The 144,179-nt window shown below is 45.7% G+C and overlaps 2 protein-coding genes and 1 long non-coding RNA gene across 3 annotated transcripts in view; 1 reads left to right on the top strand and 2 right to left on the bottom strand.

Moving 5' to 3' along the window:
- Window positions 1-14,075: 14,075 nt before the first annotated feature.
- LOC115459017 (mortality factor 4-like protein 1) lies at window positions 14,076-75,681 on the bottom strand (the record flags this gene model as incomplete). Its single annotated transcript, XM_030188876.1, has 4 exons — window positions 75,553-75,681; window positions 26,982-27,028; window positions 20,700-20,767; window positions 14,076-14,162 (listed from the first exon to the last, which is right to left on the bottom strand). Coding segments are annotated over exons 1-4 (242 nt in total), but the record flags the coding sequence as incomplete, so codon positions are not given.
- Window positions 75,682-96,580: 20,899 nt separating this feature from the next.
- LOC115459016 lies at window positions 96,581-98,860 on the bottom strand. Its single transcript, XR_003940192.1, has 3 exons — window positions 98,837-98,860; window positions 97,138-97,198; window positions 96,581-96,599 (listed from the first exon to the last, which is right to left on the bottom strand). It is a non-coding gene; the product is annotated as an uncharacterized LOC115459016 (long non-coding RNA).
- Window positions 98,861-117,277: 18,417 nt separating this feature from the next.
- The window catches only part of LOC115459015, a gene marked incomplete at its 3' end in the record, with an annotated part of 39,202 nt that continues 12,300 nt past the window's right edge, over window positions 117,278-144,179 (top strand). The window contains exon 1 of the mRNA XM_030188874.1: window positions 117,278-117,729. Coding sequence (XP_030044734.1) covers window positions 117,627-117,729 — 103 coding nt within the window. The remainder of the gene's footprint in view (window positions 117,730-144,179) is intronic.

Consider the following 144,179-nt stretch of genomic DNA (forward strand, 5'->3'; position numbering starts at 1 on the left):
GAAGTCTCAACATCTGCCAAGCTGTGATCTGCTGAGACGCTTGAAACCCTGGAGACCAGAGACAGAAGGTGTACGTCTTGGCTCGGGAAGATAGGCATAAAGCTGTCTTCGTGCACAACAGAGCCCCTATGAATTCCAATTTTTGAACCGGGTTGAGAGGGACTTGGGTAATTGATTACAAACCCTAGTAGTTCCAGCACTTGAATAGTCATCCCGCCATGGACTGTAAGCTCCTGCCTGGGAGGTGCTCTTCACCAGCCAATCGTCGAGATAAGGGAACCATGCACTCCCAGTCTGCGTAGGGATGCTGCAACAACTGCCAGGCACTTGGTAAATACCCGGGCACAGACGCCAAGCCAAAAAGGCAGCACACAGTACTGAAAGTGCTGCGTTCCCAGCCGAAACCGCAGATACTTCCTGTGAGCTGGAAGTATCGAAATGTGAGAGTAGGGGCTCATTTTCAAAGCACTTAGCCTTCCAAAGTTCCATACGTTTCTATGGAACTTTGGAAGGCTAAGTGCTTTGAAAATATGCCTCTATGCATCCTTTAAATCCAGAGAGCATAGCCAATCGTTTTCCTGAATCAGGGGAGAAGGGTGAAGGGGAAAGCATCCTGAACTTTTCTCGAACCAGATATTGTTCAGGCCCCTTAGGTCTAGGATGGGACGCATCCTCCCTGTTTTCTTTTCCCAGCCCTTCTTGCCCTGGTGGAATGGGCTCGACCGCATTGGCGCTGAGAAGGGCGGAGAGTTCCTCTGCAAGCACTTGCCTGTGCTGAGAGCTGAAGGACTGAGCTCTCGGGGGCAATTTGGAGGTTTGGATTCCAGATTTAGGGTGTATCCTAACCGGACTATTTGAAGAACTCACCCGTCGGAGGTTACAAGAGGCCACCTCTTAGAAAACGAAAAACAACTAAGAAATAAAGGAACTAAAATGTGTTTTTTTTTAACGAACCCTCAAAAAAGGGTAAAAACAAACTTCGCAGAGAAGAGAAAAGAACTTTCATTCCTGGGCTAGAGGACGCAAAGCGCTGGTTACAGAACTCCGTGTCCTCCTCAGACGCGGAAAAGAGAGAACTGAGGAGCTTGAGCGCGCGAACGGGTGGGAAATCGTGTGTTCGCGCATGCGCAGTACAGGCGCCTCGCGCGGGTAGAACACTCCAGAAGAGACTTCTGCGATTTTTTACTAAAATCTTCCGGGGGCCAACGTGACATCACCCCCATATGAGAATATCAGCCTGCTTGTCCGGAGAATCACCCATTCCCCTTCACATCTTGATAGTCCTTCTCTGAACCTTTTCTAGATGCGGTGAACAGAATTGCACACAATACCTGAGATGTGGTCGTACCATGGAGCGATACAAATGCATTATAACATTCTTGATTTGTGCTCCATTCCTAATAATTATCTCAGAACAAATAACCAGATAACTGAATATGAAAACTCCCTGTTTTTGAAGGTATGTGACAGCCACTGTTATGCATTAGTGAAAACTCTGTGCAGAAGAGGTGGGCAAGGCAATACTTGGAACTAGTAGAGTTGAGTTTCAAAAGTGAACCAAGGTACTTTGAATGATGGTGAAGATATGAGTGCAGGCATTCTTTAGGTCCAGAGAAGCTAAACCAATCTAGCAAATAAGCGGTAACAGTTACCAAGGAGTTCATCTTAAAAGTTTCCTTTTTTTAAAAAGTTGTTGAGGAGAGGATCATGTGATGAGCTGAGGAGCAGCCTCTTCCCTTAGCGTCTGGCTAATTGCTGCAATATCAACCCCTAAAGCTATCATTGGTGATTTTTCCTTGAAGCTTCAGGAAAAATCACCATTGATACTACTTTATGGACAATTTTTATCTAAAAAGGCTAAAAGATAAAGACAAAGTGCAGCCTACAGCACAAGTGGATTTTAAGATGGCATCAGATGGGCCCTCTGGCAAGTGTGAGCAAAAAACTCCTGGGTCAAATTAAAGAATAATGCTGAGTGCTCTGATGACACACTTAGCCCCATTAAGAAGCAACTTGTGGGCTCATTCAGTCTGTAGGGATTTTTAATGGAAGCGTGGAAGAGCTTGAGACTGTGTATGTGGAATGGAAGAGACCACAAAGGCCCTTCAGTCTGAGCTGGCGCCCGTAGGGGGTTGGTGGCCGTTCATGAATAAAAACTGGATTGATCTATAGATCCGCAGAATAATGTTAGGATTGTGGGCTTACTTCCTTAACTTTGCACATAGGGAGCATTATCTTGCGGCAATTTCGGCAGAGGAAAGATCTTACCTTCGATAACCACCGCATATTTATCAGGATATTCCTCATATTCCTCATCGGTAATGACAAATGAAAAGCCTATATGCCAATTTATAAACTTTTGGTGGACAAATAACATTCGTTGTTACACTAATATCCTGGCCGTTTCGCCCAACAGGGCTGCTTCAGGGGCTACACAACACACTTTTACTGTGAAGTGTGATGAATATATGTTGAATGTGCTGGTGTTAAATATAGAGAAGTTCACTTTGATTGGAAAAAACAGCTGGATCAGGGATGCCGAAAACCAGAATGCTGACTCCGAGTCAATCCAACAGTCACATATCTCTGATCGCGCGATCAGGGAGATATTGTGACTGTTGGATTGGACTCGGAATCAGCATTCTGGTTTTCGGCATCCCTGATCCAGCTGTTTTTTTTCCAAATCAAAGTGAACTTCTCTATTTAACACCAGCACATTCAACATATATTCATCACACTTCACAGTAAAAGTGGGTTGTGTAGCCCCTGAAGCAGCCCTGTTGGGTGAAACACGGCCTGTGTCGGGCTGTTGTGTGTATACATATTGTGCCAATTTTTCCATTTAAACATTTTTTGCCTGTAAACGATCTGCTCTGTTCGTTTTCCATCTTGGAGTTTGCAGACTGTCTGCCTTTGTGCTTTCTTGGACATACAATATCCTGCCAGGCTTCAAGCTGTGTATGGAGACAAAGTAAATTTCTTTGATACTCCGGAGCTGGCTTCTGAGCAGGTGCAAGCATGGTTGTCAGATGCAGCAAACAGAACAGAGAGCCCATGAATCTTGATGGCACAGTTTGATACGGAGAGACTGACACTGACTGCTCCTACATATATTTCTATAACAAGCTTACTTGATCGGCAAGAGATTATTTTACATTTGGGCGGGAACAGGAAATCTATTTGCTTCTCACTTACTAAGAGCTGTATTGTTCACTTACAGCTTGCTTCTTTTAATAACTTTACATCGTACTATTTATAATGTGTGGTGCTCTCCAAGTGTTTACAGGGATTGTCAGACATTATTTTGCTTTTCACTCTTCTTGCTATCGAGATGGGATTTTATGCCGTAGTCAGTATGCTGTTGTTTGCAAATAATGTTATTCCTGTATCTAATAAAGGTTACCCTGCACCAGCTCTGCTTCTTTTGTGTGCCAGGGCTTGGTTTTGGGTAATGTATGAATGCTCTGAGTGATTGTGATTAGGATGGTGGAGTGGGTAGGTATGAATCTATAACTCTCTCGTCCACTTGTATGAGAACCAGTAGGGATGATGTCTGGATGTGATAGATAGTGGACTATGAAGGGTGCTAGATTTCATTTGCCCAGTATGCTGTTCAGAGATCTAAGAGGGGTTGTACATGGCTATTGGCTGGATGGCATTATACATGATCTGAGAAGAGGAATGCGAAAAAGTATTTGGGTTGGGATTTTGAGGGGGGCTGGTAAGCGGGAGGGGGTTACTGGGGCAAGAAGGAAATGGGGATTGGGTTTGGTGGAGGTGCTTTTATGTTTTTATCATTGGAAGTGGGCGAGGATCTCTGAATGGAAAATTCGCTGTGGGGTGAAAGTTGAGCATAAATACAAATAAACAACAACTCCAAAGGGGAGGTGGGCGGGTTTGTGAGAACAATCAGCCTGCTGTCCTCGGAGAATACCTGCTATAGGTAAGTATCTTTGCTTTCTCCGAGGACAAGCAGGCTGCTTGTTTCTCACATGTGGGATATCCCTAGCAACCAGGCTCACTCAAACAAACGAACCTTGGTCAATTGGGCCTCGCAACGGTGAAGACGTAACTTAGATTGACCTGAAACCATAAACAACTAACTGAGAGTGCAGCCTGGAACAGAACAAAATAGGTCTAGTGGGGTGGAGTTGGATTCTAAACCCTGAACAGATTCTGTAGCACCGACTGCCCAAACCGACTGTCACGTCGGGTATCCTGCTGAAGGCAGTAGTGAGATGTGAATATGTAGACTGATGACCACATTGCAGCCTTGCAAATCTCCTCAATGGAGGCTCACTTTAAATGAGCCACTGACGCAGCCATGGCTCTAACATTGTGACCCGTGACATGGCCCTCCAGAGTCAGCCCAGCTTGGGCGTAAGTGAAGGAAAATGCAATCTGCTAGCCAATTGGAGATTGTGCGTTTTCTGATGGCGACTCCCCTCCTGTTGGGTCGAAAGAAACAAACAACTGGGCGGACTTCATCCGCTCCACGTAAAAGGCCCATGAGTTCTTGCAGTTCAGGGTATGCAAACTGCTTTCGCCAGGGTGGGTATGAGGATGGGGAAAAAAATGTTGGCAAGACAATTGACTGGTTTCAGATGGAACTCCGACACCACCTTCGGTGAGAACTTAGGGTGAGTGCGGAGGACTACTCTGATGTGATGAAACTTAATATAAGTTGCATGCACTAACTAAGGCCTGAAGCTCACTGACCCTACGAGCTGTACAAGCCACCAAGAAAATGACCTTCCAGGTCAAGTACTTCAGATGGCAAAACTTCAGTGGCTCAAAAGGAGCTTTCATCAGCTGGGTGAGAACGATGTTGAGATCACATGACACCGGTGGAGGTTTAACTGGGGGCTTTGACAAAAGCAAACCTCTCATGAAGCGAACTACTAAGGCTTTCCAGAGATAGGCTTACCTCTACACGGTGATGATAAGCACTAATCGCACTAACCCCTTACGGAGTTTGGTCTTAAGACCAGACTCTGATCAGTGTAGAAGGTATTCAAGCACGGTCCGTGTAGGACAAGAAAAATGATCAAGAGCCTTGCTGTCACAACCAGATGACAAACCTCCTCCATTTGAAAGAATAACACTTTTTCGTGAATCTTTCCTGGAAGCAAGCAAGACTCGGGAGACACCCTCTGAAAGACCTAACACATCCAGGGCCGTGAGAGCCAGAGATTGGAGGTTGGGATGTAGAAGCAACCCCTCATTCTGGTGATGACGGACGGAAAACAGTCCAATCTCCACGGTTTCTTGGAGGACAACTCCAGAAGAAGAGGGAACCAATCTGACAGGCCAAGAGGGCGCAATCAGAATCATGGTTCCCGCGGTCTTGCTTGATTTTCAGCAAAGTCTTCCCTACTAGAGGTATGGGAGGATACGCATACAGGCCTGTTCCCCAATGTAGGAGAGAGGCATCTGACGCTAGTCTGTTGTGGGGCCTGAAGCCTGGAACAGAACTGAGGGACCTTGTGATTTATTTGAGTGGCAAAAAGATCCAGGAGTGGCCTAGTGGTTTAGGGTGGTGGACTTTGGTCCTGGGGAACTGAGGAACTGAGTTCGATTCCCACTTCAGGCACAGGCAGCTCCTTGTGATTCTGGGCAAGTCACTTAACCCTCCTTTGCCCCATGTAAGCCGCATTGGCGCCTGCCATGAGTGGGAAAGTGCGGGGTACAAATGTAACAAAAATAAATAAAATAAATCCACCGAGGGGGTGCCCCACGCTTGGAAGATCTTGCGGATTACTCCCATGTTCAGTGACCACTCGTGAGGTTGCATTATTCTGCTCAGATCTGTCGGCCAGACTGTTGTTTACACCTATAGAAGCATGCCGTGACGGTGCGCCCAAAGCCACATCTGAACTGCTTCCTGACACAGAGGGCAAGATCCAGTGCCCCTCTGCTTGTTGGTGTAATACATAGCAACCTGATTGTCTGAATTAAAATGATTTGGTTTGACAGCCTATCTCTGAAAGCCTTTAGAGCGTTCCAATCGCTCGCAGTTCCAGGAGGTTGATCTGAAGATCCTTTTCCTGAAAGGACCAAGCCCCTTGAGTGTGAAGCCCATCTACATGAGCTCCCCACCCCAGGAGGGATTCATCCGTTGTCAGCACTTTTTGTGACTGAGGAATTTCGAATGGACGTCCCAAGGTCAAATTGGATCGATCATCCACCACTGAAGGGAATTCCGAAAGTAAGTGGGGCAGTTGAATTACATCCTCTAGATCCCCCGCAGCTTGATACCACTGGGAAGCTAGGGTCCATTGAGCTGATCTCATATGTAGACGTGCCATGGGAGTTACATGAACTGTGGAGGCCATGTGCCCCAGAAAACATCTGCCGAGCTGTGATCTGTTGAGACACTCGAACCATGGACACCAGGGACAGGAGGTTGCCTGCCCTTAGCGTCAGGAAGATAAGCTCTAGCTGTCTTTGTGTTCAACAGAGCCCCAATGAATTCCAACTTCTGTACTGGGATGAGATGGGACTTGGAGTAATTGATCACGAAACCCAGTAGCTCTAGCACCTGAATAGTCATTCGCGTGGACTGTAGAGCGCCTGCTTCCAAGGTGCTCTTCACCAGCCAATCGTCGAGATAGGGGAACACATGCACTCCCAGTCTGCTAAGCGACGCTGCTACTACCGCCAGATACTTTGTAAACAATCTGGGCGCAGACGCCAGACCAAAAGGCAATACACAGTACTGAAAGTGTTGAGTTCCCAGCCGAAAATCGAAGATAAGTCCTGTGAGCTGGAAGGATTGAGATATGTCCAGAGATATGTCCTTTAAGTCCAGAGAGCATAGCTAATCGTTCTCTTGAATCATGGGAAGAAGGGTGCCCAGGGAAACCATCCTGAACTTCTCTTGAAGTAGAAATTTGTTCAGGCCCCTTAGGTCTAGGATAGGATGCATCCCCCCTGTTTTCTTCTGCACAAGGAAGTACCTGGAATAGAATCCCAGCCCTTCTTCCCTTGATGGAACGGGTTCCACCGCTTGGGCCTGTAGAAGGGCGGAGAGCTCCTCTGCAAGTACCTGCTTGTGCTGGGAGCTGTAGGACTGAGCTCCCAGTGGGCAATTTGGAGGTTCAGATTCCAGATTGAGAGTGTATCCTAACCAGACTATTTGAAGAACCCACCAGTCGGAGGTTATATGAGGCCACCGTTGGTGAAAAAATATCAACCTCCCTTCAACCGGTAAGTCGTCCGGTACAGACACTTTTATTGCGGCTATGCTTAACTGGAGCCAGTCAAAAGCTCGCCCCTTGCTTTTGCTGGGGAGCCGCAGAGGCCTTAGGTGCATGCTGTTGACGAGAACGAGCATGCTGGGTTGAGCCTGGGCAGGCTGCCAAGAAGCAGGAGTGTACCTACGCCTAGAATAGGAATAGGGAGCACTACTCCTCCCGCCAAAAAAACTCCTAGATGAGGAGGCAGTAGCAGAAGACGTCCGGTGGGAGAGAGAATCCATAGCATCATTATGCTTCTTGATCTAATCAACTAGATCCTCTACTTTTTCACCAAAAAGATTATCCTTCCGGCAAGGAACATCTGCCATTCGCTGCTGGACAGAATGATCCAGGTCAGAGACACGCAGCCGTGAGAGTCTGCGCATCACTATACCTTGAGCAGCAACCCTGGATGCCACGTCAAAAGTGTCAAAAATACCCCTGGCCAGGAACTTTCGACACACCTTCTGCTGCTTAACCACCTGGCGAAAAAGGCCCGGCCAGCTCCGTAGGGAGCACATCAACCAAGCTCGACAGTTGCCGTATCGAGTCCCGCAAGTGCACGCTCGTGAAGAGCTGGTAAGACTGGATCTTGGCGGCGAGCACAGCAGCCTGGTACGTCTTCCTCCCAAAAGAGTCAAGAGTTCAAGCCTCTCTGCCTGGGGGCGCCGAAGCATAATCTCTAGTACTCCTGGCTCTCTTGAGGGCGGTGTCCACCACAATGGAATTGTGGGGTAACTGAGACCTCATCAATCCAGGTTCACAGTGGATCCGATACTGGGATTCAGCTTTCTTCGAGACCACGAGGCCAGACAGAATGGCTGACCAGTTTCGCAAAAGGACCTTATGCAAAGGAACTGTCACAGCCTTTTTAGGTGAAGAAGAATAATCCAGGACCTCGAGCATCTCAGTCCTGGGCTCATCCTCAACCTCCACAGGGAAGGGAATAGCTGTAGCAATTTCCTGGACAAAAGAGGAAAAGGACAGACTCTCCGGTGGAGATAGTCTCCTTTTTGGTGGAGGGGAAGGATCAGAGGGAATCTCAAGGACTCATCAGGAGAGAAGTACCTGGGATCCTCTTCTGACTCCCTCGAATGCTCCTGCTCAGTATCAGATAGAACCTAAGTCAAGGTGCTTCAACACTGAACCTGCCTCGATGCCGAGGAACGATGTCCTCTAGACGATGTCGAGAGGCCGATGCCCGATCCGACTGTGGCGAAGCTCCCTCCACCAACGTCGAAGGGGAGTTGACCTGGGTGGCAGCCGACGTGGGTGCCGCAAGCGGCATCGCTGTCAGGGACCTCGCCACAGGCGAAGGGCCAGACACCGCTGCAGCAGCAGGTACAGAAGGCGCAAGCACCTCCGACACCGAAGTTCATTGTCGTAGCAGTCCCTCCAGAAGTTCTGGAAACAAGGCCGGATGCACTCGTCGAGGGCCACCATCGGAGAAGGCTGCGGCATCGGTGGAACAGGCAGTGTCAGAATCCGTGGAGGCTCGGGAGCAGATACTGGGCTGCTAGGAGACCAACGCATTGGCATCTCCTGTCTCGAGGGGGAGCGATCCTCTCGGCACAGACGCTTCTCGGGTGCCGACTTTCTCGATGCCCCGGAGCTCCCGGTACTGTGTGTCGAAAGAGAACGATGACAGTGCTTCTTCGCCTTCGCTTGACGACCGTCATCGAGACTCCTCGGTACCAATAAGGAGGATGTGGAATCATCATGTCTCCTTGGGGCCGGGTCCAACGAAGGTCGGTCCCAGGAGGCCTGCATAACAGGAGGCCTCAAGGAAGGTGGAGATCCACTCGACGCCTCACTGCTCCCAGCGCAAGTTGGTCTCTCAGCAGCCAGTACCTTTCTTTCCCGACGTCGATGCTCCTGTCGATGTTGACACTGACGCTGGCCGACCTCGGCACCGATGTCGATGGACCGGACTGAGCCCCAAAAAGGTTTCTCATTGGGCTTCTCGAGACGCTTGGGTCCGCTTCGTCATATGAAGACACAGACTACAAGCAGCTGGGCTATGGTCGGGCCCAAGGCACTGGATACACCAGGCATGGGTATTGGTACCTGAGATAGTCCGGTTGCACCACGTACAACGCTTGAAGCCAATGGGTGTCTTCGATGACATGGAAGGAAAAACGGCTTCTGTGAAATCAAACGACGCGATTGTGCCAAAAAAGAGAAGGGCACAAAAAGGGAGAAAACCCGACCATGCGGTCTAAAGGCCGGCCACATCGAAAAGAAAGTAAACTTAAATTAGAGGGAAAAAACTCTAAAAGTAACTACTGGGAAATTTTTCTTTTTCTTTTTAAGAAAATGACTAAAATAATAAAAGAAATAGTTGTCAGACTCTGCTTCTGGGCCAAGAACGAGGACAGCAGAAAAAAATCCTGTCACCCTCGTCGCGGACAAAAAAGAACTGAGGAAGCACACTCACACGACGGGCGGGAAGTCGTCTGCGCATGCGTGGTGTGTGCGATTCGCACGCTAGAAGACTCTAGCAAAACTTTGCTTTTATTTTGCTGGCAAAATGCCAATTCCTGGGCCGACGCAGACGTCGACCCACATGTGATAACAAGCAGCCTGCTTGTCCTCGGAGAAATATCTGTTACACTGGCTAAGACCATATCTTTATTGTTAACTAGTTGGATGTTACCATCAAGGAATCATATTTAATGTGTGATGGGAGGAGTATTGGGGATATTTTTTTTTTTTTTTGGTAGGAAAAGAAAGGGGACATAGCGTCTACATGTGCCGGTCCTCTTTAAGGACTAGTGGGAATTGGGGATGGGATAAGGGGGAAGTGGGTGGAGGACAGGGTGAGGGTTTTGGGCATAGGGGATTTGGGAAGGGATACTTTCTGCAAGGGGTGGGGGAGAAAATATCAAATTCAAGGTTATATTTACTGTATATTTTTTTTTAGGTTTCTGCAGACACAAGGGTGGATGGGCTTCAGGGAGGGAATGGAAGCTTCTCAATTCCAGCCCTCTCTGACGGGTGGCTGTTCAGAGTGGTACAGGGAGGATGCCAGCTTCTCCCTGATATTACATCTATTTTTTTTTGTTTGTATGTATGACGTGGTCGCCTATTGGTTAGAGTATTTATTGTTTACTGATATGTATGTTTGATTGGCTTGTTAATATTCCTGTGGCTTGGAGACCAGAATCCACTGCAAGCCAAATCATTACTCACTAACGTTTAATAATGCTGTTTTGCATATTTATTTTCTGTATTTTCATATTGGATTGTATAACTAGTTCGACTTGTTCTTCATGTTGGCAACCGGAATAAAGATAATTGTTAAAAATAAATAGTTGTTGAGTTTTTCCCAGATCCAATATGGGCCAGAATCCACTTACCTCTTGAGGATTGGAAAATACCTGGAATAGAAGCCATGGCCCTTTCCAGAAGAGGTATCTCTTTGATTGTGTGAACCTCTGATAGGCACTGTAGCCTCTGTTTCAGCACAGTGAGCTGATGGCAGAGATGGTTTGAAGTGGCTGAAGGGGGCAGGGTGAAGAAGGTGGAGAAAGTATGTGAATTTAGCATGGAACTCTGAGATAAGATTTTAAGTACTCATCTGTCATGATTGCTTGCCACACCTCTCTGAAAAAGTGAAGCCTGCCTCCTACTGGACGGACTTCTACAGTTTGTGTGCCATACAAAAGACAGATGTGGATTAAGGAACCAAGACCAGTGCTGGACAGACTTCTACGGTCCAAGTACTGCAAATGGCAAAACACAAGTGTGGATTAGGGATCCAAGGCCAGTGCAGGACAGACTTCTATGCACTGAGTCCTGCAAACAGCAAAAGACAGATGAAGATCCAGTCTGTGTACTGTATATCACTTTATTATCATAAGTTTCGAGTAAGGATACTATGGATCTCAAAGGGAGGGGAAACATTTTACTGTTGAGATTAGCAAGTTAAATACTGCAGGCAATACTTCTGGTTATAAAATATTCTCCCAAGACTGCATCATATTTAACTACCTAACTGTGTTTTAAGCCTTTAAGAGGCAGATGCACTAAAGCTAAATGAGCCTTTAATGACCCTCCAACGAGGAAAATTTGATCCGTTGCATGCATCAAAGGGCTTTTACCGAGGAAGCCAGCAGCTAACGAAAACGGAATGGAGATGAGCAATTAGTGTGAAAACCCCATTGAAACGACATGCACTAACCTTTTACGATTGCCTTTACGCAGGAAAAAGGCAGGAAATCTAACGAGAGGTCTGGACCTCTCGTTAGGACAGCTCTGTGCCAGGAAAAATCATTAAGTGAAAAAATAAACAACTTTGAGCCAATCCCAGCGCATTATCAGAGCTAAAAGCGCTGTGATTGGTCCAAAGGACGTCAGAAAACTCATCAAATAAAAAAAATAAAAAAAGGATCGGGAGGGGGCAAGGGCGCTCATCAGGAGCGTCCTGTATGGACGGCCTTGCCCCCCCCCCCCCGCTGCTCCCCACTTTCCGCCGCTCCCCCCCCCCCCCGAAAAAGCAAAATTCTACCAGCCCCAGCCCCCCTCCCTTCCTCACTACTCTGTCTCCCCTCAGCTCCGCCTCCCGACATCCTCCGCCCTGTGCCCCGCCCCCTCTTGGGGTCGTCGCCGCCATTCCCCTCCTCCATCGGCCCCCCTCCCTCTTCCCGGGCCCGTGCAGCGCCTCTCTCCTCTGTCCGAAGGCGCTGCACGGGCAAGAAGAAAGCTGATGCCTGCCTTCGCCCAGCATCTGTCGCGCGTCTCTCTCCTCCTGCGCCCGCCCCTGTCTGACGTCAGTTACCTACGTAGGTTACCGACGTCAGACAGGGGCGGGCCCAGGAGGAGAGAGACACGCGACAGAAGCTGGGCGAAGGCAGGCATCAGCTTTCTTCTTGCCCGTGCAGCGCCTTCGGACAGAGGCGCTGCACGGCCCGGTAAGAGGGAGGGGGGCCCGATGGAGGAGGGGAATGGCGGCGACGGCCCCAAGAGGGGGCGGGGCACAGGGCGGAGGATGTCGGGAGGCGGAGCTGAGGGGAGACAGAGTAGTGAGGAAGGGAGGGGGGCCGGGGCTGCTAAAGGAACGTTTGCTTTTCTTCTTGCTTTTTAATTTAGAATGCAGGGGGAAGTGGGGCGGGGGGAACGGCGACCACGGGTGGGGGTGGGGGGGGCAAGGACGGCCATACAGGACGCTCCTGACCAGCGCCTTTGCCCCCTCCCGACATTTTTTTTTAATTTTTGTTTTGATTTGGGAGCCATGTGCTTGTGTTTTGACTGTGTTTTGACTGTTTGTGGCATGCGCAGAGCAGCTAACGTAACGCTTGGCTGCTCTGCGTATGATTTGGGGGCCGATTAACGATGTGTATTGTGATTCTTTGATACATTGTACGTTTCAATACCGATCTCAGCATGTGTGACTTTTTTCTTCGTTATTTTAAAATCGTTAGGGACTTTAACGATTTAGATTTTTTTACGCTTGGTTGCTGCATCTGCCTCTAAAACTGCATTTATTAATTCTTGGAGTCCATTTCTCTATTTTGGCCAGCAGGTGGTGCATGTTATGTTTTAAGCTGTTACAAAGAACTGAACTTTCTTTCTTTTAGTTAGCTGTCAGATAAAGGAAATGCCTATAGTGATGTAACCAGTTTTTTTTTTTATTTTTTTATTTGTTGACTGGGCTCTGATTGGTCCAGGAGCTCATTTTCATTTGAAGTGTACTGGCTTTTGCTCCAGTTTCAGCCTGGGAGAAGAGAGAAAGCTCTTTGCTGAAGCCCTGTACAACAGTTATACTTGATAGCTGGTGAGCAGCTATATGTCCTGATCTCCCCAGGTACTTTTTAGAAAGTAAAGAAATGTTTAGTTAGTGTTATAATTGATTCATTTTTCAGTTACCTGTTATTGTTTGCTGATTGCATATTTTTTTGTACACTGTTCAATTTTTAAGACAATAAACAGTTTCAGTTTATCGCCTCTTTGTCTGGATTGATAAATAATCTTGGTAACTTGTGTGTTGGGTCTGTGAGTGCTTTCTGGGAACTGTGGAATCACTGGGAGTGTGGCTCCAGTAACCTAGAAATCACTGGAGCCAATTTGAGAGTGGGAGACTCACCCAGTTATAACCCAGTCGGTAGGAGGAGGGTGCTAGTGTAGAGCACGAGCAGCAGGTGCAGGCAGACCTGAGCTATGCTGGGGATAGACCCTCTAAGTGGCTGTGGGGTAACCCCAGGCGGGTGGCTAGGCGTTTCGTGACACCTATATGTGGTTGGTGTGATGGCCGATTACCAACCAGTGTTTAAGCATGAATGACTATAACCTGAATAGAGCGGCACGTTCAGCTTTGCCTTTGTTGGGCAGACTGGATGGATTATGTGGGTTATCTGCCATCATTTACTGTGTTACTGGTGGGTTGTAAAAAATTATGTGCTATGATAGCTGCTGGTTTTAAGACTGGCACAATCTACAGAGTTGGAGTTGTACCCAGCAGAACCAAATATGAAAACACATTCATGCTGCTCACCAATGGAAGTGGGCACAACAGCTCCTTGTGACCTTGGGCAAGTCACTTAACCCTCCATTGCCCCAGGTGAAAAAAACTTAGATTTGAGCCCCCTAGGGACTGAGAAAGTACCTGTATATAATGTGAACAGTGCTGCGTATGACTAGTAGCGCTATACAAATGATTAGTAACAGTAGAAATGCGTTTTGTCACTTGCTATGAGTTTATTAGTGGTGTCTGCTCTACCTGTAAATATACCTGTGAAGATACCCGAGAGTTAATGAACTTGTCCTCTTGAGAAAGCCAGACAGGGCAAAAGAAAGTAGCGTGGGGGAAACAGTCTCATGCATCACAAAAGTACTCACTGATTAGCCTTCTGGAGTTCTTTCTGTTTTTGCAGATTGATGTCCACGTACTTGAGTACTCTGCTCTCTGGAACCCACTCATCCCAGCTGAAAAGAAGAAAAGCTATCAGTGCAGGAATAGAGACATTCAGCAGTGATACAAACATGCTGAGTTGCTCCCATCTCTTGCACATACTCTCTCACAAGCTTTGTCCAAAGCTACAAAGGTCACAGAAATACAACAGACATTCCAGGCTATTTTACAGCTGTGGTGCCTTAGCTTGCACTGAACTAGTTTCAGGCGGAGCAGCAGTAGAAGAACTGGGGAGTAACTACCTGTTTGAAGGAACCACTCATCTTATGCAGAGAAAAACCAGCTTAGGCAGGGAAATACCTCTCCTTCGCCTACACACTGCTGATGCCCATTTTCTTTAGCATTAGGGAGTATCATCACATGACCTGAGAAAAGTGCTAGGAGTTCTGCAGGAAAACCCAGCTTGACCTGCTGTGATATTCTGTATGTTTGCATCTGCTTTATTTAACGTCAAATATTTATAGACTTGCCTTCCTAGCCCAGAAAGGGACCTCAATAAAACAAATGTAGCATATTAAAAAGATTAGGTAAAACAGAGAACAACCATATCCAACATATCACATTACATGTAATCTATTCAATGAATCCTGACTCCAGGCATGTGATATTCTCCCCAGATTTATTTTATTTCAGTCATACTCTCCATCACCACGTATGCTGCCAGGGCCTCATGGTTAGTGCAGCAGGCTTTGATTCTGGCAACCTGGGTTTGATTCCCACTGCGGCTCCTTGTGACCTTGGGCAAGTCACTTAACCTTCCATTGCACCAAATGCTAAAAAATTTGATTGTGAGCCCCCTAGGGACAGAGAAAGTACTTGTATATAATGTGTACAGTGCTGCATATGACTAGTAGTACTATAGAAATGATTAGTACATAAGTACATAAGTACATAAGTAGTGCCATACTGGGAAGACCAAAGGTCCATCTAGCCCAGCATCCTGTCACCGACAGTGGCCAATCCAGGTCAAGGGCACCTGGCACGCTCCCCAAACGTAAAACATTCCAGACAAGTTATACCTAAAAATGCGGAATTTTTCCAAGTCCATTTAATAGCGGTCTATGGACTTGTCCTTTAGGAATCTATCTAACCCCTTTTAAACTCCGTCAAGCTAACCGCCCGTACCACGTTCTCCGGCAACGAATTCCAGAGTCTAATTACACGTTGGGTGAAGAAAAATTTTCTCCGATTCGTTTTAAATTTACCACACTGTAGCTTCAACTCATGCCCTCTAGTCCTAGTATTTTTGGATAGCGTGAACAGTCGCTTCACATCCACCCGATCCATTCCACTCATTATTTTATACACTTCTATCATATCTCCCCTCAGCCGTCTCTTCTCCAAGCTGAAAAGCCCTAGCCTTCTCAGCCTCTCTTCATAGGAAAGTCGTCCCATCCCCACTATCATTTTCGTCGCCCTTCGCTGTACCTTTTCCAATTCTACTATATCTTTTTTGAGATACGGAGACCAGTACTGAACACAATACTCCAGGTGCGGTCGCACCATGGAGCGATACAACGGCATTATAACATCCGCACACCTGGACTCCATACCCTTCCTAATAACACCCAACATTCTATTCGCTTTCCTAGCCGCAGCAGCACACTGAGCAGAAGGTTTCAGCGTATCATCGACGACGACACCCAGATCCCTTTCTTGATCCGTAACTCCTAACGCGGAACCTTGCAAGACGTAGCTATAATTCGGGTTCCTCTTACCCACATGCATCACTTTGCACTTGTCAACATTGAACTTCATCTGCCACTTGCACGCCCATTCTCCCAGTCTCGCAAGGTCCTCCTGTAATCGTTCACATTCCTCCTGCGACTTGACGACCCTGAATAATTTTGTGTCATCGGTGAATTTAATTACCTCACTAGTTATTCCCATCTCTAGGTCATTTATAAATACATTAAAAAGCAACGGACCCAGCACAGACCCCTGCGGGACCCCACTAACTACCCTCCTCCACTGAGAATACTGGCCACGCAATCCTACTCTCTGCTTCCTATCTTTCAACCAGTTCTTAATCCATAATAATACCCTACCTCCGATTCCATGACTCTGCAATTTCTTCAGGAGTCTTTCGTGCGGCACTTTGTCAAACGCCTTCTGAAAATTCAGATATACAATATCAACCGGCTCCCCATTGTCCACATGTTTGCTTACCCCCTCAAAAAAATGCATTAGATTGGTGAGGCAAGACTTCCCTTCACTAAATCCGTGCTGACTTTGTCTCATCAGTCCATGTTTTTGTATATGCTCTGCAATTTTATTCTTAATAATAGCCTCCACCATCTTGCCCGGCACCGACGTCAGACTCACCGGTCTATAATTTCCCGGATCTCCTCTGGAACCCTTCTTAAAAATCGGAGTAACATTGGCTACCCTCCAGTCTTCCGGTACTACACTCGATTTTAGGGACAGATTGCATATTTCTAACAGTAGCTCCGCAAGTTCATTTTTTAGTTCTATTAATACTCTGGGATGAATACCATCAGGTCCCGGTGATTTACTACTCTTCAGCTTGCTGAACTGACCCATTACATCCTCCAAGGTTACAGAGAATTTGTTTAGTTTCTCCGACTCCCCCGCTTCAAATATTCTTTCCGGCACCGGTGTCCCCCCCAAATCCTCCTCGGTAAAGACCGAAGCAAAGAATTCATTTAATTTCTCCGCTACGGCTTTGTCCTCCTTGATCGCCCCTTTAACACCATTTTCGTCCAGCGGCCCAACCGACTCTTTGGCCGGTTTCCTGCTTTTAATGTATCTAAAAAATTTTTTACTATGTATTTTTGCTTCCAACGCTAATTTCTTCTCAAAGTCCTTTTTTGCCCTCCTTATCTCCGCTTTGCATTTGGCTTGGCATTCCTTATGATCTATCCTGTTACTTTCAGTTGGTTCTCTTCTCCACTTTCTGAAGGATTGTTTTTTGGCTCTAATGATTTCCTTTATCTTACTGTTTAGCCACGCCGGCTGACGTTTAGTCTTTTTTCCCTTTTTTCTAATACGTGGAATATATTTGTCCTGAACCTCCAGGATGGTGTTTTTAAACAGCATCCACGCCTGATGCAAGTTTTTTACTCTGCGAGCTGCTCCTTTCAGTCTTTTTTTCACCATTTTTCTCATTTTGTCGTAATCACCTTTTCTATAGTTAAACGCTAGCGTACTTGATTTCCTAGTTTCACTTCCTTCAATGCCAATATCAAAACCGATCATATTATGATCACTGTTATCAAGCGGCCCTCGTATCGTTACCCCCCTGCACTAGATCATGAGCACCACTAAGGACTAAGTCTAGTATTTTTCCTTCTCTTGTCGGCTCCTGAACTAGCTGTTCCATGAAGCTGTCCTTGATTTCATCAAGAAATCTTATGTCCCTTGCGTGTACAGATGTTACATTAACCCAGTCTATATGCGGGTAATTGAAATCCCCCATTATTATTGTGTTGCCCAGTTTGTTTGCGTCCCTGATTTCCTTTAACATTTCCGCATCCGTCTGTTCGTCCTGGCCAGGCGGACGGTAGTACACTCCTATCCCTATCCTTTTCCCCTTTGCACATGGAATTTCAATCCACAGTGATTCCAAGGAGTGTTTTGTTTCCTGCAGAATTTTCAATCTATTTGATTCAAGGCTCTCGTTAATATACAATGCTACCCCTCCACCAATCCGATTCACCCTATCACTACGATATAATTTGTACCCCGGTATGACAGTGTCCCACTGGTTATCCTCCTTCCACCAGGTCTGAGATGCCTATTATATCTAATTTTTCATTTAGTGCAATATATTCCAACTCCCCCATCTTATTTCTTAGGCTCCTGGCATTCGCATATAGACATTTCAAACTATGTTTGTTGTTCCTAAGTACATCATGCTTAGTACTTGACAGTATTAATTGGCAATCTTTTGTCTGATTTTTATTGTTATTTAAAGATACCCGATCTACTACAATCTCTTTTGCAACCTCACTATCAGGATACTCTATCTTCCCTGTTATGGTGATATCTTTGAAAGATACCTTATCCCGAACCATGCTCTTTTGAGCGACTGTCGGCCTTCCCCCCATTTCTAGTTTAAAAGCTGCTCTATCTCCTTCTTAAACGCCGATGCCAGCAGCCTGGTCCCACTCTGGTTAAGATGGAGCCCATCTTTTCGGAATAGGCTCCCCCTTCCCCAGAATGTTGCCCAGTTCCTAACAAATCTAAAGCCCTCCTCCCTGCACCATCGTCTCATCCACGCATTGAGACTCTGGAGCTCTGCCTGTCTCTTGGGCCCTGCGCGTGGCACAGGTAGCATTTCAGAAAATGCTACCCTGGAGGATCTGGATTTCAGCTTTCTACCTAAGAGCCTAAATTTGCTTCCAGAACCTCTCTCCCACATTTTCCTATGTCATTAGTACCCACATGTACCAAGACAGCCGTCTCCTCCCCAGCACTATATAAAATCCTATCTAGGTGACACGTGAGGTCCGCCACCTTCGCACCAGGCAGGCAAGTCACCAGGCGATCCTCACGTCCACCAGCCACCCAAACTTGTAGTAGTAGTAGTAGTTAGTAGAAATGCATTTTGTCACTTGCTATGAGTTTATTAGTGGTTTCTGCTCTACCTGTAAATAACAGACTGAAAAAGACCTTCTCTTAACCGTGGTGTATTACTGGACTAACTCCCTTAAGAAATCATGACTCCAGTACCTTATCAAAGGCAGTCTGTGAATGACACTGTGCCCATTCTTTCTCAACTCCAATGTGCCAGCAGGTACTAAGCTAACTAATAAGCTGTCAAATCAATTCTTTTTACATTTTAGGTATATGACACTCCACCCATCAGAAGCAAAACTTAGCTTCCTGTGATATCTCCTGAATTGTTTTGTTGGAAACAGGTTAAGATCTTTGTACATCAGACTACAGAAAGATGTTAAGCATCCCTTATATGAAGGAACGGTAAAAACAGCTCACTCAAGGGTTCCTGAACAGCCTGCAGCTCAGAGTGTTAACCATGCTCTTAGTCCTGGCTGCAAATCCTCACACCAAACCCTGGAGTCTGGCTGCTGTGAGGCCTCCAGACATTTTCTTTAGATTTAGGAACCACAGGCTAAAACCTCTACTCCCCATCCCTGCTGTGATCACTGAAGTTTGGGACTGGGGACCTCATCAGTTCCAGCTCCTCCTTTAGGGTTTTATTTACTAAGTGAGAAAATGAAAGCTTAGTAAAAACAGATTCTTGATACAGGTCAATGGCAAAAATATACAACTAACAGTTCCCCTCCCCACCCAGTCTCACTCCCCCCCCCACCCTATCGTTACCCAGTGTCTCTCTCTCCCCCCCCCCCCCCCCCCACCTCCATCCCACCTCTCTTTTCCTTATCCCACTATCTCCCTCCTTCCTGAAATCGAGCACCTTAACCTCTCTTTCCAGCTAGCCCTCAACATCCAGGAACCTAGTTCCTCCCACTCCAGCTGGATCTCAAGACCTAGCAAGGCAGGTGTCCCCCAAAGAGCCATCCCCCCAAGCCAGCTACCAACCCAGAAATTCCACAACTCCTACTCCCACAAGTCAATCAACCCCCACAGCTTTTACCCCTACAAGCCAGCCAGTCCTTTCCAGCTCCTACTCCTGCATGCCAATCCCTCCCCCCCAAAAAAATAAAAAACAGCTTTTATCCTTGAAGTCAGTCCATTCCCCAGCATATAAACCAGTCAGCCCCAACACCCCCCCCCTAACCCCCCCCCCCAAAGCCAGTCAGCTATTCCCCAGCCCTTAACCCCCACAAGTGTCAGCCTCCTCCAGCCTGTACCCCAGTATGCCATCCAGCCCACCCCCAACCCCTATCTGTACCCCTACAAGCCCTTATCTCCACAAGCCATCGGCCCCCTCCAGCCATACCAGTACGCCCAATCCACCTGGCCCTGAGCCCACTCCGCTCCAGTTCCAATTCCCCCCAGCCTTTACCCCCTGCACACACCAGTCAGCAGTCAACGAGGCCTCACGCTTAGCTCCCCTCCACACCAGTCAGCCTCCTTCCTTCCCCTAGCTGGTTCTCAGAACCATTCACCCTACTGTCTGCAGCGGCAAGAGCAGGAGCTTGTTGCATCACTAAACTATTTGTATATCTCGCAAGATCAGCTTGAGAGTTCTTGCTCCGTGTGGCTCAAAAGACCACAGCTCTGGCAGCTGAAAATCCCAGGTGCCAGAAGCAGATTTCTGATTTGTCGAGCCCTGTTGTAGTACATGCAGCTGGAGACCACTAGGTCCTGTCTTCATTTGTTCTGTGCACAAAAGCTAACTGAAGACACTGCTAGAAGGTGAAGCAATGTCACTGCAAGATGCTCTCTAGAGTTAGGTCTTCTTTAGGGTTAAGAGAGTCTGATCAGGACATCATCTGTTTCTTGGTTCTTTAAAAGCTTCTCACATGTTATTAAAACTCCGCCAACGATGTTTTGTCTGTAAACTCTTCCACTACCCAACCCATTTACCTCTTGATCATCAGTGACCGAACCAGTTCCATAAGATCAGACCTTAATAGCTGAAAAACATACCAAATACTCACTTTTTATTCCACCCACTGTAATGGATGAAGTACTTCACTTGTTTGTCCTTTATGGCAACCTTTACACACTACAGAAAAAAGCAGGGAAACATTTCAGAGACCAAACAAGTATTCATGGAAAAAAGCACTGTCAAGACTTGATTTAAGCATAAATCACAGATACTAAGACATTTATAGAAGAAAAGAGGTGCCATTCTGGGTCAGTGAGAGAAGCCAATGCAGACCACTTGCAAGTAGCCAGCAAATGCTAATGGGGAGCTTCATTCATTATTGCTCACTCCCAGTTGCCAGTGGTAAGAGGCAGCGATCCCCAGATCTCCCTGGCAATTGTAAAGTACTGTTAAAATTCTGACACTAGGGTTGTAAGGGGGTTACACTCTTATTATTGGTCAGCCCTGGCTTAACAGTACATGACAGCCACGGCCCAGCTATATTCTGAAATCTTAAGATACAGAATTAATTCCTACGCATCTGGATGTAGTCTAGGTTGAGGTGAAGAGATGTGATATGACATATTAGGTAATTCTTTTGCAGATTTGGGAGGTGATTTTAAGTAATGGGGTTGATAAGGATTTCATATGTCTGAGTCTACTGATGTTTTTGCACCGCCCTGAAATATAAAAAGCAGTAAAAAATGTCTTATTAGAACTAAATGAATTCTTTTTAATAGGCCTGTCTTCTTCAGAATCACAGTCTTTCGTGCAGCTTCTGGTCTAAGGCCAACCTGCACCTTCATTACTAAGGAAAACTCTGCACTATGTCACACAGTAATGTTGCTCATGTGTAACAGATGTTTTCCAAAGGATTAGGGTGGGTGACATTATCCAATGGCACAAGGGCAGAACAGATTTACCATAGCTCAAAACTTCATAGTTTGAAGCATGTGCAGCAGGTCTCCTCAGCCAGTTGCAAAACTCAATGAATTAGGCAACTCCTGGGAAGGAGAGAGAGAGACTGTGTGTCTGATTTTATTTATTTCAGCTGCTAAGCAAATGGAAGGGAAATATAGCAGAGAGTGAACAGGTATGGACATTGCAACAAGTACAGGTCAAGGAGGCAGAGGAGAATCAGCTATCTTCACCATATGCGAGCTGAAACAGCAAGGACAGAAGCAGCATTTGGGAGCAGTGGAGTAGGTTGGACAGAATCTGGAGCATTATGGAACAGTCCTTTAAATACGAGGGTGAGATTCTTATGTTTGAGGCATACAGAGAAAGGAAGCCAGTGCTCAGATGGTATCATGATTGAAACACTGAGTGTTGTGCAACAGTTTGACAGAGGTAGATTAAACAGGACTGATTCACAGAACACAGTTGCCTGTGAGCAACATTGCTTTTTCCATCAACAAACAGAACTGAGTCAGGCACACAAGTGGGTGACTCCCAAGCTTAGGGCTACTCGGACTCTCTGTACTTTTCACAGTTTTAAGAAGAGCCCACACCGACAGAATGCAACAGTTGTTAGGTCAAAAGGCAAGAACCCTTATTTCATCATCCTCACTTTAATATTCCCTTATCTCTTGTTTGTCCTGTTTGTCTGTCCTAATTAGACTGTAAGCTCTGTCGAGCAGGGACTGTCTCTTCATGTTCAGGTGCACAGCGCTGCGTACGTCTAGCAGCGCTATAGAAATGATGAGTAGTAGTAGTAGCAGATGGCCAGAACAGCTTCACTGAAGGTACTGTCTGCTGCTGAAGCTTGATTCAGGCAGTATGCAAAGTAAAGACATGAAGAGAGCATTGCTTTGCAGATAGATGGTAACAAGCTATGTAGAGCCCAACCAAACCCAGGATCTTCAGTTTCAGCTGAAAACAAATCCGCAACTGAAATTGGCCGCTCGGTTTCAGCAAAAACTGAAGCCAAAAATGAAACCGGCCAGGCCCCACCCCATGCCACTCAACACATCCAGCCTTCCCACCTCCCCCCAGCTTACCTCAGGTGCCCTGGTCATCTAGAGGCCTACCCAGTTCAAGGGCAATTCACAGTGAGTTACAAAATGGCCACCATGGCCTTCAGCCGCAGTCTTGTGAGACTGTCGCTGAAGGTCTTGGCAGCCATCTTGGGACTGGAGCTGGTATAAGCAGGAGCAAAACTGAGGCTGTGTATGGCAGCAATAGTGGGGGGGGGTGGGAGAGTTTTTGGGCTGGTTTTGGTGCTGAAACTGACATTCGGTCAGTCTCTAAAGCTATGCAGACTTTAGCAAGGTTACAGAGGCTGCAGTAGCTCTGAACTGATGTGACTTCGCTCTATATCTGAAAGGAGCATCTACTTGTTGAAAGAGTCGAATGCACAAAGCTAGCCAGTTCGCCAGTGTTCTTTGTGTGACTGGTGTGCCAGTCCTGTTGGGATCGAAAGGAAATAAACAACTGCATAGACTTTCCGACTGACTCAGTTCTTTTACGGTAGAACGCGAGAGTGTGCTTACAATTCACACTGTGAAGGGCTTTCTCAGTGGGTTTTTACAGGGATGTGAAAAAATATTTACGTACCTCCCTCCTGATTTCCCTTATTACTGTATATATGTCACACTGAATGGTTTCTGATCTTTAATCAAAATGCAATATTAGACAAAGGGAAGCTGAGTAAATACATAAATTTTAAAAATATTACTTCATTTAAAGAACAAAGTTATCCAACACTCATATCATCCATATGAAAAAATAACTGCTCCTTTAATTACTCAACCAACTGACCATATTTAATTCATAATTAGATTCAGCCAATTGAACACAGGCAAACTAAATCCAAGGCAGCCCTGTTGTATGTAAACCTCTCTATATATATAATTTGAAAGTGAAGCAGGCCACCACAACATTTTAACAAGAACGTTATGACATGATCAAAGGGAATTCCAGAAGAGATATTTCTCATATCAGCCTGGAAAGGGTTACAAAGCCATTTCTAAAGCTCTGGGATTCCACTGAACCACAGTGAGAGCCTTTAGCTCCAATTGGAGAAGACTTGGAACAGAGGTGAATCTCCTAGGAGTGGCTGGTCTGCCAAAATTACTCCGGGTGCAGCAACGACTCATCTGGAAAATCACAATATATCCCAGAAGAGCAGCCAAAGCACTGCAAGCCTCAGCTAAGGTCTGTGTTCATGACTCCAAAATAAGAAAGAGACTGGGCAAAACTTGGATCTGAGGGAGATTAGCAAGGCAGGAACTGCCACTATCCAAGAGTAACATCAATGCTTGTCTCAAATTTGTAACAAACACAACTGGATATCTAAGCCTTTTGCACTATGGACAGATGAGTCAAAAGTGGAACTCTTTGGATAACACAGGTCCCCATTAGAACTGGCATAAAGCAAACACAGCATTCCACAGTAAGATCATCATAGCCACTGTCAAAATGGTGGTGGGTAGTGTGATAGTATGAGGATGCTTTCCTACCTCAGGACCTGGAAAACTTGCCATTATTGAAGGAACTGTGAATTATGCACTGTCCTAGAAAATTCTGAAGGAGAATGTCTGGTCATCTGTCCATGAGCTGAAGCGGAAGTATAATTGGGTTAAACAGCAAGACAATGATCCAAAACACAAAAGCAAGTCTACATCTGAATGAATGAGGAGAAACAAAATTAAAGTTCTGGATTGGCCTAGTCAAAGTCCTGACTTGAACCCAACAGAGATGCTGTGGAAAGACCTGAAACAAGCAGGTCATGCTCGGTAACCAAAGAATGGGTCTGAATTAAAGCAGTGAAGCAAAGAGAGTGGGCTAAGATTCCTCAACGGCAAATTACAGGGAAGTGTTTGATAGCAATCACTGCAATCAGCTATCAAGTTTTAAATAAATGAATGAATGTTATGTGTCTACTCAGGTTCCCTTTGGGTAATATTGCTTTTTCAAGATCAGAAACCATTCAGTGTGTCATATACAACGCAATAGGGGAAATTGCTGTTTTAAATGATTTTGGAAAAATGTAAGAAAGTACTACTATTTTCATTGATATGGAATGGTGATGCTGCCTTTGGCAAGAATTTAGGGTGTGTTAAAAAAAGCAACCTTGTCAAGAGTTCATAGGTTACCAATAATTGAAGCTTGCTCACCCTTCTAGCCAAGGTTACTGCAATGAAAGAGCACATCCTAGATGAAGAAATTCAAAGAAGAGGACTCTAATGGCTCAAATGATGGTTTCATTAATGAAATTAGTACCAGTCAAGGTCTGAAGGAATGAAGAGGGGAGCTTCTGTACAGGAGACTTGAAATGGAGATGTCACTTCATGAAATATGACAAAGTACAGTGGGAAGCTGGGAGGTTATCTACTGGAGCATGGTAGGCAGAGTGCGCACCGGGGTTTTACTTTCTTACTGAGTATGTTTGAAGGTCTCACTGATAACAGAAGTGCAGATACATATACTGAAAAACAGCAGGTAGACACTTTGCAGGATTGTGACCATTAGCATAACACCAAGTAGCAAATCAATTCCATTTGAAAGAGTAGCTACATCTAGTAGATAGTCTCCTGGCAGCTACAAAATATCCTGAACAGGTTGCGGTAAACCAAACATTGAGATTATTTAATTTCCAGCTTCTGAGGGCCACAGACTTCAAGTTAGGATGAAGAAGAGCTCTCCTTCTTGACTTATCAGTGTCGGAAATAGATTGAGCTTCGTGGAGGTATAAGAGCCAACCGCTTGAAAGTGAAAACCAGTTCTGCTGAAGCCTGTAGGGTACAATAAGAATCATGGTGCTGGCCCTCTGCTGAAACTAGTGAAGAATTTTTGCAATGTAGGGGATTGGCAGGTCCGTGGGGACAGAAGGACAGAGCAAAAGTTTGCGCTAACTGCCACCGGCTAAATTAGACCTGGATATTTAATTATGGGCCACATCCAGGCACCAGCATTGAATATCCAGGTCTTCTGCGAACCTGAAGTTACACGGGTGCCAGCCGGTACTCGAATATTTAATTGGGCAAATATAAAACTGCATTTCATGTGGCCCTATCTGCCAGATTAGGTATGTGGGTACCAGCATGAATACTGCTAGTGCCCGCATAACTTCTGGGTCTGCCCTGACCCCTCCACGGCACTGACAGATTTTGCTGAGGTGGCTAGAGCCGATATTCAGCAGCACTGTTCGGTTAAGAACTGCTGATCATCAACAACTGCCTCAGTGTGGTTTTAGTTGGCAAGATCATCTCCTGCACACGTAAACCATGTTGAGTATCAACCCCTTGGTGTTTTTCTGCTGGCAAAAAGGATGATCTGAGATGTTTTCCCATTCTTAGAAAATGGAGTTGAGAAGCAGTGTGTTGAAGGAGTCTGCTAAGCTTGTCAGCTATTTGGTTTTGAACTCCGGGGATATAAGTCCCTTGAATGTTTATATGGTTGGCTATGGTATATTCACCAATTTTTGCTGTCTCTCAATCCAGAGGCAGAGAGCCTGTTCCTCCTTGTTGTTCACCAAAGCAGCAAAATGCTCAAAAATCAGTGAAAAGAGTAGGACAAACATTAAAATAACTCAGCCGTCCTTAATCATTTTCAATTGTCAAGCTGGAATTTATAAGCAATTATACATGAAATTATACATGAATCTAACAGTTGAAAAGACCTTCACAAGATAAAATCCCTACTTAGTCCAGACCAATGTTCATAATGTCAGTCATATAAGCCTCCTCTTCCGAAACATCTTATCACTTGTATATTCATCTTCTAAAATAAAATCAACTTCAGTGTCCATTTCTTTTGTGTCACATCACTCTATTCCAACCACTGTCCATGTCCACCATAAACAAATCTATAATCGGTCAACTACTAAATGTAAATGTTTTGTTGGGAAAGCTTTGATTCATACTGTTCACTAGAGCAGGAAAAACAAACCAAGAAGCTGAGGAGACTATCACGCTTTGGAAAGGCCGCACATGCTCAGAACTGTGAACTCAAGTGTTCCTGACTCAATCTCGCTTATCGATGAAAAATTTGATGAAAATGACAACACGGCAGTTCTCAAGTCTTTATTCCACATCAATGACAATGAACTGAGCCACTAAATCAGAAAAGGATGTATATGTAAGACTGAATTATATACTAAACCACATGCTAAAGAACGCATTCTTTCCTATCCTGTCCAAAAAAGTATGGGCATATCACAGAGATGATGCATTCCAAGCTCCATGAAGGAGAACGAGCTTTGCCGGTATAAAAAGCACCCCAACATTCACAAGTGGAAGAAAACTGTGCCCCTAGCCTGATACAGAATATTACAGGAAGCATTGCACAGTAGCTGCTCTCTCACTCCTACCACCACTTTCAACTGAAAGAGTCAAAGAGAAAATTATACCTTAGCTTCATAAAGGAGAGGTCCGTGGAAACACAGCACACGCTCACCTGCAAGAGAAGGTGAAAAGGTGCTTTCAGTTAAATCTGTTGAGCTGAAAGGAAATACACACACTTCCACTGAAAAGCTAAGGCAGAACAGAGAAACTGAGACAGCCTTTTCAAACTTGTTGGCACTGGAATTTAAAGACAGGGGCTGTGGTGCAATTCCTTTCCTGATGTTTCAAAGCGTAGCTTCCAAGACACTGATATACTTTGTAAGCACAGGCATAAGACACCAGCGACCTACTTCAGCAGTACAAGCAGAGAGTGCAAGCTGGGATCATCAGGAGCATAAAACTCAGCAGCACAAGTACAGCATGAGCTGGGAAAGAAAGTGGCACGGACACAAGCAACCTATTCCAGCTGCACAGAGCATGAACTAGGATACAGTGTGATCACTGACTCTTCAGAAGAGGAGGATCCTTTAGTATCCTTACTGTCTTTCCTGGAAATATTGCTATGAAACAAAACCCCTAATATCAGGCAGCGCTTCTCACTAGCATCGGCCTGCATTCTGCCTCGACTAGTGCCCGCATAACTTAATTGGCAATGGCATATTTGATTTCTGAGCACAGGATCCACTCCTCATGCCTGTGAGGTTGTGTTACAATTATTATGTCACAGCAACATCTACTTGGCAGGCTTAGGGATAAATCCCCAGAGTAGCTGTCAATGGAGGTTCATGAATGAACTGGAAATCCAAAGTAGGAGGGAACTAGCAGACCAAACATTTTATGCACCCCTACTATTCAGAACCAACATGCTGATGAATCCTCTGCCAAACTGAGCTAATAAATGGAGTATCTCAGCTCCTAACTACTTTAAATACAAATCATTCTCAGCATACGTTTTGCCCTAGAATTCAAATGCTCTGTAGTCCTCTTGAAAGGCTGCAAATTCGGGAAAAATAAACATCAAATCCCAACAGCAGGATTTATAAACAATTAAAAATTGGAAAAATTAACTCCAGCAGCAAAGAGTTGAAACATTTGCATACACTGCTCCATATTCAATTCAGAGAAATGCTCTTGACTGTTTTAACTGTATTTCACGTGTTCTTACTGAGACATATCTGAGCTACTTTCATTGAAGTTTTTTTTCCATTTGCACAGAATAGTTAAAAAAACAAAACACTTTTTTTTATAAGGCCATCTATGTAAGCTTACTCCAGTACATTGCCGGCCTGCCTACCCAATCATACTCCAGTGACATGTAAGGAGCGAGTAAGAGCTCTACAGCTTTCAGGTTACACATGTTCAGTGAACTACTAAAAGAGCTTCCCTCTTCCCATGCTGGCAGCGCTCTACTCTATGCCCTATAAAGGGAAAGCCGGAGGTCAGGAAAGGAACTGGGCAGACTAGACAGATCTTCCAGTCCTTATGGGTCACCCAATTCTCCGTTTCTATGTGGGTAAGCTCAGAAGAGCTCGTAGGCTCTGATAAACTGCACGTACACGGCCCTACCCAAAATAGTCTTTATATGAACATAGACCAGATCTCTTGACTTACTATCTAACAAACGAGCAACAGAGCAAGAAGCTACCTTTCATACTTTCATTCTGCAGGTACAATGCCCTCTTCTGTTACTGCTTCACCTGCTTGTCTCTATCCTCAGGATGTGCATTTTCATGATTGTATGTTCTTGCTAAAATATTTCATCAACACTTCCCATAGGAATGAGTCTTTCCCACCACCAAGCTTCCAGCCTGAGACACCCAAATGCAAAATAACTTAAATCCACATACTTCTCAACCCTAGCAGGGAAAAATCTGGTGTGTCCTTACTAAAAAAAAACTTGGCGATGGTGTAAAATGTCCTTCAAAAGCAGGGGGAGAGTTTTGATTTCTACCTGTGAGAAAAACAAACAGATCAGAAGCAGAAGTCCTCAGTCTGACTGGTGAGCTGCAAGAGTTGAGAAGTATGAATTATACAAATTAAATGACAACTGTACAGAGAATTAACCAATATTTGACAGCAGTTTCTACCTGGCTACGTGATAATGTTAGCCAGTCTGAGGGGAGGTGTAGTCCAGCACAAAATGTCCATTTAATTATGGATGGGACTCCTCTTCCAGTTAGCTCACAGGTTCAGGGTTTACACAGTGACTTGCAAAAATTGCTCTGCTGTCTAAAAAACACAATTCAAAATGAATAAAAGTAGGAGTTTGTTTTTATGGATAGCTACAAAACATACTCTACACATCCAATATGAAAGAACAATCAGTTGTGGGGTGTTTCTAGGTTCCCCTCTGTCTCGATTTTGGGGAGGGCATGCAGGTGCTAAGTGTTACATGCATGTGGATATAGTGGTGCTCATCCCTTTTCAGGAAACCTTGGCACAAACATACTCCTTTTTATTAAAACAAGTGTTATGGCAACAGATGTTTTCATAGGTGTCCACCATCTTAATGAAAAATTGTGTCTTACCTGATAATTTTCTTTCCTTTAGTCGCAGCATGAATCCAGAGAGTTGTGGTTGTGTCCATCTACCAGCTGGTGGAGATAGAGAGTGCTGAATTTGCATTGTCTTATAGGTTGGAATGTTCCTTGGTCAGTCAGTATTTCTCATAACAAAGCAGAAGGAAACAGAATTATAATATTTCTCCTTCCTCACAGGGAAACTTGATAAGCCAAAAACTGCGAAGATGTAAATTGATTACAACCATCCCGCTAAAAAGTAACAATGGAGAAATACAGCCATAACCAATAGGAACCGCCAAAAATCAAACAGGGTGGGGACTCTGGATTCATCTGCTGCGACTAAAGGAAAGAAAATTATCAGGTAATACATAATGTTTTGTTCCTTAGCGTCAGCGGATGAATCCAAAAACTTGCGGGATGTAGCAAAGCAGTCATTATGTACGAAAACTCCTGCGGACAGTACTGATACTACAAAAGAGGCAGCCGACCGAACAGAGATACCCAAAGGGTAGGGTCTGGAGAAAGTATGCAAGGAAGACAAGACCGCTGCCCTACATTTTCTCTAAGAAAAACAGATGGTACTGTCCCAAAAATGGGTACAGTTCAGACAGATGCCCAGAATCTGGCCGAAAATACTTAACCCGCTATCAATTACGTGGACGTGATAGCCTCCTTGACCCAGCTAGCAGGGTCGCAGAAGCCCTATGATGTTTAGAGGTCCTGAGCTAAGCATGAACTAATGATATGACCAACAGTACTTGTGGTCACTGTTCAATAGTGCCAAAGAACACAGAGAACGTCTAGCTAGCAGGAAGAATTAAAGGCCAACTGAGAACAAAAGCAGACCCCTCTGAAAATGAGAAGTGGATGTAGTGCCCCGACACCCTGGCAGCACAGGATGAAGGCACAAGCTCCAAAATCTCGCTAGGACTGATCCCCAGCACTGGGATTAAAACTAGGCCGCCCCGGACGATAGCACCTGGTATCTTTAGAATGAGGTTGAGCAGAACCCAACAGCCAGAGCGTTCAGCCTCGGCAGTAAAAGATGCTGAGTTGATTAGCCACCGAGAGTATTCGCCGACTTTGCTAAGCCCTCAAATAACAGTTTGCTTGTAAAAGGGAGCATAAGGAAGCACCATGCTAGGCTGGAACAGTCGCCCAGTGGCGCCAGCATAGCCCAGGACAGGCTGGAGCCACCAAATACTCCTGCTTGGATGCTGCCGAAACAAGACATACAAGAAATCCGCCAAAGATGCCACCATCAACTCTACATCTGGCAACACTAGAAGGTGTCAACTGTCGAAGTCCTGGAAGAATTCTGAAATCTGTAGCACCCAGCTACAGCACTCCCTAGCAACACAGTAGCTGCAGAAAACTGCCCACCGAGAGAGAGATAATTCCGAAATGTCTACAGAATGGAGCGCTGGAACTAACAGCTGCAGCTGAGCTGGAGGGTCCCGTAGAGGGAGACTAACAGAGAAGCCTAAGAGTTGAGCAGGAACTACAGAAGTGGTCTGCTGTGGAATCTGGCAGCTGGAAGCATGTTGAAGATAGAGGCCAAAAGACAGAGGACATTGCACTCAGGCCTTGAGCAAATTCCCAGACTCCAGGATCTGGAAGGGAAAGTAGAACTTGACTTGGGTGTGAATGTGCTGCTGGACAGCAATGGGAAGACATGACTGCTCTCCAGCAGCACATTAAATATAAAATAGCACTCCCAGACACTCCAAGATGTGCTGTGGAAACAACCGCCTCTTAGAGAAATAAAATTCAACACCTACAAATCGAAGAAAAACAGCTATCCAGGTAAGAGTCGCAAAATCAGCCAAAGGGTCGGTATGGCCGAGCCTGCCACTGATGCTTGCAAAAAAAAGGCTGTCACCACCACCAGGACCTGAAACAAAAATGTAGAAATGCTGAATGAAATGAACATAAAAGGATAATGGCCTCCAAGGTGTAAAACCAGAGAAATCTTCATCCAACTGAATCAGCGATTGCTAAAGTCTCCTGTTCCTGGCCAAATCCAAAGGCCTCTATTCTATCCTCATCCTTCTTGATCTATCTGCTGCTTTTGACACTGATCACCGCCTACCCCTTGAAACACTGTCCTCACTTGGATTTCAGGGCTTCTTATCTCTCCCATCGTATTTTTAGTGTATACTCTGGTGGATCCTCCTCCATTTCTATCCCACTATCAGTTGGTGTACCTCAGGAATCTGTCCTGGGACCTCTTCTTTTCTCCATCTATACTTCTTCACTTGGCACTCAGATCTCATCCCATAGTTTTCAGTATCACCTTACGCTGATGACTCCCAGATCTACCTCTCCACACCAGAAATTTAAGCAGGGATCCAGGCAGAAGTATCAGCCTGCCTGTCGGACATTGCTTCCTGGATGTCTCACCGCCATCTGAAACTAAACATGACTAAGACTGAGCTTCTTATCTTTCCCCCTAAACCAACCTCTCCTCTTCCCCCATTCTCTGTCTCTATGGATAACACTCTCATCCTCCCTGTCTCATCAGCTCGTAACCTGATGGAACCTGCAGAGGTGATCTGCTATACTGAAACCAGGGGAGACAACCAAGACCCCATCCTTGGAGGCAGGGAAGGCCCTGGGAGGCCTGGAAGTTGAAGCCAAATCTGTCCTGACAGCCCGAACAGTGGTTAGCTTGAGTTGAAGAGGGAACCCTGAAGGTTAGATTTGTCTGGTGTGGAGCACTTGGGCTCACCACCGCAAAGATGAAACTGAGAGGAATAACAGGAGCTTGAGGCAGGCTATGCAACTTCCAAGGCTTGGAGTCTCTAGAGCCATAACCAATCAAACCAGATCTTCCCTGAATAAAAGCTTACCCCCAAGAGGAAGCTTGCCAACTGGGAGCTAGGCATTGAGCTGCTGAAGTGACACCTAAGCAAGAACTGTCTTGCTGCTGAGTCACAAAGAGGCTGGGGAGGTCATGCCCTAGAACTGGCCGGCATGGATGACAATTGGCACTAGTTAGCAAGGCTGAGAGTCACTGCCAGCCAGAGCACCAGAATCCGCCTGTTTGCATCATAGTTCCCTATTGACAGCAAGCTGTAAAGGGACTGAATCAGCAACCTCTAGATCTCTGTGCCCACTCCCTGGATGCACCTCTACAAGGAGTGCAAGCTGGCCAATACAATGAAAAGTAATGCAAGTGCCCGAGAAGCCATAGGCCAATCCAGCATCAGGGTATCGTACCCGAGAGCCAAGCTACCATGGAAAAGCATAAAAGGAAGCTGAGTATAGAAATGGAGTGCAATGTGTCACAGCCATTCAAAGCCCTGCCTCCAGATTGCCCTGAAAGCGGAAGCCAGGCTCGTTGCCCACATCTGGGTGACCACCAGACACTTCTTTTTTTTTTAAATCTTTTATTTATCCTTTTAAACATTTTACAAGCTTTTATACTTGAGCAATAAAAACAGATTAATTGACTTACAAAGAAAATTTCTTACAAGAAATTAAAGAAAAAGCATCTTATCTTAGACCACCATAACGGGGGGAGTATGCCGATAACTCAGGAGAAGAGATTACAAGTAATAGTAATATAATAAAGTAAGGCTTAACGGATATTACCATTGTATATCTTCATTACTTTCCCTAGATTTAATACAGATTGGCTTCAAACAGTTTTCGTAATATTTTTTTGTGCAATAAATTGTTTTAAGTGATCCGGTATAAAGAAAACATATTTTACATCCATATATTTTATAATGCATTTACACGGATAGTTTAAATTAAAGGAAGCCCCCAATGTCAAAACAGCAAAAATTCATTTCTTTTTATTTGTGTAGCTTTAGTGATGTCTGGGAAAACCCAGATTTTTCCCCCATAAAAGGGGTTTTGCAAATTTCTTAGAGCCAGTTTCCTCACTAGCTCCAAGTCCTGTTGAAACACAAATGATACCAAAAGGGTTTGCCTATCAGTTATAGAGGTCAAAGAAGTTTCCAAAAGTTCTGAAACATTTAAATCACTTTGCGGAATCTGTGGCTCATCGTTTGTTCTTTTTGATGGTAAATAATAAATTTTGTTCAAAGGTGGAAAATTATCAGAGGTAAACTTTAAATTTTCCACCACAATTCACCAGGTATTTAAAAAACGCTTGAGGATATGTGATGGTCCTTAAAGTTGTAACATGGAACGTGGGAGGCATCTCATCGCCGATTAAACGGCAGAAGATCCTTCACGCACTCCATAAGCAACAGGTATCAATAGCAATGCTTCAGGAAACACACTTAACAGCTAAAGAACACGAGAAATTATGTCGATGGTGGGTAGGATCATATTATGATTCACCAGCACTGGGGAAAAAAGCAGGGGTAATAATACTAATCAAGAAAGGGATTCATATTACTACACATAAGATCATAGCAGATAAGGAAGGAAGATATGTGTTGGCACACCTGACAATAGAGCGTCAACCAATGGTTTTGTGTAATGTATATGCTCCAAACACTTACAACAAAGCATTTTATAAAAAGCTTCTGCATCACCTAACGGGTCTGGAAGGAGTTCCATTGTTGTTAGGAGGAGATTTCAACGAAGTGGGAGACCCCAAACTAGACAGGTCACAGGGGGACAAAAGGAGGGGAGCGGGAGCAGAATCTAGAGGAATTGGACTGTTGAGTGGGGTTCTTGACCTGGTGGATGTGTGGAGAACACTACATCCGTTGGAGCGAGATTACACTCACCTGTCCCGGGCGCATGCCACCATGTCAAGGATTGACTACATTTTTATCTCCCGTTCACTATTTACGAAAATCCGCAAGGCGGAAATAGGACCCATAAAAATATCAGACCACGCAATGGTAATGGCCATGTGGGAGCCCACAGAGAGTAAATCTAGTTCATACCAATGGAAGTTCCCTACAAGGCTATATAAAGATAGGAAATTTCGGGAATTTATACTAGCCAAATATAGACAGTTCCAAGACACTAATCAGGAGCATAGGACAACTCCCATATTATACTGGGACACAGCAAAGGCGGTATTAAGAGGTGAGATTATTGCATACACAAGCCACCAGAAAAAGATATGGGAGAGGGACATACAAAGGTTGGAAAAAGATATTACCCGACTGAGACGCGAGTATGGACACCACCATAATATTCTGCTGAAAGCTAAGCTTCTAGAAATGCAGCAAACACTAAATGAGAGAATACATGATAAAACACAAAAGAATCATATGTATTATAGGTATCACTTATACAAATTTGCAAATAAAAGTGGTAGGATGATGGCCAGGATGGCAAACCCAAGACAAGGAAATTACAAAATAAACGCGTTATACTCTTCGAGAGGGGTATTAGAAAATAAGGATGATTGTATAAATCGTATCATGCAAAAATATTATCAGAAGCTTTATGCTTCACCTGACCCGCCCCCAATGGACAGTGAGATATATCTAGCAGGGCAGGATCTTCCGCAGATAGACGCACAGAGCCTAACCATGCTGAATGCTCCCATGTCTGTTGAGGAGGTATTATGGGCAATACAGCAAGCACCCCTAGGAAAGGCCCCAGGCCCTGATGGATATAGGGGAGAATTATATAAATTGATGAAGGAGGAAGTAGTAGAACCCCTTACTGCAATGTTTAACACGATAGTGCAAGAACAACGAATGCCCATGTCATTACGAACGGCGCAGATTATAGTTCTTCCAAAGCCAGGGAGAGATGTACAAAAACCTGAATCATACAGACCTATTTCGTTATTAAATTTTGAAGCAAAATTGTTTGCAAAAGTCCTGGCAAACCGCCTGTCCCGAATACTACCAGATGTTATAGAGGACTCGCAGGTAGGATTTGTACAGGGCAGAACCATCACTAAAAATGTAAGGAAGATATTGGTAACATTGGAGGAGGTATCTACAAAGGCCACACCATCAATATTAGTCAGTTTTGACGCCGAAAAGGCGTTCGACAGGGTGGTCTGGGATTTTTTATTTGGCACGCTAGACGCGTATGGCATAAGAGGACCATTCCAGGATGCAATTAGAGCATTATATTACCTCCCACAGGCTCAGGTGTGGGTTAATGGAATTCTGTCCCCTTCGTTCCCTATCCATAGGGGGACCAGGCAGGGTTGCCCCCTGTCACCCTTATTGTTTGTGTTAACGCTAGACCCACTGCTTAGAGATATCCAATGTAACCCTGATGTGCAGGGAATCAGGGTGGGTACAAAAAACTTTAAAATAGCGGCTTTCGCTGATGATTTGTTGGCACATGTGACTTCTCCTGAAACATCACTGAAGGCGCTATTAGAATGTATGGCAGAGTATGGGGACTTCTCTGGCTTTAAGCTAAACCTGGAAAAATCAGAAGCCTTATGCAGGAAGGAGGCCCAAGTGGGAGAGTGGCACCGACAGCTTCCATTGAGATGGGCAGAGGAATCCTTTCGATATTTAGGGGTGCGATTAACTATGGATACTACCACTCTGTATAGGATAAATGTTGACAAGCTGTTACAGGATACCAAAAGGGTTCTGGAGAGATGGAACCACTTGCCTTTATCACTAATAGGCAGAATAAATCTCTACAAAATGATCATATTTCCGAGATGGCTCTATATCATGCAGGTGTTGCCAATCCATATATTAGGTAAAGATTTACGGAAATTAAATAGGATGTCTAGGCAATTTGTGTGGGGGGGGAAGAAGTCTAAAATGCGATTTGAATATTTATATGATGGATGGGCTCAGGGTGGGCTAGGTTTCCCCTGTATTAAGCGATATAATCAGGCGTGCCTTTTGAGACATATCAGGGATTGGACACTTAATACACATCAACACACACCGACGAACTGGGAGCGAGCGCTATTCGACCCCTGGCATTTGAACTTTCTTCTGCAGGCAAAACCAAAGAATTTGCCAACTACTTGTAGAAGAAGTATACTGTTGCAACCACTGCGACGTGTCTGGCAGTTCCTAATGCACAGCTGGAGACAAGACCCGAATGTTAGTGATCAACTTCCAATACAGGGGAATAGGGATTTCCCCCCCGGGTTAGAGAAAGGGATAATGGCTAGATGGTCGGAAATGGGCATCACTTTATTTGAACACTTAATGAATGAAGAGGGAAACCTGCATAGCTTTCAGAGCCTGCAGCAGAGACAGGTGTTGGCCCAGAAGGACTATTATACATACAGACAATTGCATCATTATTGGCATAGTTTAGATCAGGCAGCCCTGGGCACAAAATTGGGTCAGAAGATACGTGAATTCCTGGAGGGGGATGCACATGGACAGGTATCAATATCGAGCTTACATAAGGCCCTGGTCCCGCTAGGTCCTCCCAGAACATATGAGAAGCTTAAAGACACATGGAGCAAGGACTTGGGATATGAGTTGAAGGGAATAGATTTTGCAAAACTAATCAAAGGTATACCGGGGCAAGTGGGGGGAGCAGAATTACAAGAGAGTCAATTTAGGGTTATTCATCGAGGCTACATAACACAATCCCAGGCTGCAAGGGCGGGATGGAGCTCTGATCCCCAATGCCTTAAATGTCAAAGAGAGAGGAGCACATTTTTGCATGCATTTTGGAGGTGTGATAAAATTAAAACATTTTGGAAAGCGATACAGGAATACCTAGAACAAGTATTGAGGCAAAGGGTGCACCCCTCTTGGAGAGGAGTACTCTTGAACAAAAATAATGCATATGGGATATCGGATAAAAACTTGGAGGGATTTTTATGTAAAGCATATGCAGTGGGCAAAAAATGCATACTGAGACATTGGATGCAGGCAGACCCACCCTCTGTTTGGCTGTGGAGGAATAAGCTACATGAGCTAATGTTGTGGGAGGCAAGGGATGCATATGATAATTTGAGGAAAAGAAAGAAATTTCTTAATGTTTGGACTCATTATTTGCAAAATATATCCCACAGAGCCAGAAGTGCTATACTTAATAGATTAGGACCGATACAATGAAGTTATGAGCCCCTCGTGTAAGTGAATAAAGATTGGACAAGGTTGTACAAGAGTGTCAATAGGATGTATGAAGCTTTAATCCAGAGTGTAATGTTTCATTTTCTTTTGGGGGGGGGGGAGGGGAAGGGGTAAATGTTAAAAAAGTGATGGGATAGACATGCTGTCAGATAAGTTGCTGTTATAGAAATATTGATAAGTTATACACTGTAAGCATTTACTATGTTTGAATTGACGTTTGACCATCAATAAAAACCGTTTATACATAAATTTTCCACCAAATATCTTTTAAAAATATCCATAGGTGAATACACTGATATCCTAGGAAAATTTAACAATCGAAGATTCAATCTTCGGTTGAAGTTTTCAAAGTATTCAAGCCTGTTGTGAATTAATGTATTGTCCTGTATCAGCTTAACAGTTGTTTCTTTCATTTTGGTGGAATCAATATTCAAAAGATTTATTTGTTCATTGACTTCAGTTTTCATTGTAGTAAATGCAGTATTTAAATTCTGTACCTTTTCAGTCAATAAATCAATCTTGCTAGTTGAAGTCTTCATCGTATTATCCAAACGCTGGAGCACCTCCCATATCGTCTCCAGCGTTACCTTTGCATTCGAGGCCTTAGATGTTGTTGGTCTCTCCTGTAGAGCAATGATGCCCTCTGGCTCCGATGGCAGGGAAGCCCCGGCAAACAAACCGACTTTCTGGCCCAACGGTGGGGCGCTTACTCCGACTTCCGATGTCGGCGATCCACCCTCGAAGTCGAGCGTCGCCGGTTGCAAAGGTGGGCAAAGAGTTGGAGGAGACAACAACGTGTCTATACCCAAGATTTCGGCGTCTCCTAGCGCCATAATATCAGCAGGACCTCCAATCTGCTGAACAGTGGAGTGTCGCATCAGGAACTGGTCAAGCTTCTGCTGGGCGGGCGTTGATGTTAGCGCCGACTGGGCCACCGGTCTAACGGTCCCCTTTCTCTTGGTGTGCAGCATCATACAGGTATAAAAGAGAAAAAATCTTTAAAAGGAAAAACCCCAAGAGTAATTTCAATCTCCAGCAGCGTAGAGCTAGTTACCGATGCAGACTGATGGTACCGCCGCCATCTTGCTCCGCCCCCCCCCCCCCCCCCCCCCGTCCAGAATTTTTCGACCACCAGACACTTCTGACCCGCAGAGGGCCTGAGGTGACTGCTGCCATCAAGGAAGCCCCACGAGGAAATGCAGTCCAGCTGCATGCGGATTGGTTTTTGTACAGTTTGAGTTTTTTTATTTTTTCCAAACATCATGTACTGAGAGGAGTCCTGTGTCACTTACACTTGTCCTTACAGAACAGTAGTCAGAAGTCCCAAAAGGGAAAGAATGCTGTACGCATATGCAGCCAAGCAGCAAAAAAGGCATGAGCTAGACCCAGATCAATCAAACATATGTTGCCCTGAAAAACTAGACAACATGTGCTCCTGTTATAAAGGCAGCCTCTCATATACTGAGAAGCATGTTTGCCCTGTCGGTTTTATGAAAGAACTGAGAATTGAGACTGGAAGACCCTGTGCGTAACATGGTTGGTTTGGTCAATTTGTCACTGAAACTTGGAGCTGCTCTGATGCTCATGAGACTGCCAAAACTAAGCAGAAAGCATCTCATGCTGGCTGGCGCATAGGTGCATCAAAGTACAGGAGCTGCGGCCTCTTATACCATAAGAGATGCCATTACAAGCTGACAAAGTCAAAGGTGCAGCATTGAGACTGCATCCCAGGGCACTCTGTCTATAAGACCCTAACAACCTATCAGAGAGACGCAAGCCACAGGACCATATAAACAAACTAGTCTGGCATACATCACATCTGCATGTGCGTCGTTCCAGGAATGCCAGGAATCAGATAATTAGTCAGGAGACTGCGGTGGCTAAGCCCCAGCCCAGAGGCAAATATGGAACAAAGATGTGACGGAACCACCTCTGAGCCCAATCTGACCCTAGCATCGGAAAGGAAACAGGCGGCTGCAAGCAGAGGAAGGGCCTTGGGGAAACACCCAGGTGACTGCGCTGTAAAAACTCCTGAGTGGCTGGGTAACACCAGGCTCATGCAGGAGGAGGTCCCCTTTCTCTAAGCTCTCCTGCCGCCGGAAAGACCCCGTCTGCCCTGACCATGCCTCTCGCAGCAGACGTGACAAAATAGGAGCAAGTGAGAACTGAGCCGGACTCAATAAACCTAGACTCCGCTGTGTGATAGGGAGGAGACAGAGACAACCCCCAAGGCTCCCTTATCTGCAGTTAACAATACTGTCCGGGACCTGTTCCCTTGTTTGCTTGTTTATTTTTAAACAGTGTGACACTGAAGCAGGCAGAAAAACGGGAACAGGGCACTCCCCTCCCGGAGATGGTCCCAGACCAGCTGAACTGGCAAACAGACGTCGGAAAAAAACAAGGCACCCCAGCTCGAACACTGACAAGATGGCTGTCAAAGCCCAGTCAGTAACATGAAAGGGACCATCCCGCACTTCGTTTGTGCGGGAAAATGGTCAGGCCAACCCGAATACGATCACTGCAAACTGAAGAGAACCCACACAGTCCGCAGACAGACACAACTGTGCTCTCAAGCCTTGGAAAGCAGCAGCATCATGCACCTACTGCTGCAGTCAGCACAGAACCAGAAAAAAAGGAAACTGCACAGAAATTAAACACTCACCTGGGGAGGACTGCCTGCTGATCCACATGGCTCTCTGTCTTGAGCTGCCTGAGCCTGCTAGAGACACATAGCTACCTTCTCCACCTCTAGCCCTGATATTATGGGCACCAGCATCTCTACAGAAGCCACACATAGTTTTAATGCTTTTTTTCTTTTCTTTGCATGAGACAAATCCAATTGATCACTGCAGTGAGGAAGAAGAACAATGGAGGACAGCTGGACAGAGTATCAGGGTAGGGAGGGACCTGGGGTGACCAGGTGTACCTCCTAAAGGCAGCACCGCTCAGCAGCACACCCCTAGCTCAACTGAACTGAGAGACTCAGAACAGGAGCTGCTAACAGATGAGACCAGGAGTTTGTGTGAGAGAGACCATCAATCCGCCTGCTGGAGACAGAGAATACTGACTGACTAAGGAGCATTCCATCCTACAGAACAGTGCAATTCAGAGCTCTCTGTCTCTACCAGCAATGACCAAGGAGTATTCCATCCTATAAGACAGTGCAATTCAGTGCTCTCTATCTCCACCTGCTGATAGGTGGACACAACCCACAAGTCTCTGGATGTATCTACTGCCGACACTAAGGAAGTTGAGCTTAAACTGAATTCTGAAAAAAACACTTTCATATAATTGTATTCCAAGTGAATCCCAATCTTACAGGGATTTCTATCTCATTGGTATTATCATTGAAAGTGCTGGATGTTATTCTTGATTCTGCTTTCTTGAGGCACATAAGGACATGCCTATCAGAGGAACATGAGAATTTTAGTGCAGGCTTTAATTCAGTCCTAGCTGGACTACTGGGATTTCTTATGGGGCTCCAAGATGTAGGTGCCATAATCCTAGAATGGCTTCCATGCACCTAGTGCAAAGCTGCATTGATATGCCTAAATTTAAGCATGCCTATTTACAACAGGTCAATGGCTAGTGTCAGTTTGCGCACCGAAACGTGGCATGCAACATAATCATTTGGCCCACCCAAAACAGCGCCTAGTACTTAACACACGTAAATGCCAATTAGCGGTTCCTCTGACACGCATAAATAGTAGGCATCAAGTTACAGAATGAGGGATATTTGGTGTTACCTGTAAAATAGCTATCAAGGCTGAAACAGCTACAAAATACATCAAGGTTGATATTTAAGGGAAATATTAGAAATCCCACTTCTTATTCAATTACACTGCTTGCCAGTTTAGAGCAGTGTTAATTTTTTATTGTTCCACTCCTACCCTAGCTGAGATATTTAAACATCTCTGACCTCATGTGCACCTTTCTTTAAATTAGTCACCTTACTCTCTTATCCCTGTTTTATCTTTGCTTATACCCTACACTGTCAATTAAAATGCTCTATTACATATTGTGTTGACATAAGTAGTATATTATGCCATACTTTGTATTTGAATATTTTTACTGCTGTAATTCCTGTTGCTCATGTTTGATTTATTCTTACTGTACACAGTTTTTTCTTGTTAAGACCAGAAGTACTTCAGTTAGGTGCTTTGTTTTACCTAAAATTCCCCTGTACGTGTATTATTATCTGCCAGTCTGTTAAATATGTTTTTGGGACACTTTTTCTAGTTGCTAAAGGACTGAGGGGCATCAGATAAAGTATAACGCTTGCCTCCCCCCCCCCCTCCGTTTTCTTCTTTATTTTTCCTTTAATTTATCTATTTATTTCTCTTTAACCGCTATTGGCTCCTTTTATTGTGGGCTTGAACTGGAATTGAGAGATTAGTTAGTTATGGGAAGGTAGATCCTTTGTCAGAATTTCCTGTTATTCAAAATAATTTTTCTTGCTCACATCAGTTTTGCTGTACAAGTAGTATCTGATTGTTCATTTTGAAAGGCTTACAAATAACAAACACCTTCAATAACACAAACTTATCTCAAACACAAAAACAAAAGGACGCCCCATTAATTAACGGCCAGCAGACTGAAATGCTGTTGAAAGTTCTTTTTTCGTGCAGTGGAATCTACTGCCAGATGCAATCAAGGTGACTAAAATAGTGCAATACAAAAGAAGTTTGGGCAAGTTTCTGGAGGAAAAGGTCATTACAGGCTCCTTTTAGGAAGCGGCATTACTGATTAGCATGTGCTCAAGGCGAAAAAAACCATTCAATTCCGATGGGCTTCTTCGCATTCAGCGCAAGCTAATCGGTAGTGCCACTTCCTAAAAGAAGCCCTAAAAGAATTATTAAGCAGGTAGATTTGGGAGACCCATTGCTCACCCCTGGAAATTAGCAATTTTGGGATCTGCAAGGTAGTTGTGACAGAACTGGATACTGGGCTTGATGGACCTTGGTCCGAGTCAGCATGGTTTTTCTTATGTTCAACAGAAAATTCAGTTTCTTCATATCTACCTAACACCTAAGGTTCTCTGCAACATAGTAAGGGGAGAACACCTGAAAGGTTCAAGGTAGAGTCTTCACTCTACTGAGAAAAGTGCACATAAAAAGTTTACTGCGGCATGCTTAAAGTAACGAGAATGCAAATTAATGCCGCATTAAAATCACACGGCTCAGCACTAAATGTCAACTTTCCTGTCAGTGCCTGAGTGGAGATTGGTTCAGGCACTCACAGGAAAGCTGACATTTAAAAACAAACAAAACAATCCACATGCATGCTGTGCCATGCATCAGCCCCTTACCCCCAACCCGACACACCTCTTCCCACCCATCCCAAACATATCCCTGGTATCTAGCAGCACCCACCCAAACATCACATACCTGACACCTCCTTGCCCCTAGATATTTAAAAAAAAAAATCCTGGGTGGTCTAGTGGACCCCTGGCCCCCCTCACAACACAAACCCCTTTCCCCTAATGTTAACAAAAAAAGACCTGGAAGTCTCATAGAACTCCAGCACCCCCTTCCTCCTCTAAGTCCCATAAAAATCCCTGGTAGTCTAGTGGGACTCCCATCCACCTCCGGCCCCCATACCTTGAAGAAGACAGGAGAGATGTCCACTCGCTGCTGCCTCTAGGCACCATCTGCACAACAACAGTGCCCCTAGGCTTGGAGTGGGTGGGGGTCCCATTAGACTATCAGGGATTTTGGGGAGGTGAGACATGGTGATCCACTAGACCAACAGGGCATTTTTTTAACACTAAGAGAGGGGCAACATGACTCTCTTTAACACTAGGGGAAGGGGTCCACTAGATCACCAGGGATTTTTTTTAACACTGGGGGGGAGGGGTCCACTAGATCACCAGAGCCAAAGTTTCGGCCTGCCTCTCAGACATCGCTGCCTGGATGACCAACCGGCATCTGAAACTGAACATGGCAAAGACTGAGCTCCTTGTCTTTCCACCCAAACCCTCTTCTCCTCTTCCCCCACTTTCCGTCTCTGTTGACAACGCCCTCATCCTCCCCGCCTCTTCAGCCCGCAATCTAGGAGTCATTTTCGACTCCTCCCTCTCCTTCTCTGCCCATATCCAACAGACAGCTAAGACCTGTCGCTTCTTCCTCTATAATATTAGCAAAATTCGCCCATTCCTCTCTGAACAAACCACCCGAACCCTCGTCCACTCGCTCGTTACCTCTCGTCTTGACTATTGCAACCTTCTCCTCGCTGGCCTCCCGCTTAGCCACCTATCCCCCCTTCAATCTGTCCAAAATTCCGCCGCACGTCTTATCTACCGCGTGCCCCGATACTCTCATATCACCCCTCGCCTCAAGTTGCTTCACTGGCTCCCGATCCGCTACCGTATTCAGTTCAAGCTTCTCCTATTGACCTTCAAGTGCACTCAATCTGCAGCCCCCCCATTACCTCTCTAACCTCCTCTCCCCGTATGTTCCCACCCGTAACCTCCGCTCTCAGAACAAATCACTCCTATCTGTACCCTTCTCCACCACCACTAACTCCAGACTCCGCCCCTTCTGCCTCGCATCACCTTATGCCTGGAACAGACTTCCCGAGCCCATATGCCTCCCTGCCCATTTTCAAGTCCTTACTCAAAGCCCATCTCTTCTCCCTTGCCTTTGGCGCCTAACCACCCTCCCCATTCATGATACCTACACTGACTACATAGTTTGTCACCTTTAGATTGTAAGCTCTCTTGAGCAGGGACTTTCCTTCCCCATGTTTAAACTTGTACAGCGCTGCGTAACCCTGGCAGCGCTATAGAAATGCTAAGTAGTAGTTAACACTAGGGGAGAGGGTTCACTAGACCACCAGGGCTTTTTTTTAACACTAGAGGAGGAGTTCATTAGACCACCAGGGCTTTTTTTTAACATTAGGGGAGGGATCCACTAGATCACCTGAGCTTTATTTTTTAACACTAGGGGAGGGGGGTCCACTAGACCACCAGGGCCTTTTTTTAACACTAAGCGGAGTGGTTTACTAGATCACCAGGGCTTTTTTATTTTACACTAGGAGGAGGGGTCTACTAGACCACCCAGGCTTTTTTTAACACTAGAGGAGGGGGTTCACTAGACCACCAGGGCTTTTTTTAACACTAGGGGAAGGGGTCAACTAGATCACCTGGGCTTTTTTTATAACACTAAGGGGAGGGATCCACTACATCACCTGAGCTTTATTTTTTAACACTAGGGGAGGGGGGTCCACTAGACCACCAGGGCTTTTTTTAACACTAGGGGGAGGGGTCTACTAGATCACCAGGGCTTTTTTAACACCATGGGGAAAGGGGGTCCACTAGATCATCTGGGCTTCTCTTAACACTAGGGGGAGGGGTCTACTAGAGCACCAGGGCTTTTTTTATGTTTCAACGTTTTTTATTGAAGACAGTACAAAGGTAACAATTGAATCAGTCGAACAATACACAAGTCGAACTTAAACCGTGTCCAGTGAAGCTTGAATAGTATAAACCGTCATCAAATCTTTATCCTTTCATCCCCCCACCCCTTTCTAGTTGTGGAATGTACAAACCCATTCCTGCAACAACAGGCGAGTTGCAAATGTCATGCTGATAAAACTTTAATATTACATAAATCCTATTACTTGATGTAACTTTATTGGTTAGATCCCAACTTAAATGCTAACATATTACACCATTCTACACCCAACACGTACCATTAACAGTACCTCAACCCAAAGGTCTCGCTTCAACAGGTTTAACAACCCTTCCGTACCCCGAGAGATACCCCTCCTACTCACCCCTTACAAACCTCTTCCCACTAAAGGGGCCTCCCAAATACTCATAAACCCCTACTACTACTACTTAACATTTCTAGAGCGCTACTAGGGTTACGCAGCGCTGTACAATTTAACAAAGAGAGACAGTCCCTGCTCAAAGAGCTTACAATCTAATAGACAAGTGAACGGTCGGTCCGATAGGGGCAGTCAAATTGGGGCAGTCTGGATTCACTGAACGGTAAGGGTTAGGTGCCGAACGCAGCATTGAAGAGGTGGGCTTTAAGCAAAGACTTGAAGACGGGCAGGGAGGGGGCTTGGCGTAAGGGTTCAGGAAGGTTGTTCCAAGCATAGGGTGAGGCGAGGCAGAATGAGCGGAGCCTGGAGTTGGCGGTGGTGGAGAAGGGTACTGAGAGGAGGGATTTATCCTGTGAACGGAGGTTAAGGGCGGGAACGTAAGGGGAGATGAGGGTAGAAAGATAGTGAGGGGCAGCAGACTGAGTGCATTTGTAGGTAAGAAGGAGAAGCTTGAATTGAATGCGGTATCTGATCGGAAGCCAGTGAAGTGACCTGAGGAGAGGGGTGATATGAGTATATCGGTTCTGGCGGAATATGAGACGTACAGCAGAGTTTTGAACAGATTGAAGGGGGGATAGATGGCTAAGTGGGAGGCCGGTGAGAAGTAAGTTGCAGTAGTCCAGGTGAGAGGTAATGAGAGCGTGGACGAGAGTTCGGGTGGTGTGTTCAGAGAGGAAAAGGCGAATTTTGCTGATGTTAAAGAGGAAGAAGCGACAGGTCTTGGCTATCTGCTGGATATGCGCAGAGAAGGAGAGAGAGGAGACAAAGATGATTCCGAGGTTGCGGGCAGATGAGACGGGGAGGATGAGGGTGTTATCAACTGAGATAGAAACTGAGATAGAAAGTGGAGGAAACCCCCCCTCCCTTAATGTCCCAATCATCTATAGAGAAAGCTACAAACCAAACTGGACAACAACTTTTTGCTCATGAAGATCTTAACTCTATACTTTGTTCACTATTAAGCTGCGACTCCAATGAGAGACTGCAAATAAGGGTCCCAAATCTGAAAAAATTTCTTCTTGCATCCCGAGGAGCCCCTCGCCAACCTTGCCTCCCACGTGACCAAAAGGTGTATCCGATTCCTCCAATGCCAAAAAGTGGGAGGATCCGGTGAAGTCCAGTACTGCAATACTGTTTTCCGTGCTACTAAACTCAATTTACGACACAAAACACTGGCCTGCCTAGACATGGGGCGAAAAGCCTTGGGTTTGTCTAACAAGAATTGAGCCTCTGTCCCTTGGATCGTACAGCCCACTAAGTGAATTAAAAATCTTCTAACTTGAGTCCAAAAATTTCGCACCCCAGGGCAAGCCCACACAGCATGATAAAAGGAGTGAATACTCTGCCCACACTTGGAACATGCTGAGCTCCCTTGTCCTCCCACATGTGCCAACTGAGCCTTGGTCATATATGCACGTAGAATCACTCTGTAGCCACATTCCCTCAATCTTTCATCAGTTGCAAGGGTTGTAATGCCCCTCAAAGAAACTGCCACGTCTCAGTCCTCCAAAGGGACTCCAATATCCCATGCCCAACTATTTTTAATACTAGCATAATCCTTACACAATGTCCTCTTAATCAATGATTTATGAATGCCTGAAACTGTAAGCTCTTCATTCAAAGTTTTCTGAAAAAAATTGCGAACACAGGTCCCCAAATGTATCCCCAGCAATGATCTATCCAGTGAAGCTATATAAAGCTTGATCTGGGCATAAACGAATCGATTCCCCCAGGTCGCTCCCACACGGAGCTGTAAATCCTCAAACGAGATAATATCTCCCTCATCCACCACTAATTGCTCAAGTGTCACGATCCCTGTCCGTTCCCAACTGACAAACGTAGAATTGTCCATCCCCGCCTGAAACAAGATGTTCTCCCTCACAGTAAGCTAATCTGACACATGTGGGTCCCCCCCCCCCCCCCCCCCCCCCCCAGTTTCCCAACTAACATTTTCCACACCTCCCTCATTGGCTTTAACAATACGCTATCTCTAAGATGTGTGGGTACCTGATCTGGCTTAAGATGCAACAGGGAGAACAGTTCATATGGGGCATAATACGCCCGTTCCATATCTATAGGTATGTATTTCCCGGACTGGCCAAACCAATCCCCCAAATGTCGTAAAAGACAAGCTTGGTTGTACACTTACAAATTAGGAAAACCTACACCTCCCTGATTCCCGCTACCCAGCAGCAGAGCCTGCCTAAGCTTTGGTTTTTTGCCAGCCCAACAAAAACGACTAAGCATCCTGTTAAGTCTTTTTAAATCTGGTTGTCTAATTCTCAAAGGCAACGTTTGTAGGACATATAGCCATCTGGGAACTAGAACCATCCTTATCAAATTGATCCTACCCACCAGCGACAAAGGAAGGGTCATCCATCCATCCAGGCTCTTCTTAGTGGCATCAAGCAGCTCAGAGATATTGAGTGTATACAATGCCATCACATCCATAGACAGCCAAATACCCAGATATTTAAAAGAATTATCCGCCCACCGAAAGGGAGTCTCGTCCCCAATCTGCTCGCAATCGCGTGGACGAAGCCAACGCCTCCAAATTTGCCAAGTTCAACCGGAAACCCGCATAATCTCCATACTCCCGGAAAGTCTCTAATAACTCCTGAAGGGAGGCTTGCGGGCTTGTGAGATGTACCAAAAGGTCATCTGCGTAGGCTGCAATCTTGAAACAACAATGGCCTAATTGAACACCCTGAATCAGGGGATTTTCCATGATCAAGAGGGTCCAAAGTCAACACAAAAAGAAGTGGCAACAAAGGACATCCATGCCTTGTTCCTCTCTGTATCAGAAAGCTTTCAGATTCCAGTCCATTAACCCAAATCATGGCTTTAGGATTAGAGTACAATGCTTTGCCAAACCGCCCTGAAAACCCGTATGCTTCCAGTGTGGCAAAAAGAAAATCCCAGTGCACCCGGTCAAAGGCCTTTTCCGTGTCAAAGCTGATCAGTAATGACTGCAGCTGCCGACCAAATTCTAAAGATGTCAAAATTCGTCTCAAATGTTTTGCCACTGATCGCCCACCTACAAAGCCAACTTGGGATTCATACACTAAACCAGGTAAATAACGCCCCATTCTGTTAGTCATTATCTTAGCCAGCACCTTCGCTTCATAATTTAACAAGGATATAGGCCGATAGGAAGCCAATTCCACCAGGTCTTTCCCGGGTTTAGGTAAAACTATGATTTTCGCTGACGCAAGAGTAGGTGACATTCGCGCTAAGTCCACAATTTTATTCAAACACCTCGTGATCGGGGCTCCTATTTTTGCACCCAGTAACATAAAATTCCATTCGAAGGCCATCAGGGCCTGTGTTTTTTTTTGTAAGGGGCTCCTTGCTATAACCAGCACCACCTCTTCTTCCTGAATTGGGGCGTTAAGGCATGCAACAGCCGACTGCGTGAAAGAAGGTGAATTTAAATTCCCCAAGTACATCTGGCTGGGAAGGCCTTCTTCCTGCGGAGCAGAGCAAAGAGTACAATAATAATCCCTAAAAGCCTTACAGATCTCTTCATCTGACCTTAACCGACCTCCTTTACCATCATTAAGTGTAAGAACTCTGCGCTCGTCCTCTTTAGGGCGAATAAGTCTTGCCATTAAACCTCCTGCCTTGTTACCATAGTGATGTAACTGGTAACGATAGTATAACTGGGACTTCAATGCCTGGCTATGTAAAAGCTCATTTAAAGACGTCTGTAATTCTATCATCCATTGTTTATGAGCCTCCGCACGTGTGGAGCCAAACTGCTTCCGTGCCCGGCACAACTGTGAGCTCAGTCTCAAAATGTCTCTATCCCTAACTTTAACATGATGTGAGTAGCTAATAATTTCTCCCTGCAGCACTGCTTTCGCTGCTTCCCAAAACAGGATAGGGTTTCCCTCATGTTCTGCATTCTGCAGTGCATAACTTTTCCAGGCATCTATTAGTTTTACTCTGTTCTACATCCTTATACAAGTCCAAAGGAAACATCCAATGCCTAAGGCACGTATCTCTAGTGTTAGCCCTCCAGTCCATCCACACCAAGGCATGATCCGAAATAATGTATGGTCCAATTTCTACCTTGGAGATTTCACCAAATAATCTCCTCGAGATCAACAGATAATCTATTCGCGACTGGGTCGAATGCGCTCTCGAGCAGTGTGTATGATCCCTGTCCAAAGGGTGTAATACTCGCCAAACATCCACTAAGTCTAACAGCTGGCTCAAGTGAAACAGACCCGCGTTAAGATGGTAGGGCGAAGATTGCCTGGGGAGCGATCGATCCAAAAAGGGATCCCAAACTGCATTAAAATCACCTCCCACTATCAGCTCCATATGCTGAAATCTTATCAGATTATACAACTTTTGATAAAACTGTTTTTCATACTGATTAGGGGCGTATATATTGCATATAAGCACTTTCCGATGATTAACGACCGCCTCCACCAGCAGATACCTGCCCTGTGGGTCCACTGCCAATGGTTTGACTGTACCTGCCATTCCTTTTTTAACCAGAATAGCAACCCCGCCTTTCTTCTTCTGGGCCAGGGCCGCCACACACTGCCCAACCCACCAGGTTTGAAACTTAGCATGTTCCAAGTTATTAAGATGAGTCTCCTGAAGTAAAGCAATGTCCACCCCATGTCTGTGCAAATACTGCAGTATCTTGGACCTCTTTAATGGAGAATTTATCCCCCCTACATTCCATGTAACCACTTTCACCATTACATTAAGTTACATCAAATATCACTGTATGCCCAATCAATATCTGAATTCCAGAAGGGATGTCCCAGCGTGCATCCCCCCCCCAGTCCCCAAGCCAGCCCACAGCTTCCAATCATGCTCTTCTTGTCATACCTCCAGCTGTCCAGTTCTATTATACCCCTTAACCCATTGCAACAAACAAAACCGTCCTCAACCCATACCCCCCCTTCCCCTCAAACCCAGAAGACCTCGACCCCCCCCCCCTACAGGAACTAGCACTTATAATGTCTTCCTTGCAGAACCCCCCCAACATCATAACAGGTATTAAATCTTCAAACCCCACAGTCCTGAACAGCCTCTCCAAAACAAGAGGAAAAAAAATCTGTATATACTACAGGTGCCCGTTAGCCCACTCTTTGAACTTCAAATAATGTATTGGCTACCTTAGCAGGTAATCTCAAATAAAGCACCGATGCAGGAAATTCCCTTTTTCCCCAAATTCAAAGGCTCCATGTTCAGTCTAATTGTATTCAAAGGGAGGGAAGCCCGGTAGAGGCCCGCAAAACCACACCAATGCTCTTCCTCCCTCCCTGTCAAACCTTAGGGAGTCTACGCAGCTCCCCATTCAACAGGGGGAAGCCAAAATTAAACCACTGATGTCTCTGTAGATCAATACTCCATTTAGTCCCCAGTGTCTATGGCTTCCTGGGTTTCCAGCAAATCTTTTAGCATTGCAATCCATCAGTCATTGTTAAGTCCAAAAGTATAGAGAGTATATAAAAAACACACACAAATTCACTGCAGATTCTAAGTCTGCTATCTCCCGCTTACATTATTTTCCTCATGGACCATATTCAAATGTACAAGTCTCCAGAGTATAAAGCAGAATCCTTTCTTTACTTCTGACAGGTATGTATGATTCGTATAAACCAGTCCATCATCACTTAGTAATCTCCGTCGCTGTCCCAGGTGTTCTCTCTCCCTCTATACGCACTAAAAACGCCTGAGCGTCTTCCACCACATCAAAGGCTCAGGTATGTCCACTATGGGTAATCTTTAGGGTGGCAGGGTAAAGAAGGATGAAACGAACTTTAAGCAAGTGTAGTTTCAAGCATAAAGGGGTAAATCTTTTCCGCTTTGCCACCACCCCTGCGGAGTAATCCTGAAAGCATTTCACAGTATGATTTTCAAAGATCAGCGTTTTACCCATTCTCAGCTCTTGCAAAATTGCCTGCTTATGTACATTGTTTAGAACACGAATCATGACCACCCTAGGTCTCGCCTGCTCGTCTCTTCGGGGACCCATCCGATGAGCTGGGTCTATCCACAATGGCCCCGAGAAGTCTGGGAGATGAAGTTCTGTTGAAAGCCAGCGCTCTAAGCAACCAACTAGCTCATTGTCCTTAATAGTGTTATGATTGGGGTCAGAACCCCTCTCAAACTTACCTCTTTCCTGGGGGTCAGCTTCTTAGCTGGCTTCTTTTCTTTTGTCTGTCCTTTCTGAGCTGGCTCTGTCTCTCTGTGCTGGCAGCTTCCAGCAGCATGACTCTAATTGTTTCACTTTACCAAAGCTGTGTGAGTGGACTGAGTTAACTCTACCTCTCTTTGGGTGTACTGGCTTCAAGTGCTTCACGGTTTTGCATTGGTGTGGGTTGGGCCTCTCTGGGTCAGTGTGCTGTTGCCTGGGGCTAGGGAGTGTGACATCATCAGGGAGGGCCTTGATAAGGAAGTGGTGTTGTTTCCTTCAGAGCCTTTGCAATGGTGGTGTTTGCTTTAGGTAGGGTGGTGCAGTGTGCACTTCTGACTTTGTGTCTAGTTTCCCTGCTTGCTTTTGCTAAGGGCCAGGTTAGTGTTAGTGCAGTATGCACTGGTGACTGTGTGTTTAGCTTTCCTGCTTTTCCCTTATGGTTCTCCTGCTTTTCCCTCTTGGTTTTGGAAGCATTGCTGTGTGTAGGGCTTTGGAAGCTCTGTTGCTGATAGAAGTACTTCAGGGTTTGGTGTTGTTAGGAACACTGCAGAGTTTGCTGTTAGAAGTACTTCTGGTGTTTGTGCTATTGGGAGCATTGCAGTCTCTGCTGTTGGTGTTTGGTGCTTTAGAAGCACTTTTGGCTTATGTGTTAGCTTCCCTGCTTTTTCCTTGTGGCTCCCCTGTCTTCCCTTTTAGTGCTAGGAGCTCTTCTGGTTGCTTGCCAGAGTAGTGCTTAGGAAGCACCTTGTTAGTTTTGTATCTAGCTTGCTAGAGCAGTGCTTAGGTAGCTTGTTAGTGTAGAGCTCTGCTTGTAGCTTGGTGCTTAGTAGCACCTGTGTTAGCTTTGTGTTTAGTTCCCTGCTCTGTTAGTTTAGGGCTTAGGAAGTCCCTTTCTTGAGCAGGAATTAGGAGCTCCTGTTTAGTATAGGGCTTAGGAAGTCCTTTTGTCAGTTTACTGTTAGGAACACTCCTGCTGGTTTAGGGCTTGGGAGCAAGTAGATCAGTTTAGGTTTAGGAGTACTTCTGTTTCCAGTCCTGGTCCCTGTGTCATCTGGTATCCAGTAAGTCCTGCCGGCTACTCGAACCCAGGAGCTGAACTCCTGGGGGGCTTAGTAGCTAAGTGCAGGTGAAGCTGTGTGGACCAGTCCGGTGTGCTCCAGTCCGGGGAATTCCAGTCCAGTGTTCCAGTCTGGGGGGGTTCCAGTCCTGTGTCCTCCAGTCCGGGGGATTCCAGTCCATGTGTTCCGGTTCGCTGGGCAGTGCCTGCAGTCCCTGCCGGTGTGCTTGCCCAGTGTTGGTTGGTGGGTTTTGCCTGCTGCTGTCGCTCCTCGGCAGCAGCCCATGGGCTCACGTTTGCTCCAGAGCCCGGCCCCGCGGGCTCTGAACCTGAGAACCTGACAAATAGATTCTGGCAAGCCAACTAAACGGAGATTATTTCGGTGGGACCTATTTTCTAAGTCCTTTGCTTCCAGTTCCATTAGCTGATTCTTAATTAAGGTCTGTGTCTCCTCCACCACTGTCTTCCACCTCACTCGTGCGCGTCAAACAAGCTGCATAGTCCCACGCCAGATCTTCTAGCTGGGTATGTAACCTCTCCAACTTCGTATCTATAGGCGCCAGTTTACGCTCTAGTAGGTCTTCCATTACCGAAGACATCTTCGCAGTGATTTTCGCAATCCACGTGGAAGACACTGTGTGTGTTTGATCTCATTGTCTTGTTTCACTCTCCCTATTTTGTGGTCTAAGGAAGAGTATAGAATTACCTGATTTAAATAATTCTTGTGTATTACTTTCTCTGTATTTCTGGCAAGTTATTTATTGCTTGTAAATTTGAATTCTTATTAAAAAAAAAAAAAGACACTGTGTGTCCCGCTGGGCTTGAAGGCGCCGCCATCTTATCCTCTACAGGCCTGCCCCGGACTTTATCTTTATGCACTCTTCGCGTCACCATATCTCGCCACCGGTCACCTCACCTGTTCCCAAGGTGTTTAACAATTACTTCCCTCTCTCCGGAGTAGCGTTCGTGAGGCTTAGAATATTATTTAGTGCCAGAGGATCCGCAGGGAGCCGGAGCAGTTCTCTTCAGCGACTTCCTCCGGTCATGATGTCACGTGCCTCTCACCAGGGCTTTTTTACACTAGGGGAGGGGTTCACTAGACCACTCTGGCTTTTTTAACACTAGGGGGAGGGGTCCACTAGATCACCAGGGCTTTTTTTCTTTTAAACATGGGTGGGGTCAAGAGGAGTGTTAGGGGTCCACTAGATCAGAAGGCTTTTTTTTTTTATGTTTGTGGAAAAAAGAGGGATCAGGTTGAGGGGGGGGCTGAATTTTTAAGCTGGGTATGGGGGGTGTTTGGGTAGGTCAGGGCTGCTGCACAAAGCAGTCCAAGGCAGGGTGGTCGGTTTCGAGGGACAGAAGGAGTAGCACTAGACACCTATCCTCTCAACCAACCCTTCTATGCTACCCTGGACCTGGCAAAAGGTTTCCCATGCTAAATGTGTATGAAAAACTTCTTTTTTTAGCATGGCTGTGTGGTGGATAATGACTGCCATTAACATGCATTTTAATGCAGTCTGGCATAAATTAACACTTGTAATAAAACCATTTGAGCATCTGGCGCACAATAACATGCATTAACCACATATTAATGCTGGCATAGTTTTGAGCATCAGGCCCTACATGATGAAATGGTTTCAGGAGGGAGGCTCAATAAGATGCCATTGTACCACTTACTCTAATGCCACAGATAATACAGTACATAAGTACATAAATATTGCCATACTGGGACACACCGAAGGTCCATCAAGCCCAGCATCCTATTTCCAACAGTGGCCAATCCAGGTCACAAGTACCTGGCAAGATCCCAAAACAGTAAAATACATTTTATGCTGCTTATCCTAGAAATAAGCAGTGGATTTTCCCCAAGTCCACTTTAATAATGGTTTATGGACTTTTCCTTCAGGAAGCCATCCAAACCTTTTTTTAAACCCTGCTAAGCTAACTGCTTTTACTACACTCTCTGGGAACGAATTCCAGAGTTTAATTACATGTTGAATGAAGAACTATTTTCTCCGAATCATTTTCAAATTTATTACTTTGTAGCTTCATCATGTGCCCCCTAGTCCTTGTATTTTTGGACAGGGTAAACAAGCCATTCCACTCCACTCACTATTTTATAGACCTCTATCATACCTCTTCTCAGCTGTGTTTTCTCCAAGCTGAACAGCCCTAGCTGCTTTAGCCTCTCCTCATAGGTCTCAGAGATGCCTATTATATCTAATCTTTTATCTAGTGCAATATATTTTAACTCTCCCATCTTATTTCTTAGGCTTCTGACATTCGCATATAGACATTTCAAACTGTTTGTTTTTCCTATTTACATCTTGCTCAGTGTCTTCTTCATGTAATTAACACTGTTAATTTGCAATCTTTTGTCTGATTTGTATTTAAGGACATCTAATCTGCTATGGTCTCTTTTGCAACCTATCAGAATACCCTATCTTCCCTGTTTTGGAAAATGCTGGTTACCCTAGAAAAACATTGTGAAGGAATGAAGTGATGGGGTGGGTGGCACCCTGAATGGGGTCCCATGAGGCCATGCCCATTCCAAAGGGTTGGCCCTCCTCAGGTTACACTCACTCTCAAACTCAAGAGGCAGGTTGGGAGCTGTGCAGCGCTCCTGATTTGCACATACTCAGGTCTCCTGGTGGCACCCCAGAAAACCAACCTGCTCAAAAGGAGGCCTCACAGGCAGGAGAATGAATTCAATCTGGGAAATTTCCCTCAGAAGGCAGCAATCGCTCACCCCCATCCATCTTACACTTCTGGTAAATCATACTGAAAACTGCAGTATGTATACAGTATTAAGAAAATAATTTTTGTTCCAGGCAATGGATTTAATTTACTCAACATCATAAACATCATGTTACACCCGTGAAAGTAGTTTACACTGCTATGGAGAAGAAGCTATCACTGTTACTGAGAATTGCTGGCATAAAATAAATTAATCTCCTAACCAAGGAAACCATCAAATACAAGGTAAGTTGCTAAAGCAAATGTGACTGTAAAACATACTCTATGTGGAAGCATATTTTCAAAGCACTTAGACTTACAAAGTTACATAGAAACTTATGGAACTTTATAAATCATATAGTAACATAGTAGATGACGGCAGAAAAAGACCTGCACGGTCCATCCAGTCTGCCCAAGAAGATAAATTCATATGTGCTTTTTTATTTGTACTGTCCTCTTCAGGGCACAGACCGTATAAGTCTGGCCAGCCCTATCCCCGCCTCAGAACCCCCAACCCCGCTTCCCACCACCAGCTCTGGCACAGACTGTATAAGTCTGGCCAGCCCTATCCTTGCCTCCCAACCACCAGTCCCGCCTTCCACCACCAGCTCTGCCACAGACCGTATAAGTCTAAGTGCTTTGAAAATGAGCTCCCTAAAAAAAAAAAGAAAATGAGCTCCCTAATCTCAAGTACTTCCAGAAGAACAGTGAATAAATCATTTATTCAAGCTGCAATAACTATTCTAAGGCATCGTATTCACTCATAATTCGAGGCCTGACCAGCCAGGTTTTCAGGGTATCACAAATTAATAAACATGAGAGATTTGCACACAATGGGATCATAGGCATGGGACTCTCTCAGGGATATCCTGAAAACCTGACTTGTTGGTAGCCCTCAAGGACTGGAGAGAAGACCAGCTGAGCCATTAAAGCAGCAGATTAAGAACCAAGGAAGCCAGGGTTTGAATCCTGCTGATGTTTCTTGTAATCCTGGCCAATTAACTTCATCCTCCACTGCCTGAGGTACAATCTTGGTAAGCATTCTGGAGACAAGCTTTAAATGCACCTTGGCTTGAGCTACCAATAAGTACACAGTAAATAAGTATTGCCATACTGGGACAGACCGAAGGTCCATCAAGCCCAGCATCCTGTTTCTAACAGTGGCCAATCCAGGTCACAATTACCTGGCAAAGTACAACACATTTTATACTGCTTATCCTAGAAATAGTGGATTTTCCCCAAGTCCATTTAATAAGTCTATGTACTTTTCCTTTAGGAAGCCGTCCAAACCTTTTTTGAACTCCACTAAGCTAACCGCCTTTACCACATTCTCTGGCAACGAATTCCAGAGTTTAATTACACGTTGAGTGAAGAAAAACTTTCTCCGATTTGTTTTAAATTTACTACATTGTAGCTTCATCGCATGCCCCCTAGTCCTAGTATTTTTGGAAAGCGTGAACAGACGCTTCACATCTACCCGTTCAACTCCACTCATTATTTTATAGACCTCTATCATATCTCCCCTCAGCCGCCTTTTCTCCAAGCTGAAGAGCCCTAGCCACTTCAGGCTTTCCTCATAGGGAAGTCTTCCCTTCCCTTTTATCATTTTCATCATCCTTCTCTGTACCAATGAAAAGGAAATTAGCTAAATACAAAAGAAAGATATCAGCTATAATGAAAGGCAAAAAAAAAACCCTAACAAAAAACCCCCCACAAAAGCTAATTTACTGGTACTACCAGCTACATGGCCTTGAACTGTGTGAACAAATCTCATAATTACTGTGGTGGAACTACAAAGCAAGGTAAGGAGTAGCTCCTACATAGTGGATAAGTCTCATTATTTTCATGGTAAACTAGCAAGCTGCTAATAAGTATTTTGAAGTTACATTGCCTTCCCCAAAGTACTTTAGATATTGTACCCACCTAGATCCCAGATTTAATTAACTGTACTCAAGCTTCTTCCAATATTTACTTACAGAATAAAGTTCCTTTCTTGAAATTTAATAAATGATCAGGCCAATCTAATTCTATCATTATATTTGTAACTTGTGTCAGAATCTCTTGAAAATCTACTCTTTCTCTGAAGCTTTAAAACAGAATAATCTTGAAAGAGCAGAGCAGCTTGGCTGGAACAGTGAGTCAGGTGTCTTGCCTGTTTGGGCTATGGTAGATTATCTTGATGCTGTTAGGCTTGTGGGGGGGGGGGGGGGTGCGCAGGGGCAGGAGGTTGTACAAATTCTGAAGAAAGAAGGAAGAAAGCAGGAAATGCCAAGAGAAAGGAAAAGATTATGTTTCAGTCTTGAATACTGGCTTTGATGTTAGCTTTTTCGATTTTAACCACATTCAGGGCAGTACAAACATGCTAAAAAAATGGGGGGGTTTTCCAATTTTCTGTGTAACCAGACTAGACAGTTTCCCAGGGAGGCAACTGTCTCCTGCATGTATGTGCACAGACTGCTTAGGGAGGAGACTCTCTATTATATGTCTATAGTATGTATACAGCCTGCCTAGGGGAATGTCTCTTATATGTCTATAACATGTGCACAGTATGCCTAGAGGGGACTATCTCGTATGTATATTTACAGTCTGCTACAGCCTACCTAGGGAAGGAACTGTCTCATAACTACGTTTTCAGTCTGTCCTAGGAAAGGGAGTCTCGGCCTAGGAAGGGGACTCTCTCATATGTACGTTTACAGTCTTCCTAGGAAGGGGAGTCTCTCAAATGTAGTTTATAGCCTGCCTAGGGAGTCTCTCATATGTAGTTTAGACTACGTAGGAAGGGGTGTCTCTCATATGTACGTTTACAGTGTTCCTAGGTAGGGAACTGTCTCATATGTACATTTACAGCCTGCTTAGGGAGGGGAGTCTCTCAAAGGTGAAATTAGATCTTACCTGCTAATTTTCTTTCCTCTAGACCCTCCAGACCGGTCAAGACGCGTGGGTTATGTCCTCCTACCAGCAGAGGGAGACTGAGAAAACACTAAGCTTTTGAAGCCTGTATATATAACCTGTGCAGAACCTCCACTAGCCAGTATAACCCTGACAAAGCAGAGAAACAAAAAACACTAACAACAACTAGCAACCCTGTACGTGGTCACAGTAAACTGCAAAAACAAGAAACATCTTCCGCTTGCTCTTACGGAAACATGTTCCTTTGCCTTTGATAAAACAGTTGGGCTTCTACAGGTGGACTATCAAAGAAGAGCCCCACCTGTCCCGGACTCCTATCACAAAACAGAAATAAACAGTCTGCAATTAGAGAAACAACAATCTACAGCAGCCAAGAATTATCCAACAAACACACCTCCTGGCCTCCAATACAGACAGGGCGGGCTCTTGACCGGTCTGGAGGGTCTAGAGGAAAGAAAATTAGCAGGTAAGATCTAATTTCACCTTCCTCAGCGACCCTCCAGACCGGTCAAGACGCGTGGGACGTACCAGAGCAGTAACTAACTTACGGGAGGGACCTACTAAGGCCAGAGGTCAAAACTGCTGCCCCAAAGCGCACCTCGTCCTTTGCATGCACAGGAATCCTATAATGCTTCACAAAGGAATGCAACGAAAACCAAACCGCAGCCCAACAAATATCTAACAGAGAAATCATACTATTCTCAGCCCACGAGGCTGCCATTCCCCTAGTGGAATGAGCAGACCAGCCCCTAGGCACCACAGGACCCTTCACCAAGTAAGCAGATGCAACCGCCTCCTTCAACCACCGTGCTATGGTCACCTTAGGAGCCGCTGCACCCTTCTTTGGGCCACCATGAAGAACGAACAAACGGTCAGAGGCTCTGAAGTCCTGAGTTCCAGAGAGATAACAACTCAAAACTCTCCTGACATCCAGCTTGGCAATACCACGCTGCTCCGAATCTCCAGCCATATCACCCAACACTGGCAGAGAGATGACCTGATTAACATGGAACTCGGAAACCACCTTGGGCAAAAAAGGAAAGCACCATCCGCAACGAAACCTTTCCCTCAGAAAGGACAAAAATGGTTCCCTACAAGACAAAGCCTGAAGCTCTGAAACACTCCGTGCTGAAGTAATCGCCACCAACAAGACCGTCTTTAAAGATAAATCCTTACAAGATGCCGATACCAGCGGCACAAACGGAGGCCTGATCAAAGCATCCAAAACTAGCTTCAAATCCCACGGAGGCACCATCCGTCACTGAGGTGGACGCAGCAACTTAACACCCTTCAAAAAACGCACTACCTCAAGCTTCCCACGAAAACATGACAAAGCTGCCACCTGAACCTTCAGTGTAGACAAGGCCAGACCCCTATCAACACCATCGTGCAAAAATTCCAAAACTTCCGCCACCGAAGAGCGAAATGGCCGAACTCGATGGTCTTCACACCAGTGCTCAAAGATTCTCCAAACCCGGACATACGCCAAGGAAGTGGATCGTCTACGGCAACTCAACATCGTAGCAAAGCCACTGGACGAAAGCCCCTTCTTCTTCAACTTGTGCCGCTCAAGAGCCAAGCCATAAGCGAAAACCGAGCCGGATCCGGCATGATTATCGGGCCTTGACACAGAACTGATCCCAACAAAGGCAGGGCCGCCGCCCCTGCCAACCGCACCAGGTCTCCGTACCATGGTCGATGCTGCCAATCCGGAGCTACCAGAATCACCCGACCGAAGTGATGTTCGATGCGCTATATTACTCGACCGACTAACAGCCACGGAGGAAACACATACAGTCACTCCCGAGGCCAAGGCAACAGAAGAGCGTCGATTCCCTCCGCTCAAGGGTCTCTTCAGCGACTGGGAAAAAAAAAAAATCTCTGAACTTGCGCATAGCGAGCCGTTGCCCTAAGATCACCGAAAGTCCCCAGACCGACACAACTCACTGGAACACTGACCGAATAAAAGACCACTCTCTGGGATCTAGAGTGTGCCTGCTGAGATAATCTGCATCTATGTGACCTACCCCGGCCACATGCGCTGCCAAGAGAGCCTGAAGATGAGTTCAACTGCGCCGCCAAGGCTCTTCGTCCCCCCTTGACGGTTGACATATGCTACTGCCATGGCATTGTCACAGAGCACTCGGACTGCCTTGTGGCGAACCACCGACGTCAAGGCCTGGAGCGCCACCCGAATGGCCCGAGTTTCCAGCCGGTTGATGGACCACTCTGCTTCTGCCCGAGACCACCGGCCTTGAGCTACCTGACCGAGACAATGTGCCCCCCAACCTTGCAGACTGGCATCCGTGACCATTACCAGCCCCTGTGGGGACTCCAACGGCATTCCTGTTCCCAAATTGCGCGGGTTGAGCCACCAGCGGAGACTGAGACGAGGGGCCACCGACAGCGGACAACACGTTTCCAAGTCCTGCGACAGAGGGGACCAACGACTGAACAGAGCTGACTGTACCTGACGCATGTGCGCCCTGGCCCACGGAACTACCTCTATGGTCGCCGCCATCAGGCCCAGGACCTGACGATAAGTACGGGCCGTCGGCGCCTTCTCTGCAAGGAACCGACAAATCGGACCCTGTAACTTGGAACCAAAAGGCTGCACGAAGGAAAGTGAAGATAAGCTTCCGTCAAATCCAGGGAAGTGAGAAACTCTCCTTTCCGGATCGCACCAGTGACCGACCGCAACGTCTCCATCCGGAAAGAGGGCACCTTGAGTGCCGCATTGACCCTTTTGAGATCTAAAATGGGACGAAAAGTGTCCTCTTTCTTGTGGACCACAAAATAGATCAAATAGCACCCTGAGCGTTGCTGATCTGAAGGAACAGGAACCACGGCTCCCAACGCGAGCAGCCACCGCAGAGTGTCCCTCACTGCTGCCCTCTTGCTCCAAGACCGACAGAGGGATTCCAGAAACACTTCGGGAGAACAGCTTTCGAATTCCAGCGCATATCCGCCTCGAAACACCTTGAGAACCCACTGATCTGACCTGATTTGGGCCCAGCTCTGGTAAAACAGACTCAGCCGAGCCCCAACATGCACCAGAGCCTGAGCTCGCACACCTTCATTGGGAATTGCGGCGTGAATACTAACCTCCTGCGGAAAAGCCACGCCCTCCGCGACGACTCTCACGAAAGAACTGTGCGCGCTGGAAAAACCGACCCCTAGAGGTCCTACTACTATTAAACATTTCTATAGCACTACTAGACTTATACAGCGCTGTCCAAATTAACATGAAAAGACAGTCCCTGCTCAACAGAGCTTACAATCTAAATTGGACAGACAAACAGACAGCTAGGGGTAGGTCCCACTCGATCTGCTCGGCCTATACCGCTGAGCCTCCCTAAACCGTCCCCGAGAGGAACTAGTTCTGGCCCCTGCCTTGAACCGAAAATCTGGAAGCCATAGAACCTTGGTATCACTAAGACCTCACACTAACTTGTCCAAATCTTCTCCAAAGAGCATAGCTCCCTGAAGTGGCAGAGACCCACAACCATAGCCATATTTTTTGTCTGAAGTAGGCAACAAATCATAAAAGCCTCAGACAAAAAGGATGAACCCATGTCCAAGTCGGCTAACTCCTGACCCCCAGAAGAACCAACATCTACCGAATCATCCAGGAGCTTCTCGGCCCAACGAAAACATGCCCGAGCTACCAGACCCCCACACACCGAGGCCTGCAGGGCTAGAGCCGACAAAACAAAACTACGCTTGAGAAAAGATCCCAACTTCCTATCCTGAGGATCACGGAGGGCCGTTCCTCCATCAACCGGGATAGCCGTAGCTATAATTACTGCCGTCACTACTGCATCTACCGTGGGAGCATTAAAGGAATCCCTATCGTCCTGAGGGAGGGGATAAAGCCTCGCCATTGCCTTTGCCACCTTACACGGCAAATCCCATTCCTGACAAATCATCTCCCGGAGATCCTTGTTCATAGGGAAGGATCACGCCTGATGCTGAATGCCCTTCACCAACGGATCCTGGACAGTTTCCCCCAAAGCCACCTCAGGACCAAACTGAAGGGTGGACGACACCTGATCTATGAGTTCTGACAGCTCATCTCTATGGAAAATCCGCACTATTGAAGGATCCTCTCCAGGAATCCACCAATCCTGCTCCTGAGAGCCGTCAATTCCATCTGACTCCCCCAGATCACTAAGCACAGCTTCTGCAGCTACAGGAGAAAAACATTGCCTGTCCTCTGACCACTCTAACCGTGGTCTCTCAGCCAAGACGGAAATAGCCCCCTCTTCCAATTAGGGGGGGGGGGGTCCCGATCTCCAGGCCTAATACCGCGTCCAGACAAAATCTGGAGGAAAGCCCACCATTCCTGGACCGTCATTAGGCCCTTTTGTGCCAAAAACGGAGGCCGCAGGCCCAAAAACAGCTGGCTCCACGGGCCGCGTCAGACTCAAGATGGCGGCTGTTCCCGCCGACACTGTTCCCGCTGACAGCGGCCCTGCCTACGCTCCCGCTGACCCGGAGACTCCCGACACCATCGATCCCTCCGCGGTCAAGTCGGGGGGGTGCCGCAGCCACCTTTATAGGTGCACCCTAAAGCTACAGTGAGCACCCGGCGCCTCTACCCCTCGCCACGAGCACGCGCGACATCGGAGGAGCTGGGCCGCCATAAACCACGAGGGAAGGAAAAAGCTGTTCCGCAAACACGCCAAACCAAAAACTCACTCACACTGCAAAAGCACTGAGGAAAGCGCTGCTCTCTCGTTCCAGCAAGGAATCGAAACCCCCGTTCGGTCCGCTGAAAATAAAGAAATAAATGCCCTTAAAGGCACAGTACTCCAACTCTGGCAGCTGGAAATTGTAAGGCACTCAAGGCTACAATACTGAGAAAGCAGCCGAGGCACAAAGCTGCCAAGCCAACAGGGGGAGGGACCCAAACATAGGTGTAACACCCCAGGGGGAAAAAACTGGGCCCCACCAGACCCAGGGCCCCAAAGCACTTTTTTTTTTTTTTTTACACACACGTACAGGGTACTGCAACAGAATAAAGTTTGGAAGGAAAAAATCCTACGACCCAATGACAAACTACCTCACCAGATTATTGGAGACTGCACAGGCTGTCAACTGCTACCTCTGCTGAGACTGAGAAAATACTGGCTAGTGGAGGTTCTGCACAGGTTATATATACAGGCTTCAAAAGCTTAGTGTTTTCTCAGTCTCCCTCTGCTGGTAGGAGGACATAACCCACGCGTCTTGACCGGTCTGGAGGGTCGCTGAGGAATGTACGTTTACAGTCTTCCTAGGGAGTCTCTCACATGTAGTTTATAGCCTATATAGGAGTCTCTCATATATAGTTTACAGTCTTCCTAAGAAGGGGAGTCCCTCATATGTACGTTTACACTCTCTCTAGAGAAGGGAGTCTCTCCTATACACGTTCAGAGTCTCCTTAGGGAGGGGAATCTCTCATATGTACGCTTACACTCTCTCTAGGGAGGGGAGTCTCTCATATGTACATTTAGACTCTCTATAGGAAGAGAAGTCTCTCATACGCATTTTTACAGTCTCTCAAGGGAGGGGGGTCTCTCATATGTACGTTTAGACTCTCTATAGGAAGAGGAGTCTCTCATATGCATGTCTACAGTCTCTCTAGGGAGGGGAGTCTCATAGGTACGTTTACACTCTCTCTAGGAAGAGTCGTCTCTCATATGTACATTTACAGTCTCTAGGGAGGGGAGTCTCTCATATGTACATTTAGTCTCTCTAGGGAGGGGAGTCTCTCCTATGTACATTTACAGTCTCTCCTATGTACATTTACACTCTCTATAGGAAGAGGAATCTCTCATATGCATGTTTACAGTCTCTCTAGGGAGGGGAGTCTCTCTTATGTATATTCACAGTTTCTTTAGGGAGAGGAGTCTCTCATATGTACGTTTACAGTCTCTCTAGAGAGGGGAGTCTCTCCTATGTACGTTTATAGTCTCTCTAGGGAGGAGAGTCTCTCATATTTACAGTCTCGCTAGAGAGGGGAGTCTCTATGTATGTTCACAGTTTCTTTAGGGAGGGGAGTCTCTCCTGTGTACTGTCAGGATTGCGGGAGGTCAAAATTATTGCTGGACATACTTATATTAATATGAAACCAGCTTGACATAATATTAAAAACCAGCTTCTGACCTCTGAGAACTTCCCCTTCCCCTTCAGGAATCTGAGGATGGCAAAATGGAACAAAAGGTACGCTGATCAAGAGTAATTAAACACAGGGCTAGCAGGCAGCTCAACACCATTTGTTCCATTTTGCCATCCTCAGATTCCTGAAGGGGAGGGGGAAGTTCTCAGAGGTTAAAGCTGGTTTAATATTGTCAAGCTGGTTTCATATTAATATAAGTATTTCCAGCAATAATTCTGACCTCTCGCAATCCTGACATGTACGTTTACAGTCTCTCTAGGGAGGAGAGTCTCTCATGTGCATGTGGAGCAGGGACTGTCCTTCTATGTTAAATTGTACAGCGCTGCGTAACCCTAGTAGTGCTTTAGAAATGTCAAGTAGTAGTAGTAGTTTACAGTCTCTCTAGGGAGGGGAGTCTCTCCTATGTACATTTAGACTCTCTATAGGAAGAGGAGTCTCTCATATGCATTTTTACAGTTTCTCTAGGGAGAGGAGTCTCTATGTATGTTCACAGTTTCTTTAGGGCGGGGAGACTCTCATATGTATGTTTACAGTCTCTCTAGGGAGGAGAGTCTCTCATATGCACGTTTACAGTCTCTGTAGGGAGGGGAGTCTCTCCTATGTACGTTTAGACTATAGGAAGAGAAGTCTCTCATATGCTTGTTTACAGTCTCTCTAGGGAGGGGTCTCTCATATGTACGTTTACAGTCTCTCTAAGGAGGGGAGTCTCTCATGCACGTTTACAGTCTCTCTAGGGAGGGGAGTCTCTCATATGCACGTTTACAGTCTCTCTAGGGAGGGGAGTCTCTCCTATGTACGTTCAGTCTCTCTAGGGAGGGAGTCTCTGATATGAACTTTTACAGTCTCTCTAGGGAGGGGAGTCTCTCCTATGTACGTTCACAGTCTCTCTAGGGAGGGGAGTCTCTCCTATGTACATTTAGACTATAGGAAGAGGAGTCTCTAATATGCTTGTTTACAGTCTCTCTAGGGAGGGGTCTCTCATATGTAAGTTTACAGTCTCTCTAGGGAGGGGTCTCTCATATGTACATTTACAGTCTCTCTAGGGAGGGGAGCCTCTCCTATGCATGTTTACAGTCTCTCTGGGGAGGGGAGTTTCTCATATGCACATTTACAGTCTCTCTAGGGAGGGGAGTCTCTCATGTGTTCGTTCACAGTCTCTCTTAGGAAGAGGAGTGTCTCATATGTACGTTCACAGTCTCTCTAGGGAGGGGAGTCTCTCATGTGTTCATTCAGTCTCTCTTAGGAAGAGGAGTGTCTCCTACGTAAGTCCACAGTCTCTCTAGGGAGGAGAGTGTCTCCTACGTAAGTCCACAGTCTCTCTAGGGAGGAGAGTGTCTCATGTGTTCGTTCACAGTCTCTCTAGGGAGGAGAGTGTCTCCTACATAAGTTCACAGTCTCTCTAGGGAGAGGAGTCTCATGTGTTCGTTCGCAGTCTCTCTAGGGAGGAGAGTGTCTCCTACGTAAGTTCACAGTCTCTCTAGGGAGGAGAGTGTCTCCTACGTAAGTTCACAGTCTCTCTAGGGAGGAGAGTGTCTCATACGTAAGTCCACAGTCTCTCTAGGGAGAGGAGTCTCATGTGTTCGTTCACAGTCTCTCTAGGGAGGAGAGTGTCTCCTACGTAAGTTCACAGTCTCTCTAGGGAGAGAAGTCTCATGTGTTCGTTCGCAGTCTCTCTTAGGGAGAAGAGTGTCTCATACGTAAGTCCACAGTCTCTCTAGGGAGGAGAGTGTCTCCTACGTAAGTCCACAGTCTCTCTAGGGAGGAGAGTGTCTCATACGTAAGTTCACAGTCTCTCTTAGGGAGAAGAGTGTCTCATACGTAAGTCCACAGTCTCTCTAGGGAGGAGAGTGTCTCATGTGTTCGTTCACAGTCTCTCTAGGGAGGAGAGTGTCTCCTACGTAAGTCCACAGTCTCTCTAGGGAGAAGAGTGTCTCATACGTAAGTCCACAGTCTCTCTTAGGAAGAGGAGTATCTCCTACGTAAGTCCACAGTCTCTCTAGGGAGGAGAGTGTCTCCTACGTAAGTCCACAGTCTCTCTAGGGAGGAGAGTGTCTCATACGTAAGTTCACAGTCTCTCTTAGGGAGAAGAGTGTCTCATACGTAAGTCCACAGTCTCTCTAGGGAGGAGAGTGTCTCATGTGTTCGTTCACAGTCTCTCTAGGGAGGAGAGTGTCTCATGTGTTCGTTCACAGTCTCTCTAGGGAGGAGAGTGTCTCATACGTAAGTTCACAGTCTCTCTTAGGGAGAAGAGTGTCTCATACGTAAGTCCACAGTCTCTCTAGGGAGGAGAGTGTCTCATGTGTTCGTTCACAGTCTCTCTAGGGAGGAGAGTGTCTCATACGTAAGTTCACAGTCTCTCTTAGGGAGAAGAGTGTCTCATACGTAAGTCCACAGTCTCTCTAGGGAGGAGAGTGTCTCATGTGTTCGTTCACAGTCTCTCTAGGGAGGAGAGTGTCTCATACGTAAGTTCACAGTCTCTCTTAGGGAGAAGAGTGTCTCATACGTAAGTCCACAGTCTCTCTAGGGAGGAGAGTGTCTCATGTGTTCGTTCACAGTCTCTCTAGGGAGGAGAGTGTCTCATACGTAAGTTCACAGTCTCTCTTAGGGAGAAGAGTGTCTCATACGTAAGTCCACAGTCTCTCTAGGGAGGAGAGTGTCTCATGTGTTCGTTCACAGTCTCTCTAGGGAGGAGAGTGTCTCCTACGTAAGTCCACAGTCTCTCTAGGGAGGAGAGTGTCTCATACGTAAGTTCACAGTCTCTCTTAGGGAGAAGAGTGTCTCATACGTAAGTCCACAGTCTCTCTAGGGAGGAGAGTGTCTCATGTGTTCGTTCACAGTCTCTCTAGGGAGGAGAGTGTCTCATGTGTTCGTTCACACTCTCTAGGGAGGAGAGTGTCTCATACGTAAGTCCACAGTCTCTCTTAGGAAGAGGAGTGTCTCCTACGTAAGTCCACAGTCTCTCTAGGGAGGAGAGTGTCTCCTACGTAAGTCCACAGTCTCTCTAGGGAGGAGAGTGTCTCATACGTAAGTTCACAGTCTCTCTTAGGGAGAAGAGTGTCTCATACGTAAGTCCACAGTCTCTCTAGGGAGGAGAGTGTCTCATGTGTTCGTTCACAGTCTCTCTAGGGAGGAGAGTTTCTCATACGTAAGTTCACACTCTCTCTAGGGAGGAGAGTGTCTCATACGTAAGTCCACAGTCTCTCTTAGGAAGAGGAGTGTCTCCTACGTAAGTCCACAGTCTCTCTAGGGAGGAGAGTGTCTCCTACGTAAGTCCACAGTCTCTCTAGGGAGGAGAGTGTCTCATACGTAAGTTCACAGTCTCTCTTAGGGAGAAGAGTGTCTCATACGTAAGTCCACAGTCTCTCTAGGGAGGAGAGTGTCTCATGTGTTCGTTCACAGTCTCTCTAGGGAGGAGAGTGTCTCATGTGTTCGTTCACAGTCTCTCTAGGGAGGAGAGTGTCTCATACGTAAGTTCACAGTCTCTCTTAGGGAGGAGAGTGTCTCATACGTAAGTCCACAGTCTCTCTTAGGAAGAGGAGTGTCTCCTACGTAAGTCCACAGTCTCTCTTAGGAAGAGGAGTGTCTCATACGTAAGTCCACAGTCTCTCTAGGGAGGAGAGTGTCTCATGTGTTCGTTCACAGTCTCTCTAGGGAGGAGAGTGTCTCATACGTAAGTTCACAGTCTCTCTTAGGGAGAAGAGTGTCTCATACGTAAGTCCACAGTCTCTCTTAGGAAGAGGAGTGTCTCATACGTAAGTCCACAGTCTCTCTAGGGAGGAGAGTGTCTCATGTGTTCGTTCACAGTCTCTCTAGGGAGGAGAGTGTCTCATACGTAAGTTCACAGTCTTAGGGAGAAGAGTGTCTCATACGTAAGTCCACAGTCTCTCTTAGGAAGAGGAGTGTCTCACACGTAAGTCCACAGTCTCTCTTAGGAAGAGGAGTGTCTCATGTGTTCGTTCAGTCTCTCTAGGGAGGAGAGTGTCTCATACGTAAGTTCACAGTCTCTCTTAGGGAGAAGAGTGTCTCATACGTAAGTTCACAGTCTCTCTTAGGGAGAAGAGTGTCTCATACGTAAGTCCACAGTCTCTCTTAGGAAGAGGAGTGTCTCATACGTAAGTCCACAGTCTCTCTAGGGAGGAGAGTGTCTCATGTGTTCGTTCACAGTCTCTCTAGGGAGGAGAGTGTCTCATACGTAAGTTCACAGTCTCTCTTAGGGAGAAGAGTGTCTCATACGTAAGTCCACAGTCTCTCTTAGGAAGAGGAGTGTCTCATACATAAGTCCACAGTCTCTCTAGGGAGGAGAGTGTCTCATGTGTTCGTTCACAGTCTCTCTAGGGAGGAGAGTGTCTCATACGTAAGTCCACAGTCTCTCTTAGGGAGAAGAGTGTCTCATACGTAAGTCCACAGTCTCTCTTAGGAAGAGGAGTGTCTCATACGTAAGTCCACAGTCTCTCTTAGGAAGAGGAGTGTCTCATGTGTTCGTTCACAGTCTCTCTAGGGAGGAGAGTGTCTCCTACGTAAGTTCACAGTCTCTCTTAGGGAGAAGAGTGTCTCATACGTAAGTCCACAGTCTCTCTAGGGAGGAGAGTGTCTCATGTGTTCGTTCACAGTCTCTCTAGGGAGGAGAGTGTCTCCTACGTAAGTCCACAGTCTCTCTAGGGAGGAGAGTGTCTCATACGTAAGTTCACAGTCTCTCTTAGGGAGAAGAGTGTCTCATACGTAAGTCCACAGTCTCTCTGGGTGTAAGAGTGTCTCATACGTAAGTTCACAGTCTCTCTTAGGGAGAAGAGTGTCTCATACGTAAGTCCACAGTCTCTCTAGGGAGGAGAGTGTCTCATACGTAAGTCCACAGTCTCTCTGGGTGTAAGAGTGTCTCATACGTAAGTCCACAGTCTCTCTGGGTGTAAGAGTGTCTCATACGTAAGTTCACAGTCTCTCTTAGGGAGAAGAGTGTCTCATACGTAAGTCCACAGTCTCTCTAGGGAGAGGAGTCTCATGTGTTTGTTCGCAGTCTCTCTAGGGAGAAGAGTGTCTCATACGTAAGTCCACAGTCTCTCTTAGGAAGAGGAGTGTCTCATACGTAAGTCCACAGTCTCTCTGGGTGTAAGAGTGTCTCATACGTAAGTCCACAGTCTCTCTAGGGAGGAGAGTGTCTCCTACGTAAGTTCACAGTCTCTCTAGGGAGGAGAGTGTCTTATGTGTTCGTTCACAGTCTCTCTTAGGGAGAAGAGTGTCTCCTACGTAAGTTCACAGTCTCTCTTAGGAAGAGGAGTGTCTCCTACGTAAGTCCACAGTCTCTCTAGGGAGGAGAGTGTCTCATACGTAAGTCCACAGTCTCTCTAGGGAGGAGAGTGTCTCATGTGTTCGTTTGCAGTCTCTCTAGGGAGGAGAGTGTCTCCTACGTAAGTCCACAGTCTCTCTAGGGAGGAGAGTGTCTCATACGTAAGTTCACAGTCTCTCTTAGGGAGAAGAGTGTCTCATACGTAAGTCCACAGTCTCTCTGGGTGTAAGAGTGTCTCATACGTAAGTTCACAGTCTCTCTTAGGGAGAAGAGTGTCTCATACATAAGTCCACAGTCTCTCTAGGGAGGAGAGTGTCTTATGTGTTCGTTCACAGTCTCTCTAGGGAGGAGAGTGTCTCCTACGTAAGTTCACAGTCTCTCTTAGGGAGAAGAGTGTCTCCTACGTAAGTTCACAGTCTCTCTTAGGAAGAGGAGTGTCTCCTACGTAAGTCCACAGTCTCTCTAGGGAGGAGAGTGTCTCATGTGTTCGTTTGCAGTATCTCTAGGGAGGAGAGTGTCTCATACGTAAGTTCACAGTCTCTCTTAGGGAGAAGAGTGTCTCATACGTAAGTCCACAGTCTCTCTTAGGAAGAGGAGTGTCTCATACGTAAGTCCACAGTCTCTCTTAGGAAGAGGAGTGTCTCATGTGTTCGTTCACAGTCTCTCTAGGGAGGAGAGTGTCTCATACGTAAGTTCACAGTCTCTCTTAGGGAGAAGAGTGTCTCATACGTAAGTCCACAGTCTCTCTTAGGAAGAGGAGTGTCTCATACGTAAGTCCACAGTCTCTCTAGGGAGGAGAGTGTCTCATGTGTTCGTTCACAGTCTCTCTAGGGAGGAGAGTGTCTCATACGTAAGTTCACAGTCTCTCTTAGGAAGAGGAGTGTCTCCTACGTAAGTCCACAGTCTCTCTAGGGAGGAGAGTGTCTCATGTGTTCGTTTGCAGTCTCTCTAGGGAGGAGAGTGTCTCCTACGTAAGTCCACAGTCTCTCTAGGGAGGAGAGTGTCTCATACGTAAGTTCACAGTCTCTCTTAGGGAGAAGAGTGTCTCATACGTAAGTCCACAGTCTCTCTGGGTGTAAGAGTGTCTCATACGTAAGTTCACAGTCTCTCTTAGGGAGAAGAGTGTCTCATACGTAAGTCCACAGTCTCTCTAGGGAGGAGAGTGTCTTATGTGTTCGTTCACAGTCTCTCTAGGGAGGAGAGTGTCTCCTACGTAAGTTCAGTCTCTCTTAGGGAGAAGAGTGTCTCCTACGTAAGTTCACAGTCTCTCTTAGGAAGAGGAGTGTCTCCTACGTAAGTCCACAGTCTCTCTAGGGAGGAGAGTGTCTCATACGTAAGTCCACAGTCTCTCTAGGGAGGAGAGTGTCTCATGTGTTCGTTCACAGTCTCTCTAGGGAGGAGAGTGTCTCATGTGTTCGTTCACAGTCTCTCTAGGGAGGAGAGTGTCTCCTACGTAAGTCCACAGTCTCTCTAGGGAGGAGAGTGTCTCATACGTAAGTTCACAGTCTCTCTTAGGGAGAAGAGTGTCTCATACGTAAGTCCACAGTCTCTCTGGGTGTAAGAGTGTCTCATACGTAAGTCCACAGTCTCTCTAGGGAGGAGAGTGTCTCATACGTAAGTTCACAGTCTCTCTTAGGGAGAAGAGTGTCTCATACGTAAGTCCACAGTCTCTCTGGGTGTAAGAGTGTCTCATACGTAAGTTCACAGTCTCTCTTAGGGAGAAGAGTGTCTCATACGTAAGTCCACAGTCTCTCTAGGGAGGAGAGTGTCTCATACGTAAGTTCACAGTCTCTCTTAGGAAGAGGAGTGTCTCATACGTAAGTCCACAGTCTCTCTTAGGAAGAGGAGTGTCTCCTACGTAAGTCCACAGTCTCTCTGGGTGTAAGAGTGTCTCATACGTAAGTTCACAGTCTCTCTTAGGGAGAAGAGTGTCTCATACGTAAGTCCACAGTCTTTCTAGGGAGGAGAGTGTCTCATACGTAAGTCCACAGTCTCTCTTAGGAAGAGGAGTGTCTCATACGTAAGTCCACAGTCTCTCTAGGGAGGAGAGTGTCTCATACGTAAGTCCACAGTCTCTCTTAGGGAGAAGAGTGTCTCATACGTAAGTCCACAGTCTCTCTGGGTGTAAGAGTGTCTCATACGTAAGTTCACAGTCTCTCTTAGGGAGAAGAGTGTCTCATACGTAAGTCCACAGTCTCTCTAGGGAGGAGAGTGTCTCATACGTAAGTTCACAGTCTCTCTTAGGGAGAAGAGTGTCTCATACGTAAGTCCACAGTCTCTCTGGGTGTAAGAGTGTCTCATACGTAAGTTCACAGTCTCTCTTAGGGAGAAGAGTGTCTCATACGTAAGTCCACAGTCTCTCTAGGGAGGAGAGTGTCTCATACGTAAGTTCACAGTCTCTCTTAGGAAGAGGAGTGTCTCATACGTAAGTCCACAGTCTCTCTTAGGAAGAGGAGTGTCTCCTACGTAAGTCCACAGTCTCTCTGGGTGTAAGAGTGTCTCATACGTAAGTTCACAGTCTCTCTTAGGGAGAAGAGTGTCTCATACGTAAGTCCACAGTCTCTCAAGGGAGGAGAGTGTCTCATACGTAAGTTCACAGTCTCTCTTAGGAAGAGGAGTGTCTCCTACGTAAGTCCACAGTCTCTCTGGGTGTAAGAGTGTCTCATACGTAAGTTCACAGTCTCTCTTAGGGAGAAGAGTGTCTCATACGTAAGTCCACAGTCTCTCTAGGGAGGAGAGTGTCTCATACGTAAGTTCACAGTCTCTCTTAGGAAGAGGAGTGTCTCATACGTAAGTCCACAGTCTCTCTTAGGAAGAGGAGTGTCTCATACGTAAGTCCACAGTCTCTCTTAGGAAGAGGAGTGTCTCCTACGTAAGTCCACAGTCTCTCTAGGGAGAGGAGTCTCATGTGTTTGTTCGCAGTCTCTCTTAGGGAGAAGAGTGTCTCCTACGTAAGTCCACAGTCTCTCTTAGGAAGAGGAGTGTCTCCTACGTAAGTCCACAGTCTCTCTAGGGAGGAGAGTGTCTCATGTGTTCGTTTGCAGTCTCTCTAGGGAGGAGAGTGTCTCATACATAAGTTCACAGTCTCTCTTAGGGAGGAGAGTGTCTCATACGTAAGTCCACAGTCTCTCTTAGGAAGAGGAGTGTCTCATACGTAAGTCCACAGTCTCTCTTAGGAAGAGGAGTGTCTCATACGTAAGTCCACAGTCTCTCTTAGGAAGAGGAGTGTCTCATGTGTTCGTTCACAGTCTCTCTAGGGAGGAGAGTGTCTCCTACGTAAGTTCACAGTCTCTCTTAGGAAGAGGAGTGTCTCATACGTAAGTCCACAGTCTCTCTTAGGAAGAGGAGTGTCTCATACGTAAGTCCACAGTCTCTCTTAGGAAGAGGAGTGTCTCATGTGTTCGTTCACAGTCTCTCTAGGGAGGAGAGTGTCTCCTACGTAAGTTCACAGTCTCTCTTAGGAAGAGGAGTGTCTCATACGTAAGTCCACAGTCTCTCTTAGGAAGAGGAGTGTCTCATGTGTTCGTTCACAGTCTCTCTAGGGAGGAGAGTGTCTCCTATGTAAGTTCACAGTCTCTCTTAGGAAGAGGAGTGTCTCATACGTAAGTCCACAGTCTCTCTTAGGAAGAGGAGTGTCTCATACGTAAGTCCACAGTCTCTCTTAGGAAGAGGAGTGTCTCATGTGTTCGTTCACAGTCTCTCTAGGGAGGAGAGTGTCTCCTACGTAAGTTCACAGTCTCTCTTAGGAAGAGGAGTGTCTCATACGTAAGTCCACAGTCTCTCTTAGGAAGAGGAGTGTCTCATACGTAAGTCCACAGTCTCTCTTAGGAAGAGGAGTGTCTCATGTGTTCGTTCACAGTCTCTCTAGGGAGGAGAGTGTCTCCTACGTAAGTTCACAGTCTCTCTTAGGAAGAGGAGTGTCTCATACGTAAGTCCACAGTCTCTCTTAGGAAGAGGAGTGTCTCATGTGTTCGTTCACAGTCTCTCTAGGGAGGAGAGTGTCTCATACGTAAGTCCACAGTCTCTCTTAGGAAGAGGAGTGTCTCATACGTAAGTCCACAGTCTCTCTTAGGAAGAGGAGTGTCTCATGTGTTCGTTCACAGTCTCTCTAGGGAGGAGAGTGTCTCCTACGTAAGTTCACAGTCTCTCTTAGGAAGAGGAGTGTCTCATACGTAAGTCCACAGTCTCTCTTAGGAAGAGGAGTGTCTCATACGTAAGTCCACAGTCTCTCTTAGGAAGAGGAGTGTCTCATGTGTTCGTTCACAGTCTCTCTAGGGAGGAGAGTGTCTCCTACGTAAGTTCACAGTCTCTCTTAGGAAGAGGAGTGTCTCATACGTAAGTCCACAGTCTCTCTTAGGAAGAGGAGTGTCTCATGTGTTCGTTCACAGTCTCTCTAGGGAGGAGAGTGTCTCCTTACTAAGTTCACAGTCTCTCTAGGGAGGAGAGTGTCTCCTACGTAAGTTCACAGTCTCTCTTAGGAAGAGGAGTGTCTCATACGTAAGTCCACAGTCTCTCTTAGGAAGAGGAGTGTCTCATGTGTTCGTTCACAGTCTCTCTAGGGAGGAGAGTGTCTCATACGTAAGTCCACAGTCTCTCTTAGGAAGAGGAGTGTCTCATACGTAAGTCCACAGTCTCTCTTAGGAAGAGGAGTGTCTCATGTGTTCGTTCACAGTCTCTCTAGGGAGGAGAGTGTCTCCTACGTAAGTTCACAGTCTCTCTTAGGAAGAGGAGTGTCTCATACGTAAGTCCACAGTCTCTCTTAGGAAGAGGAGTGTCTCATACGTAAGTCCACAGTCTCTCTTAGGAAGAGGAGTGTCTCATGTGTTCGTTCACAGTCTCTCTAGGGAGGAGAGTGTCTCCTACGTAAGTTCACAGTCTCTCTTAGGAAGAGGAGTGTCTCATACGTAAGTCCACAGTCTCTCTTAGGAAGAGGAGTGTCTCATGTGTTCGTTCACAGTCTCTCTAGGGAGGAGAGTGTCTCCTACGTAAGTTCACAGTCTCTCTAGGGAGGAGAGTGTCTCCTACGTAAGTTCACAGTCTCTCTTAGGAAGAGGAGTATCTCATACGTAAGTCCACAGTCTCTCTTAGGAAGAGGAGTGTCTCATGTGTTCGTTCACAGTCTCTCTAGGGAGGAGAGTGTCTCCTACGTAAGTTCACAGTCTCTCTTAGGAAGAGGAGTGTCTCATACGTAAGTCCACAGTCTCTCTTAGGAAGAGGAGTGTCTCATACGTAAGTCCACAGTCTCTCTTAGGAAGAGGAGTGTCTCATGTGTTCGTTCACAGTCTCTCTAGGGAGGAGAGTGTCTCCTACGTAAGTTCACAGTCTCTCTTAGGAAGAGGAGTGTCTCATACGTAAGTCCACAGTCTCTCTTAGGAAGAGGAGTGTCTCATGTGTTCGTTCACAGTCTCTCTAGGGAGGAGAGTGTCTCCTACGTAAGTTCACAGTCTCTCTTAGGAAGAGGAGTGTCTCATACGTAAGTCCACAGTCTCTCTTAGGAAGAGGAGTGTCTCATACGTAAGTCCACAGTCTCTCTAGGGAGGAGAGTGTCTCCTACGTAAGTTCACAGTCTCTCTTAGGAAGAGGAGTGTCTCATACGTAAGTCCACAGTCTCTCTTAGGAAGAGGAGTGTCTCATACGTAAGTCCACAGTCTCTCTTAGGAAGAGGAGTGTCTCATGTGTTCGTTCACAGTCTCTCTAGGGAGGAGAGTGTCTCATACGTAAGTCCACAGTCTCTCTAGGGAGAAGAGTCTCATGTGTTCGTTTGCAGTCTCTCTGGGGAGGGGAGTCTCTCCTACGTAAGTCCACAGTCTCTCTGAGTGCTGTAAAAGAGGTCAGTGCTATTCCTTCCTGGCAGTGGTCGGTGTGGGGAGGGGATATTATGCAGGTCGTGGGAAGGGGTGTGGCCCTGATGCTGCTCAATGGTGAAGGCCGTAGCGAGCGTGTCGCCCACCGGTAGGACCCGTCCCCGCGCCCTTCCCTTCTCCTCAGTTTCCAGCGCACTTACCCTCTTGAAACTTAGGCCTGGGCTCAGGCTTCGGCGCCATTTATACCGAGCTCTGCGCCGCGGCTGCAGCCGACCGTCTCCGCATTCTAACCGCCGCCGCGACGCAACGCCACGAACGTGGCTACGTCAACGCGCAGGCCCGCCTATTTCCCTTGCCTGACGCGCTAGTGCGGATGCGCTAAGGCCGAGTAGGTTAGTGGGGGCCAAGGCGGAAGAGGCTGACGAAAAACAGGAGACGGGGTGTTCCTATCTAGTCCATTATACGGCCTGAAGCCAATGGGCGGAGCTTGACGCCATTTTACTTCACCCAAAACAGCGCTAAGGCCGAGTAGGTTAGTGAGGGCCAAGGCGGAAGAGGTTGACGAAAAAACAGGAGACGGGGTGTTCCTATCTAGTCCATTATACGGCCTGAAGCCAATGGGCGGAGCTTGACGCCATTTTACTTCACCCAAAACAATAGCAAAAAGCAAGAAATCAATAGTAAAAGATTAGAAGGACTGCCTATTCCTGGTCCATCTAGAACAAGTCTAAAGCTGTTTCAATTGGATAGGCAAGATGGAGGAGAAAAGGGTTTTTTTTCCTTATTGGGAAGCTTTTTAATTTATTTGAAAGCTTCCATATCTATTTATTTATTTGTTACATTTGTATCCCACATTTTCCCACCTATTTGCAGGCTCAATGTGGCTTACATAGTACCGTAAAGGCATTCGCCAATTTCGGTATGAACAAATAGAAAGTGATATTGTGGTAGAATAAGGTTCATGTGTAACAGACACAATAGGGAATCATAGAGTGGGAGAGATGTGTTGTCCATTACGCTCTTTAGTTTTGATTGTGTTGCAGGGTTCAGGCATTTAAGTTGGATCGGTAGGGTATGCCTTTTTGAATGATTTCCGGAAGTTTAGGTGATCATAAGTTGTTTTCACAGCTTTTGGTAACGCGGTCCATAGTTGTGTGCTTATGTAGGAAAAGCTGGATGCATAGGTTGATTTGTATTTGAGTCCTTTGCAGCTTGGGTAGTGGAGATTTATGTATGTTCATGTTGATCTGTTGCAGGAATTGATGCATGAATTACCCCTATTGTTAGCAGAATCTGTGGTACTTCAGGAGTCAAGCAGCACACACCAGAATGAGGGAGAAATCTTCTTTATTTGCCAGCAAACAGAGTAGGACATCAGTTCTAGCTCTCTGGATGTTATGGCTTCTGTCTCAGCTGCTTCTCTTCTGCTGCTGTCTGTCTTCCTTCAGCTCTCCTTCTTCTGTCTGTTCCTTCTGACGTAAGCTGCTTCTGCTCCCACTTAAATGCAGTGCTATCCCCCTCTCTAGCCCCCCCTTACTTTCCAGATGGTAAAGAATAGATTGGTTACCTTGCCACAATACAAGGGGAAGTAATCTTTGCCTGGCTAATTAGTTCCTGGACAGAGTGTAACCAAAGGTTGGAGCGAGTTGGGGTATTAGGAACAAGGAGGCAAGGAGTAGAAAACAACAAAAGCACCCAAACTACTAACATTTTCTTTCTTCCTAATCTAAAACAAATACAGCAAACTAATTAAGCAATAATATTCCAACAGTCTGTGCTAATCACAGATTACTCTAATATAATGTTCTCAGTCTTTGAGTTCTTATACCAGTTGGGATAGACCCTCAACTGACAAGGATCAAGCTCTCAAATTCCAAGAAAGTCAGAATCTGGGCAAGAAAGAGTCTCAGTGTGAAGCCGAAGTTCAGCAGCTCCTGCAGTATGCAGTTGACCCTTCTTTTCAGCTAGTAGATTCTTTAGTTCGGGTCAAGCGCAACTTCAATGGCTCCGCTGGATCACTTTCTGCTCTCCACTGTTTAGGCTCCGTCTGATCCGTGCTGGGCTCAGTCTGGTCAGCAGACTTGATTCGAGACCAATGGACCCATGGAGTTATCCCTGCGACCTTCACAGCTGTAGGGGTAGAAAGCAAAACAGTAAAAGGTCCTTTCCACCGGGGCCCCAAAGGCTGGAGCCTCCAGTCTTTCACCCAAACTCTATCCCCTGGCAGGAAGGAATGTACCTGAGCCTGGAAGGGGACAGGGTTTATTTCTCTCACATAAGACTGAAGCTCAGAAATTATCTTGCCCAAGAGGGCTACCTGCTCCTGCACCTGGGCAGACCCTAAAATCCCTATGTCTCCCTTAATTCCCTGCAAAATGGCTGGGGGCTTCCCATACACAATTTCAAAGGGAGAGAGGGCTGTTCCTTTAGTTGGGGTGCATCGGAGGCGGAAGAGGGCTAATGGCAGTGCCTGTGGCCATTTCAGTTGGGTTTCCTGACAAATCTTTGCTAGGCTATTTTTCAAGGTTCTGTTTGCCCGCTCAACCTGCCCTGAACTCTGGGGACGGTAGGCACAATGCAATTTCCAGGTAATGCGCAATGCGCGGGACAGGGCCTGAAGTGTAGCTTCAACAAAGGCGGGACCATTATCTGAACCTATGGCAAGGGGCAGTCCATACCTGGGGATGACATCCCTAAGGAGGGCTCGAGCTACTTCTGTGGCTTTCTCAGTGACTGTAGGATATGCTTCCACCCACCCAGAAAAGGTACAGACCATGACCAAGAGGTATCGGAGCCTACCGCTCCTGGGCATTTCTGTGAAGTCTATAACTAGAGACTCAAAGGGTGTTAGTCCTCTAGACTGAACTCCTGGTGGAATACGGGGTCCCTGACAAGCATTATTCTGGGCACAGAGAGTACATCGGGCAGAGGCAGTGGCAACCAGACTATCCAATCCTTCCAGCACCACTACTCGACTGAGTAGGCGGGCTAGTGCTGTTTTCCCTAAGTGTGACAGATCATGAGCTTGAGACACTACAGGCCAAGCTAGGTGGCGTGGCACCAGAACTCTGGTATCAGGGAGATGTAACCAGCCATCAGGTCTCCTTACTGCACCTTCCTCTTGAGCCCATTTCTCTTCCATTTGGGTGTACATAGGCGTCCATTCTTGCAGTCGAATTTGGAACAGGGGGGTCACAGTACTTGCTAAGGGTCCTCGAGCAGCTTCCTTGGCCACTCGATCAGCATGGCGATTCCCTCGGGCCACTGGAGTATCTATCCTTTGGTGTCCCCTGCAGTGAATGACAGCTACCTTTTTAGGGGCCCAAACAGCCTCTAGCAGCTGAAGTATTTCAGGTCCATACTTAACAGGTTGGCCTGCGGCATTTATGAGTCCCTTTTCCTTATACAAAGCTCCATGAGCATGTAGAGTTGTGAAGGCATACTTGGAATCAGTATAAATGTTGGTTACCAGTCCTGCTGCTAGCTCCAGAGCTCGTATGAGGGCCACAAGTTCTGCTTTCTGGGCTGAAGTTCCTTGGGGCAGGGCTCTTGCTTCTATCACCTTGACCTCTGTCACCACAGCATAGCCTGCCAATCGCTTGGAGTTCTCCACGTAACTGCTTCCATCTGTGAAATAAATTACATCTGGGTCCCTCCAAGGAACATCTTTAAGATCTGGTCAACTGGAGTACACTTCATCCATGGTTTGGATACAGTCATGATCCGGTGGTCCCTCAGATGCTGGCAAAAGAGTAGCAGGATTGAATGTAGCCACTGTTTCCAGGTGTATCCGTGGATTCTCACACAAGCTAGCTTGGTACTTAACCATACGGTTATTTGTAAACCAATGATTACCCTTATACTCCATGAGGGTGAGAACTGCGTGGGGGACTTTAACAACCAGTTCTTGCCCCAAGGTCAACTTATCAGCTTCCTGGACCAGTAAGGCTGTTGCTGCAATGGCCCTCATGCAGGCTGGCCATCCTTTAGCCACTCCATCCAGCTGTTTAGACAGGTATGCAACAGGCCTCTGCCAGGATCCCATCATCTGGGTTAGCACACCCAGAGCAACCCCCTGTCGCTCGTGGACATACAATGAGAAAGGTTTCTCCACATCAGGAAGGCCTAACGCAGGGGCTTGGAGTAGGGCTTTCTTTATAGCAATGAAGGATTGTTGAGCAGTAGGTCCCCATTCAAATGGTTCCTTTTCACCCCCCTTTGTGGCCTGGTAAAGGGGTTTCGCCATCAATGCAAAATTTGGAATCCAAATTCTGCAGAATCCGGCTGCTCCCAGAAATTCCCTAACTTCCCTTCTGGACTTGGGTTGGGGAATTGCAGCAACTGCTTGCTTCCTACTGACATCCAGTCTCCGACTTCCCTGGGAAATGCAAAAGCCCAGATACTTCACTTCTGACTGACAAAGTTGGGCCTTTGAGCATGAGACCTTATAGCCTGCATCCAAGAGTAGCTCCAGCAATTCTCTGGTAGCCTCAAAACACTCTTCCTGAGTCACTGCTGCAATCAGGAGGTCATCTACATACTGGAGTAAAACTCGCCTGGAAGGCTCAGATTTAAAAGTCTTAAGGTCTTGTCCTAGGGCTGTCCCAAAAATGGTGGGGGAGTTCTTGAACCCCTGTGGCAGGCGGGTCCATGTATACTGAAGCTTCCTTCCTGTTACTGGGTTTTCCCATTGAAAGGCAAAAAGCAGTTGACTGGCGGGGGCCACCCGAATACAAAAGAAGGCATCTTTTAAGTCTAGTGTCATGAAATGGGTAGCTCCAGAAGGTATCAATCCCAGCAAGACATATGGATTAGGCACTACAGGGTGTAATGAAATAGTGGATTTGTTGACCACTCGTAAGTCTTGGACTGGCCGGTAGTCCTCAGTCCCTGGCTTCTGAACTGGCAACAGTGGCGTATTCCATGGAGACTGACAAGGTCGAATAATTCCATGGGATAACAAACGATTCAGATGTGCTTGAATCCCTTCCAGAGCCTTTCGGGGAATTGGGTATTGGCGAAGATGGATTGGCCGGGCACTTGGAAGTAAATCTACATGGACAGGAGGAATATTTCGGGCCAACCCTGGGGGATTATCTTCTGCCCATACCCCACTGACCTGAAAGCTGTCTGCCAGGGGTAGGTCAACTTGGCCATGCGACTGATGCAGCCGCCATTCTTCTTCAAGGGGGCAGCAGAAACTCAATATACCCTTAGGGCTGGATATCGGGGGCCGAAAGGAGACTGAAGTCTGGCCATCAGAGTCAAAGGAAATTTGGGCCCTAAGCTTGGACAGCAGGTCTCGACCTAACAAAGGGATTGGACAGTCTGGCATATAGAGGAATTCATGAGTGACTGTGTGTGAGCCTAATTGGCATCTACGGGTCGTCAGAAAGGGCCTCCGGTTCTGCACCCCCGTGGCTCCCACCACTCGGACAGTTTTTCCAGACACAGGCGCTAATCGCTCCGTCACAACAGAATGTTCAGCTCCTGTATCAATCATGAATGGAATTGAGCGGCTCCCTATAGTTAACTTGACCATAGGTTCCTGGGAGCCCAGTTTGTAGGAACCCGGTCTGTCCTATTCGTCCCATTCTGCCATCTCGGCTATCCCAATGATGTCAGATTCAGGAGGCTCATATCTTCCCTCTCGAACTCGGCCTCGGCTTCCTCGATCTCCTGGTCCCCTTCTCAGTCCCTGGCGCCTCTGGGGGCATTCCAGTGCCCTCTTTCCTTGCAATAGGCACACTGGTCCCTCTCCAATCTTGGTCTGGGATTCTCCCCCCTTGGCCGGGATTGATTGAAGGAATCTCGGGGCCTGGCTGGCGGTCCAGGGTCCCACTTTGGCTTCCCATTAGCTAGAGGTCGACCTCGGTTAAGGGTGGAATTAGTAATGGCTGCCGCTAAAAGGTCGGCCTTCTTCTGCATCTTCCGGTCGGCCTCTCGGCGCACCTCCTGATCCCTATTAATGAAAACCTTGGTTGCGATCTCAATTAGCTGGGTGGTATTCATCCCTGCGAATCCCTCCTGACGCTGCAACTTCTTCCGGATATCTGGCATACTCTGGGCCACCAATGCACTATTCACCATTCTCTGGTTTTCTAGTGCCTCAGGGTCAAATGGGGTGTATGTTCTGTAGGCTTCAATTAGTCGCTCTAAAAAGGCCCCAGGGGATTCAGTTGCCCCTTGAAGAATTTCAGAGACCTTTGCCAGATTAATGGGCCTCTTTATGCCTTTCCTCATACCTTCCAGCAAGTCCCGGCAATAGCCAGACAACAGTTCATAGTGCTGCTCATTATTTGGATCCCAAGCTGGAGCTGCACGAGGGAACCGAGTTCTAACCCATTCCTCTAGGTCCGGTGTCCTCTCGGGAGCACGCGCTCGCGTGATGGCCTCAGCATTTTGTAAAATCTTCCGCCTCTCCTCAGTTGTGAAGAGGGTCAGGAGAAGTTGTTGACAATCAGTCCAGGTTGGGTTATGGGTGGCCATAATGCTAGCCACTAGGTCCACCACTGCCTGAGGCTTTTCAGTATAAGAGGGGTAATGCGTCTTCCAATTCAGGAGATCGGTGGTTGTGAAGGGTACATACTGGTAGGCCTGTGCCTGTATAACCTGACCCTCATTATTAGGATCCGGTCGAGTGGTGGTTACCTGGCGCAGGGGCAGAACTCTCGAGGAGGTAGGAATGGAACCTGAGGTAGAGCTAGGAGCTACCCTCCTATCATGCTCAAAGGTGATTGCAACAGGTCTAACCCATTCAGTGGAGGTGTGTTGAACCCCTGAGGGATGGGGAGGGGTACTCATAGACTGAGAGGTGGTCACAGGTGATTCAGTCCATTGAAAGGGATGCCGGGCCCCTAATGAGTGGGTAGGGGTACTAGAAGGAGAGGCTGGGCTGTCAGGAGTTGAGGAGTCAGGGAGTGGAGCCCAAAGTGGGTCTTCGGAGGTTAGCAGGGAAGGATGTGGCACAGAAGGGTAGAGGCCGGATGAAAAGTCCAACCTAGGATGTGGCGGGTTTTGCACAGAAGAGGAGCTATCCGGAGAAGCCTGTGCTGGAGAAGCTTGGGCTGGGCGGCGTGGATCTCTGGGGGTGGCACGGAACCCCAACAATGGGCCATAAGGTGGTGGCTCAAGATCTGAGGGGTCATCAGAGAGTATGGGTTTCTCGGGCAGGGTAGGGGCGGAAGCCACCGATTGGGTGGTAGGCTTCCTAGGGCTCTTTCCCTCTTCCAATTTAGATTTTCTAATCTTTCTTTGAACACGGCCTAACATGAATTTTACTGGGGATCCCATATAAGTTTTCAACCAAGAGGGAGGGTCAGTCACAAGGCTGTCCCAGGAATCTATATAGGGGAGTTGTTCAAGATATTCTGGTTCTCCTACAATTATGCTGTAGACCTTCCGGATTACTTCAATATCTAAGCTGCCACTAGGGGGCCACCCCACTCCCATAGATGGCCACTCAACTTCACACAAGGTTCTTAGAGTACTTGAGCTTAAAGTCTGTCCATAATCATTAATTAAAAATCCTTTCTTGAAATTCTTAAGCATACAATCTAGGGGAGTATCAATTTGTCTAGACGATTTCCCTCCCATAATGCTTACAGTTACAACACACAAAAGGGAGGGAGTTTTTGAGAGTGCAGTAAGGGGTCCCCACTCTTTTAACATTCAAGCATCACACATTCCATACAGAAAATCCCACCCAACAATTTCAAATTTCTCAGATACAGATAAGCTCAAGCGGTTTCGCTTCTAATCTCCACTAGACTAAAAGCTACTAAGGCCTTCGCTGAGAGTTGATCAGACTCCCCTTCCCTCAATTTGTGAGGGGCTGGTTTACAGTTTCCTAGCTAGGATTACAATACAGAATACAGAATACATACCCGGCGAATGTTCCTCAGTCAGTTGGAGGCGTGGGTTCGAATCCCACTTCTGACACCAAGAATTGTTGCAGGAATTGATGCATGAATTACCCCTATTGTTAGCAGAATCTGTGGTACTTCAGGAGTCAAGCAGCACACACCAGAATGAGGGAGAAATCTTCTTTATTTACCAGCAAACAGAGTAGGACATCAGTTCTAGCTCTCTGGATGTTATGGCTTCTGTCTCAGCTGCTTCTCTTCTGCTGCTGTCTGTCTTCCTTCAGCTCTCCTTCTTCTGTCTGTTCCTTCTGACGTAAGCTGCTTCTGCTCCCACTTAAATACAGTGCTATCCCCCTCTCTAGCCCCCCCTTACTTTCCAGATGGTAAAGAATAGATTGGTTACCTTGCCTCAGCCAATCATTACTTTAAAAATATCAGTTACATAGGTTTGATATTTCTCAAACTGACCTATGACCTGGGGCCTCTCACACTAGACATTGTGGCTCCCATCTCTTACATTTTCATTATGATTAATTTCTCAGCTATAGCTTAAACTGAATTCATTTAGGGACTAAGGGACATTCTCATATTCCTAGTCAACTTCATACTAACTACCAACTCAACTCTGGCATTCATTAAGGGGTCAAGGGCCAGTCTTACTTAATGGCATACAGCTATAGTTTGTTATTACTTTCAGGACCATTCCTACATTTACCTATAATTAATCAAGACTTTTCTTGACCCTTTTCACCTATCAGCTCCATACATTAAACCAGCCAGAACTGCAGAAAACTCAAACCATATGCTGACCTTTTCACTGCAGCCCTACTCAGAACGTAAGGCAAAGAGTTGAACAAACATTAGATTTAAAAAGGTATTCTACATATTAACTACCCAGAATAAACATATTCTAAAATAAGCAGAATCAGTATCCCTTATAAGACATATTCTAAATATCAGAAATATCTACATATTAAGCACTTCTAAAATCTAATTCTTTTCTTCTAACTAAACAGCATTTCAGCCTAATCCTTTTAAATTGCCTGCAATATGCCTGGCTCATAATGGTATATAGATGTGCTAGCTAGCATTCCATCACTCACAAGGGGTGAAAGAAGTTTCTGTCTTTGACCTTTTTAACCTTTAGCTTAGCTAAAGCCAGACTTTCAAAATAATCTGAACCATCTGGCATTCCTTCACTTTACTGTACAGAACTGAGAATTTAACCACCAAACTTTTAAACCCTAAACAGAATTAACACTTAATATAATTTCTTATATATGTATAATTATGCCCATGCTGTCTCAGATCCTGTTGTGTTTCTGGTTGGTAGGTCTATGAGCTCTGCTCTGTCATGTATCCCGGGGCTTCGCCTACATCCCCTGCCCATTTCACCTATCTCAACCTATTACCTTACAACCACATCATACCTCTACTATTGCTACAGATGTGTTCTTTCTGTGATACTATGTAATTCCATACTATGTAAGCCGCACTGAGCCTGCTATCGAGCAGGAAAGAGCGGGGTATAAATGCAACAAATATATAAATAAATAACCAGGGTGGAGATTTTGAAAGCAATATGTTCTTTAATTGGGAGCCAGTGCAGTTTTTCTCGGAGGGGTTTCGCGCTTTCGAATCACATTTTTCCAAATATAAGCCTGACTGCCATGTTTTGAGCGGTCTGAAGTTTCTTTATGATTTGTTCTTTGCAGCCTGCATAAATTCCATTGCAGTAGTCAGCATGGCTTAGTACCATTGATTGTATCAAGTTGCAAAATATTTCCCTCGGGAAGAATGATTTCACATGTTTGAGTTTCCACATTGAATGGAACATTTTCTTTGTTGTAGATTTCACTTGGTTCTCTAGTGTGAGGTTATGGTCGACTGTAACCGAGAATTTTCAGGCTGTCTGAGATAGGGAGGGTGTAATCTGGTGTGTCTATGTTTGTGGGTTTGTTCATGTTGTATTGGGATGAGAGGATAAGACAGTGTGTTTTTTCTGTGTTGAGTTTTAATTGAAATGCATTTGCCCATCAGTCCATGATGTTCAAGCCCACTTTTTTGATGCTCTTTTAACTCCTAACCCTTATTTACTTGTTCATAACCCTTGTTTTATCATCCTCACTTTAATATTCCCTTATCTCTTGTTTGTCCTATTTGTCTGTCCTAATTAGATTGTAAGCTCTGTCGAGCAGGGACTGTCTCTTCATGTTCAAGTATACAGCGCTGCGTACATGTAGTAGCGCTATAGAAATGATAAGTAGTAGTAGTAGCTTGATTTCGTTGTTGATTTCTGTCAGATCATGCTTGTAAGGAATGCATATTGTGACATCGTCTGCATAGATTAAAGGGTTAAGGCCTTGTTTGGATAAGGATTTTGTCTAGTGGGGTTATCATTAGGTTGAAAAGGATCTGTGATAGTGGTAATCCTTGAGGTACTCCGCAGTGTGCTTTCCACGGTGGTGATATGTTTGAGCTTGATTTCACTTGATATGTTCTAGTGGTTAGGAAACCCTTGATCCAACTAAGTATATCTAGATATAAATATTATTAAATAAATATGGAATGACATGTGAATGACATGAGGAAGGACCTAGTGAAGCTAGAAGAATGGACCGATATTTGGCAACTCCCAAAAAATGCAGGGCCATGCAATTGGGTCGCAAAAATCCGAGGGAATGGTACAGTATAGGGGGTGTAGTGCTTCAGTGTGCGAAGGAAGAGCAGGACTTGGGGGTGATTGTGTCTGATGACCTTAAAGCTTTAAAACTGGTAGAAAAAGCGACGGCCAAAGCCAGAAGGATGCTTGGGTGCATAAAGAGAGGCATGACCAGCAGGAAAAAGGAGGTAATAGTGCCAGTGTATAAGTCTCTGGTGAGGCCTCATTTGGAGTACTGCGTGCATTCTGTAGACCGCACCTACAGAAAGATATAAACAGGATGGAGTCGGTCCAGAGGGCGGCTACGAAATTAGTAAGCGGTCTTGAATGCAAAAATTGTAGGGACAGGCTTAGGAACCTCAACATGTATATGCTGGAAGAGAGAAGGGAGAGAGGAGACATGATAGAAACATTTAAATATCTCAAGGGCATTTATGTACAGGAAGAGAGCCTTTTTCAAATGAAGGAGAGCTCTGGAATGAGGGGGCATACGACAAAGTTAAGAGGGAATAGGCTTAGGAGTAACCTAAGGAAGTAGTATTTCACAGAAAGGGTGGTGGAGGCGTGAAATAGCCTCCCGGTGGAGGTGGTGGAGTCGAGGACTTCCAGAATTTAAAAAGGCATGGGATAAGCATGTGGGATCGCTTAGGAACAGGAAGAATTAGGGGTTACAGAGGATGGGCAGACTGGATGGGTCATATGGCCTTTATCTGCCATCATGTTTCTGTTTCTCTCACTAAAACAGCTTCAAAAATTATAGTAGCTGGTAGAGAAACAGCAATTATAACCTCTGTATTTTGTGCTCATTTTTCTACGCTGTTCTTTATACTGATGACCAATTTTCAGTGAGGATTTCCTGATGGTTCATCTTAATTATCGTAATCTGCTTTGAGAAGCCTGGTGTTATAGAGATGATGGGATATATTGACATTTTAATATATTTAAATTAAATGGATGTAGAATTAAACTTTCCTGTCACTGGGGCTCATGTGTCATGACTTATACTGTGTCAAAACTGGAAATCTTTATTTATTACATTTGTATCCCACATTTTCCCACCTATTTGCAGGCTCAATGTGGCTTACATAGTACCGCAAAGGCATTCGCCAAGTACGGTAGAGGAACAAATACAATTAGATGTTAGGGTGGAATAGGGTAGGTAAGATTCAGGCACATTAGGGGCTGAAGATAGGAAGGGTTAGATAATGTCCAATACGATCTTAGGTGTTGATGTGTTGCAGAGTTGAGGCATTTATGTTGGGTCGGTAGGCTCCCAATCAAGGAACGCATAAACTTCAAAGCCCACACAATGATCCACAAGATCCTCCATGGTGAATCTCCAAGCTACATGACCAACTTGATCGATCTTCCAGCCAGGAACGTGTTCAAATCTTCTCGTACATATCTCAATCTTCATCTTCCCAATTGCAAAGGCCTCAAATACAAAACCTACTATGCATCCAACTTCTCCGTTATAGGCAGCCAACTCTGGAACGCAATACCTCGACACATCTGAACAACCAATTAACACCTACCCTTCCGAAAGCTGCTGAAAACTTACCTCTTCAGACAAGCTTACCCAAACAACCCAACTTAATTCTCGAACTTAATCCACAACACTAGCACTACCCATACTCCAATCCTCTCCCCCTTATCTCTCCCTACTGCCCTACTCTTTATAACTGATCATCTCTTAATTCTTTGTACCATACTTCGTGATATCTCTGTGATACTTTGTACCATACTTGTGTCATCTCTGTGATACTTTGTACCATACCTTGTAAGCTGCACTGAACCTGCTGTCGAGCGGGAAAGAGCGGGGTATAAATGTTATAAATAAATGGTTGGATGTGGGAGGGGCAATAGATGTGGTGTACTTAGATATCAGTAAAGCCTTTGATACGGTTCTGCACAGGCGACTCATAAATAAACTGAGTGCCCTTGGTATAGGACCTAGAGTAACTGACTGGGTTAAAAATTGGTGGAATGGAAGGAAACAGAGGGTGGTAGTAAATGGCGCATGCTCTGGAGATAGGGATGTTATCGGTGAAAAATTCCATAGGGATTCGTCCTGGGACTGGCTCTTTTTAACATCTTTGTGACTGATATTGCAGAAGGGCTGTCTGGTAACATTTATCTCTTTGTGGATGATACCAAACTGTGTAATAAGGTGGACAGATGATGTGTAGGTGCCCATAGGAATATTGTGGTTGCCTACACAGTTAGCAGTGTGCGCTAAAAACTCTTATCGTGCCTCTAGCGCAGCTTAATAAACAGGGCCCTTAAACTGCTCAGCAGGGACTGTCTTTCTTCTATGTTTGTGCAGCGCTGCGTACGCCTTGTAGCGCTATAGAAATGCTAAATAGTAGTAGTAGTAGTAGTAGTCTGTTGTAATCAGAGGTGATATTGTGATGTCATAATGCCTCAGGCCACCAATAAGAGCCAACCTCATCAGTGATGTCACAATGGCTTGATTGTCCTATACTTGGCTCACTTTTATTACATAGCTCTTTGAGCAGGGACTGTCTTTCTTCTATGTTTGTGCAGCGCTGCGTACGCCTTGTAGCGCTATAGAAATGCTAAATAGTAGTAGTAGTAGTCTCTTGTAACCAGAACTAATATTGTGATGTCATAATGCCTCAGGCCACCAATAAGAGCCAACCTCATCAGTGATGTCACAATGGCTTGATTGTCCTATACTTGGCTCACTTTTATTACATAGCTCTTTGAGCAGGGACTGTCTTTCTTCTATGTTTGTGCAGCGCTGCGTACGCCTTGTAGCGCTATAGAAATGCTAAATAGTAGTAGTAGTAGTATGCATCAATCAGTCAAAGGAAAAAGTGTATTTACTGGAAAATTCGCCCCTAAGCAAGGACAACGCCCTTAGGACAAAAAACACAGATAGACCTAATTGGTTTCAACATGTTGACGTCACTTGTCTCCTGTTTTATTCAGCCTCCTTGGTGTGGGCTGAAGCCAGAAGGTGGAATTTGCAGGCAGTAGGTGGATCTTGCTGCCATTTTAGCTCACCCAAAGCAACTGCAAAGGCTCTTAAAAACAATAGCAAAAAGATTATTAGAAATAATGGGCTGCTTATGTTTGGTCTATCTGTAAAAAAAAAAGTCTAAGTCTGTTCCAGTTGGATAGGCAATGCATTAAAAGGTGGATGACTATATATATATAATTTTTTTTTTTTGTATTTTAAAGCTTCCCATATCTAGATACATATCATGGAATAAAATTAAATATCACTAAAACAGCTTAAAAATGATTGTAGCTGGTAGAAAAGCAGTAATAAACTCTATTTTGTGCTAATATTTCTACACTGTTCTAAAGAATACAGTAATACGTGGTCAAATTTTAGGATATCCTATTTCCTAATAGGTTCATAACTGTTGTTGTAATCTGCCTTGGGAAGCCTGGTGATATTAAGATGGAGTATATTGAAATTAAATAGAAGTAAAATTAAACTCTCCTTTCATTGGAGCACATGGAATCACAGCTTCACCTGATCTGTTTTGTAGAAGTTTACATTTTAGATGCAGGAATGGATTATATTGTTTTGAGCATGTTTCAGGGACAAGTGGTTTTACAAGTAAAAATAATAAAAATAAATACGATGTTTCATGCAGATCTCTCAAGTGTTTAAACATAACTAAATGGGCTATTAGCCCCTAATGCAGTCCATTGGTGCTATACTGTGCCAGAACTGAAAACTCTTATCTTCTCTATGGTCGATAATAAAAGGAGTTCATTGTTAACACTGTCCACCCAAATCTTGCATCATTAATAACAAGTTCAGGGCACCCATAATGATATACTGCAAGCAGTTCCAACACAACTTTAACTCTTTTAAATGCTGGGTTATTACACAGGTTAAGTAAGGCACCCATGGTGGGGACAGAGCAACAACAACATTACATAGTAAATGATGGCAGAAAAAGACCTGCACGGTCCATCCAGTCTGCCCAACAAGATAAACTCATATGTGTTACTTTTTGTGTATACCCTACTTTGATTTGTACCTGTCCTCTTCAGGGCACAGACCGTATAAGTCTGTCCGGCACTATCCAAGCCTCCCAACCAGCCCCGCCTCCCACCACTGGCTCTGGCACAGACCGTATAAGTCTGCCCAGCACTATCCCCGCCTCCCAACCACCAGCCCCGCCTCCCACCACCGGCTCTGGCACAGACCGTATAAATCTGCCCAGCTCTATCCCCGCCTCCCAACCACCAGCCCCGCCTCCCACCACCGGCTCTGGCACAGACCGTATAAGTCTGCCCAGCACTATCCCCGCCTCCCGCCACTGGCTCTGCCACCCAATCTCGGCTAAGCTCCTTAGGATCCATTCCTTCTGAACAGGATTCCTTTATGTTTATCCCACGCGTGTTTGAATTCTGTTACCATTTTCATTTCCACCACCTCCCGCGGGATCTTTTGTCTAAAGTCCCTTGAACCTGGCGTTCTGAACAGTATGTTACATTGGTCAGTGTTTCTTTGAAGATTCTTGCATGTTTTTTTAATGACTCTTTAACCATTACTTTCAGGTTTGCAGATGGTGTTCTGATTGGTCAGTTTACCTGTGATGCCATCATCTTCTGATTGGCTCATTGTACTGTGGTGTCTTTTTTAAGAGTACGCCATATTTTGCATCTGTAAAAAGAAAGAGCCTGCCCATACGGCAGCAGTTTTATTTCATCTTAGTAGCAGCATTTGGGTTTTTTCCCCTATTCTGTATCGTATTGATGAAAGTTTTTGGTTGCAGGCACTGGTACGGCTAGGTCTCCAGAAGAAGCCGTCAGGACCAAAGACATCTTGCCTGGACCCATATTGAACTGAGAGCCACAGCATTGCTCCAACACTTTGAAGTTTGGTCTATTACAACACGGCATCAGCTGCAGCACTGCTACAATGCTGTGAAATTAACATAAGAATAAAGCACTTCTACCATTTTGCAGTGGAAAGAAGTACCATAAAGCTAATTATGTTTTTGACTGATTGATGCATACTACTACTACTACTATTTAGCATTTCTATAGCGCTACAAGGCGTACGCAGCGCTGCACAAACATAGAAGAAAGACAGTCCCTGCTCAAAGAGCTATGTAATAAAAGTGAGCCAAGTATAGGACAATCAAGCCATTGTGACATCACTGATGAGGTTGGCTCTTATTGGTGGCCTGAGGCATTATGACATCACAATATTAGTTCTGGTTACAAGAGACTACTACTACTACTATTTAGCATTTCTATAGCGCTACAAGGCGTACGCAGCGCTGCACAAACATAGAAGAAAGACAGTCCCTGCTCAAAGAGCTATGTAATAAAAGTGAGCCAAGTATAGGACAATCAAGCCATTGTGACATCACTGATGAGGTTGGCTCTTATTGGTGGCCTGAGGCATTATGACATCACAATATCACCTCTGATTACAACAGACTACTACTACTACTACTATTTAGCATTTCTATAGCGCTACAAGGCGTACGCAGCGCTGCACAAACATAGAAGAAAGACAGTCCCTGCTGAGCAGTTTAAGGGCCCTGTTTATTAAGCTGCGCTAGAGGCACGATAAGAGTTTTTAGCGCACACTGCTAACTGTGTAGGCAACCACAATATTCCTATGGGCACCTACACATCATGCGCTAATTTTGTACACGCGCTAAAGATGCTAACGCACCTTAGTAAACAGGGCCCTGAATTTTCTGAATATACTTAAGGCAATAGACTGATTCTGAAAGTTTCTCTGACCTATGGTTACTTTTTTTTACTGGTTACTGATAAAAGTTATTATACTTAAGAACCATTGTAGTTTTATCAGTACCAGTTTGATGAGGTCTTGTCCTCCTTTTTTTATATTAAAACAAAAAAAGTAAAGTATTTTTTCAATTATACTTTTTCTATACGTTTTCCTGAGCTTTCTAGTTTTTCACCATCGTTTTCTAATTACTTGTGTAATTCATGGTCAGTAAGATCTGAGTTTTGTGATTTTGTCTTTAAGTGATTAGTGGAACATAACCAAAAAGGCATTTTCAATATGGTAATACTAGAGTCCAACTAAAGAACGGGTTATTTGGAGTTAGTCTTCACTGGACCAAACTTCCTTTCCTTGTGCCATCACCATCCAACTGGATAGGTAGTGCCTTAAAAGGTGGAGGATAAAGGCTTGAGATTAGCATATACACCCAACCAGGCATTTAAAAATTTGTCCTTTAATGATGCCGTATGTTCAGAAATCACAGCCGTAAGTATAGACAGTTATTCAAACGTCAAATGCACACAGGCATCCATACACACACTGCAAAAGTAAACAACAACTTCTATACAGTACATTCAAGACTTAACATTTATTTCCTCATTTTCCATCTTCCAAAAATTCTAGACAGCAGATGTACTGAACAGTAGGACCCAAAGCAGTGCAACAACGTTTGGTGGCCTTACAGGACAAAATTGAAGGCCAAGAAAATAGGAACCGAAAGTCAAATATTCGCATTCTTGGGATTCCTGATGGTTGAGAAATCCTAGGAGTCACCATAGACCGAAATTTGACCTTTGACAAAAATCGAATCTTATGACAGGGGCATAGCTAGGAGGGACCCCCACAGATTTAGTCTGGGCCCCCTCCACTTTTGACCCTCCCCCCGCTGCTGCCGCAAGGTACCTTTGCTGGTGGGGGTCCCCAACCCCCGCCAGCCTTAGTCTTCATCAGGACTTGTAGGAACCAAGATGGCCGCCGAACTAGACGTGTGTGCGTGAGCTCCGGAGTTTCCAGTTTAGTGGGTCTATGCCATGGAGCGCTCCCCGGGAGAAATGGGGAAGAGGAAAGGAAAAGCGGCGGCTCATACCTCCTGGAGCGCTGCTGGTGGTCCCGCCATGACACAGCCCACACTTGAGACTTTCGGAATCCGCCCACCGGGACCGAGGAATCCTGCTACTGGAACCTCCGAAACGACATATACGGAACACAGTATAGAGGGCGCTACTTTGAGCCCGTTGGCAGGCCTGACCCCACCACAACCTGGAAGGAATAGCGGAACAGAGGAAGCGCTGATTGAACAGCTGTCCGAAGCGGGCAGACTATCGTCGGCGGTGGGAGGTCTGGTTCTGGCTTCAACTCCAGGTACTGATACAGCAGAAAGGGGATTTTCGTCCCTAGCCTTAACCCGAGAAGTAAATCTTCTAGGGTTGGGAGGTGGTATGGAAAAGCCTGCAGAAGTCACCATGGATGTGATTTGGGAGGCCATTCAGGGGGTGAATGTGAACCTCCAGCGAATTTTTAATGCCTCACAGACTGAAATAAGTCAATTAAAGGAACAATCTAACCAACTTACCACTAAAGTCGAATTCCATCAGGAAAAAATTCAGACTTTCGATTTGAATTTAAAATCCACGCAGACTACAGTGGGGGCTGTTATTAAAGAGAATAAAATCCAGGCAAAGAAATTGGAATATATAGAAAATCAAATTAGAAGGCATAATCTTAGAATACTCAATTTTCCAATTTCACCATTCCTTACTCCAGCTGAACTATTGAAAAAGTATTTTCTGGAAGTTCTGGACATTCCTGTTGAAAGTCACCCTCTGGTGTCAAAAATGCAATATATAAAAAAATTTATGCCTACAAATTCAGAACCTCCTCAAGATAATTTGACTGATTTTCTAGAACGTTCTGAGATTTCAGATCGAGCAACATTACTTATAACGCTTGCCCTGGAGTCAGGTAAGACTTTAATTCTACGTTCTTATTTCAGGAAAATGAATGTTAATTTTATGGGCGGGAAAATACGTATTTTTCCAGATTTAGCTAAAGAGACTCAAACCAGGAGAAGGGAGTTATTGGCATTGAGGCCAAGAATCCTTTCCCTGGGTGGAACATTTATTCTTAGATATCCATCTAGATGTATGATCTCATTAGATGCTGTAGATTACCTTTTTTTCTGTCCTATTAAATTAAAAGATTTTCTTTTAGCTAAGGAGGCTATACGTGACCCGTCTGTGATGGCTGCTCCCACTTAGTTGTACTGTCTAGGCTGCAGGATACCAAAGTCCTTCTAGTTCAGTTTTGATATGTGTTATTTTACAAGTTGTATTAGTTAAAATTTCCTATTCTTGGTTCCCCCTTGTTGTGGACAAATATGATAAGATTTTGTTTGTAATATAAATACTTGGAGTTATATTCTAAATCTATACATCTTAATGTATGAACATTGGTGTGTTATTAAGATGAAAATATAAATAAACAGTTAAAAAAAAAAGTCTTCATCAGACCCACTTAAAGGAACGTGCAGGACGTCAGGACTCACAGCACAGATCAGTGAGGTGAGCGAACGTGCAGGAGACCGGCGCTGAAGAAGATTAAGGCTGGCGGGGGTTGGGGACCCCCGCCAGCAAAGGTACCTTGTGGCGGGGGCGGGCTAAAATGTGCCCCCCACCTTGGGCTCTGGACCCCTCTCCCACCGAGGTCTGACCAAGAGATGTATTCCGCACACTAGCTCAAGTCATAGTCCTCACCCATGCTAACTACTGCAGTAGAATCTAAGCCAGATGCAAGGAACAATTACTAAAGAGACTACAAACAACAAAAAACACAGCAGCAAGACGTATCTATGGAAAAAAAAACGATTCAACAGCGCCAGACCAATCCAAAACCTTCACTGGCTACCAGTAAAAGCATGGCTATCCTTCAAGATATGCTGTTTCACCTACAGAATAATATTTGGACTTGCACCGGAATACATGACAAACCTAATAGAACTACCTAAACGCAATGAAATCAGAGGTGCATGAACCTTTCTCAACCTTCACTTTCCCAAATGTCGAGGTCTGATATACAAATCTTCATACTCAACCAACTTCACATGCATTTACCCCAAGACATGGAATGCATTACCGAAAACCCTCAAATGTATATACAACTACTTAACATTCTGAAAACACCTGAAAGCCCACTTTAGAAAATTCTTCTCTGACGATCCCACATAATCAAACCAACCACCAACCATCACACCATGATACCAGAGCACTAGCAGAACACGAATCAAGGACAGATCTAACTTTTAACGGCTAATGTAACATGTGTACCTGAAGTAACTTGTAAGCCACATTGAACCGACCACCTGATTGGAAAATGTGGGGTACAAATGTATAAATAAATAAACCTGCCCTATTATATACATCAAATCCTGATGACCTGTTTTCTGGGGATCTCATCAAATCCTCTGTTTGAAATAAAGACAGCACATAGGGAGCTTAGACCTAAGCCAAATATAAATATGCCTCCCCATGGAGAGAGTTGTGGACATATAAAAAACGGGCTCCAAGAGACAGGATTTCAGGTGGGTCTTTCGAACCCTGCCAAGTTAGTATTATGTCATGGTTGTGGCCGTGCCCTTATGCTCAGACCTACTGTTTCTCTGTATCTACCTCTGTGACCTCTCCAGTCTGCCTTTTTCCCTATTGTTGCTCTTCCTGCTTTGTTCTCCCTGCTTCTGCTTCATTTCCTGTTGTTGTTCTTCCTGTTAGCCAAGCCTCGCTTTGGTCTCCATGCTTCTGTTTCATTTCTTACTTGTGACATCATCAGCCTACTCCTTTATAAAGACCCAGGGAGCTTTCGTAGGTCACCGTTGCAAGAGGTCTCTTAATCTTGTGTTACCTGTGTAGAGCATTTCCCTGCTTGGCTTGGTTCCTGAGAGGCTTGCTCCTGAAGGTCTTTTCTGTGTTCCTCTGAGCATAGGAGCCAACTTTTCAAAATGATTGGGGGTGCTGAATTTTTGTTGTTTTGTTTTGGTTCTAATGGTCAAACACAGTCATTAATGAATGGGGATTAATCTTCTGAGGAACTTCTGGGGGAGGTTCCCTCAGGCTCTTCGAGAGGAGTGCATTCTTCCAGTATACCTCCTATTACTAATGATATTTAAGTCTCCAGACTCTTAGGCTATCCAATACAACTCCAGGCAAACAGAGGGGTCCTTTTACAAAGGTGTGCTAGTGTTTTTGGTGCACGCTAAAAATAAGCATGGGTGTCTGTAGCATTTAGCACATGCTAAAAATGTTACCTCACCTTTGTAAAAGGACCCCCCGAGTCACCGTGGAGAGGTGATTCTCGTCTACATTCACTATCAAGAGGTTTCCAGATGTATAACCCCCTCCCTGGTAGTGATGTAATTACATTACAATTTAACAGTTATAGTTAAATGCATAGGATGTTACTGTAGTCACGGTAGTTATTATGATGGTTTCCCATTCAATTCACATCACCACAGAGATGTAACATTTGTTTGCAATAATAATATAATGATCATTGAAACAGAATCAAGATGTTTAATTCAACAATTTTTAGTTTTATAATTCAGATAGAAATCAGTTATAATTTTTAAATGTAGAATAACAAGTTACAATTATTATTCAAGAGTAATCAAATTTATATTGTTCACTCAGATATAAGTACCGAATGTCAGCTTTCAAGTATTGATATTTTCAGCTTAAAGCTAAGGGCCCTGTTTACTGAGCCACGCTAGGAATATATGGGTGTCTCTAGGTAGTAACCGTAGAAATGAAAGGTCCAAAAATTTCCACAAAAGTCCAACACAAGAGAAAAACGAGTGGAAATACAATTTCAAGAGATCAAACCAGGAAAAGAGGTGAAATGCTCCGAAAAACTTTATTGAGGACCCAACACGGTCCGTGTTTCGGTTTTTAAAAAAAAACCTTCATCAGGGGTCTAAAAGATAACAATCAAACATATATATGGTTAAATAACATGAAAGCAAATACATTACGACAATTATAGAAATCTAAAAACACACCATATATACCAAACACGTAATAATTAAAAAATTTTTATAATCAAAAATCTGAAATGTCAACTGAATCGATGCACATATTGTTATTATATCATCAGATGACCATCATAAGAAGCAAAAGGTAAACCGATTATATAAATTTGAATTGATATATATAATAAAACTTGTTTCTACAAATGTTATGTATTAAAATAATAATATTAAACATAAATATGAAAAAGAATTTGTATGAAAATAATTTTGTATAATATATGACAAAACGGATGTCTATAATTAGAAGAACAGAAGTCTACATATAAATGTCATGAATTTAATAGAAAACACTAATATCATTTATTTAAGAAAAGATAATAATACATTAAATGAGAATTAAATAAATAACATATAAAATGAGGTTTATAGCAGATATTTTCTCAATACATGTATATTAGATGAAAAGAAATCAATTGAACATACCAATCAGTAGTAGCACGGGAAATATACTGACAGACAAAGGGAGCTTGTAAAAATGTAGTCTCTATAAGAATTGTGAATAATCAGAAAATATTAAGTATGGCGAACAGTAAAAATCAAAATCATAATAATGAGTTGTATTAAAACGTTTAAAGACCAGTATAATAAAAAGTTATTTTTGTAAAATTGTTTGATAACTGACATATCTATATGAATATCCGTATCATGATAACAAAATAAATTGTTAAAAAATAATAAATCATATTAAATAAAAATGTAAATAACATATAGATCCACCATCATTAAATACCTGAAGTAAAAAGTTAAAGATTGGAACATATATTTCCAAAATGTCCGTACTTATTCAAAAATAGCCGTGGAACACCTAACCTTCAGGAAGTAAGAGACAAGAAGGTATACACTTGCACTTCACATAAAAGATCGAAAAAAAGAGAGGGCTGTGTATATCAAATTGTAATATATCTTAAATTACAAAGTATGCTAACGCATGGGGTATGTGTGTATATGTACATCCCTGAACGATAAAAGCGCCAGAAGTGTTAGTCAAAAAAGGAAACAGCTAAGAAAAGTATATTTGTACCCATCGTGTTATATCAATCAATCATAGTGAATATCTAAATGCACTCATTTGCTAATATATAGGATATAAATAAATATGTGTATGTGTATGTACCATACGTATAGGGACGCCCAAAGTCCTATCAAAAATAACATATCGGTAATGAAGCTGTAATATAGTCAAAATAGTAACCAGCTGCATATACATCAGTAGTTTTTTATCGAGTAAAATAGAACGGTATCTTACCTTGAATGAGTAAAAGAGTGTAACTCTGTATCAACGGGTTTAGTTTAAAATAATAATAGAAAAAAGCGCCAAAGAATAATTTAAATAACGATATGATGAAACGTGGGACCCGTCGATAGGATATCTCAAATTTCAAAATAAAGATTGTCACATATATTAGCCAATAGAAAGAAAATGACAGTTACGCTGGATAATTACTATGGAGATAAGTGAATCAAACGAATAAGAGTGTAAAGTGATAGGTATATCACATAATTATTTCATTAAATGAAAGACGATTTTTGAAAATAAAATTAAAACTTAATTAATGGATTTAGAAAATAACTGTGAAGAACTCAATAGACTAATAAATTGATAAATTTATATTCGAAAAAAGTGATCAAAGGGGTAATAACCAAATATTTAATCCAATGATGTTTTAAACAATGATCATATGTTGATGCCGAATTTTGAACAATATATTAACTAATAGAATGCAAAATGAAAATTATATAGAGGAATGATAGTAAGGACTGAAAAAAATTTTTGTGAATAATATATAGTGATTGTATGATCAAGTCCCTAACGGTAGAAGCGCCAGAGATGTTAGCCAGAAAAAGAACAACCAAGAAAAATATACTTGTGTTCATCGTCTTATTTAGTTTGGTGGAATGATAAAAACTAGACGTCTAAAAACACTCTTTGCTAATATATAGGATATGTATATGTGTATGTACCGTACGTTTAGGGACGCACAAAGTACTGTCAAAAAGAACATATCGATAGTAAAGCTGTTATATAGTCAAAATGAAAACCAGCTATATATACATCAGTATTTTTTATTATCGGATAAGCATAATAAGCTAAATAAAGTCAAAGAAAAGAGCGATACCTTACCTTGGCTGAGAAAAACAGTGTAGCCTCGTATCAACGGGTTTGGTTTCAAAATAATGATAGAAAGGGCGCCAAAACGAAATTTTATTTAAATAACGCTGTGATGTAACGTGGGAACTGTTGATAGGGTATCTCAATTTTCAAAATGAAGATTAGCACATGTATTAGCCAATAGAAAGAAAATGACAGTTACATAATACAATTACTATGGAGATGAGTGAATGAAACGAGTAAAAATGTAGAGTGATTAGTATACCACATAATTTTTAAGAATAGAAACTTAATTAATTAATTGAGAAAAGAAAAGGACTTTGAAGAACTCAATAGACTAATAAATTGATAAAATGATTTAAAGAGATAATGTCCAAATATTTAATCGAGTGATGATCTAAACAATTTGGCATGTGTTATTGCCGAATTGTGAACGCTATATTAACTAATAGAGTATAAGCAAAAGTTGTATAAAGGAATTATGACTGAAAAAAGGTAATATGTAAATAATGTCATTAGATAAATTACGTAAAAATAAATGAGATGGAAAATTATTGGAATAAATACAACTCTAATATTTAATTTAAAAAGTACATGAAAAGTAAATAAAAATTACTAACAAAAGAATGATTAAGCTCCTTGAAATTAATAAGTGAAAATCCGAAAATGAAATTTTCTAAAAAATATAGTTAAAAATTGAATTTAAAATTTAAGTAGATGGTGTCAGAATGTTATAATTAAATATTTAAATATATATGAACAGTTATGAAATATTTTAAAAAATTGTTGTTAATAATAATAAAAATAAAAATAAAAATAAAAATAAAAATACTGGTCGTAACGTTAACATATATGTAATATCAGAATGTGTATATATATATAATAACGAAAAATTAATAAAAGTTATTAAATTAATAAATTAATAAAAAGATTTTCAAAGAAAATGTAAATATTCAATTTCTTTGTTAAGACCTTTTGGAGCTACACATTCAGCTTGATATATGGCTCGTTGTTCTGCTCTTAATAATTTCTGATCAATGTTTCCACCACGAGGATTTTGTTTAATAAGCTGTAATACAAAAAATTTTAAATCATCAATGCTGTGTTCGGCATCGATCCAATGTTCAACTAATGGAGCTGATTTGACCTGCCTCCTGATGCAGCTACGGTGTTCAATTATCCGGGTTTTTATTTTCCTTTTAGTTTTACCAATATAAATCATATTGCAAGGACATAAGATTTTTGATTATAAAAATTTTTTAATTATTACGTGTTTGGTATATATGGTGTGTTTTTAGATTTCTATAATTGTCGTAATGTATTTGCTTTCATGTTATTTAACCATATATATGTTTGATTGTTATCTTTTAGACCCCTGATGAAGGTTTTTTTTAAAAACCGAAACACGGACCGTGTTGGGTCCTCAATAAAGTTTTTCGGAGCATTTCACCTCTTTTCCTGGTTTGATCTCTTGAAATTGTATTTCCACTCGTTTTTCTCTTGTCTCTAGGTAGTAAACAGGGCCCTACATTTTAAACTACCAATTTCTGCAGCTTGAGAACTTACTTTTGTCTCAATTCATATCTTCACCAAACGTTTTTAATAACACACATTAACAAAACTGGTTATTTTCTCAAACTATGTTTTCTTTCCACAGATTTCAAACTGATCAAGACTTTCTTAAGATTCATCAGGATTGTTCAGAAATTTCAGGTTCTTTGGTAAAAATTTGAACTAATAATTACTAAAACCCCAGAAAAAAAAATAAAAATGATGCATACTGAGTGTAAAACATGCGTAAAATATGTGTGCACACAACAAAAATATTAAACTTTAAAAAAAAACACAATTTAAATATAGACATGAACTTTTCCCTGATATTGCTAGACAAACTCAGAAAAGACGTCACTCCTTTCTGAAACTTTGTGACCGTGTGTTGTTGTAGGGGAATTTTCTGGCTTAATTTTCCTTGTAAATGTGTTGTTAAATTTCGATCGATTAAATATGTTTTCTTTGAGAATGACCAATTAGCCAAATTCCTGGACTCCAGACAAGAGCCGGCCGTAAACTCTCCGGCGCTTCCTCCATTAGTATCTACTCCGTAATAGGATAAGTGGGAATAAGTTCTATTCATTTTTTCCTATGTTAACCAATGTTTGAATAGTGCCTTGCCTATAATTGTGGACTTTAGCAGTAATTATCATTTAATAGATACTATATATAAACCATTTTCTTGAATTGCTATGATAATACTCCTTTTCTGTACAAGTGTTTTCTTTTAAAATTTATTGAAATTATAAATAAACTAGTAAAAGAGGCCCGTTTCTGGAGCAAATGAAACGGGTGCTAGCAAGGTTTTCCTCCCCAACACCCCCCCCCCTCTCCCTCCCTCCCTACCTACCTGCCGACCCCGTCATCGTTCTGACGCCATTGCTCCGCACCTCCTGAGCGCACCGTACGCCATTGCTCCGCCCTCTGTGTGTGTCGCCATTGCTCCGCCCTCGACATCATCACGTTTGACGCGAGGGCGGGGCCCCGAGACTTGGCGATTTCGGTGGCTTCACCACCACGAACCCTTCAAACCCGTCTTGAAGGAAGTGACGTCAGTGTCTTCAGAACGTTGAGGGTGAGTTTTATTATATAGGATAAATACAAACACAAAACCTTGCTGTTCACCGGTGTTGCTGTTTACCAATGAAGGGTAATTCTGCTGTCAGTCTGGAACCTGCAGCTTCTTTGATGAATCCACTGTGACCTACGATCCTATCTGAAAATAAATGAAAGGAAGCAAAACCCAATTCTTCTTGGGTATGAATTGCAGATCAGTGTCTTCGTAGGCTAAGGCCATGTATAACTAACTATATAGCGAATGCTACATACCTGTAGAAGGTATTCTCCGAGGACAGCAGGCTGATTGTTCTCACTGATGGGTGACGTCCACGGCAGCCCCTCCAATCGGAACACTTTACTAGCAAAGGCCTTTGCTAGTCCCCGCGCGCTCATGCGCACCGCGCATGCGCGGCCGTCTTCCCGCCCGAACCGGCTCGTGTTCGTCAGTCCCGTATGTAGCAAGACAAACCAAGGGAAGACACAACTCCAAAGGGGAGGCGGGCGGGTTTGTGAGAACAATCAGCCTGCTGTCCTCGGAGAATACCTTCTACAGGTATGTAGCATTCGCTTTCTCCGAGGACAAGCAGGCTGCTTGTTCTCACTGATGGGGTATCCCTAGCCCCCAGGCTCACTCAAAACAACAACCATGGTCAATTGGGCCTCACAACGGCGAGGACATAACTGAGATTGACCTAAAAAATTTACCAACTAACTGAGAGTGCAGCCTGGAACAGAACAAACAGGGCCCTCGGGGGGTGGAGTTGGATCCTAAAGCCCAAACAGGTTCTGAAGAACTGACTGCCCAAACTGACTGTCGCGTTGGGTATCCTGCTGCAGGCAGTAATGAGATGTGAATGTGTGGACAGATGACCACGTCGCAGCTTTGCAAATTTCTTCAATAGTGGCTGACTTCAAGTGGGCTACCGACGCTGCCATGGCTCTAACATTATGAGCCGTGACATGACCCTCAAGAGCCAGCCCAGCCTGGGCGTAAGTGAAGGAAATGCAATCTGCTAGCCAATTGGATATGGTGCGTTTCCCCACAGCCACTCCCCTCCTATTGGGATCAAAAGAAACAAACAATTGGGCGGACTGTCTGTTGGGCTGTGTCCGCTCCAGATAGAAGGCCAATGCTCTCTTGCAGTCCAATGTGTGCAGCTGACGTTCAGCAGGGCAGGAATGAGGACGGGGAAAAAATGTTGGCAAGACAATTGACTGGTTCAGATGGAACTCCGACACAACCTTTGGCAAGAACTTAGGGTGAGTGCGGAGGACTACTCTGTTGTGATGAAATTTGGTGTAAGGGGCCTGGGCTACCAGGGCCTGAAGCTCACTGACTCTACGAGCTGAAGTAACTGCCACCAAGAAAATGACCTTCCAGGTCAAGTACTTCAGATGGCAGGAATTCAGTGGCTCAAAAGGAGGTTTCATCAGCTGGGTGAGAACGACATTGAGATCCCATGACACTGTAGGAGGCTTGACAGGGGGCTTTGACAAAAGCAAACCTCTCATGAAGCGAACAACCAAAGGCTGTCCTGAGATCGGCTTACCTTCCACACGGTAATGGTATGCACTGATTGCACTAAGGTGAACCCTTACAGAGTTGGTCTTGAGACCGGACTCAGACAAGTGCAGAAGGTATTCAAGCAGGGTCTGTGTAGGACAAGAGCGAGGATCTAGGGCCTTGCTGTCACACCAGACGGCAAACCTCCTCCACAGAAAGAAGTAACTCCTCTTAGTGGAATCTTTCCTGGAAGCAAGCAAGACGCGGGAGACACCCTCTGACAGACCCAAAGTCTACGCTCTCAACATCCAGGCCGTGAGAGCCAGGGACCGGAGGTTGGGATGCAGAAGCGCCCCTTCGTCCTGCGTGATGAGGGTCGGAAAACACTCCAATCTCCACGGTTCTTCGGAGGACAACTCCAGAAGAAGAGGGAATCAGATCTGACGCGGCCAAAAAGGAGCAATCAGAATCATGGTGCCTCGGTCTTGCTTGAGTTTCAACAAAGTCTTCCCCACCAGAGGTATGGGAGGATAAGCATACAGCAGGCCCTCCCCCCAATCCAGGAGGAAGGCATCCGATGCCAGTCTGCCGTGGGCCTGAAGCCTGGAACAGAACTGAGGGACTTTGTGGTTGGCTCGAGATGCGAAGAGGTCTATCAAGGGGGTGCCCCACACCTGGAAGATCTGTCGCACTACACGGGAATTGAGCGACCACTCGTGAGGTTGCATAATCCTGCTCAACCTGTCGGCCAGACTGTTGTTTACGCCTGCCAGATATGTGGCTTGGAGCACCATGCCGTGACGGCGAGCCCAGAGCCACATGCTGACGGCTTCCTGACACAGGGGGTGAGATCCGGTGCCCCCCTGCTTGTTGACGTAGTACATGGCAACCTGGTTGTCTGTCTGAATTTGAATAATTTGGTGGGACAGCCGATCTCTGAAAGCCTTCAGAGCGTTCCAGATCGCTCGTAACTCCAGAAGATTGATCTGCAGATCGCGTTCCTGGAGGGACCAGCTTCCTTGGGTGTGGAGCCCATCGACATGAGCTCCCCATCCCAGGAGAGACGCATCCGTGGTCAGCACTTTTTGTGGCTGAGGAATTTGGAAAGGACGTCCCAGAGTCAAATTGGACCAAATTGTCCACCAATACAGGGATTCGAGAAAACTCGTGGACAGGTGGATCACGTCTTCTAGATCCCCAGCAGCCTGAAACCACTGGGAAGCTAGGGTCCATTGAGCAGATCTCATGTGAAGGCGGGCCATGGGAGTCACATGAACTGTGGAGGCCATGTGGCCTAGCAATCTCAACATCTGCCAAGCTGTGATCTGCTGGGACGCTCGCACCCGCGAGACGAGGGACAACAAGTTGTTGGCTCTCGTCTCTGGGAGATAGGCGCGAGCCGTCCGAGAATCCAGCAGAGCTCCTATGAATTCGAGTTTCTGCACTGGGAGAAGATGGGACTTTGGATAATTTATCACAAACCCCAGTAGCTCCAGGAGGCGAATAGTCATCTGCATGGACTGCAGGGCTCCTGCCTCGGATGTGTTCTTCACCAGCCAATCGTCGAGATATGGGAACACGTGCACCCCCAGCCTGCGAAGTGCCGCTGCTACTACAGCCAAGCACTTTGTGAACACCCTGGGCGCAGAGGCGAGCCCAAAGGGTAGCACACAGTACTGGAAGTGACGTGTGCCCAGCTGAAATCGCAGATACTGTCTGTGAGCTGGCAGTATCGGGATGTGTGTGTAGGCATCCTTCAAATCCAGAGAGCATAGCCAATCGTTTTCCTGAATCATGGGAAGAAGGGTGCCCAGGGAAAGCATCCTGAACTTTTCTTTGACCAGATATTTGTTCAGGGCCCTTAGGTCTAGGATGGGACGCATCCCCCCTGTTTTCTTTTCCACAAGGAAGTACCTGGAATAGAATCCCAGCCCTTCTTGCCCGGATGGCACGGGCTCGACCGCATTGGCGCTGAGAAGGGCGGAGAGTTCCTCTGCAAGTACCTGCTTGTGCTGGAAGCTGTAAGACTGAGCTCCCGGTGGACAATTTGGAGGTTTTGAGGCCAAATTGAGGGTGTATCCTTGCCGGACTATTTGGAGAACCCACTGATCGGAGGTTATGAGAGGCCACCTTTGGTGAAAAGCTTTCAACCTCCCTCCGACTGGCAGGTCGCCCGGCACTGACACTTGGATGTCGGCTATGCTCTGCTGGAGCCAGTCAAAAGCTCGTCCCTTGCTTTTGCTGGGGAGCCGAGGGGCCTTGCTGAGGCGCACGCTGCTGACGAGAGCGAGCGCGCTGGGGCTTAGCCTGGGCCGCAGGCTGTCGAGAAGGAGGATTGTACCTACGCTTGCCAGAAGAGTAGGGAACAGTCTTCCTTCCCCCAAAAAATCTTCTACCTGTAGAGGTAGAGGCTGAAGGCTGCCGGCGGGAGAACTTGTCGAATGCGGTGTCCCGCTGGTGGAGCTGCTCTACCACCTGTTCGACTTTCTCTCCAAAAATATTATCCGCACGGCACGGCGAGTCCGCAATCCGCTGCTGGATTCTATTCTCCAGGTCGGAGGCACGCAGCCATGAGAGCCTGTGCATCACCACACCTTGAGCAGCGGCCCTGGACGCAACATCGAAGGTGTCATACACCCCTCTGGCCAGGAATTTTCTGCACGCCTTCAGCTGCCTGACCACCTCCTGAAAAGGCTTGGCTTGCTCAGGGGGGAGCGCATCAACCAAGCCCGCCAACTGCCGCACATTGTTCCGCATGTGTATGCTCGTGTAGAGCTGGTAGGACTGAATCTTGGCCACGAGCATAGAGGAATGGTAGGCCTTCCTCCCAAAGGAGTCTAAGGTTCTAGAGTCTTTGCCCGGGGGCGCCGAAGCATGCTCTCTAGAACTCTTAGCCTTCTTTAGGGCCAGATCCACAACTCCAGAGTCGTGAGGCAACTGAGTGCGCATCAGCTCTGGGTCCCCATGGATCCGGTACTGGGACTCGATCTTCTTGGGAATGTGGGGATTAGTTAGAGGCTTGGTCCAGTTCGCCAGCAATGTCTTTTTTAGGACATGATGCATGGGTACAGTGGACGCTTCCTTAGGTGGAGAAGGATAGTCCAGGAGCTCAAACATTTCAGCCCTGGGCTCGTCCTCCACAACCACCGGGAAGGGGATGGCCGTAGACATCTCCCGGACAAAGGAAGCAAAAGACAGACTCTCGGGAGGAGAAAGCTGTCTCTCAGGAGAGGGAGTGGGATCGGAAGGAAGACCTTCAGACTCCTCGTCAGAGAAATATCTGGGGTCTTCTTCCTCTTCCCACGAGGCCTCACCCTCGGTGTCAGACACAAGTTCACGGACCTGTGTCTGCAACCTCGCCCGACTCGACTCTGTGGAGCCACGTCCACGATGGGGGCGTCGAGAGGTAGACTCCCTTGCCCGCATCGGCGAAGCTCCCTCCGCCGACGTAGTCGGGGAGCCTTCCTGGGAGGCGACGGCAGCCAGTACCGCACGCGGCACCGACGCCGGAGACCTCACCTCGGGCGATGGGCCAGCCGGCGCCACGCTCGACGGTACCGGTGGCGCAAGCACCGCCGGTACCGGAGGGTTAGGGCGCAACAGCTCTCCCAGAATCTCTGGGAGAACAGCCCGGAGGCTCTCGTTCAGAGCGGCTGCAGAGAAAGGCATGGAAGTCGATGCAGGCGTCGACGTCAGAACCTGTTCCGGGCGTGGAGGCTGTTCCGGGCTGTCCAGAGTGGAGCGCATCGACACCTCCTGAACAGAGGGTGAGCGGTCCTCTCGGTGCCGATGCCTGCTGGGTGCCGGCTCCCTCGGCGACCCAGAGCTCTCGGTGCCGACACGGGAAGGAGACCGATGACGATTCTTCTTCGACTTCTTGGAACGAAGCATGTCACCGGAGCTTCCCGGCACCGACGAGGAGGACGTAGAATCCAGCCGTCGCTTCCTCGGGGCCGGTCGGTCTCGGGGGGGCTGTACCGCAGGAGCCCTCAGGGTAGGGGGAGACCCACCCGAAGGCTCACTGCCACCAGCAGGGGAATGGACAGCCCTCATCTGCACTCCAGACGAAGCACCACCGTCCGACGACATCAGCCGACGAGGTCCCGGTACCACCGACGTCGATGCAGCTGTCCGATGTCTCAGCGCCGATGCAGAGGGCCGATGCCTCGATGCACTCGATGCACTGGTGGCCGAGGATGAAGGTCTGGACGCTGAAGACGTCGATGCACACGATACCCCCGGTGCCGATGCCGACGAAGAGCCCGAGAACAAAACGTTCCACTGGGCCAATCTCGCTACCTGAGTCCGCTTTTGCAAAAGGGAACACAGACTACAGGCCTGCGGGCGGTGCCCAGCCCCCAAGCACTGAAGACACGACGCGTGCCTGTCAGTGAGCGAGATGACCCGGGCGCACTGGGTGCACTTCTTGAAGCCGCTGGGAGACTTCGATGTCATGGGCAGAAAAATCACGCCGGCGAGATCAAAAGTCGAAATGGCGGAAAAGGCACCAAAAACAACAAGGGGAAGAAAACTTCGACCCGAGGCCTAAAAGCGGCCTATCCCGACGACGAAAGAAAACTTACCGGGGGGAAAAAAGACCAAGAGTCTTTTTCCACACAGAATGTTTTTTTTTTTTTTTTTGAAACAACACGACAAACGCGCGAGGTCGACTTTGCGGGGCCCGACACGGCGAAAACACGACCGTACCGAGCGCGGACAAAAGAAGACTGACGAACACGAGCCGGTTCGGGCGGGAAGACGGCCGTGCATGCGCGGTGCGCATGAGCGCGCGGGGACTAGCAAAGGCCTTAGCTAGTAAAGTGTTCCGATTGGAGGGGCTGCCGTGGACGTCACCCATCAGTGAGAACAAGCAGTCTGCTTGTCCTCGGAGAAATATATATATATTTAACAGATAAGCAATTATCCCTAAACTAGACCTCCCATTTACAGAAAAAGAATTTGTGATAAAGAATCAGCTCACGAAATCCAAATGCACCGTCTCACTATCTGAACACTCTGCTTTTCCACTCAAAGGGCCCTGTTTACTAAGGTAAAAATTAGCGTGTACTAACCGTGTAGACGCTCAAAGGAATATTATGGGCATCTACACGATTAGCGCATGCTAATGCTTAGTGCGTGCTAAAAAAGACCAACGCCTCCAGCGCAGCTTAGTAAAGAGGGCCCAAAGTTCTGTGAAAATTCTAATGTTGCTAGTATTAAACCATTAGTACCCGATAAACACGTCAGTACCGCTCAGCTTACAATCCAGCTCAAAATTCTTAGCTTTCAAATTTTCAGCAAGATTTGGAGCCCCGTTTACTAAGGTGCGCTAGTGTTTTTGGCGCACTGTAATGCTAGAGACACCCATATATTCCTCTGGGTGTCTCTAGTGTTAGTTAAAAACGTTAGCGCACCTACAGCACAGCTTAGTAAACAGGGCCCAAAGATTGGAACAAAATAACAGACATCATCACATCAGTGAATTATTTAGCAGATCCAAATGAAACTATGATTTATGCAGGGGCGTAGCCAGACTACAGACTTTGGGTGGGCCTAGGCAAGAAGTGGGTGGGCACCAAGTGCTCTCCCCCCACCAAAAAAATATCTCAGCAGGTGAGAAAATGCTAATTTCCACCTTTTCAGTCTGCAGTAGGCATGTGCAGAAAACTGAACATGAGCAGGTGCCAGTATCGTGGAGAGTTCTGTTTTCGTTACCATCAAGGGGAAGTCTTCAGCTGGCTGAGCTTGGGATCCCCACCAGCTACCACCAAACATATGCTACTGTTGGGTGGGCCTGAGCCCTAAGGCCCACCCAGGCCCACCTGTGGCTACACCACTGGATTTATGATTATGATTCAGCTAAGATACCAGCGTCAGTGGTGGGTCAGTTGAGCTGAGGTTGAAACCCTGGAGGACTGCCAAAACCTGATGGTCCTGGAGCAGTTTCTACAGAGATGAGGGAACATGTTCAAGACCACCAGCCCTGTACTCCAGAGAAGGCGGATGAGTTGGCTGACATCTTTATGTCTAACCATCGCTGGTTGGCAAAGAGAAGCCGTCCTTTTCCTCAGCAGGCAGGATCTAAGGGCAGCCAGGGCCCTAAGCCAAATATCCCTGTAACCTCAAAGGCTGTCAGCAAACCATCCAGTGTTCCTCCAAATCCTAAAGACTTTAGACACGAGTGTCCTTGTTATCAGTGTGGGCATACAGGATATTTGAAAACAAATTGCCCAAATAATGTCAAGCCTGTACTAAAAAGCATTTCAGTTCCTGCACCAAAGCTGGTGGCTTTCGTGGGTGGCTGGCTCCAGTTCCACGAAAGAGGCCCACGTAGTTGCCACAGCACAGAAAGTTACTGGTCATTCATCAAGCAAGGAAGCAGATGGGTTTCCACAACACTACAGCACCCCAGTAATTGTGAATCAGACCCAGGTGGCAGGGCTTGTGGACACTGGCTCTAGCATGATTTTATTACGATCAGAGCTAGTGCTGGAAGATGCTATTCCACCAGGACGCACTGCAGAGGTAGTGTTAGCCATCGTTCAGGATAAGGTATCTTGCAAGGATACCTCACAAACAGGGAAGATAGGGTTTCTGGATAGTGAGGTTGCACAACAGACCGTGGTAGGCCAGGTGCCCTTAAATACAACTAAAGATCAGACAAAAGATGGCAAATCAATAGTGTCAAGTACTAAGCATCATGCAAATAGGAACAACAAACATACTGTGAAATGTCTATATGCAAATGCTAGGAGTCTAAGAAATAAGATGGGAGAGTTGGAATATATTGCACTAAATGAAAAATTGGATATAATAGGCATTACTGAGACCTGGTGGAAGGAGGATAACCAGTGGGACACTGTCATACCGGGGTACAAAGTATATCATAGTGATAGGGTGGACCGGACTGGTGGAGGGGTAGCATTGTATATTAACGAGAGCCTTGACTCAGATAGATTACAAATTCAGCAGGACACAAATCACACCTTTGAATCACTGTGGGTTGAAATTCCATGTATAAAAGGGAAAAAAATGGTGATAGGAGTGTACTACCGTCCGCCTCGCCAGGATGTGCAGGTAGACACAGAAATGATAAAAGAAATCAGAGACGCGAACAAAATGGGCAATGTGATAATAATGGGTGACTTCAATTATCCAAATATAGACTGGGTAAATGTAACACGCTAGAGAGACTTCAATTATCCAAATATAGACTGGGTAAATGTACTATCGGGACACGCTAGAAAGGTACAATTCCTTGATGAAATCAAGGACAGCTTTATGGTGCAGCTGGTGCAGGAGCCGACGAGAGAAGGAAAAATTCTAGACTTGGTCCTTAGTGGAGCGCATGATCTGGTGAGGGACGTTATGGTACTGGGGCCGCTTGATAACAGTGACCATAATATGATCAGTTTTGATATCAACCTTGAAGTAACTGTACACAGAAAGTCAAATACGTTAGCGTTTAACTTTAAAAAAGGAGACTATGATAAAATTAGAAGAACGGTGAAAAAAAAAACTTAGGGGGGCAACTGAGAGGGTAAAAACTGTACAACAGGCATGGACGCTTTTCAAAAATACCATCCTGGAGGCCCAGGCCAAAAATATTCCACAAATTAGAAAAGAAAGACGGAAGTCCAAAAGACAGCCTGCCTGGTTGAAAAGTGAGGTGAAGGAAGCTATTAGGGTAATAGAAATGCCTTCAGAAAATGGAAGAAGGAACCGTCTGAAAATAACAAGAAGCAACATAAGGAGTGTCAAAGCAAATGCAAGGCGCAGATAAAGAAGGCCAAGAGGGATTATGAAAAAAAAAATAGCAGTAGAGGCAAAAAAACGTAGTAAAAAATGTTTTTGGTATATTAAAAGCAGGAAGCCGGCAAAAGAATCGCTTGGGCCACTGGATGACTGAGGGGTAAAAGGGCACTCAAGGAAGACAATGACGTAGCAGAGAGATTGAATTAATTCTTTGCTTCGGTCTTCACTGAGGAAGATTTGGGTGGGATACCGGTGTCGGAAATGATATTTCAAGCGGACGAGTCGGAGAAACTTACTGACTTCATGGTAAAAATGGAGGATGTAATGGGGCAGTTCAGCAAACTGAAGAGTAGTAAATCTCCTGGACCGGTTGGTATTCATCCTAGAGTACTGATAGAACTGAAAAATTAGCTTGCGGAGCTACTGCTACTGATATGCAATTTATCCTTAAAATCAAGCATGGTACCGGAAGATTGGAGGGTGGCCAATGTAACGCCGGGGAAAATGGTAAAGGCTATTATTAAAAACAAAATTACAGAGCACATCCGAGGACATGGATTACTGAGACCAAGTCAGCATGGCTTTTGTGTGGGGAAATCTTGCCTGACCAATTTACTTCAATTCTTTGAAGGAGTGAACAAACATGTGGACAAAGGGGAGTCGGTTGATATTGTGTATCTGGATTTTCAAAAGGCGTTTGACAAGGTACCTCATGAAAGGCTACAGAGGAAATTGGAGGGTCATGGGATAGGAGGAAATGTCCTATTGTGGATTAAAAACTGGTTGAAGGATAGGAAACAGAGAGTGGGGTTAAATGGGCAGTATTCACAATGGAGAAGGGTAGTTAGTGGGGTTCCTCAGGGGTCCGTGCTAGGACCGCTGCTTTTTAATATATTTATAAATGATTTAGAGATGGGAGTAACTAGCGAGGTAATTAAATTTGCCGATGACACAAAGTTATTCAAAGTCGTTAACTTGCGACAGGATTGTGAAAAATTATAGAAGGACCTTATGAAACTGGGAGACTGGGTGTCTAAATGGCAGATGACGTTTAATGTGAGCAAGTGCAAGGTGATGCATGTGGGAAAAAAGAACCCAAATTATAGCTATGTCATGCAAGGTTCCACGTTAGGATTTACGGACCAAGAAAGGGATCTGGGTGCTGCTGCGGCTAGGAAAGTGAATAGAATGTTGGGTATTATTAGGAAAGGAATGGAAAACAGGTGTGAGGATGTCATAATGCCGTTATATCGCTCCATGGTGCAACCGCACCTTGAGTATTGTGTTCAATTCTGGTCACCACATCTCAAGAAAGATATAGCAGAATTGGAAAAGGTGCAGCGAAGGGCAACTAAAATGATAGTGGGAATGGGACGACTTCCCTATGAAGAAAGACTAAGGAGGCTATGACTATACAGCTTGGAGAAGAGACGGCTGAGGGGAGACATGATAGAGGTATATAAAATAATGAGTGGAGTGGAACAGGTGGCTGTGAAGCATCTGTTCATGCTTTCCAAAAATACTAGGACTAGGGGGCATGCAGTGTAGCCTACTGTGACCCACAGTGGTGGTGGTAAATTGGCTTGGAATTGATTACTCAATCCTGAATGCTTCCTTAATTGTAGCCAATTCCTTCTTGAGTTTGTTGATCTAATTTTCCATAGCTGATATTTGAAGACAGATAGGACAAGTTCTAAGGTTCCAGATAGTTTGCCTAAGGATTAAAGTGGAACATCTATTGCACTGAATGAAGGTCATGTTGATGTGATTCACAAGTGTGAAAAAGTGAACTGTGATAGGGGATATAAAGGAGTAGGACTGAGTCACCAATTCAAATAAGTACCTGTATATAATATGTAAGCCGCATTGAACCTGCTATGAGTGGGAAAGTGAGGGGTACAAATGTAACCAAAAAAAAAAGTACCAATTTGGTTGGATTAAGTCATTGGCACAGAAGGTTCAAGATACAGTTCTAACAACAATACTACTACTGCTTACAGTGGCCAAAGGGGCAGAGCTCTATAGAGTATAGATAAAGAGTTTGACTTCTTGCTTAGAAACCCACTGTTTCGTCACACCTTTAAGACCTCGAAGGTCCTCTCAAGGATCATTACAATCTGTACCCTTGTCAAAAGAAATTGTACAATGTGATACCCCCCAGCAATCCGTCTCGGGAGTAGCCCCCATGCTCTGGAATTTACTCCCAGAGGGGCTACGTATAACGAGACTACCTCTACTTCAGGAAGCAGGTGAAAGCCTGGCTCTTCTCCCAAGCCTTTAATACATAGGATGACTGACTACACTCATTCTGCACCCGGACTAGCTTACTACACACACTGTAACTTAGATCAGTTCCTTATCTCTTACTTAACTATAGAACGAACTTGTCTTGAGTTTAACTAACCAGGGCCGTGCCTAGGGTCTCCGGCGCCCCCCTGCAGTTGGCCCCGCCCCCACGAAAACGATCGCTACACTACCGCACTCTTCTCCCCAGATCCTTTTCCTTTTTTTTTTTTGTTTAAATTTACCTCTGTCTGGCGGCAGCGTAGCGTTAGTGAGAAGGAGGCGGCCTCCCCTGCCCCGACGTGTCAGTCTTCCCTTCGCTCAGTGTCCCACCTTCTTCTGATGTCATTTCTGATGTCAGAAGAAGGCGGAACTGAGCGAAGGGAAGACTGACACATCGGGGCTGGGGAGCGCCGCCTCCTCACTAACACTACGCTGCCGCCGGACAGAGGTAAATTTAAACAAAAAAAAAAAGGAAAAGTATCTGGGGAGAAGAGGGCGAGGTAAGCATGGTGCGGCGGCTCCTGCCATGCTTACCTCGCTTACCGTGTTGGCACGGCCCTGTAACTAACCATAAAATTATCCCAACTAACTCTGTACCATGCATCTTGTTCCCATCATATATCTGCTCTTGCTCCCTCAGCTATATGGTAAGCTGTATTGTGGAGAACCTTTAGCATCATATCTATGTTAGTTGAATATTCTAATGCTGCTTATTAGGTGTATCATTAATATTATGCTAACATTGTATTATATATCTGGTATTTTAATTCCAGGGCTACTAAATGTATATATTTTTGATACTGTTTCATCGGTAGTCATAAGAACATAAGAGTAGCCATACTGGGTCATACCAATGGTCCATCTAGCCCAGTATCCTGTTTCCCAAACAGTGGCCATGCCAGGTCCTGGCAGAAAAGCAAATTGTTAGCAACATTCCATACTACAAGTCGCAGGGCAAGCAGTTGCTTTCCATGTCTGTCTCAATAGCAGACTATGGACTTTTCCTCCAGGAATTTGTCCAAACTTTTTAAAACCCAGATACACTAACTGCTGTTACCACATCCTCTGGTAAAGAGTTCCCGAGCTTAACTATTAATTGAGTGAAAAAATATTTCCTCCTATTTGTTTTAAAAGTATTTCCATGTAACTTCCTCGAGTGTCTCCTAGTCTTTGTACTTTTGGAACGAGTAAAAAAGTGATTTACTTGTAATCATTGTACACCACTCAGGATTTTGCAGATCTCAATCATATCTCCCCTTATCCGTCTCTTTTCCAAGCTGAAGAGCTCTTAGCCTTTCCTCATACGAGCGTTCTATCCCCTTTATCATTTTGGTCGCTCTTCTTTGAACCTTTTCTAATTCTGCTATATCTTTTTTTAGATACGGCGATCAGAACCGAACTCAATACTCAAGGTGTGGATGCACCATGGAGTGATACAAAGGCATTATAGTATTTTCAGTGTTATTCACCATCCCTTTCCTAATAATTCCTAGCATCCTGTTTGCTTTTTTGGCCGCCTCCGCACACTGAGCAGAAGATTTCAGCGTATTATGTACAATGACACCCAGATCTTTTTCTTGAGCACTGATACCCAAGGTGGACCCTAGCGTCAGGTAACTAAGATTCGGATTATTCTTTCCAATGTGCATCACCTTGCATTTGTCCACATTAAATTTCATCTGCCATTTGGACGCCAATTTCCTAAGGTCTTCCTGCAATATTTCACAGTCTGCATGTGTTTTAACAACCTTGAATAGTTTTGTATCATGTGCAAATTTGATCACCTCACTCATATTTCCGAGTTCCATATCATTTATAAATATGTTAAATAGTACCGGTCCCAGTACATATCCCTGTGGCACTCCACTGTTCACCCTATTATTAGGTTTAAATTTAATGTTTTCACCTCATTCATTGTATTTATATTTACTCTTGGTTATTTTACTATTGTTATGATGTTAACAAATTTGTAAGTTTCATGTTAAACTGTACCTGCTATACACCGCCTTAGGTGAATCTCTTCATAAAGGTGGTTAATAAATCCCAATAAAAAAGACAGTTTCGTATCCAAAATCACTCCCAAACTATGAAGTGAAGTAACCACTGGTACAAAAACAGAATCCAACTCAAATCCAGGAACAGGACATGGTTCCCCCAAACAGGGCAACCTAGAGGAGTGGCCTAGTGGTTAGGGTGGTGGACTTTGGTCCTGAGGAACTGAGTTTGATTCCCACAGGCAGCTCCTTGTGACTCTGGGCAAGTCACTTAACCCTCCATTGCCCCATGTAAGCCACATTGAGCCTGCCATGAGTGGGAAAGCGCAGGGTACAAATGTATAAAATAGATACTATTGGAGATTCTACATGGAATGTTGCTGCTATTGGAGGTTCTAGATGGAATGTTGCTACTATTGAGATTCTACATGGAATGTTGCTATTCCACTAGCAACATTCCATGTAGAAGCCTGGCCTTGCAGATCAGCAACGCGGCTGCGCAGGCTTCTGTTTCTGTGAGTCTGATGTCCTGCACATATGTGGCCGCATTGCTGATCTGCAAGGGCAGGCTTCTACATGGAATGTTGCTAGTGGAGGAGTAGCCTAGTAGTTAGTGCAGTGGCCTTTGATCCTGGGGAACTGAGTTGGATTAACACTGCAGCTCCTTGTGACTCTGGGAATGTCACTTAACCCTCCATTGCCCCTGGTACAAATAAGTACCTGTATATACTATGTAAACTGTTTTGAATGTAGTTGCAAAACCACAGAAAGGCGGTGTATCAAGTCCCATTAACAAGATTCCAGGCACAATCTCAAAGAGTAGCAACATTCCATGTAGAATCCCAAAGAATAGCAAGATTTTGGAATCCCAAGGAGTGGAAGAGTAGCCTAGTGGTTGGTACTATTGAGATTCTGTTGTTACTACACCTACACCTTCCCAATTGTAGAGGAATTAAGTACAAGACCTACTACGCATCCAGTTTCTCCTTTTTGGGCAGCCAGCTTTGGAACGCTATACCCAGACCAATCCGATTAATAAACGACTTCCGCCCCCAATTCTGTTCTGACTTAAATACCAACCTCCCATCCTTCTCTTTCCATCGCTCCTTAATTTTATCCCTCCTTACCCTTTCTCCCAAATTACACTATCCTATCCTGTCTACCCTCTTTTATCCTAGTCATATATTATCTAGCTCAACTTATCATACACTACTAAGCCCAACTTTACATTGTTTTACTACTGTTTTATTAAAATTCTATTAAGTTTGTATTTCAAATTACTATGTAAGCCGCATTGAGCCTGCATTGTGTGGGAAAGCGCGGGGTACAAATGTAATAATAATAATAATAATAATAATAATAATAATAATAATAATAATAATAATAATAATAATAATAATAATTGAGATTCTACATGGACTGTTGCTAGTGGAGGAGTAGCCTAGTGGTTAGTGCAGTGGACTTTGATTCTGGGGAACTGAGTTTGATTCCCACTGCAACTCCTTGTGACTCTGGGCAAGTCACTTAACCCTCCATAGCCCCTGGTACAAACTAAGTACCTGTATAAACGTAAACCGCTTTGAATGTAGTTGCAAAAAACCTCAGAAAGGCGGTATATCAAGTCCCATTTCCCTTTCCCTTAATAAAAAAAGATACCTTTTTTTATTGGACTAACTTAATAATGTTTTTTATTAGCTTTCAAAGGTAATCCTTCTTTTTCAGAATGGGGGATTACATCAGCAATTCCTAGCTTTGAAATTGTTCAGCTTTTGGGGGGTTTGCTGCAATGCGGAATTCCCCCTCAATACACCAGAAAGAATTCCATAGGCTGTACTTTCTCGTTTGTTTTTCTATTCCTCGTGTCAAGCCTTCTCTTATAGAGTTAGTCTGTGCAGTTTTCAGCTAACTAACATACCTCCGACCCACCCCCATCCTCCCACCCTGTCAGACTGTCATAGTAATGCTTGAATGTTTTCACTTATATACACTGTCAGCTAGCACATTTGCTTATTTCCGATCTGAGGAAGAAGGGCAACCTTCGAAAGCTAATCAAGAAATGTATTAAGTTATGTCCAATAAAAAAGGTATCATCTTATTTTCTTTTCCATGTTTTATTTTGTTTGATTTCTATTGATAGTCAAAAGGCAAAGAAATGACTGTTTCAGCCTCGTGCCTTTCTGCAGAGCACCAGCAGAGGGCGCCAGTGCACAAGGTCCCGGAGCTGAGGGCAAAGGAAGAGCCAAGAGCCTCCTCCAGAGCCTGGAAAGAGGGAGAGGGGGAGGGAGGGGGAGATACTTACTTTGCACGCTTAATGCTTTTCATTGTCTGTGGATCTGCAAAACAAAGCAGCAGAGAGGAAGGGCTGCAGCAGGCAAAGTGTCACTTCTGCCTGTCCTGAGGGGCTGAGCTGAGATGCATCCGGTTCTGGAAGTGATCTTTAGCTGCAAGGCTGGATGAGTTCAGGATACCACCGTTATGGGAAGATCTGGGGTCGGCCCAGGGCTAAACAAAAAACAAAGCCAGAAGCCGGTTTTCTGTTCCTGCAGATGAGAGGGGGCTGGGGAGGTGGGTCAGGCTCAGGCAGTGCCCCTCTGGTCCCTGCACTCCCGGGGATCTGCCTGTAGACGACCCCCGTGTCCCCCCCCCCAGCCCTATGCAACCCCTCTGTCTCCCCCGGGTCGGGGGCTTTCTGCTCCTGGCTGCATTTCTGGCACGGTCTTACTGCTCGGACCAGGAGGCGAGTTCACAGGAGAAAGGTTTGTAACTTTCCCTTTGCCTTTCCTTGGCCATATCCTTCAGAGAAGCGAGTGGTAGCTGGGAGCCCCCGCAGGGGGGAGGGGAAGGGCTGCTGCCCCTTGTGCAGATCTGCTGAGCTGGGTTATTCGAGGGCTAAGCTGAAAGTCCTCCCTCCTCTACTTCACCCATCCTACTGGCTGCGTGGTGTGCCATGATGGGGAGCCCCATCTCTGCCAAAACTGTGCCATCCCTCTCCCCTCTGTAGTGTGCCACTGGGTTCTAAACCCCTCTTCCTTCTCCCACTGCCCCTCTCCAGACTGTGCCGCTGGGCTCTAAACCCCTCTTCCTTCTCCCACTGCCCCTCTCCAGACTGTGCCACTGGGCTCTAAACCCCCTCGTCCTTCTCCTCCTGCCCCTCTCTAGACTGTGCCACTGGGCTCTAAACTTCCTCTTCCTTCCCAGGCTGTGCCATTGGGCTCTAAACCCTCCTTTTTTTTCTCCTCCTGCCCGGATGTCAGTCCACCCCTGGTTACTGGGATCTGAAAGGTCATCTTTCTCCCTCTCTTCCCAGACTGTGCCACTGGGCTATCCCCCTCCCCCAGTTGCAGCTGGGTCCCTTCCTCCCCTTTTTCCTCCCTTGCTGTGTAACTGGACCCCCACCATCCTCTTGCTCTTCTGTGCTGCCACTGGGCTCCTTTTCCCTCCCATGTTGCACTCACCTCCTTCTCCTGTGGGTCCCCGTCCCCCCTTCCCACTGTGGGTGGCTGCCGATACAGAAGAGAGCCACTTGATTGGTCAGAAGAAGTGCTTTGGTGTTTTACTGTGTTAGTGTGAAATTACATTATGTTGATGTGCTTTCTATATCTGTCTATAGAAGTTTTTTTTTTCAGCCAGTGATGAATTGCAGCTCATTCACCATCCTTTCAGCTCTATAAGATCTGGGGATCCAGAGCTCTTTCAAGCTGTTTCCTTCCCATTCCTAAACTATTTGGCACTGTGAGTGTGGGACACCTAAGTTTGCTCATTTTTTTTCCCACAAGGGATCTTTTGTAATTGGTTGAGTTTGTTCATTTAGATCCCTTATCCACTGTATTTTGGTGTGTTTTTTTGCTTATTGTACATCACTTTGGTTGGTATTTACATTACAAGACCTATGAGGAGAAACTTGATGACCTGAACATGTATACTCTGGAAGAAAGGAGAAACAGGGGTGATATGATACAAACGTTCAAATATTTGAAAGGTATTAATCCGCAAACGAACCTTTTCCGGAGATGGGAAGGTGGTAGAACGAGAGGACATGAAATGAGAGTGAAGGGGGGCAAACTCAAGAAAACTGTCAGGAAGTATTTTTTCACAGAGAGAGTAGTGGATGCTTGGAATGCCCTCCCGCGGGAGGTGGTGGAGAGGAAAACGGTAACGGAATTCAAACATGCGTGGGATAAACATAAAGGAATCCTGCTCAGAAAGAATGGATCCTAAAGAGCTTAGACGAGATTGGGTGGCAAAGCTGGTGGCGGGAGACGGAGATGGTGCTGGGCAGACTTATACGGTCTGTGCCAGAGCCGGTGGTGGGAGGCGGGACTGGTGGTTTGGAGGCGGGGATAGTGCTGGGCAGACTTATACGGTCTGTGCCCTGAAGAGGACAGGTACAAATCAAGGTAAGGTATACACAAAAAGTAGCACATGTAAGTTTATCTTGTTGGGCAGACTGGATGGACCGTGCAGGTCTTTTTCTGCCGTCATCTACTATGTTACTATGTTACTATTTACTGGGGAAATTACACATAAATTGTTAAAAATATGACAAAAATTGAAGTAACTATACAGAGGACAGTTCTATAAAAGCGTGTCTGGTTTAAGCCTATCGATGAAGGAAAGTAGGTTTCTTTAGAGAACACAACTGGCCAAGAATACACTTGGTGCAATCCAGAGGTGTAGCCAGACCTCGATTTGGGAGGGGGTATGAGTCCACAAGGGGGGGGCACATTTTGTCCCACCTCCCCACTGCTCAATCCCCACCGTAACCTCATGTACCTGGGCTGGCGGGGGTCTCCAAGCTTTCCTGCGGCGATATTTGCTGTCGCGTTGCCTGCCCTGCTTTCCCGTCCTGGTGCGAAGCTCGCGCATTCTCAATTTCACTAAAAATAAGCAGGTGCATGGGGAAGGGGGAAAGCAGGGCAGGCAGCACGGCGGGAAATATCGCTGCAGGAAACCTGCTGGCAGGGTTTGGGGACCCCTGCCAACCAAACCAGCAGACCTTGGGGGGAGGGGCTATGCCACTGGTGCAATCAAGTACCCTGCCATAAAGCTGATAGAAGTGCTTGCGACTAGTAAGATGGGACAAACATAATTTACTTGCGAACTCCGAGCATTGTACTTTACACTATCTTCTCCCCCCCCCCCCCCACTACTTCTTCCCTTCCAAAACTAGACGGCTCATTTAGAAGTAACGTGGAGGGGCATAATCGAACGTCGCTGGCGAAATAGATAGCCAGCAATCTATTTTGGCGGAGGCGCAACAGCTGGACGGAACAGTATTATTGAAAAAAATGGCCGGCCATCTTTTTTTCGATATTACGGTTTAGCCCGGCCAAATGCCAGAGTTCGCCGGATTTGAGATGGCCGGTTTTGTTTTTCAGCGATAATGGAAAAAAATGCCGGCAATCTCAAACCCGGCGAAATCCAAGGCATTTGGTCATGGGAGGAGCCAGCATTTGTAGTGCACTGGTCCCCCTGACATGCCAGGACAGCAACCGGGCACCCTAGGGGGCACTTCTAAAAATATAAAAATAAAAATAGCTCCCAGGTGCATAGCTCCCTTACCTTGGGTGTTGAGCCCCCCCAAATCCCCCCAAAACCCACTCCCCACAACTCTACACCATTACCATAACCCTTATGGGTGAAGGGGGCACCTACATGTGGGTACAGTGGGTTTTGGGGGGGTTTGGAGGGCTCCACACTTACCACCACAAGTGTAACAGGTAGGGGGGGATGGGGATGGGCCTGGGTCTGGGTGCCTGAAGTGCACTGCACCCATTAAAAACTGCTCCAGGGACTTGCATACTGCTGTCAGGGAGCTGGGTATGACATTTGAGGCTGGCATACAGGCTGGTAAAAAAAAGTTTTGTTATTTTTATTTTTTTAGTGTGGGAGGGGGTCGGTGACCACTGGGGGACTACAGGGAGGTTATCCCCCATTCCCTCCGGTGGTCATCTGGTCAGTTGGGGCACCTTTTTGAGACTTGGTTGTGAAAATATAAGGTCCAAGTAAACCTGGCAAAATACTGAATCACGCCGCTTTTTTTTTTCCATTATCCGCGAAAGCCTGCCATCTGGTAGCCACGCCCATGCCCGCCCATGTCCAACCTTTGCTATGCCGCCGACACGCCCCCTTGAACTTTCACCGGCGCGGCGACGGGAAAGCGGCAATGGTGTCCAAAAAGCCGCTTTCGATTATACCGATTTCGCCGCTTTTGAGAGATCGCCGGCCATCTCCCGATTTATGTCGGAAGAAGGCCGGCGATCACTTTCGAAAATAAGCCTGATAATAACACAGCAGATGATGGCAGATAAAGACCTCAATGGTCCATCCAGTCTACCCAACATTCAAACTAATTATCAATACATGATTAAACCAACAAAGAGCGTGGTATAAAATACTTGATCCTGGTTTTTCTTTGCCTTTTCTGGGACACAGACTGCAAAAATTCCCCAGGCACTTTCCTCACATGCCATCGAATCCCTCTCCAGCCCATCCTACGGGACACAGATCATAGAGTCTGCCCACCACTGGCCTTAGTTCTTCACAGCCAGAATCACCATCTAAGCAGCACTTGACACATCAAACGCACATGAAGCCATTTAAGTTTAATTTCTTATACCGTTCATTTTCTAATTAGACATCCTCTGTGTTCATCCCATGCCTTTTTGAAATCCGTCACCATTTTTGTCTCCACCACCTCCTTCGAGAGGGCATTCCAGTCATCGACCACCCTGTCTGCAAGAAACAACAGCAGAGTCGATGAGATTGGCCGGAGAACTTTAATAATAATTCTTCCATCTGACTCGACACAGACCATGTTTCGGCGCTAGGGCCTGCGTCAGGAGTCTACAAGTACATAAATAAAAAACAAACTACACACATATAAGAACGTGAGAATAACCCTACCCAAAATATTGTGAGTGGAAGAATGCTCTAAAAATCCAAAAATACTTCATGGCAGTAACCTCTGAAGAAGAATGCAAAATCTTAAATACTCATTGTAATGGGAAGGGAAAGGCAAGGGAAATGGGACTTGATATACTGCCTTTCTGAGGTTTTTGCAACTACATTCAAAGCGGTTTACATATATTCAGGTACTTATTTTGTACCAGGTGCAATGGAGGGTTAAGTGACTTGCCCAGAGTCACAAGGAGCTGCAGTGGGAATTGAACACAGTTCCCCAGAATCAGAGTCCACTGCACTAACCACTAGGCTACTCCTCCACTAGCAACATTCCATGTAGAATCTCAATAGTAGCAACATTCCATATAGAATCTCAAATAGTTGCAACAGAATCTCAATAGTAGCAACATTCCATATAGAATCTCAAATAGGGAAAGGGAACTGGGATTTGACATACCGCCTTTCTGAGGTTTTTGCAACTACATTCAAAGCGGTTTACATATATTCAGGTACTTATTTTGTACCTGGGGCAATGGAGGGTTAAGTGACTTGCCCAGAGTCACAAGGAGCTGCAGTGGGAATTGAACCCAGTTCCCCAGAATCAGAGTCCACTGCACTAACCACTAGGCTACTCCTCCACTAGCAACATTCCATGTAGAAGCCTGCCCTTGCAGATCAGCAACGCGGCCGCACAGGCTTTTGTTTCTGTGAAACGTCAGACTGACAGAAACAGAAGCCTGCGCAGCCGCGTTGCTGATCTGCAAGGGCAGGCTTCTACATGGAATGTTGCTAGTGGAATAGCAAAATTAACATTCCATGTAGAATCTCCAATAGTAGCAACAGAATCTCAATAGTAGCAACATTAAAATTACAAATTACAGTCACATATAATGGTGTACAATAAGCAGAAACAAACAGGAGACAAACCACTGCAGAATCAAATCAGACAACCCAACAGCAGCAGCGATCTAGGGAAGGACAAAAAGGCAATAGCTCATCCAAGTAAAACTTTAATGAAAACAGGACCCAACCTGGTCAAGTTTCGGAAAACCTTCGTCGGGGGACATACTGCTTTCCACAATTCAAACGCAGGACTATAATTGTACTGGAAATCCTTCATGAAATGATGCTCAGTTCAAATGCCAGAAGGCAGTGGAGACATAACTCCTGACGAAGGAGGTCTTCTGAAACTTGGCTAGCTTTGGGTCAAGTTTTCACTAAAGATTTACTTGGATGACCTATTGCCTTTTTATCCTTCCCTGAATCGCTGCTGCTGTTGGGTTGGCTGTGCAGTAAAGCAGCGCATGCATGTTGCTTTCACAAAAAGAATACAGGTTTAAAATCGAAAAAGGCCTTTTTCGATGACGTCATCAGCCCATTGGATTCCAGGAATTTCAGTTCTTCTGTTACTTTTCCAGTGACCGAAATGAGACTTATCCGCTTCCTCTCTGTTACCACTTTTGTGAAGAGGGACCACATCCGCTCTTCTCCAATCATGCGGAACCTCTCCCGTCTCCAAAGATTTGTTAAATCTTTAACTAGTCCCGCAACGCCCCGGAATGGATCCCGTCCGGTCCCAGAGCTTTGTTCCCAGAGGAGGGCTTAATTGCTGAGGGAACAGCCTGGAACGTTGTTCTGTCACTTATTTTCAGACTCCAGAGCAGCAGGGAGGTTCTACTGTAGTCCGTCCTTTCCAGGCTGCCTGCAGGGAGGGGAGGAGGTAAGCCTGGAGCAGAGCAGAACTAGTCACTAACCTCCTTAATCCAGCCCCTCTTCTCTTGTCGCGCCTTCCTCTGGCTTGTGTAAGCCCTCGCCTGGCTTCACAGTTCCACTTCCTTTGTTTTAGCTTTCAATTAATTTCTCCCTTCCTGCCAGGCTCACAGGAGCTGTCAAGAAAGAGTCATTCCTATGACACTATTTTTTCTTGGTATCTTGGATATAAAGAGAGAGGCACATCACCTTCCCGATGAAAGCTTCTGATCAGTATTGCATCACTGGTGCTGCACCTGTTGGGTCCTATGGGAATGTCTGGATGTGGAACCAGGGACATGAAGTCCCTCAGCGTAGAGTATGTGTATATATACTCATGTGAGAGCCTCCTATAGGGAACCGTGTCAAAAGCTTTGCTGAAATCCAAGTAGATTAAGTCTATAGCATGTCCCTGATTCAATTCTCCGGTCACCCAAAGAATTCAATGAGATTCGTTTGGCACGATTTCCCTTTGGTGAAACCATGTTGTCTCGGATCTTGCAACTTATTGGCTTCCAGGAAATTCACTATCCTTTCCTTCAGCATGGCTTCCATTACTTTTCCAATAACCGAAGTGAGGCTTACTGGCCTGTAGTTTCCAGCTTCTTCCCTATCACCACTTTTGTGAAGAGGGACCACCTCCGCCGTTCTCCAATCCCTCGGAACCTCTCCCGTCTCCAAGGATTTATTAAACAAATCTTTAAGAGGACCCACCAGAACCTCTCTGAGCTCCCTCAGTATCCTGGGGTGGATCCCATCCGGTCCCACTGCTTTGTCCACCTTTAGATTTTCAAATTGTTCATATACAGTCTCTTCTGTGAACGGTGCTATATCCACTCCATTCTCATATGTACTTTTGCCAGTCAATCGTGGTCCTTCTCCAGGATTTTCTTCAGTGAAAACAGAACAAAAGTATCTATTTAGCAAATTTGCCTTTTCTTCATCATTATCTACATAGCAGTTCGCAGCATCTTTCAGTCTCACAATTCCCTGAAAGATGCTGCATCTGTTTACGCTTTCCAAAAATACTAGGACTAGGGGGCATGCGATGAAGCTACAATGTAGTAAATTTAAAACAAATCAGAGAAAATATTTCTTCGCTCAATGTGTAATTAAACTCTGGAATTTGTTGCCAAAGAATGTGGTAAAGGCGGTTAGCTTAGCAAAGTTTAAAAAAGGTTTGGACGGCTTCCTAAAGAAAAAGTCCATAGACCAAATTAAATTGGACTTGGGGAAAATATTTCTAGGATAAGCAGTATAGAATGTTTTGTACTTTTTTGGGATCTTACCAGGTATTTGTGACCTGGATTGGCCACTGTTGCAAACAGGATGCTGGGCTTGATGGACCTTAGGTCTTTCCCAGTATGGCAATACTTATGTACTTATGTAACAAGCATCCACTGAGTTGGCTGGAGGATGACTTCTGCAGGGGTGGTTTCTAGAGCAGGAGGCTACATGTTGGCATGAGGTGTACAGGTCGTAGTTGTGACTTCACCTACAATGGTTGCAGGCGTGAAGTATCTGAGGAGTTCTGAGAAGCGGCATTTTTAACTCAGATGCAGTATCCTCCTGTGTGGCTCCAGTTGCTGTGCTTATTGTTTTATTCCACAGCAGCTGTCTGAATTTCTGCACCCCCGGCAGTCAACTTTATTTACCAACTCCTCCAGTTTTCTTTAGAGCATCGCCTATCTGTCTTACCTATATGGACCACTGGATCATTTTCTAAGGTTTTCTACATGGTTACACCTACTGCAGCCACTTCCAGGACATTGGATTCAGCAGTTGCTTGTATAGCTTTGGCCCATACAATCACTGGCTTGGTTCCTGCTGCTCGACGGTACCTCATTCTAAGGTGACCTGATTCAGCTCCTGATTTGGTAGCTATGGCTATTCGACTCGCTAGTTTATCATCTCTATCTTGATTCTCCTGGGGTGTCTGGCAACTCCGACATATTATTTTCTGGTAGTTTCTGTCTTTTACGATGTCTCACTTCCTCTATTCACTTATTTGGTGGCTTTGCCGGTCTGCTGTGTGTCTTGGACTCCATCATTTGTATGTTTCTAAAGTTTAGCTGTTTCCAGGGCACCTGCTGTATATCATAAACATAAGTATTCCCTGTTTCATGTCTTCTGAGTCCACAAATGGGGGCATGTCAGTCAATCCTGAGCCTCATGAGATCCTTTTCTCTTCTCGATCAAGGATGTATTCTGTCATGGACTGACTCATGACCTTATCTCTTGTCTACACCTTTCAGTTACATGGGTGTTCTATCACAAGCTTTGTCAATCCATATGTCTCAAATCCTTTTCATCAGATTTCCTTGGTATTTTTCCATATTCTGAAGTTGACTTCCTTCACATGTATAGTGCTTCCTTACGGTTTACCGCACTTTGTTATGTGCCTTTGGAAAGTCTATGCACACATGATGCCTTTCAAACTTTGAACCAACCAAAAGTTTGGGCTATCCTTAATTTATTTCTCTACCTTTTGGCCCCAACCTTCTTGAGAAGCTGCTTTGCTGCATCCCATTGATCTGGACTGGACTGGTATGGATGTAAGAGAAGGAAAAATGATGTCTTACCTGATAATTTTCTTTCCTTTAGTCCTACCAGACCAGTCCAGAAGCCCTCCTTGTCTCGCTTCTGGGTACTCTTTCTCTCTCTTTATTTGCAGATATAATTTTTTCAATGTTACATCTCCTTTCCTTTGGTGTTCCACATCTCCTGACTCAGTGAAATATCTGTATGTCAGTTGAGTATGAGCCTAACTACAGCTTATAGTGACTGCCAGATGGCCTCATTGGCTATTGAGGTTTCCATGTTCTTTATATGTATTGAGCACCATTGCTTGGCTATTCGAAATACTGAGCATTCCAGGCTGCACGATGCCCTTAAGGGGCGAATTACTTAGAACTGCTTTGTTCTTGGTCTCTTTAAACTGGTGGACGGACATAACCCATTGGTATGGTAGGACTAAAGGAAAGAAAATTATCAGGTAAGACATAATTTTTCCTTGTCTTTGTATGTTCAATTCAGTCTCCCAAAGGTTAATTGCACCATTAAATATTGAAAAGAGTTATTTGTGAATTTGTTTGTACATAGTGGAAATAAGTTTATCTCTAATTATAGTCTTGTGACCTTTAAGCTTCGCTAGAGAGCTGGAACTTTTAATAGTCTTGTAAGCCTCCACAGTTAAAATATCGAGATTGTGGTAAATTGTACGATAGAGAGAATTCCTGAAAAGAAAATAAGGAAGGGTTATTTTGTGTATATCTTAAGGACCAAATTCCTAATGATTGCCATTTAGAAACATAGAAACATAATGGCAGATAAAGGCCACATGACTCATCCAGTCTGCCCATCCTCTGTAACCCCTAATTCTTCCTGTTCCTAAGCGATCCCACATGCTTATCCCATGCCTTTTTAAATCTATCCTCCAATCTATTATCTACCAATAACGATACATTGTAAGCCACATTGAGCCTGCAAATAGGTGGGAAAATGTGGGATACAAATGCAACAAATAAATAAAAATAAATAAATAAATAAATTCTGGAACAGCCCTCGACTCCACCGCCTCCACCGGGAGGCCATTCCACGCCTCCACCACCCTTTCTGTGAAATACTACTTCCTTAGGTTACTCCTAAGCCTATTCCCTCTTAACTTTGGGCCACTTAATGCAGACCTTAGCAATCTTAAACCGGATTATTACAAATAGCAATATTCAAAGAATTCCATCTTGTTAGTTTTAAACATTTTTATTGATGACGTCAAAATAACACATTCAATTATAAAGGTGTACAGAGATTCAAATGCAATATCTCTACAATAAAGACCAATGGAAAAGAAAAAAAAAACGGTCATCAAACTTTTAACAATTTTTAACTCCCCCTAACCCCAGCCCCCCACCCCTACCCTCAAAATTTTTGTTAAAGGTGATTCAAATTAGTCACATCCAAACTTGTTAACAGACATCTATTCAGAACAGATCCGATGCACTGACCTGAGAAGTAGAGAAACAGTTATCAAGGTTTTTTTTTTTTATTTCCTCTCCACATGCCTCCAACTTTGTTCCTCCCCCTCCCAGGTTATTAACTACAACGCCCTGTCTTCAGTGAAATATCCCCAACTTAACATCTTTACATGCTCACCAATGGCTAAATCAATCGAATTCCATCTTGTTAATGGAGAAATATTTTCCAGTGTTATGAGAACATTCTGAGTATCTTTTAATAATTTATAATACTTCAGTGTCAAAGGCGCATTCGATGTCAGTAACATGGGTAGAAGAAGGTCTTTCTCATTTTCCAACCATGGCAGAGAATAAGAGTTTTCAGGATCATTTGTAATCCAAAATGTCCCATATTTTAGTAGGGATGCCAAGTGAGAGGAATGAAAATCTGGGAAATTAACTCCATCTTGATACCTGGGAGTTTTCAAAGTTTTTAAGGCAATACATGAAGACTTAACCAAGATTGGATAGCAGAGCCGGTAGTGGGAGGCGGGGCTGGAGGTTGGGAGGCGGGGATAGTGCTGGGCAGACTTAGACGGTCTGTGCCAGAGCTGTTGGTGGGAGGCGGGGATAGTGCTGGGCAGACTTATACGGTCTGTGCCAGAGCCAGTGGTGGGAGGCGGGGCTGGTGGTTGGGAGGCGGGGATAGTGCTGGGCAGACTTATACGGTCTGTGCCAGAGCCGGTGGTGGGAGGCGGGGATAGTGCTGGGCAGACTTATACGGTCTGTGCCAGAGCCGGTGGTTGGGAGGCGGGGCTGGTGGTTGGGAGGCGGGGATAGTGCTGGGCAGACTTATACGGTCTGTGCCCTAAAGAGCATAGGTACAAATCAAAGTAGGGTATACACAAAAAGTAGCACACATGAGTTGTCTTGTTGGGCAGACTGGATGGACCGTGCAGGTCTTTTTTCTGCCGTCATCTACTATGTTACTTGTTCCATAGAAATTTGGAAAGTTTAGAATCGTATTTTTTAATAGATTTCTAGGGGGCATTTTCCAGGAAGCATCGTGAGAAAAAAAACAGAAGAATGTAAGAATAGTCGTACTGGGTCAGACCAGTGGTCCATCTAGCCCAGCATCCTGCTTCCAGTAGTGTACAATCCAGGTCAGAAGTACCTGACAAAAACCCAATTAGTGGCAACACTCCATGGTACCAATCACGGGGCAAACAGTGGCTTCCCCCATGACCATCTCAATAAAAGACTATGGACTTTTCCTCCAGGAATTTGTCCAAACCTTTGTTAAACCCAGATATGCTAACTGCTGTTACCACATCTTCTGGCAGCGAGTTCTAGAGCTTAACTATTCTTTGAGGGGCCCTTTTACTAAACCAACGCGTTCCATAATGGAGATACCGCCCGGCTACCGCGTGGCTCTTGTGGTAATTTCATTTTTTGCATCTAACTTGACAGTGCTAATGTTGGTTCTTATTTTCTTCATTTGAATTCTTTTTCCATTCTTTGAAGGATGCTCTTTTGGCTCTAATAGCCTCTTTCACTTCATCTTTTAACCACGCTGGCTGTCATTTACTCTCCTTTCCACCTTTGTTAATATGTGAAATGCATCTGGTCTGGGCTTCCACCATAGTATTTTTAAACAATGTCCATGCCTGATTTAAAGTTCTAAATATTGTGTTCAATTCTGGTCGCCGCATCTCAAAAAAGATATAGTGGAATTAGAAAAGGTGCAGAGAAGGGCGACGAAAATGATAAATGGGATGGGACGACTTCCCTATGAGGAAAAGCTAAAGCGTCTAGGTCTCTTCAGCTTGGAGAAAAGATGGCTGAGGGGAGATATGATAGAGGTCTATAAAATAATGAGTGGATTGGAACGGGTAGACGTGAATCAATTGTTTACTCTTTGCAAAAATACTAAGACTAAGGGGCATGCAATGAAGCTACAAAGTAGTAAATTTAAAACGAATCGGAGAAAATATTTCTTCACTCAACGTATAATTAATTTCTGAAATTCGTTGCCAGAGAATGTAGTAAAAGCAGTTAGCTTAGCGGGGTTTAAAAAAGGTTTGGATGGCTTCCTAAAGGAAAAGTCCATAGACCATTATTAAAATGGACTTGGGAAAAATCCACTGCTTATTTCTGTGATAAGCAGCGTATCTGTTTTGGGATCTTGCCAGGTATTTGTGACCTGGATTGCCCACCGTTGGAAACAGGATGCTGGGTTTGATGGACCTTCGGTGTGTCATGTATGGCAATACTTATATACTTATATTGTTGGAATTGGAGGAAGTAAATTCATCAACTCCTGGAATGAGAGGCCAGAGAGGCCTGGGGCTCTCACAAACTGTTTGTACAGATTTGGAATGGTTATTTACAACCAGTGTCAGCTAGAGGGCAAAGTCTTATATTAAATAAATTGTAATCATAGGCTTTCAACACAATGTCATGGACCCAGAGGTGATTGATCTCATACTGTGAGAGGGGTAGGGGGTGGGGTGGGATTTGCTCAGTTTAATTGGTATAGTCATAATTCAAACGTTGGAGGCCATAAGAGCAAAGGCCTCTGATGCTTATAAATTGATTATAATGAGCAGAGTTGTCATTAGAAGGGGATGCTGGGGGGGGGGGGGGGGGGGGGGAGGGGAAGATTACTACTGATCACATAAGCTGTTTTGTTATTGTTTAACTGGTTGAAAACTTCTAATACAATTGTTTAAAGATAAAGCTACATAAAGGTGAATTTTCGAAAGAGAAGGGCGCCCATCTTCTGTAACATGGAATAAAGGGGGAATGAGGAGGAAAAAAAAAAGATAAATACTTACCTGTGGGGGCAGTTCCATTGTTTTGGGCTTCCGATTAAGTTTGGGGCCAGTTGGGGCCGGGTGCAGGGATGTGGTGCTAAAGGAGCGCTACGGGGGGGGGGGGGGGGCAAGCCAGCATTGATGTTTTTTTTGTTGTTGTTGTTTTGGGCCTGTTTTGGTGTGCCTCAGGGATCGGTACTGGGACCGATTCTGTTCAATATATTTGTGAGTGACATTGCCGAAGGGTTAGAAGGTAAAGTTTGCCTATTTGCGGATGATACTAAGATCTGCAACAGAGTGGACACCCAGGAGGGAGTGGAAAACATGAAAAAGGATCTGAAAAAGCTAGAAGAATGGTCTAAGGTTTGGCAATTAAAATTCAATGCGAAGAAATAGGGAATAGAAACCCTCGGGAGGCGGGGAGAATCTGATAGGTACGGACAGGGAGAGGGATCTTGGGGTGATAGTATCTGAGGATCTGAAGGCGACGAAACAGTGTGACAAGGCGGTGGCCGTAGCTAGAAGGTTGTTAGGCTGTATAGAGAGAGGTGTGACCAGCAGAAGAAAGGAGGAGTTGATGCCCCTGGATAAGTCATTGGTGAGGCCCCACCTAGAATATTGTGTTCAGTTTTGGAGGCCGTACCTTGCGAAGGATGTAAAAAGAATTGAAGCGGTGCAAAGAAAAGCTATGAGAATGGTAAGGGATTTGCGTTACAAGACGTATGAGGAGAGAGACTTGATGACCTGAACATGTATACTCTGGAAGAAAGGAGAAACAGGGGTGATATGATACAGACGTTCAAATATTTGAAAAGTATTAATCCGCGAATGAACCTTTTCCGGAGGTGCGAAGGCAGTAGAACGAGAGGACATGAAATGAGATTGAAGGGGGGCAGACTCAAGAAAAATGTCATGGAGAGAGTAGTGGATGCTTGGAGATTTCTTTATTTACAGCAACGAATAACAAAATACAGAAATCATATAAATACCAATATTCACATGCCTAACACAAACCATTCTATCACCAAAACAATCCCTTCTTCCCCTATACATATATACACCCCTCCCCCTCCCTTTCCCCCCCTTATTCCCCCCCTAAAATTACAACCAACACAACATCACAGTAACTATAATCATAAGGCCTTTAACCTCACATGCTTCCACCACAAGGACACCATCTGTGAATCCCTCTCCACTCTTTCCCATTGCGCCACTTGCTGTACAGCCCGCACCACATCCCAACTGACCTGTTCAATGGATCGATCTTCTTGGTGCAGGGATACCCGGCAACGAGCCATCCAAAGACAGAACCGGAGAATGAGCGAAATCAAGAACCCCGTCCCCGGATCCAGCTGACCTCTCTTGAATCGATATCCATACACCCAGTCCGCATACGTATAGGAACGGAACGTGGGGATCTGGAGGAGAGCAGAAACCCTGTCACCCACCCCCCGGGAAAAGGGACAGTCCTTCAAAAAGTGGTCCATGGTTTCTAACTTCCCCACACATTCCCCCCTTGGACAATTCCTGTCCTGGATCTTCCTATCTCTCAGATTCTCTCTGACATATAATTTGCCGTGTAGGGACAGCCAGGCAATGTCCCGATATTTAGCCGGAATCCTCTCCGAATTGATGTTCCGTAGCCCTTGCCTCAGCACTTCCCTGGGAGCATCCCTAAGTACCAGAGGGGAAGAGAACATCTGGGAGCGCACTCTCTCCACCCAGATTCCTCTCTTCCCATCCCTAATCTCCCCCACTAGAATCCCCCAGACCCGAACTAATTTTACTAACGTTTTATAGTACCCTACCCTTTCCGGAGCCCCTTTCCGCAATACCCCTACCCTCTCCCCTCTCCTCCACCCCACCCAAACCCTCTCCCACCACCCCAGCACACTACTCGCCCACCCTGGAGGAGCCTGACCCACCGCTCTCCCTAGATTAAAGTGCACAAACAAAGAACTAAAAAACAAAACCGGATTGATCATCCCTACCCCCCCCTCCTTCCTAGATAGATATGTGGTGTTTCGTTTGACTGGATTCAACCGATTGCCCCACAGCAGCTGGAAGAAAATGCTATACAACGAGGCATAGCACTTTTCAGGTACCAAACAAATGTAGCTGATGAACAAAAAGAGGGGCACCAAATGGGTCTTGATGAGTTTCACCCGATCTTCCATGGACATTTTCCACCTCTTCCACCTGTCCACCCGCCCCTTTGCTTCCTGAAGACAACGGTCCCAGTTGAATTTAGCATAATCTCCTATCTCAAAGTAAATCCCCAAAACCCTCATTCTATCCACCACCCCCGGGAAACCCCCTCCTAATTCAAACTGCTCCCCTACTGGCCCCAACCACAAACTGTTGCATTTGTGGATATTCACCCGTGACCCTGTATCCCCTGCGAAAACGTGGATGAACTCCAAAAGTTTATCCCCTTCTGCTTTGTTTGCCACCCACACAGTAATATCGTCTGCGTATGCCACCACCCGCAACTGTTCTCCCGTGCTTACCTCCACCCCCCTCAATCCTCCCACCCCACCCTGCTCCAGACGCCTAATAAAAGGGTCTATAGAAAATGCATACAGCAAAGGGCTTAAAGGGCACCCTTGCCGAACCCCTGCCGTCAGCTCAAATTCCCCCCCTTTCCACCCATTGATCAATGGAAATGCATGTGCATGAGAATATAACAACCGTAATTGTGCCACCCAATCCCTAGGGAACCCGTAATACTCTAAAACCCGCCAGAGAAATCCCCATTGGACCCTGTCAAAGGCTTTTTCTTGGTCAAGCGCCACCATCAGCCACCCTGTCCCCTCCTCCCGACTCCGCTCTAAACCTTCCCTCACCCATGCCGCAGCCTCCAGAACCCCTCTACCCGGCACCCCACAAGCCTGTGAGGCTGCCAACAAGTCCCCCGAGAATTGCCGCATACGCTTGAAGAGCATCTGCGCAAAGATCTTACGATCACAGTTTAGTAGCGCAATAGGCCTCCAGTTAGTTAACAGCTGCGGATCTTTGCCCTTACTTAACAAAATCAATGCAGACTCCAACAAGGATTTTGGAAGAGACCCCCTCTGACGTGCCTCTTCCCAGAGATCCAATAAAATCGGAGCCAGGCGCCTGCGAAACGTATGATAGAATTCTGCCGGTAGCCCGTCCGGCCCCGGAGATGTCCTCTTTCTCAGGGCCCCTATAGCCTCCTCAACCTCCTGCAGTGTCCAGGGGCACGAAAGGGCCTGGAGATGAGACCCCCAATTCCCCACCCCCGGAGTCCCTTCCACATACTGATCCATCCTCCCCCCATCCAAGTGCTGATCCGAAAAAAAACCCCTGAAGTGCTCTTCCACCACCTTCAATATTCCCTCTTTGGAATCCTGCATCACCCCCCTAGTATCCCTAAAACCCTCCACCACCCTATGCTCTCTTCTTTCCCTACAACAAACGAAGGGATCTGGGCTAATCAATTTACCAAAGTCCCTCTCATAAACTAAAGAGGAATACCGATCGTATTGAGTCTTCTCTAACAGAGACTGTAATTCTTGGATATCCTCTTTCCTCCCTCCCTTGGAAATCAAATAATCCTTCCTTTGCTTCAAGGCCATCCCCAAACGTGTCCTTTCCCTTCCCCTCCTCCGTGCCTGTCCCATGAAAAGGAAACGCGTCCGTTTTTTCACCACCTCCCACCATTCTCCTCTGGAGGGAAAGATCCCCCGTAAGGATAACTGGTCTTCTAAAAAATTCAAATATTTCTTTTGAGCCTCCTCATCCTGGACCCATCTTAAATTCATCCTCCACAACCCCCTACCTATCCTATGAGCCGCCGACCCCCCTACCTCCACAAGAAGCAGTTTATGGTCGGAAAAATCCACGTCCAGCAGGCGAGGCCCCCGCTGGCATACCCCTCTACGAACCAAAAACCGATCAATTCGGCTCCTACATCTCCCCCTGCTAAACGTGAATCCATCCTCATCTGGGAAATGTTCTATGTGAACATCTATCAGCCCCCCCTCTTTCATGATCCCGAGCAAGCGCACCCCATCATATGTCACCTGTACCTTAGTACCCCCACTATCCTGTTTCCTAAGAATTAAATTGAAATCTCCCCCCCAAATTACCTGGCGTGCAGTAAACAAGTAAGGCCTGATCTTCCCTAATAACAAACTGCGCTCCTTCCTAGTCTGCGGCCCATAAAGATTAATAATTCGCAACGCCATACCCTGCCATAATACGTCTACCACTAAACACCTCCCCACCCCGAGTTCCATCACACGCTGAATTTCCACCTTATGTGTCTTAAATAAAATCCCCACTCCCCCATATCTTTCCCCTGCCAGCCCCCACACCGAGGGTCCCCATCTCCAATCCCTGCGCGCCCTTCTCAGCTGCTCCAGGTTCTGCAAACGCGTTTCCTGAATCAGAAAACAATCGGCCTTAACCTGAGAAAAGCACTCATAGGCCAAACACTGAGCTCTCTGGGAAGCCACACTCGCCACATTTAGGGTGGCGAACGTCAGAAGAAGCCCTGCCATACCCCCCATTAGGACTCATGCAACTCCTCACTCTCCTCCTTCCTTTGCATACTATCTACTCTCTGTGGCAACCTGCTACCCAGAATGTAATCCTCCTCTCCATTATCCCCTATCTCTGCCGCCCAGTCCCGTATCCTTGTATCCTGCTCCCAACCTTCCCCTCCCCCCTCCCTCATACCTTTCTTCCTCCCTTTCTTCTTTTTAAACCCTACGGAATCCCCCCCTGCAACCTTCCCCTCTTGAACCTCTCCCCTCTGCACCCCCTCCCCCTCCTTTCCTACCTCTACACTACCGTCCCCTTGAGCTTGCTCCTGGCTAACCACCCCCTGCCCCATCCTCCTCTTACCCCCCCCTCCCTTCCCTACCGGAACCCCCTCCTCCTCCCCAACCTCAACATCTTCCACTTCCATCCCCCCCTCCTCGTCATGGGTACCCCTTCCCTTCCTACCTTGACTCCTTTCCCCCTTATCCTTTCCCCGACTCCTCTCCCCTCCTTCCTCTTCCTGAGGTCCCTTCTCCCCATCATCCCCCTTCCCCTGTATCTCTGCCCCCCCATCCTCTTCTTCCAAAATCTGAAATCGATTACCCCCCTGCCCCACCCCAGGCAACCCCTGTAATGTCAAACCCTTTCCCTTTGAAACCTTCCGTTTCTTTAATTTTGACACTTGAACCCACTCTCCCTTTCCCTCCTCCTCCTGTCCCCCTCTAGTCTCTAGACCCCCGCCCTCCTCTAACCGTAAACCCTCCTCTTCCCCCTGCAAACCACCCCTCCCCTGTACCCCCAAACCTCCCTCTCCTCCCCCTTCCTCCCAAGCCCTCCCGACCCCCAGACCCCCAGAACCCTGACCTAGATCCTGCCCCTCTCCCCGAATCATATTCCCCCTGCCCTCATCCCTCCTATTATGACGCGCCCTCGGGCAGTCTCTAAAGGCATGCCCCAGACCCCCGCACAAATTGCAACGGATAGAGGAACAATTTTCTGTATAGTGCTCCTTACTCCCGCACTTTACACACTGTTGTACTGGGCAAGACATACTATAATGGCGAAAGGATCCGCAACGGAAACACTGCCGTGGCTGTCCCTTGTAAAAACAGAGAATCCTGTCCCGGCCAATAAAAGCCGCAGAAGGAATGTGCTTGACCACTTGCCCTTCCTGTCTTAGCTTAACCCAAGCCCCCCACCCCCCTGCCCACACCCTACTTGGATCCGGGAGTTTGGATAACGGGGTTCTCAACTCCGCATGCCGCTGTAACCAGTAGGCCAGGTCTGCCCCTGAAATGGACTCGTTTCGTACCAATACAGTGACTTGCACCAAGTCAGGTCTACTAATAGGAATAACCACATAATTGCTCCAATCCCCCCTTCCTTTCACCCCCTCATACCTCTCCCAAAAGATTTCCATACCCCTCTGCGTTAGAAAACTAACATCGTACTCAGGCAAATTAACTGGGTGAATACAGGCATAGAAGTCCTCCGGCACAAACCCCAGACCCATGACCATCCTCAACACCGTCTCCCGAGAAGGCATAGCCCCCTCCCCCACCCATCTAATCTGCACCACATTCCTTCGTTTGGGGATTTGCCCCGCCCCTCTCCCTTCCCCCCCTTTCCCCCTTGATCCCTCCACAGACACTGGCCGCCCCCCCATCTCCCCTCCCCCCTCACCCCTCACCACCGCCGCAAGGAAAGAGCACCCTGCCCCTCCCCCGCCCCCCTCACTTCTCCCATACCCTTCTTCCCTTCCTCCGAATCCCGGCTCCCCACATCCCCCTCCCCCACCTTCCGACAAGAAAGCATACCCCTCTCTTGACCAAGACCCTCCCCCCGCCCCCCACCCTCCCCTCGCACACAGCCCCCCCTCAACCAGTTCAAACCCAGACCTTCAACTGGGACATCAGGAGCTTTAAAAATTAGTGCACTTTCAGAGCTTACTCTGGTCTGAGCAATTGGTCTACTGTCCTGCTCCATTCCATGCAACTCCTGTTCCAGTTCCTCTTTCTCCTGCTGATTCTCTATGTCCTGGGCACCATACCCTAGCAGGTCCCCTGCAAACTTGACTGCAGATTGAACAGAGATCTCTCCTGATTCTTCCTCCTGTCCGTCCTGACCTCGCGGGCAGACCTGCTCTGAGTCAAGCTGCACAGCTGATGATAATTGATTACCAGAAACTGCTGCCTCAATCAGAGCACCTTTGGAGTGCTCCTGCAGTTGAAAGCCTGCTGGCTTTTGCTTCTCTTGCAATCTCTCCACACAGGTAAGTTCAATACTTTTTTCCACACCCTGTTCTTCTTCCCCACTAGTGGGTACTGAAAAAGTGTCCTGGGTGGAAAACCTGTCTCCATCCGTTTCAATAATATGAAAGTGTTGTAACTTTGTGTCTTTTCCTTTCTGTTCTACCGGAATACCTGAGGCCAAACAATCCGCCCCTCCCCCTTCTCCTGGAACCGTATCCAACCTGAGTACTCCCTCTTCCCTTGGGCTCATCAGGGCTTTCATAGTTTGCAATGTACTTTGACTGTTTGGACTTTGTACAATCTCTGTTACCAACTGCCTTTTATGAAACAATGTTCCTGAGCTTAAACTGGTAGATTCCTGTGCTGGGGAAAAAAACCTCCTGGCTCATAGTTTTAGATGTACCAGCCTGCATCCTCTCTTGATTCTCATAAACCTCCCTCAAGGGATTTGCAGAGCCTGTTTTTAAACAAGCAATTCTTTTTTCCTTCTGTTTCAGCAACTTTGTTAAGCGCTTTTCTTCAGTCTTATACTTTTGACCATGCTCTGCTGGGGCCAGCCTACTCATGGCTTTAGTCATTTTCAACCGTTTCCCCAGCTCCTCTATTTCCTTCTCCAGAGACTTGATGTGCCTCACCCGCTCCACCGTTTCTCTGGCACACTGTCCTGGGTCCATATTCTCCCACTCACCGGCCTCCTCCCCTTCTTCTGACCACTCTTCTTCACTGCCGGCTGCCTCAAATCCCAACTGGGCCTCCTGCCCCACCTCCATTCCTTCTTGTCCTTGCTCCTTCTGGGTCTGCACCTTTAGGGCCTCAACCTTCCTCCTTCCTCCCCCATGATCTTCAGGCTCCTTACCTGGACGCCGCTGGGTCATGGAGGAGGCACCAGATCCACAATCCTCCCTGGCCCTGGAAGCTTTACGGTCCAGGGGACTACGCTCCCTTCGTGCTGGAGGAGGGGCTGGCTGAGAGCTACTCCGCCGGGCCTTCAGATCCTTCGGCCTTGTAGGCCCCATAGCCTGGGAGTTTCCTGGGCCTCTCTCCCCAGGCCCCCTCCGCATAGCTGGGGAAGGGACCAGGCCTGGCTCCCTTTCCTCAGAGCCTCTGACCGCACCTCCTTCCTGCCCTCTGTCTGACAACGACTGATGCTTGGAATGCCCTCCCGTGGGAGGTGGTGGAGATGAAAACGGTAACGGAATTCAAACATGCGTGGGATAAACATAAAGGAATCCTGCTCAGAAGGAAGGGATCCCCAGAAGCTTAGCCGGTGGTGGGAGGCAGGGCTGGTGGTTGGGAGGTGGGGATAGTGCCGGGCAGACTTATACGGTCTGTGCCAGAGCCAGTGGTGGGAGGCGGGGCTGGTTGGGAGGCTGGGATAGTGCCGGACAGACTTATACGGTCTGTGCCCTGAAGAGGACAGGTACAAATCAAAGTAGAGTATACACAAAAAGTAGCACATATGAGTTTGTCTTGTTGGGCAGACTGGATGGACCATGCAGGTCTTTTTCTGCCGTCATTTACTATGTTACTATGGTCAAGACGGCGACACGGTTTTGGGCTCCCGGGGACGATTGAGCACGTCCCCGGGAGTGAAGAGCTGTTTGGGGCATTTTTGGGCCAAGTTTGGGCCGATGGGAGGCAGCACGACAAGTTTTGGGGCCCGGGAGTGATGGAGCACGTTCCCGGGCCTGAAGATGTGAACCGGAGCGGGGGGAGCGCTCTAGGTGCTGCGGGCGCTGAGGTTTTCGGGGAGAGCCAGCGGGTTTAAAAAAAAAAAGGGCCGGTGATGCATGCAGGACGTGCGCGCGCGTGCATGAGGCGGCGCGCCTCATGCACAAATCGGCAGCGCGCGTTTTTCCAGGTAGGCCGAAGCCGGGGCCTAAATTTTGGGCCGGCTTCGGAGGTTTTTTTATTTTCGTTTCCGTTTTTGTTTTTGGACATCCGGGACTGGAACCAGGGGCAGGCGTCAAGTGTAGAGAAAATCTACTATAAGGTAAGGGGTTTTTAAACCCGAAATTTTTATTTATTAATTTTTAAATTGTGAATATTGGGATTTTTATTTTTTAAAAATCAGGGGTTCGTTGAATTTAAATTTTATTTTTGGATTTGGGGTCGGGGAATTTTTTGTGATTTTTCTGGTATATTAGTTTTTGAATTTGAATATTTTAAGTGGGTCATTTGGGAGGGATCTGGTTTTAAGGGGTTAAGAAAGGGTTAACTGGTTAAATTCGACAGAGTAGGTTCAGAGGGGAATATTAAAATTTTTGAAATAGGTTTTAAATTTTTTGGGAATTTTTACAGGGATTTTTAGAAGATTGTTGCGTGGCGGGGGTTAAATGTTGGGATATTTAAATTTTAAAAACACAGATTAATAGCGGATGGGAGGTTTAATTGGCATGGGAAATTTGGGGTAATTTGATGAAAATTTATAGGTGTTTTAAATTAATTGAAGAATTTCCCATTGATTTCTATGGGGATTGAGCAGTGCTGCTCAACATTCCGCTTGTCGGCAGGAAGAGTCGGAATGTTGAGCGGGACTAGGGATTGGCTGGCTGGGGGCGGAATCCCAAGCCAAGCAACCGTCTCCCAGGAAACGGTCAGTGGGACAGTTGGCAGAGCGCTGGTGACTGTGGAGGTGGAAGGAAGTGTGTTTGGTGGTGTGGCTGATGTGGTGAGTTTGGAGTGATCTTGAGCAGGTTGGAAGTGGTATTTGACTCAGTTTGGTGATAGGAGGGCAGGGTGTGAGGTTGGATGCTGGGAAGTGGTGAGTTGGAAATATTTTGTGATTTTTTTTTTTGGTGGAATGTGGAAGTAACATAGTAACATAGTAGATGACGGCAGAAAAAGACCTGCACGGTCCATCCAGTCTGCCCAAGAAGATAAATTCATATGTGCTACTTTTTTTATTTGTACTGTCCTCTTCAGTGCACAGACCGTATAAGTCTGCCCAGCACTATCCCCGCCTCCCAACCACCAACCCCGCCTCCCAACCACCAGCTCTGGCACAGACAGTATAAGTCTGCCCAGCACTATCCCTGCCTCCCAACCACCAGCTCTGGCACAGACCGTATAAGTCTGCCCAGCACTATCCCTGCCACCCACCACCGGCTCTGGCACAGACCGTATAAGTCTGCCCAGCACTAGTCCCCTCTCCCAACCACCAGCCCCAGCACAGACCGTATATGTCTGCCCACACTAGCTTCGCCTCCCAACCACCAACTCTGCCACCCATTCTAGGCTAAGCTCCTGAGGATCCCTTTCTTCTGCACAGGATTCCTTTATGTTTATCCCACGCATGTTTGAATTCCGTTACCGTTTTCATCTCCACCACCTCCTGCGGGAGGGCATTCCAAGCATCCACCACCCTCTCCGTGAAAAAATACTTCCTGACATTCTTCTTGAGTCTGCCCCCCTTCAATCTCATTTCATGCCCTCTCGTTCTACCGCCTTCCCATCTCCGGAAAAGGTTCGTTTGCGGATTAATACCTTTCAAATATTTGAACGTCTGTATCATATCACCCCTGTTCCTCCTTTCCTCCAGGGTATACATGTTCAGGTCCGCAAGTCTCTCCTCATACGTCTTGTAACGCAAATCCCATACCATCTTCGTAACTTTTCTTTGCACCACTTCAATTCTTTTTACATCCTTAGCAAGATACGGCCTCCAAAACTGAACACAATACTCCAGGTGGGGCCTCACCAACGACTTGTACAGGGGCATCAACACCTCTTTTCTTCTGCTGGTCACACCTCTCTCTATACAGCCTAGTAACCTTCTAGCTACGGCCACCGCCTTGTCACACTGTTTCATTGCCTTCAGATCCTCAGATACTATCACCCCAAGATCCCTCTCCCCATCCGTACCTAGCAGACTCTCACCGCCTAACACATACGCCTCTCTTTCGCATTGAATTTTAATTGCCAAACCTTAGACCATTCTTCTAGCTTTTTCAGATCCTTTTTCATGTTTTCCACTCCCTCCGGGGTGTCCACTGTGTTACAAATCTTAGTATCATCCGCAAATAGGCAAACTTTACCTTCTAACCCTTCGGCAATGTCACTCACAAATATATTGAACAGAATCGGCCCCAGCACCGATCCCTGAGGCACTCCACTACTCACCTTTCCCTCCTCCGAGCGAACTCCATTCACCACCACCCTCTGGCGCCTGTCCGTCAACCAGTTCCTAATCCAGTTCACCACTTTGGGTCCTATCTTCAGCCCATCCAGTTTATTTAAGAGCCTCCTGTGGGGAACCATGTCAAAAGCCTTGCTGAAATCTAAGTAGATTACGTCTATAGCACGTCCACGGTTCAATTCTCCTGTCACCCAATCAAAGAATTCAATGAGATTCGTTTGGCACGATTTCCCTTTGGTAAAACCATGTTGTCTCGGATCTTGCAACTCATTTTCTTCCAGGAAATTCACTATCCTTTCCTTCAGCATCGCTTCCATTACTTTTCCAATAATCGAAGTGAGGCTTACTGGCCTGTAGTTTCCAGCTTCTTCCCTATCACCACTTTTGTGAAGAGGGACCACCTCCGCCGTTCTCCAATCCCTCGGAACCTCTCCCATTTCTAAGGATTTATTAAACAAATCTTTAAGAGGACCCGCCAGAACCTCTCTGAGCTCCCTCAATATCCTGGGGTGGATCCCGTCCGGTCCCATGGCTTTGTCTACCTTTAGTTTTTCTAGTTGTTGATACACACTCTCTTCCGTGAACGGTGCTATATCCACTCCATTCTCAAATGAACTTTTGCCAGTCCATCGTGGTCCTTCTCCCGGATTTTCTTCAGTAAAAACAGAACAAAAGTATCTATTTAGCAAATTGGCGGTGTATATATGTTTGTGCTCATTAGTTTAGGGAAAAATAAGTAAGGTTAGGGGGTTTAGTGAGGGTATAGTTATTTTAATTTTCTTAGTTAAGTGTTGCCCAGTGTTTTAAACTGTATATATTTAAGTCATTTAGTGTGGGAAAGGGGTTAGGAAGATAGGGTTTTCCTTCCATTTATTTTGTTAAGAGCGAGGTGTAGGGTGACGGTGACAAAGAATCCTGGAAAATACCTGGGCCCCTACGCAAGAAAGACCGCGGAGGATACTGCACCAGAATCAACCGCAGCTAAGTGACAACACAGTGACAGGACAGAGAAATAATTCCTACTTACCTGAGATGGGTCACTGGGGTTGTGTTGCCACCGAGGTCCTGTGAGAAAAGGGAAGAAATAGGACACAAAGTATCAATTCTTTAGAGTTAAGATACAACAGAGAGTTAAGAAGGAAATTAGTCAAAAAGAAAAGTTTACACATAATACTTATCTGATAAGAGTCTTGGTATCGATACCAGAGGGGAAATTCTGAAAAGAAGAAAAGAGTTATACAATTGTAAAATACATTTGGTTTTGAATTAGAATATAAATGTTGATATATTATAGTAGTTGAGGGAGATTGGGGTGTTGGGAAGGAACACATATTGTTGTAATCAAATATTATAAGTTCAGTGGTTAAATTCTGATAGTTAAAAATTTATATTTACAGTATTGGAATTGAATTAAAGTATTGTTGCTTTTAGTTAATCACTGTTCCCGTCTGGTTATTTCAAAAGCAGGACAAATCCAAATTTAGCTTATTTTTTTCCCCTCATCTTCTTTGAGATTATGAGGCGTGGTTAGTGAACTGTCGGCCTCTCCGTCCTTGGTGAGGTGATTCTGAGTACTGTTAGTAATTTCAAGTGCTCGGGAACACTTTACATTGAGGAACGAGGGGGGTACAATGACACTTCCAACACAAATCGGGAGATGGGCGTCCTTCTCGCAAGGTCCCCTAAATCGGCATAATTGAAAGCCGATTTTGGGCACCCTCAACTGCTTTCCATCATGGGGACAACCAAAGTTCACGGGGGCGTGTCGGCAGTGTAGCGAAGGCGGGACTGGGGCGTGCTTAGGAGATGGGCGTCCTCAGCCGATAATGGAAAAAAGAAGGGCGTCCCTGACGAACACTTGGGCGACTTTACTTGGTCCATTTTTTTCATGACCAGGCCTCAAAAAAGTGCCCGAACTGACCAGATGACCACCGGAGGGAATCGGGGATGACCTACCCTTACTCCCCCAGTGGTTACCAACCCCCTCCCACCTTCAAAAGAAATCTTTAAAAATACTTTTTTGCCAGCCTCAGATGTCATACTCAGGTCCATCGCAGCAGTTTGCAGGTCCCTGGAGCAGTTGTAGGGGGTGCAGTCAGTGTACGTCAGGCAGGTGAACCCAGGCCCATCCCCCCTACCTGTTACACTTGTGGTGGTAAATGTGAGCCCTCCAAAACCCACCAGAAACCCACTGTACCCACATGTAGGTGCCCCCCTTCATCCCTAAGGGCTATGTTAGTGGTGTACAGTTGTGGTTTGGGGGGGGGGTTGGGGGGGCTCAGCACCCAAGGTAAGGGAGCTATGCACCTGGGAGCAATTTCTTAAGTCCACTGCAGTTCCCCCCTAGGGTGCCCGGTTGGTGTCCTGGCATGTCAGGGGGACCAGTGCACTATGAATGCTGGCTCCTCCCATGACCAAATGGCTTGGATTTAGTCATTTTTGAGATGGACGTCCTCGGTTTCCATTATCACCGAAAACCGGGGACGACCATCTCAAAAACGACCTAAGGACGACCATCTCTAAGGTAGACCTAAATTTCATGATTTGGGTGTCCCCGACCGTGTTATCGAAATGAAAGATGGACGCCCATCTTGTTTCGATAATACGGGTTGCTCCACCCGTTTACAGGGCTGTCCTGCGAGGACGCCCTCATGAAAACTTGGGCGCCCCGTTCGATTATGCCCCTCTTATAATTAAGGTTATGAAATAAAGGTAGATTATCACTAGTATATCTATTATTCATGAAACCGATTTGATTTGGATGAATTACTAAATGCCAGACTTTATTGAGCCTGACAGCAATAGTTTTGGTGAGAATTTTATAATCCAGGTTTAATTCCCAGTTTTATTTGGATCACGACCTTCCTTTGGCATTAGAAGACT

The sequence above is a fragment of the Microcaecilia unicolor genome, unplaced genomic scaffold (assembly GCF_901765095.1).
Source record: "Microcaecilia unicolor unplaced genomic scaffold, aMicUni1.1, whole genome shotgun sequence".
Classification (NCBI taxonomy): domain Eukaryota; kingdom Metazoa; phylum Chordata; class Amphibia; order Gymnophiona; family Siphonopidae; genus Microcaecilia; species Microcaecilia unicolor.